This window comes from Centroberyx affinis, unplaced genomic scaffold, assembly GCF_046629955.1.
Source record: "Centroberyx affinis isolate AG114_WGS23_722 - 3 ecotype Tasmania unplaced genomic scaffold, CSIRO-AGI_Caff_v1 ptg001383l_1, whole genome shotgun sequence".
NCBI classification, from domain to species: domain Eukaryota; kingdom Metazoa; phylum Chordata; class Actinopteri; order Beryciformes; family Berycidae; genus Centroberyx; species Centroberyx affinis.
The window spans coordinates 260239-404417 of record NW_027279866.1 but is presented as its reverse complement, the minus strand read 5'-3'; the positions used below and the strand labels follow the sequence as shown (position 1 = coordinate 404417).

The 144179-nt window shown below is 42.0% G+C and overlaps 3 protein-coding genes across 6 annotated transcripts; all 3 read left to right on the top strand.

Moving 5' to 3' along the window:
- Positions 1–25638: 25638 nt before the first annotated feature.
- On the top strand, positions 25639–86870 carry neto1l (neuropilin (NRP) and tolloid (TLL)-like 1, like). Of its 2 annotated transcripts, XM_071526067.1 has the most exons (12): positions 25639–25729; positions 26601–26657; positions 26758–26892; positions 27352–27600; positions 63713–63754; positions 64035–64162; positions 73401–73483; positions 73583–73728; positions 80991–81104; positions 84104–84734; positions 85671–85745; positions 86762–86870. In XM_071526067.1, the coding sequence occupies exons 1-11, from the start codon at positions 25702–25704 to the stop codon at positions 85729–85731; spliced, it is 1674 nt and encodes a 557-aa protein (XP_071382168.1). In that variant the 5' UTR covers positions 25639–25701; the 3' UTR covers positions 85732–85745; positions 86762–86870. The 2 variants fall into 2 exon arrangements, with proteins under 2 accessions (XP_071382168.1, XP_071382167.1); XM_071526066.1 differs by lacking the exon at positions 85671–85745 and having other exon boundaries at positions 86762–86849.
- Positions 86871–90367: 3497 nt separating this feature from the next.
- Positions 90368–93129, top strand: timm21 (translocase of inner mitochondrial membrane 21). Its single transcript, XM_071526071.1, has 6 exons — positions 90368–90878; positions 91045–91107; positions 91281–91378; positions 91488–91561; positions 91936–92041; positions 92337–93129. The coding sequence occupies exons 1-6, from the start codon at positions 90578–90580 to the stop codon at positions 92427–92429; spliced, it is 735 nt and encodes a 244-aa protein (XP_071382172.1). The 5' UTR covers positions 90368–90577; the 3' UTR covers positions 92430–93129.
- Positions 93130–94011: 882 nt separating this feature from the next.
- LOC139649600 (uncharacterized) lies at positions 94012–102403 on the top strand. 3 transcript variants are annotated; one of them, XM_071526056.1, is made up of 5 exons: positions 94012–94056; positions 94640–94740; positions 94850–95009; positions 98462–98594; positions 99760–102403. In XM_071526056.1, the coding sequence occupies exons 2-5, from the start codon at positions 94721–94723 to the stop codon at positions 99978–99980; spliced, it is 534 nt and encodes a 177-aa protein (XP_071382157.1). In that variant the 5' UTR covers positions 94012–94056; positions 94640–94720; the 3' UTR covers positions 99981–102403. The 3 variants fall into 3 exon arrangements, with proteins under 3 accessions (XP_071382157.1, XP_071382159.1, XP_071382156.1); XM_071526058.1 differs by having other exon boundaries at positions 94016–94162; XM_071526055.1 differs by having other exon boundaries at positions 94016–94390.
- Positions 102404–144179: the final 41776 nt, after the last annotated feature.

The window sequence follows — 144179 nt, the reverse complement described above, 5'->3', positions numbered from 1 at the left end:
ATAATTTGCAAAAAGTACAGTGATGCAAATGTATTGCACTGACTGTGCATTGTTGTTGAAATATCATTGTTGTTGCCCCACATCAGACTGTATGGAACATTGCAGTGTGAGCAGGACCTAAGCACCTGCATCCCATGTCCAAGTAAGCAGAATGTATCAAACCTAGAATAAAAATCATAATCATAATCAATTCTATTCACTAAGAACGATGGTTGCACAAGCAATTTGACTTGGTTAAGTCTGACATGTTAGTAGACAGTTATATAATATGGGATTGACACACTTACATATCTTACGAAATGCCACAGCGCTGGCCCTGATGCACCAGAACTGCTTTGTGGAAGGTAGTACATCAAACAGGCAGTTTCCCAGGTGGACAAGGTCACCAGCAATCTTCTTTGCCCTTTTGCTTGCTCTGGCAGTGTGCTGATCAGCCAACAACCCTCCCAGCATTTCAAATGACATGTTGCAGTCTTGCCTTGGAGTGGGAGAAGGCAGACGCAGGAAGAACACCCTCTGTTGTGCCTTCTTGATTAGATTGGAGATGTTTCCGTCCCATTCGAGGGTGTTGTTGCTCCCCAGGATTTTGAAAAAAAATCTACTGGTTTCACAGTTGATTACCCGGGGGAGCTGAGAGTGTGGGCTCTTGCAGAAATCAGTCCTAATCTCCACCATCTTGAGAGTGTTGCTGTTGGCACACCAAGGCACCTATCCAGCCACCTATCTGTGGTGGATGGACCCGCCGTTGTCTTTGATTAGGCCCACTAATCACAGACTTGAATGTAAAATCATGTCAAATATGCATTTTTGGTGCTGAAGTGCTCACAGCTCATATCCTCACTCACATTTTGGACACAGTTGCCTTGAACTCCTACTCTGAAATCATGTGTCATTATAGCTGACTCATTCACATTCACTAACCTGATTCATGAATAGAATACCACTGCCGAGTCAGTCTTAGTAAATTAAATAGCAGATATTGGCAGCTGTTACAGAAATGGATCTCAGATGCCTGGAGTCTGAGAATGAGAGCTATATGATTAAAGCTTTGCCGATTGATTGCTTCACCATTTTACTTGATTTTACTCCCCACTTTGCTCTTTTATTACCATCTTATGACTGTTAAATGATACACAAGGGAAAGGCTTCCTCAATTCTCTTCACCTTTTTCAATTAGAAATTAATTATTTAGGGAGCTATCTCGGAAACCTTGCCACTCCGACGTCTTTCATTGCCCATTCGATTAGTGGCTCATTTGTTCATTGGCTTGATAACGTTTAATAGAAAGCATCCAAAGATAGCTGAGTCTGCAACTCAGAAGTGATCCTTTTGAGAAACGAAACCCCAAGGGTAACGGTTATGTCACAAGTTATTGCTCTTTTCTCCCTTTCCAGCTTAGTGGAGCTGAGATGGTCTAAACAACATCAGTGCTTTGGCTCACAAGTTCAAACTTTTCATCTCCCAGTGAGCAAGAGGAGCAAGCAATTAGACCCATAAATAAGAGTGAAGCCCAAAACCAGAGGGACCCAGGCGGCCTATTTTGTTACTCCATTGGGTTCACAACAAGGTCGAGTGTTAAATATGCTCCAGTCAGTATCCTCCTCCCTGCGCTAACATCATGCTATTATCATCATCCAGAAATAGAGGAATTGTGGTGAGGCACAAATGGTAGTTTTCCCAACATGATTCACCAAACACTGTAGTGTGAGAATACATGTACCAGAGCAATGGCAAGCGTGCACACATACACACACACACACCCACAGCAAATCATATTTAATGATTTATGTATAAGTTCCCATGAAAGCATGTTCTTCACTGTCTGCGTTGACCTATTTAGCATGCGCACTGTGGGCAATAAATAGTGTCAGTCTTATATTATTTACAGTGTCTCCAAAGGACAATTGTCAGCCGTTGTAACCCACCATGGTGTGTTGTTCCCAATGCATAATTTATGCTGTACAATTAAGTGGGATCAAGCAAACTATCTTGGCTATTACAAATGCCTGTGATATTTGGGTTTGCACACTCAGAAGAGAGCATAAATTGGCATTGTTGATAAGGGAAGTTCAAATATGTGGAGTGGGCATAAAACCTGACCAACATTCAAAGTGTAAAAGTGAACATATTTCTGTATCTAATTCTCTTCTTATCTCTAAAGCTGTGCTCTTGCTCAGTTTTGTCTAGCATGTATCAAAAACCAATTTCTTTTACAACTTGCAAGACTAATCAATTGAACCTCTCTTTTGTAATTCTTTTTCAGGTAGTTACTCTGGACTGCCTGGCATTGACACCCTATCCGTTTTATCAGCACTCACAGCCCCTCTTATCTGCATCTGCTCAGACAGTGTGACAGCATGCGGTGGGATTTTATGAAGACTTCAGATTAAAGATGAGGTGAAGAAGAAAGTTAAGGTCAGTGCATGTTAAGGACACGGATACTTGTTTCAACATGCCCTACTTCTGACTGACCTTTATGGCCAGGAAGCACCTCTGCTGCCGTGTGTGTGTGTGTGTGTGTGTGTGTGCGTGCGTATGAGCGCATGTGTACAGTATATGTGCGAGTGTGTGCTTTCTGCTCTCTCCCAAAGGCAATGGCCCTTGGGACACAGATACAGTGTCACAAGGGTCACTGCAGACCAGGAGGACTTCAGCAACCCTTTATCATCGGGGATGGGCAAGGACGGACTAGGATATTACAAGGCCTAAAGCATTGTTTTTCTTTTCTCTTTCCTTTCTCTCTCTCTCTCTCTCTCCTGTTTGTCATCCTCTCCCTCTTTCACTTTGCCTTAAAGTTAGCTCATCTTTGTCCTTTCTGTCTGTCACTTTGAATAGTGTTTTGTCTTTGTCTTTCGAGTGTGTGTGTGTGTCTGTGTCTGCACTCTCAAAACAGATGTGTTCAAAATAACACATCAGCCCCCATTTAAGAAACGAACGTACGACAGAAAACTGGGCGTACGGTCATCTCCACGCAAAGCTCGGCATTTATCAATTTGGACGTGAGCGGAGGCTACAATCAAATCTCACGTCAAGTCTCAACTCGTATACGCAAGTTTTCCAGTCAGCGTGGACTTGCGGTGCAGCATAGTAAATCTGAGTCAGAGAATTGTTATTAGACCATATATTCTGACTGGCATCTAAGCATATGCAGCCACATATTCATCACTTAAAAATATGTAGCCTATGGCAAAATATTCTATTTTGTAAAGGCCTACATCGACTATATAGCCTATCCCTAACATAAATAGGTATTTTCAAATTGTTTGCAATTAACGGGGTTAACAGTTTTCTGGTGTAAGATTAATTTCTCTTTCATTTTGAGATAGCCTACTTGTTTGAGGTTTGACTATTTTTTCTTCACCTAAATGTAAAGAATTGCGATACAAGCTTTATATTAGGCTACTATTATATATATAGGCTATACATATCACGGATGTATAAATTAAATATTCAAACCTCAGCTGGAGTTCGATTGTCGACGGCAACGCTGTTGACCGCAGCAGTGATTTCTTTCCATACTGCTTTTTTCCAACTTCCTTTGATGCCCATTTTCAGGCTGCCAAATAGAACTAATTGGTTCAATTGGACTTGGGACGTTAGAGTTTCTATTTCAAGGTTGGAGAAGTTTCTCTTCTTGGACGTATTATGCATCTCCATGTCGTAAACTCTGGGGGCGAGGCCTCTAAACCTAAAATGACGATTGTTTTCAGTCGGCACAACGCCCGATCATTTTTACGCTGTAATTGGCGAGATACGAACGTTTCATGAATCACACGTGAACCCTGTCGTAAAATGATTTCTGCGCTCGGATCTGCGCTGGTTTCTACGTTAGATTGATAAATGAGGGCCACTACTATGTGTTAATTTTTAACACACCAGCGTATCTAGTTAAGGACAACACATTTTGTGTTGCTATCAACACAATCAGTGTGTTAGCACATTTAACACATGCTGTGTGTTAAATATTTCAACACAAAGATGTGTTAAAAATAACAAAAATAACAGAGATGTGTTGTTTATACTTTACTTTTTTTTTCTAAAATTATCCTAAAATGCAATTTTTGTCTGTACGCTAAAATTCTACTAAAATGCTCACAAAATAAACAAACAATTGCATGAAATTAAGGTGACATTTATTAAAATCATTAAAACATCTGACAGATGTAACATGCAGATATAATCATACAACATTTGAAAAGCTGTAAAAGAGCAAAAAGAGTGTTGGTTAATTGTTAGCTACAAAATATGGACAAATGCCCTTGGACTTCAATTGGGAAATTGCGTTACAGAATCCCAAATTGTGTAATTTTGTGACGTCCACTCTCCCAAACTAACATTAACCCAGTTAAATTGCTTTTACTGTATCAACATATATCAAACATTATTATTGTCTAACAGAACTCACTCCAACTGAGATGAAAACTGACATTGAAACACGACAGAACAATGAACAAAATGGCGCTGTAGACTCATCATGGCCGGGAAAATCTAGCTAGCTTGCGAATATTTATTTTCCTGCCCTTCCGCACCTGACTGCCAAACTTTTGCACAACTAGTTACCCTACATTACAGTAGAGATAGTGGAAAGCATTACAACCTAACCCCCAACCGCTCTTTTTGTCACGTCAATCTTGTGAAGAACTTGGCCAACATTTCCTCGACATTGCTAGCTAGACATCCAAGTTACGTTAGCCACTGACTGTCTGCACCTGTTAACCAGCATTAACATTCGCCGAATGCATGAATAAACATGGCCCTAACCCATCCTTCTAATGCTAATTACTACAGCTTGCCTTGCCGAAACACTTGCTAAATGTAGTTAACGTTAACCCACTGTCTGTATTACATCATGGTGAATAGCTGTAATGCTACGTTATCGTTAACTTTCAAAAAGGGAATGAGAACGTCTACCGTGAGCTGTCTGCTAAAGTAATGTTATCAACTCAAGTGAGCGTCTACGTTACCATCACTCATTCTGACTGTGACTGGTGACAGCATCCACCTAGCTAACGTTAACTTGGAGCATCAGATAAGATGCAGAGCCATAGAATTATATAATAACCTCAGTCCATATTTCACAGCCAACATAAACACACAACACTAGTAGCGTAACGCTAATACTGAGGAAGCAGTAACGTGATATTCACTTTTGATGCCGTCGCGATAGGTAAAGTTAATTATCACTTGCTGAGTTATTGTTTTCCAATGAATACATTTTCGAGAACTCCCTGCCTAAATATCACAAACTCGGCCAGGCAGGCTGAATAGTGATGAACGCTAACTTACCTGTCGTTGTTTAGAGTTTAGATTTGGACGATGACATCGGCATCGCAGTCCGCAACGTGATTGGACAATAATTTAACACATGTTGTGTTGGTCACTCGTGTGAAATATTTTTTTTTTTTTTACACATATATTGGATAATTTAACACAACATGTGTTGAAATAGTAATAACACAAAAAGTGTGTAGGATATTGACACATCCTTTCTGAGTGTGTGTGTGTGTGTGCGCCTGTGTGTGGTTACTATATGTCCAATCACATACATGTACTGTAGGCTACCTCACCGTGTCACACATGCTCACAAAACTGAACTTCAGCTCGGTCAAAAGGGAGTTGGAACAATCGCTGATGCTGCAGAGATTGATAACAATGGTCAGACTGAGATACAGTCTCTGGTTCCTCTGTAACAGAGAGAACAATGGCAGGGCCAGGAGACAGGCAGAATAGAATAGAATAGAACAGCTAACTAGCCTAACTAGTCACTTGAGGATTAATATCAAAATATGAACCTAAGTCACATATTTGTATGAAAAATGTATACTGGACACTGCGTGTAGGTTTTCATTAAGCGCAGTGCAGGCATTCTCTTGACCCAGCATTATATTAACTCTCCCCTGCAGAAGTGCCCTTCCCTTTCTTTTCACACTATGTTCAATCCACTAAACTCCACAGATAGTTTCAGGAGATTGTGAACAAAAACATGTATGGCAATTTCATGGCTGTTGTATTTTCTCAGGAATCTCAATTAATTAGAAAGCATTTGAGCGTGAACAATTTCAACAGCATGGCTTGCTAAATACACTTCTAAAGCTGACAATTACTAATTTAAAAAAAACAAAAAAAACAAATACATGTTTGGATCGTGATCCAAATGTTATTCTTTGGTGGAGCTGTGATAGAAAACAATGGTCAGCACTCTAGAACTTATACTTACCTCATTTCAAACTTTTCTGCTTATATTTATTTTTTAGCAATGCAGAAAAAAATTACACATGAACAGGTTGGAGATGGGAAGATGGGAGGGAGTCATGTTTTTCTTCAGCAGAAGTGTGGTCAAGGGACTCTTAGAAAGCATAGCTGGATGCCACTTGCGGTTAGCGTGTTGAATGATGAGTTCTATTAGTTAGCCAATTACAGGAACATTTGAATGAATAGCATACAAGTACAGAATGCCATTCATCATTTAGAGCTACAGCAACTTTGTAGGTAATAATGGAAATAACCATTCATCTTATAAGCCCTTGAGGAACGGTCATTTGTGTCCAACCTATTTCAACCTGTTGTCACTGCTCTGCAATTTGCGATTTCATAGAGGCTTGTGGTGAAATGATTGAGTGCTGTGAGTAGTACGTTAAAGTACAGAGTAACTTCCCTTCATTCAGCTTGAAATGTGCACTTACAGGGGCGGAGGAAGCATCGTCCATCTCTCAAGGGTTCTGCTTATCTCTATTTCTTTCATTTTTCTCAAGCAGATTTATCCCATTGATTCCTCGTTCCAGTGCCTTTCCCTTTCTCTGGTTGTAGTTTGATCTTCTCTGGAGACTTTGGTTGGTAATGAGTTCCTACTCCAAAATAAAATGGTGACTCACCAAACAAAGCTCCACATCTACAGTCTGATTCACTTTCACTGCTGACCCTTTCTGTTCCTGTGAGTGTGTGTAAATGTGTGTGTGTGTGTGTGTGGCTAACGCAAAAGAGGGATGAGGAAAGGCACGGTGAGGTAACTTCAAATATATACTATGAGCCACACAGACATTTGTGGCTTTGTTATACTTCAGTTCAGCACACAGCTCCAACGTCAGCTATGAGTCAGCCATCATAATGACTTCAGACCTTCAAACCTCAAGGCAGGGAGGTATTTGTAACCTAGTTACTAGCAAGGCTACAGTGTATGTCATTTGTCTATGAAACACAGTCTGCTCAGGAGGACTGAAATGTTGCAGTCAGTAGAAACGAGAACAAAGTTCAGTGAAAAGGTGTTAGTTCATCCATAGACAAGTTAACTTAACACGTCTGCTTGAATACTATACAATTAACAGTTGTACAACGCATAAACACACACACACACACACAAAGAGACCAACTCAAGCATTTAATGAAATTCACAGTTGCCAGGGATACAAATAGACACATACATTTCTCTCTATATTAAACAACTGAATTTTTGAGTCTACAGAGAGACTTACTGGATCTTATCTAGAACATGGAATAAGCTGTGACACATGGTGGGAGGGTAGAACAATATACCATACAAACAAAAACTATGACAGACATGGTATAATACAGAGGGTGCAGGGACTGTAGCATCCCCGGCTGAATGATGGTCTAACTCTTCAACTGATGGTTCACAAACACAACACACAAACAACACACCTTGAACACACCGTAAGAGCTACGGAAGGAAACAAAAATAAAAGTATTACCATGTTTTCACATTCTGATGATAGGCTTATTGCACTATAGCCTTACAATATTCAACAAAACAAAAATCATGTATTATTAACCTCTGACTGAAAATAAATCACAGTTTATATTCCAGTCATGAAATATCACCTTTTAACCCCTGTTAGCTTAGTGACAACCTCTGATAGAGTGCTATAGGTAAGCATATTTAACTTAAAATGAAATATTTTTATCTCACATATGCAGCCTTAACCTTATATATTGCAGTTACTGCAAAACACACAAATGCTGCATTTCTTTATACTAGCAAGCAAACTCTACAGAGATAAATGCCCTTTAAGACCGACAGCATTGCCTTGAATTGAGCTAATATAGCAGCCTTGCTAGCCTAAACACACTAGCATAAAATTCAGCAAAATTATAAAAAAGCACCACAACATGACTAAACATTAAACACCACATGAAACGAAATGATGACAAACCTTGTGCCCTTATCAGCCAGGTGCTAAACAAGCAAAATAGCCAGCATTTTCTGACGTTAGGCAGGCACACTTATGCCATGTGGACACACTTATGCCATGTGGACACACTTGACGATCTACTATACAGATTTTTCCGTTTTCCGTAAAGACTCCTTCAAAATAAAAGCCCCAACCTTAATATCTAATATAACGGGCCAAATAATAACCTAACCTTAAGAAAATACTTATAAGATGAATAAACATGAAAAACAATAAATTCTTGAAGTATGCTGCTGGGCCATACTAAAGATCATTTACAGGGACAGTGAAGCGAAACTGTGGGAGCAATGCTAAGATCTGGCGTACGGAGAGATGCCAATGTGCAACAAATTAGTGCTCAGAAATACACACTGTGCTCTAGCAGGTGTACAGTCTTAAATACCTCCAAAATGAGGACAGTTTATGGAGCATTCTGGCTTTTAAACTGCATAACTTGTAGCTACTGACTGCCACTACTTTGTGGTGTGAGTGCATATGTGTCTGTTCATATATGAAATGTGCACAAGTGATTGTGTGTGTGTATCTATATGCATGTAAATTACAAGTGCCCTCACTCCAGGTCCTCTGGCCCCAATAATTTGCATTTGATTGTAGGGCTGCTTCACTCAACACGGAGGTGTTCAGCGGTAATAAATATGGGAGGTGGATGGGAACACTCAAACTCAAATGAGTGAATGAAAAAGCCACTCTGCTGCTCCAACTTCTCTCCCACTTGGCCGTAACTACAGCGCACAAGCATTTGCGTTCCTTCAATTGTCTCCTATAGCCAAGCACCTTTAAATGGATGTCAATAAGTCACCTTGTTATTTGAAGCACATTAAAGGATAATTACAGCTATTTTAAACCTGGGCCCTATTTTCAGAGTTTTTGCCATCGTGATGATTGATTTTGTTCAAAATTACTTCAAATCACTTACTTCACTGTAGAGTTTGAAGTACCCCAGGTCAGTTACGCCGCTGTCCAATACACACTCAAATGGCCAAAGCAGTAATCTCCAACACAAAGCAATTAAAACACGTCCTTTCAACACAATAACACTCACACTGCAATTACACATTTTAAATAGCTGTGTTCGAACAATTATCACAACATTTCAGTTATAATAGTCCATTTCATACTTTTTTAGATTGCTCACACACTTGTTTACTTTACTGGCTGCCAGTTTTCTGCTGCATTCAAGTCATATTGGAGGAAGAAGAAGACTTTACATGTTTTACTCATTGGAACAGTCACATCCAAAATCATTTATAATTCCGAATTTTAAATCAATCGTAAGCAAACTACAGCAGATATTTGTCTGTTTTCGTAAGTACGGTTGATTGTATTGGTGTGAATAATTGATCATTTAGATTTTTCATACATTGGACTGCTGACTTCACAACACTGCTTTGTTTACCATTTGCGTTGACACACTTCTGCAATTTGTGATGCCAGGTGGGAGATATCGGAGCCTGCAAAAAAATCCCACATATTCTACTTGTAATTACCACTAGGAGGTTGACGGGTTTTCCTATAGTTGCCAGTTTGTATTTATAGAAAATCCACTATGACGGGAACACAGCATCAGAGTACTTCAACAGCGTACTTGTCAACTAGCTCAGGCTTGTTAAAATAACATATCTAATACCGCAATAAGGCAGTGGATCAGAAATCCGATACAGACAGGTCCCATTGCATTGTGTGTTATTGTGTTAAAAATATGTGTTTTAACCACTTTTTGGTATTGGACAGCAGCACTACCAGCAAACTGGACGTATGTAAAGCTCAGTGAAGACAGTGGTGAAATTTTGAACATAAAACTAGGAAAATAAGGCCCAGGATAATTAGGATTATCCTTTAAGTCAAATGTGAAGCCTCCTGATTTCCCCTATATCTCTGCCTTCATTTAGCAGTAGTCCTCTACCCTGTCAAGTGTTACTTTAAATATGAGGTATCAAAGGACCTTTTTCCCTTTCTTTTTTCACATTTTTATTTTCCTTTCAATCTTACTTTAATCAAATATACCAAATTACTGAATAGAAAATGGAGGACAAAAGCCAGAAAGATTTCTCTGCACTCAATACTGATTATCGTAGCTAATCTCCCCGAGTGCTCTGTGGGTAATATGTGCAATCTCCCGGACATTCACAGTGGCTTATTGGCTGCAAGTGACAGCGGAGTGCTGTTTTTCAAGGCTGTCGGGTCTGGAGATGTGGGGCGCTGTTTAATATGCATGGACTCACTAATTACACCCCTCTTACTCTAATGATGTGGCCTTGAGACTGGCATGTAGAGGAATAGGCGCACATATGCATGCATGCCAGCACACACATATGCACACACACACTCTCTCGCTCTCTCTATCTCTTTCACACACACACACACACACACACACACAACTCGCCAAAACACACAACATCATGCCTGGCTAAGCTTGAATCAATCTGAGTTACCCCTTGAGCAAATCAGTATGTTACCAGAAATTTGAGATGGTAGTGCGTAGGTTGGCACATCGCATATGCCATTATAGATAAAACATGATTCCAGTCCATAAAACAAAAAACAACAACAACAAAAAAAACATTTAATACTTGTAAATATCAGGAAAAGTACAAGTCTGTCGGTGCCTCTGGTGATCATGTCAGCGTAACAAAACAAAACACAAGAGAGGTGTGTGAAGCCGAGACTGATTTATGGCATATTGAGTTAAAATAACTGAGGAGATGAGCGCGCCCCAAGAAAATCGTAATGTCAACAGTCACATCGACTGGGAAATCTGGGCTTGGGTACATAAGGTTCTCATGCGGTTACTCCTCCAAATGTTGGCACCAGGACACCGTCCTGGGAGGCCGCCTGGCACACTGTCACCCAGTGTCAGTGAATAATCTGAAGCCTCCCCTCCTACCTCCCTAATCAACCATCCATTACACCGCTGTCTGCAGCTCTCCAGGAATACACCGCTACAGCCCAAACACACAGCACACACTCTCTCTACACACACAATTATTTATCTGTCCATTCCCTCCTCTCCTACACATTCTCTTTCACATACATAGACACAAGCACATGCGCACACTCTCTCACACACACTCTCACCTCCCTGTGTACTGCTGTTTCTCTACCTCACTGTCTCTCACACATACACAATAAATGCGCGCATGCACACACGCACAAGTAAACACTCACTTCAATCCTCTCCAAAGGTACTGCGGGAGCTTGCTGTGGCTGAGACATGAAACACATGGAAGCAAAACATCCTGTTTGAGCCAGGGCAGACTGTCACAACACTGCAGCTATATTCTTTGATGAACGCCCAGCTCAAATGTAGAAAAAAAAAATAGCAAAAATACTGCACATTCAGAAGCTTTTATATGGCACAGGAGGTGATTGCCTTGTGTGTGTAAAGTACAAAGCAAGTGAATAATTTACATAAGATGGAAACATTTTCCACATTTACACATTGTGTTTGCGTTACCATGGATTGTGCTGGATCACTCAATAATGGAACAAGCTTTTTTTGGGGGGTGCAGAGATGCACTGGCAATTCCCCTAAGAGAGCTCAGACTGTAATTGAAAGAATGGCATCCAAATTGTTGCTCAGCCCCTCAGCAGGGCTTCTGCTGCTGCACCGCAGAGATTCCAGCGCTGTGTGCCGTCCCGCGCCTAGCAGGGAGGGGAGATTACAACGTTGCGTATGCTTTCCGAATCCGTATCTTAGCCCGGCTCTGCGGGTGGTTTTCACACCCGCAAAATGGATCAATTATCCACTCACAGACACCCATCCACACCACTCTCATACAATTAACTCAGCCTGACACATGACAGGAGTAGTGAATGATTTGTGAACAGCTTCCTCAGTCATGAAATCGATATAATTGCATACCACCCACCCAGCCCTGTCCAAAAAGAAAACAAATCTGTTTTTTTCTATTTTAGTCTAGCTCTCCTTCAGTTACAATAGAGCCCATCTGTGGATGCCACATGCTGTAAAAGTGGTGGCAGTGCTCCCTTCGCTCTGGCATATGTAGGAATGTGCCTACCAAACTGTTTGGACTTAATTAGACACTTGTAAAGCTTCAAGGCTGAGATGCACCATTGTTTGTACAGTCTCCAGCATTGACCTAATTGGCAAAGTCATATTCGTAACAAAGCGATATGCTCTGAATGTGAACGCCCCCCGTGGCTGTTCACATGATGGTTGACAGAGGAGCATGATGTTGCTTTAATTGCTGTTTTGTTCTGTGCTGAGCTGCAGAGGACACTGAAATGAGGCAGGCAGGGAGACATTTAATAGACCAATGCCTAGACAGCATATTTTTTTTTTTTTGCTTTAGCTTTTCCTGTATGGGCTAAATTAAACTGTTCTCACATGAGGTTTATGCGCTACTGCATACGGAAATAGAAATGAGGTGAAATGCCTTTCAATAACGCTGCCTCGTCATCTTTTCATATCTGAGATTCACAATAACAAGAGCGGCATTGTGCGTGGGGCCACGCATATGTACAAGCATGCACAAACACACACACACACACACACTCATAAACAGACACCCACGCACATACAGAACCACACACACATATATAAGCGCATACACACACCACTGATGTATGGTTGTACCTTTCCACCTTGCTTTTGCAGGTAAAGCCGATGTAAAGAGGATACAGCCATCCATCCTGAACAGACCTCCCAGTGAGAGAGTCTGTTTGTGTGTGTGAGTGTGCGTGCGTGTGAGTGTGAGTGTGTGCGTGCGTGTGAGTGTGAGTGTGTGCGTGTGTGTGTCTGTGTGTGTATGTGTGTGTGTGCAGATAGTAAAAGGAAAGAGAGGTATTGGAGAGAGAGAGAGAGAGACTCGGTGAAGGACACAGCTGGCTCAGCACTCTGAAATGCCACTAGCTAACCTCATGGAGCTATCATGGGCCGATCATCACACTGCCCCAAGAAGAAGTGCAAATACAGGAAACGACAATATCGGCTTTACTGCTTTCAACATGCTCCTTAGTATGCATTCATAAATGATATAGTCACATTGCAGCAATTACTTTTGGACAAAGTTTTCAACACAACTCGCATTTCCATTAGCATATGTTCGGCCAGACATTTTATTGCCCTCCTGGATTTTTTTATTGCTCCGGCAGATGTTCTAGTGGCTATCATCAAAGAGATTTATGCAAGCTGAATCCAGCCAAAGAGTCTCCAGAACTGAATAAACATTCCCCATGCCTGAAATGGACAGAGATTCCTTCTGTGGCTAAACAAGGTTTGGAACACTTACTTGATCCCATGATTTTGTCCCAAAAGTAAGAACTGTCTGATTAAAACTGATGAATAAAACTATAACTGTGCATGCGTAATGCAGTTGAGAGTTCACTGTGTTGCTTAATATCTTAATAATGAACTTACTGACAACACATAAAAACAGGCCAATAATAAATAAGAACAAAGAATGAAGAATCCAAGAATTGTTACAGAAAGCAATTTTCTAAAAATGTGTTTTAAGAAGAGATTTAAAAGTTGATTTAGGCAGGCTGTTCCACAGTATAGGGGCTCCGATGGAGAACGAAGGGTGGCTCTGGCCGAGCACCTCAGGGTGCGTTCTGTTTTGTATGGAGTTAAAATGTCAGCAACATAGCTGCGGGTTAAACCACGCTGTGCTTTAAAACTAATCAGTAAAATCTTAAAATCGATTCTAAAACTAACAAGCAGCCATCTGCAGGGAGGTAAGCAATGTATCTGATAATCCTATGCTGTCTCATTCTCTCTGTCTGTCTCTCTCTCCCCTTCCAGTAGATGCAGCGTTTGTCTTTCTGTGTGTGTGTCCATGCGTCTCTGTCCATATGTTCGCTTGTGTCCCGGTGTTCCTGCAGCCAAGATTGCAGTCAGTGATTGTGAACAGCAAGGCCAAGAGACGCAGCTGACATATCATGCGCTCGTTCCCCCTCTGGGGCCCGCACCACTGAAGGCCATGAATTAAGCAGTAAACAGGTTGTTTGTCTGTGCCTAAACATTTAATTAGAAACCTCTAACTGCAAGCTTCCAATTCATCTCACAGATTCCCCAGTGGCCGGCACGAGTCCGCGGCCCCGCCTGTCTATCAGCATTCACCTATTGGAAGCGTTCGATCTTAAATGACAACGATTCATTCTAGACAGACGCGGCTGGGGACCACCAAGTCCGCTGCTGCTGCCTCCTGGGGTCCTAATTGGAGCTGTCAATATGAAGCACAGAGACACTGAGCCCAAGACAGAAATTCACAGTTACCCTTTTACATTTATTTACAGTCAACTATCAAGTCAAACTAGAATAATTAATACATTATTTCTCTTAATTACCAGGAGCGTTGGATTGACTGACTATGCTTTAACAATCCAATCCAGAGGGAATTATAATATGACTATGAGTAGTAAGGACAATTACAACATCTGCAAACATTCATAAGTTTACGGTGAGTACAGCAGGACAATCCACAAATGATCTAATTCTCTCCCGAATTCCATGTTTACCTTTACCAATGTCTTTTAATTATAGTGCTGCACGTTCCATGTCTATAATATCCAAATAGTCATCCAACCATTTATAGACTGTAAATGTATTTGGGTCAAGCCTTTTCCAATTCGGAGTATCATTCGTTTAGCTGCCAGCTATAGAAAAAGTGTAAAAAAAAGTCTATAATCATAACTATCAGTGAAGTAATACTGCCTGAATGAAGAGCCTTATCTCATGTCACTGCAGTCAGATCTCTATCACTAAGCTGGAGTGATAAGAACTAGACACCTCTCTGTGTGCCGCTTCACTGACAAACAGGGATTTTACTTTGAAATAAAAATGCAGTTTAGAAAAAACACTTTAGTTATATGTTTAGTTTGTTAGAGTGGTGTGTTTCACTGTGGTTTCAGTGAGGTAACAGGATTTACTTAGAGATATTAAAAACACAATTAAGCACATTTTGGTTATTAAACTGCCAAGAAGATATTCCTTTACTGTCTGATATGTGAGTTTTACAACATAAAAGTTTTGCTCTCACATCACAGTAACCTCCAAGCAATGGATATGTTCTATTAGAGAGCAAACATCTTATCTGCTACTGACACAGCACTATCCCCTTCCACTCCCAGGGGGTTCGGCTGCTTTCATGATGAGCTTTGGTTGAACGCTGAAAGGATTGATTAAAACACCAGTATTATGTGTCTCGGAGCACAATTAAGATCATTGATTTTCCAGAGGGTGGCTAGAAGGGATTTCTTCCCTCATTGATCGTTTGTCCATTCCAATTTGTTGATTATTTTAATTGATCTGAAGCATTGCTCTGATGACACTTCACCATGGTAACAGCGCTATTTACATTAGCCTCATCTCATCTGTGGAGGCCCAGGGTGAGAAATCTGAGACAGGATTAACCCACACACAAAAAAACAGAAAAATGAACACACACCCATACACATGCAGTAGGCACACATGCACAAATGGCACAAACACACCTGCAGAATGAAACATTGCATCAGTCAGAATTGTGTTTGATTCACACACGCATACACCCATTAATGCTCACACATACACACACACACACAAACAAATACATACAAACGTACATACAGAGTCAAAGGCTTTGCCTGCATGTTTTGTATTGCTGCAGCACAGTGTTTGTCCATACACACACACACACACACACACACACACGCACCAGTTGGATTTGAGTTGGTATGGGCCTGTAGAATGCCATCTACTCCCTGTGGTCCGCTGCTGGCTAAGCCTCTGTTAATTTCACTAACCACCTTGGACATCTTCTCCACAGTCATCATTAATCATCTCTCTCTGCTCTCCTCTCCTTCCCTTTCCACTTCTCTCCTCCTCCCTTCTCTCTCCTACTCCTCCCCTATGTCCTCTCTTCTCGTTTATTTTCCTCTCCTACACTATCTTGCCTTGTGCTCAGGCACACATTACTAGGATACATTGAGTTGCATAAGAGCTGCACTGATGAGATAACACCAACAAACCTAATGGTATAGGAACGCAATAAGGCTGGCAAAGAACCTACATATCAACAACTCTTGTAAAATGCTGCTACACTGTTGTGGAACACTGTTAACTGGAAAATACAAGCCATCTACACTTTGTATTTGTTAATGTAGCTGCTACATCAAAGGATACAATTTAGGAGAATATATATATTGCCATCATAAAATGAGTTGTAGGCATGTATTGTAGTTGCCCTGTGTGTGCAGTATCATATCCTTGGACTGCAGAAGGTTAAAAAGAGGTCAACTCTTGCACGAAATAGCCTGGTGATAAGTAGCAGTAGGACATACACCTCAAACTAATCATTTACAACAATTTTCCATAACCCATTTTCTGCCTGAGTCACATTATAGAGTTCATTTGGTCTTCGGGTTGAATCTTTTCCTATAATGAAGGTTATTATTCAAACTGAATGAATAGATGTGCTACAGTACACGGAATGGAAAAGCAGTTCATTAAGATGAGACAGAACACAGGGAGATAATTCTTATCAGTGTTTCATGAAGTCTACATGGTAGTTATGAGATTAAGGCAATATGGCAAGAGCCCTCTCCGGGATGAATTATTTAACTGCCATATTGCAACATTTGGACCGGCTCGTTACTCACTCATGAATCCATATGCCACCTTGTCCTTGTCATTAGAAAAAACATATTTGAACAAATCCTGATTTCAGTCAATGGAAAAATGGTTTCCTATGACATTTGCCATGATAATGGAAGAGAAGGATCATTGTGGGACCATTCTACAGTACATATAGTATTTGATCTTTAAATGCACAGTATGTTACCCTCTGTATAACATGTTACCACACTATTGGCTTTGGTTACATTGTGATGTCTTGGATTAAACCCATTTTTTTCACCACTTAATTTATTGCCTGGGTTGTTGATAATAGGACTAAATATACCCAATTTAACCATTTAATTCTGTATATTTAGTCTGTTTGTAATGTTTGAAAACACAGGAATAGATAGAAATACTGTAAATAGACCTGCATTTTGAGTTATGAAGTAGTCAGACTCTTCAAGAACATATGTGAATATAGCAAAAAATATATCAAGGTCAAAAAAATATTTTGGAAGACACGTCTGAGTGCGGCTGAACACGAAAGCAAACTTGTGAGATGGAAACCTTCAAAGTTTGTGTGAAACTTTTCTCTTTTACCTAGACAAAATCAGTTCCTCCATTATAGAAATTAACTGCTGTCCTATGTGCCATTGCCCCAGAAAACTGAATTTGTTACACATCAATAGCTTGACTCCACATATCAATGACCAGGTTAGGACTTCTTCACACCATACAGCTTCGACCCCAGTCGTGCCTGTAAGGGAGATGAGAAAGCTCTTGTTGGAGAGCCAAGTCATGTTATATAACCAATTTCTCATATTTCTGCTTCATATTTGACTCCACTTTTTAGTTTGAATGAAAGCAAAAATGTTAAGGGATGAAATTCTCAAAAATTCCACCAGTCTATCCCACGTAAAATGTCTCTCTTGTAACATTTATGGGGCTGACTGCAATAAGCCCTGGTTAACGATGGTAGGTCGCATTTAATTTTTGTTAAATCCCGCATGAGTTACGATCCTGCAAAGGCATCTCTTGATTTTTACCTCAGTTTTATTCTTCAGAACCAAAGTCTCCTTTTTCATCCTGGCTTACTTCCCCAAAGAGAGCAAGTACTTATATGACATTTTAAAAAGCAATTTCAATGATTGCGGTTCAACTGAGTGAAATGTACCATGCACACACGCTGGTGACTGACAATGTGGAAACTCAGTGGGAGTGTTTAAGGGTGAGAGGATCCCAGCAGCCAGGCTCTGTCTCCAATGTTTGGAGGCCAGTGTAAAAGGTCATCTAAAACACATCGGCTCAGCACTACACAGAGCCCACCTGGTATTTCAGCTGAAATGATCTCCCTCCCTGCCATCAGTGTACAGTGGGGCTCCATGCACACAGGATGAGGACAAATAACACTTTTACACAGCCGCGGTATGGAGTGAGGGAGTGTAAATTCTCAACAACTCTCAAGTATGGCTCACGGTCATCAACAGAAGGACCTCAACATATTGTGTTTGCCATTGCATTTCTAATACATGCAACTGAAATTCTCATTTTCAGTCCATACATTTCAGTCCAGCAAATTGATGAATTGTTAAACTTTACTATTATTTAATTTATAATAAGTTAACACAATTAGAGAACATAGAAGAATGACTATTTTGATCATAGTTTCACTGTTACAATACAGATAGTCATGGAATTCTGGACAAAATCATAAATTAGGGGTACTTGATATGAAAAAGGTTGTAGATCACTGATCTACAACATTGTTTTGAAATACATTTGGTTTGAACCATGATGTTTCTTTGTGCACTGTAAATAAACACAGAGTCAACTCTGGGTCTGGCTTCACTCCCTGTACCCCCTGAGGTTGTTCGGTGGTGGGCAGACACTGGTGACTCGAACTCCCCCATCGGGTGTGTTTTGGCCTACAGAGTGACACTCCACAGTCTCCCCGGCACCCCCCACCAAGTGGCTAATGAGGTCAAATGACGAATTACATAGTCAATTTAGCCCAGGGGTCTGGGACTGTACACACAGAACAGATTGCAGAGGGTATAATGTTAGCCAGAATCCAGGACACCTACGAAGCGGCAAGTCGCTGTTTCTCTTTTACCTAATCATACGGACAGCAAGAGTGAAGGAAGGGCATGCAGAGGAAATATAAAAACAAAAGATCTACTGAAAAATGTTGTGAGTTCTCCCTGTGAGCAGATGTCAAAGGCATGGCCCTGTCATATTGGAAAAAAAGTCTGAAATGCCCTGTAACTAGAGCAGATGTCTGCAGAACAAGCACAGCAATGCAGTAGAAGTTTAGGTTCATAGACAGTGCAGCTGCCCCTCTTGGGCTGAGATTAATTGCTGGATGGATAAAGCCACTGTGATTGACAGATGAGTTGCTGCATTTGAATAGACATGAGAGAGTTGAATGTGGAGCACAGTTTCAAAGTAAAACAAGGGTTTTATGCTTTGAAGTTTTAATAGAACTGTATGCTAGAACAAAACATTTTGACTTCATCATACACTGTATGATTTTAGCTCATGAGCAGTCATCAGCCAACATTATACTATACATTAATTTGCAGCAAACCCAGTCTAAAACTCATACTACCAATTTATATAGAAACTACAGCAACAACCCTGATGAAGAATATCATAGGTGTATTGTTGAAGTTCATAGAGAATCTGGTCTTGATCTGGTTTACTATGCATTTATGCTCTACTAACTCTACTGACAGATCTGAAGGTCATATGTTATCTCCATCTGTAAATTTGATAATGTGAATAGGTAACAATGCACATTTGCCCTTTGGGAAACATTTCTACACATTTGTTCCATCTTTACACGTGATAAAGTGAGCAGTAAGCAATGCACACATGCACGTTTGTTCTGTAAATACATTATTGAGGAGAGCCATTGCTGCACATGTGCACACTTGACATACATACAAACCAATAATCCTCTCTACTGAATTATCTTCAGTAGGTTCTTTTGTTGTAATTATTTTTTTGTATTATCTTCAGTATATACTATTTGTTCTATTCTTATCTACATCCTGTTCTTTGCTGCTGCTCCCCACAGGGATCATTAAAGTTTCATGTAATCCAATCTAATCTAACAAAATAAAATAGCCTACTATTGTGCATGAACAAAAAATGCCCCCAAACCCCACCCTTTACATAAAAAACCTTGAACCCAGTAACTGGACAATAAAGGGCTAGGCTAGGCTATAGGAGAAAATAAGAAGCGGTAATCTAAGAACTTTGTTTCAAACTGTCTGTCCTGATATGTAATATAGCAAATGACCTTTTATCTGCCATACGAGCCTTGAAGGGAGAGAGTCAAACACCTCAAATGCTCTAGATCAGTTTATGCGCTGTAGGAAAAATTGCTGACAAAAAGTGTATCAATAACTTGCTGTCCAGTTGGGACTCTTATTGACAAAATTGAATACAGTTCACTCACCTTCAGGATTTTTATTCTTTATTTAGACAGTGTGGAAGCTAGCAAGGAAAAAAGAGTAGCGGACACACAAGAGAAAGCACTGGCAAGATTCAATCCTAGTCCAGTGAGAGCACACATGGGATTCCAAGGACTGGGGATGTAACCATATAACCTTCAGTAGAGAAAGATACGGAACAAATTGCATTTGATATCAACTTTTTTTTCCATAGTCACTTTAGGATTGTTTTCTCATCAGAATATGGGGCTGAACTGAGGGTAGATCCACAGGAGAACCAATTTTCAAAATATTTAATTTGGCTTGTGACTGTTTTTACGATAGCAGCTTTTAACATTTTTATGTTTGACTATAATTTACAGGATAAACTCTCCTTTGCTCTCAGGGACGCAGTGTACCACTGTCCATTTTAACTCGAATAAAAAGTATTATGAGGGTATTCGTCACTGTGGCCCTTATATGCATAAAATGTATGATGTTTAGACTAGGTTTTAAAAGACTAGAACACATATGTGCCTAAAGGTGAACATGTTCTACCTGAGTGAAATGTAGCTTTAGGGCAGAGCTCAATGACACTAAGAACTCTAAACGTTTCTTCACCCTTTCTTCCAAGGTTACAGTCATTGTGATTACAGCTCCAACTATGATGTCACAACTTTTCAACTCTGACACCAATCCTGTCCAGCAAAGATGTCAGAGTCATTCTGCTGGATATCTATGATGTCATGTAACTGTTTCATTGCATATAATTGCCCATCCACTATACTGTATGATGTCACAGTCATTTCATAAAAAGGACACTTCCTAATGTATCAGGGTAATTTCCTTTGCTACTCCTAACATGGCTTCCATAGAATTTTGATGATGTCATGTAAATGAGCATTGTTCCATGTGACTCAGAAAGCTAGAATGTTTATCACAGCTGCCACTGGAATGTTCATCCAAATGACGCCGTTGCCATGGTAACACATCAGCTTTCTGAGACGCACGCACCAAATTAACACTGATTTTCATGACAACATTATCAAACATTCAGTGGCAGCCATTGTGCATGTACCAGCCAAAGGACCTTTCAAGAGTGTAGATTTGAAAGCTAATGACCGTTCTATGAATTCATTCTATGGATATAACTGTTTGATCTACATGAAAGCCACAGTAGTTTTACTGCTATACATTTCCATTCCACTTTGAGGACTAAACTGTTCAATTCAGTGTTATTTCATCAGATTGGCAAATGATTGACAGATGTGTTGCATCAGAATCAATCATTCAAATATAATGTCTTTAACCATGTGCCTATCTGACACTTTACACTTTTTATTATACTCCATAAAATAAGACGGTGTAATACATTTTTAATTGAAATTCTGAGAGCACAGGCTTAGGATAGCATACTGTATTGCATCCTAAGAAAAACACCTCAACAAAAAAGAAGCCACAGGTAGTTTATGGGCCGTCATCTGATGGAATTATTTTCCCACTGGCTCCAGGTGCAGGGTGAGGATAAAGGCAGTCGATCACCAGAGACCCAGACAGTTAATGTAGCATAAAGAGCAGCTCAAATATTTGCCCATGGTCAGAGCAACCCATTCTTGTAAAAGGGTCCTGTTTAATGAACTACAAGGCGCCTTGAATGACAAATAAATGGTGTTTTTTAGGCCAACAAACTGCTCAATGCATCACTAATAAGGTTAATTTGAGTCCCACTGGGCAGAAGGCATTAGCCTAAGTGTTTATCCGCTTTAGCGCTGTCCCCTGTTAGGCTGGCAAAAAAGAAACAGTGCCGCTTGTGTCATTAGAATGACACTGAGTGGAAAGTGAATGCCCAATTTACTCATCAGGTCCAAGCAAAATCGAGATGAGGCAATCAAGGATTACGTGTTCTTTTGTACGTTACATGATAATACACTTGTTGTGGCTGTTCTTGTGTGTATTTAAAGTAAAGTTTATTTGCCTTGATTTTTGGGAAATCAAGTTTGAGTAACCAAAACAATTACATTGCTGCTGCTAAGCATGAAATAGATTTAAAAGACAATAAGCAATCATGAGACTTAATCGAAGATACAACTGCACACAAAGCAATACATTTGTCGGGTATTGATCTATTTACCAGTCTATTTAGTTATGTATGTATATATTTAATGTATAATGTATGGTTGCCTGCCTGGATGTCCCATTTCCCCAAACTGAATACAATTACAAATTTAGGTGAGGCCGACACAGCACAATGGTTATCTCCGGCCGAACGATAAACTTCCTTAATTAAAAATGGCAGACTTTGAGAGAGCTGTTGAATGAATTATTTCTCTGAGATGCTCCCACTGCCTCTGTGCTATTCAGTCAAACAGACAGTTTATACATGCTGGAGTGCTAAGCTGGAGGCTGCTGTTCAATTCACCAGGGCTACTGTTGCATACAGTGAGCCAGATAAGCCTCATTTGAATAATTCCCATATAGCTCTGCTGCTTTATCTCAGAGTTTACCCATCAGAAACGTGTGGCGTTTTGGTTATAAAGTTGTTAGACGACACGGCACCACTGTTAATCAATAACAAGCTTTGGGCACTTATATTTTGGTTCAGATATTATGGACAGCCCCTCAGACTCTGTAAGATCTATAATAGGCTTTGCCTTTGCGGAGAAATTGGCATTTCGAGTTCTTTTCAGTCACGTCTTTGTTGTGTTTGTGAGAATTTGAAGAGGGCAGAGAGGAATATGCTACACTGTGGGTTGCAGGCTTTATAGGATTTGATTGTACAGTAGCAAGAAAGTGACTGGCTAAGCTTCAGTTCTTGTGTGTTGGGGGGTCTAAATCCCAAGTCCATTAAATCACTCTCTATAACAGATTAGCAATAGCCTATTAGTTGAATAGAGTTCTGAGATGCCTATTTCCCCCATGTGTTCTCCTCAAAGTGACTGTGGCACCTGAAAAGACTGCATTACGTGCCACGAAACCAAACACTTTTAGTATCTGCTATAGAGGAGTGAGCAACGGGCCAATCTGCGGAACAGGATGTCATTAAGAGGAAGACATTAGAGATGATAGTAAGTCTTTATCTCAGAAATCTCAATAGGGTTGTGTACTGGAGAAAACACACACACACACACACAGAGGGAGAGAGAGACAGAGAGAGAGAGAGAGAGAGAGAGGTCCGTGTGCCTATGTCTCTGTGTGTTCTATGTTTTACCTGGTTGCAAGATAAATTTCCCCTCGGGGACAATAAAGTTGAAGTTGAAGTTGAAGTTGAGAGAGAGAGAGAGAGAGAGAGAGAGAGAGAACTGAGCAGACAAAGTGATTATACTCTCAGATTTCATTCTCAGTCTTGCAAGTAATAGCATGGGCATGGCGTCGGTACAGAGGAGTATCCACCAGCATTCACTACTGGGCTGGTTCATGAACAGTATATCTCAAGCGAATCCAAATCATCCGGTGAATGCTAACCAGCACCATTAACATACGCACAGAGGGACCGAGTCCAGTGGAGAGACGGCCTCTGCAGTAAGAGTATCTGAAGATGGATATTGTCTGCTGGGTGCCAAGACTATTTTCGGAGCCGGAGCGTCTGACTTGTCCCTGGGCACCCTCTGATCAGCTGTGTCATCAGGTGTGACAATGACTACACACTCGGCGGATGAGCGCGGATACAACCTGACAGCATCACACAGTATACACACCTCAGAGACATAATGGGTCCCTCTCTCTCTCTTGAGGAAAAATAAATAAATAATAGCACCCTTCTCTGCCTCTTTCACTTGACCTCTCCATACATTTTCCAGAAAACGGAAATATGGAGAGCTATATGGGGAAGGTCTGAGCTAAATCTGGGTGGATGCCATTCATGCTCACCTTGAAGTGGGTTGGCAGGTCTACTTCATAGTTACACTGCCTATTGCTGTATATAAGGGTAACTGCTGTTACATTATGAGGAAGCATCAGTTAGGCCTTTGGAGCACAGCAAGTTCTATAAGATTATACCTCTGTTTATGTGTGTTTGATATATGTTTTTATACTGGTTAATGTTGAGGATAGTTACTTTATGTTCAGTCAACCCTAGCAAAAAAAGAACTATATTAATTCTATAATATATTTTTAAAAGTATACTATACGAACATCACAGTAAAATGTGCAGTCCCATTATAATACTGTATGAATATTATAGGAGACTTTAAAATATCCCTAAAAATATCCATAAAGTACATAAGGTCGCTATAACTTAAGTTATTATAGGCTGTGTTTTTACCAGAACCAAAGGCATGACTCTCAATGACCAAAAGCAGGATGAAGATGTTTTGATTCGGGTCTCTATGCTTCAAAACATCAGTATATTTCTCTTCCAATCTGGACCACTGCATATTAACAGTAGAGCTCTGATGTGTGCTAGTTCATTCTGCAGGTTCTCCGTGTTTGAACGTGCTGATAGCCCTCTGTCTGTGACATCTATCTGCTTTTGCTTGTTTCTTCCATTTCCTTTCCCATTGCCTTTTTTTTCTGCTTACCTTTACATTTTCGTTGCGCGGCGACTGAGAGGAGCTGCTGAATTCTGCAACGTGCTTGCAGAACGCATTGTTGAAACACACATACACGCGGGCGCACACACGTACGCGGACGCACGCACTCACACGCACGCGCACACAAACACCGTCTCCTCCTCTACTTTTTTGAGGTACTTGTTCGTTTGCATGGATGAAGTCGTGTCCTGGAGAAGTTTTCAGTACGTGCGTCAAAAGTGCGTTGAGGATTTGTGGCGCATAGGACTGCTCGCAGTGTTGAATGAACGGAAGGAGGAGGGAGATCATACATTAACTCTTGCTGGCTGCAGGGACTCTTCAGTTGACAGAGGACAAGACAGGGGGATGCTCTCAGAACAGCATTAACTGCTTTTTGAGAAACACAGAAAGGACGGATGAGACCCAAACGAAAATCCACTTAATCCTTTGCCCACCCTGCGATCTTAGGGATTTTTACGCACTGCAAAAGAGTGAAGATAACGCCGCAGAAATGTATGTTGCGTGGTTTTACATGCTTCTGAAGGATCCCCTCTCCTGATAAAGGGACCGAAGAGGAATAAACAAGGCTGTTAAAATATTTTTTAAAAAGAATATTGCAAAGGTGGAGCGATCAGAGAAGGGCTGATGACGGGACTATTAATCCTTTCAGTGCATCAAAAGCACCAAAGGGTATTAGAAACGTTTGGATGGAAATCGGGCGAGTGTTTAGACCTGTTTTTGGTTTTATATGAAACTGGTGGTTAGTTGTTGTGACATCTCTGCAAGGAATTCCACATTTCTCATTCAAGATTTTACTGAGGAGTGAATTTGCTTTGTCATTTTTTTCCCCCTGAAAGGTTGTATGGTGTCCAAAAAGCGGTTTCCCGTTGTGCATTTCAGAAACTCTCACCTCAATCGTTTTCTCTTGAAGTATTCCTTAATCTAAATGGAATTAGTTGAGTCTGAAGCCCTTTGTGAAAGGAACAGACATGGTACATGGGCACAGCTTCCTTCACGGTAAGACACCCGTAACCATCAGCTGAAGCCTACTTGGCCAGGGCTTTTATTGCTTGCGTAATTTTACATGTCTTGCCATTATGAAAAAGTAGAGTAATCCTCTGATGAATTCAGAAGGACAACACAGCAACACTCTAACTCCAACAGGAATATTTTAGTGGTTCCATGGTACAAAATGGGGAAAAAAATACCGTAAAGTAAGATAAGTTCAATCTACTGCAGCCTGCTGTGAATTCAATTGAGAACCACGGACGCACTATAAGTTCCTATAGGGATCATATTAAATATTAATAATAATAGTGATTTTTTGTTGTTGTTGGGAAATACCCACACAGACTTAATAAAACTGTTTGATAACCGTATGACAGCCCTCCTCGATGAGATGTTTTGGTTTAGGGTCCATTAATTTATTCTGTAAAAGGCTTAGTTAAGGCTTAGTAAAGGCTTAGTAAAGGCTTAGTTAATATGCAAAATAAGATTCCAGTAATTCAAACAGATAATGTACTTGCACAAAGTTACAGTAGGCCCAGAGGTTATGTAAAAATCCACTGAACTATGTGGAGTTGGCTATCATCATTAGTGACAAGTTTCTGGAGCTCTATTTCCAGTTTGAATGTTTGAACTGTCTTAATTAATAAGGTACTGCTATGAATTGGGACACTTTATGGATGCTTTGAGGTTACAGCCAGGATATGTGTGGTATTTGATAGACTGACGTACATGCAGCAATCCAAAACCTGAAATGTGCTCCATGCTGACTCAACCCTCTCTCAGTTGAAATCAAGCTGTGTTCAAAAACAGAAAGAGAAAAATACGCGCACATCACAGTTTTCCATCAAAAATGTATTGGTTTCTGTTTTGTTTTTTACAGTTGTTGCAAGTCTTCTCATACTTGGGTTGTCTGGAGCAACAAAGAAGGATACAGCAGGTACTCTAATCTCCTCCACCACCACAACACATTTTCTTCTCAGGTAACCTCTCCTCCATGCTTCTATCTCTGACATTTCATTCGCCAACATCTCTTTCAGTGAAGAACAATTCTGGAGTCAAGCCTGCAGGCCAATGTGGAACTTGGGTGAAAGAACCAGAAGGAGGGCTCTTTACTTCTCCCAATTACCCAAACAAATACCCCCCAGACACAGAGTGTGTTTACATCCTTGAAGGTAAATATTCCCTTTAAGCATACCTACATAAAAAAAAAAAAATTTGGTGATCCTGCTGTTTGTTTTCATTCCTCAGGTTATCCTAGGAGGAAAATCACAGCAACTAACTGCTTAGAGCATGATGAGATGTAATAGTTTAGCGGTTATGAAATTAGACAGTGAGTGGCTATTTCAGCCTGTTAATTTTTCACACTGGGAGATGATATTTGATTAATCAGCACAGAAGATCAGGTTACGCGTAACAAGATTACCAAAATGAAACATGGAAGCTCAACTCTATTGAGAGACTACCAGCTCTGGAAGTGTGAAACAGCCAGGATTGGAGCTCTCTATTGAAGGGGCTGGCGTGCTGAAAATGAAACAAGTCGAATGTTCATCAGTGGACGCATGATTAATATTTCACTCCCTGCTTTGTGATAGGTGGTAATTGTTTTTCATCTGATTCTCTGTGTCTCACAGCCCCCCCAAGGCAGTGTATTGATCTACACTTTGAGGAGAACTATTCGATTGAGTCCTCTTGGGAATGTAAATTTGACAACATTGAGGTTCGGGATGGACCATTTGGCTTCTCCCCAATGCTTGGACGGTATTGCGGTCAGCACAACCCGCCCGATATCAGGAGTAGCGGCCGATATCTGTGGATAAAATTTGTTACAGACGGTGAACTGGAAGCGGTGGGATTTTCGGCAAGTTACAACTTCACTGCAGGTACATTTTTGTCTGTATTATTACTGCTTTTCCCAATTAATTTCTTCTTTTTTTGCGAAGGTTTTCCATGCCATATGGCTTTAACAGCAAGGCTCTCAATGAATAACAAACATCATCCAGGGAACGCGGCCCTGTGGAGGCCTCTTGCAGTTTTATTGATTGTCTGTCCACACACACACACACTCATACCAAAAATAAGACAGTATTTCCATTCACAATGCGAGGTTATTGTCTGTGACATACTTGTGGCCAGCTAGGCTGTTATTTGTCTGCTCTATATCTAGAGTGACTTGGGATAGTGACAGATTTCAGCAGCACAACAGGGTTTGAAGAAGGTGAGGGAGTGTGGCGAACTAATCTGTATTGTCGAACACAATCTGGGCAATTATGGTTGTGTGTAAAACCTCGACTGTCTTAATTTGCCTCACCTTTGGTTGAGATCCCATTACTGAAGCAGTGTGAGGATTGACGACAAGGCATCAGGGCATAACCATGATTTAATATTCCTTCGCCTACCCTTGACTGGGTTTAATAACACTGTCAACTTTTTAGTGTGTTTGAGGCCTGAAAGGCACAGTGCCAGGAAACATGAAAGGTATGCCAATTTGCCTCCACATCTCTGCATATGAACCTCCAGGGGCATTTTTCCACTGGAGATTCAATAGTGTGTCATTGTTGATATGATGAACCCTTATACATCGACCTTTCATCCAAAAAAACCCATTGACAGGCTACTGACAACGAAGCTGTTGAGGCAAAGAGTGAATACAGGGACAATGGTTGTCCCTGTGCCCCTGTAGTCTAATGGCCTTGTGTGTGTTGTTATGGAGGAGTCGAAATAATGAAGCTCTTCAAATATAAAGGGGAAATTATAGGGAAGAAATGCAATCTTTAGAGATGAAATCCAGAGAGGAATAAGGAGGATATCATCCATAACTAGTGAGCAGGGGTGGAAAGAGTTCCTACTCAAGTGGAAGTAGCTGGGAAGTGAAAGTTTAATTACTGGTGTGAAGTAAAAGTAGCTCATTAAATTGTACTTAGAGTACAAAAAGTTATACTTAAAAAAAAACTTTAAGGGAGTGTTGGGCATGGTTATGTGCTATGGAGATCGCAGTCAGTTAGCATGAATCTCTCTGTTGAGCATTCCAAAAATACGACTCTGAAATGCATGTCAATATTTGATCTGTGATTTTAAAATAATATATATGAAAATGGCCACCCCCATTAGTCAATAATGCCACTATATTGAGGTTTCTTTTGCTATTACTAGGCTAGCAAACTAGCTAACCAGGCAAACGCAAACCAATAACACTATACCTGGACAGATAGCTTTTTGGCTCATGTAAACTCAACTATCATGAATAAATGTGAGCTTTTAATATTACAGTCATCCACATGCTTGTGCAGGTTTGATGCAGATCCAGTTCATGATTGGTCAGTTTCTGATGCAATGCTTATGGAGAGTCTATAACATTTGGTCTTTGTAATGGATTTAATTTAAAAAAGCAAGTATAATACTTCAGTCAAAACATACTAAAGTAACAGTAAAATTACTAAAAATACTCAAAATAGTACAAGTGCACAAAAAAGCTACTCAGTCACAGTACCAAGAGTAAATGTGAGCTATTACTTCTACCCTTGCTAGTCAGTAACATAGAATGTAGACCACATTTTTCTGTAATGTGCTAATGAAATATTGTTTCTTTAGTAAAAGAAACTGCTCAACCCTCTTGGGAGTCTCACTGAAAATTTGCTGAGAGGAAAGAAAAAAGCTCTGCCTCCCGACTTGATAAGAAATATCTGTGGCATATGATTTACATAATTAAAGGAGATAAAAGTCCTGAATTCACTCGACTTGATGCTCCAAAATCTGGCTATGTGAAAAGTGTCTCACATCTGCAGCTGCTCTGCTAACCATGCTAATTCACAGAGCCCTCTGATGAATGAGAGGTGAGAGAGGAAAAGAGGAGAGGCAACAAAGGCGACATGAATCAGTTCCTCCTACTCCGTTTCCTCAGTCATTTTAGGATTGTAGAGATAAAACCCTTTATGAGATCTATCTCTCCTTCAGATTCTGCCAGTGTCCTTTCAGAGCCTCATGATCGTGATGACTAATGCAGGTAGTACGGCAGCCGGTGAATGAAGAAGCAGTGACTGGAATCTCACATTATCCCGTGTCATATCATATTTAGAGGTACTCCAAGGAAGCACAAAAACTCTAGAGGTGTATTCATTCAATTTGTATCTAGCAGCTGGCGTCAGAGGAAGTAAGAAAATGCTGGCCTGACATGCAGTAGAGATTCAAGACTGAAGTGAGCTTGGTTGCCCTATTGATACAGCACACAATATCTTATACAAAATACACCCAGGTGCCTCATAATTGGTTTCTGCTTGCGTCATACACCTTTCACACCAGTCTTTTCACCACTTAACTTGTTTCTGCAAGGGTATGAAAACTCGATGGGGAGAAGAGTTTGATCAGTTTGATATTGGAAAATCATAAGTAGAGCTATTGCAGACATCAGTTTCAACGATAAGACAATCAAAGCAGCTGTGTAGGGATTCTTGCAAGAAAGCTTACCAGGCAGTGGAGTCCATCTGGCAGGCTGTGTGTGTGGCTCACCTTAGTTACCTGACTGAACGAGCGTAGCTTGCACTGCAAACAGGAAATGCCCATCTGCTGCCTAACTGCCCGCCTCTTCCTCCTGGGTGAATTACACTCACAGCTCATCCAGCCCCATTATATATTGCTTCTTTTTTTCTTCTGTTTAGAATGTGCTGCCCTCACTCTTTTAACACAGAGGAAAATGGTCATCACTACCTTACAATGTTCTTGAACCTCAGATCTAAAGCCCAACCGGGAACTCGAGGATTAGGGGTTAATTAATTGGGATGGTGAGGTATCAGTGGCATGCCAGTTTATTTTTGGACTAGTGGCATTTAAGACCATGAACTATGTGTGGTATTGAGGCTGCACCATTATCATGGACACCCTACTTTCAGCAATGTGATGACAGTACAAGCTTCCTATATTTGTAGCACATGTGCAGTCACTTCCCCCACATTTTCATTATTCCTAGAGGACAGCGACAAAGCAGAAATGTTACAATTTAACGAGCAGCCTTATAGTAATATATGAAAAAGCAAGTGGAATACAGCATATGTACAGGGAAAGTGACTGAGACGAGGATCCCTGGTGTGTGTGTGAGTATGTGTGTGTGTGTGTAGAGGGGGGTGGAGGTGGGGGGGAGCAGCAGTCAGTGATGCATTGCTCTTCAGGTCGTCCTAGGGCGGTATGACCTTTGGACCCTCTGGACTGGTAGATTAAGTGGCGTTTCAGCACAAGCAGCCCACGCCAGGGCAAATAAAAGCTGCAAGTTCTCCCCCTCTTGCTCCTTGCACTCTGATCATTGGCTGTTTGAAGAGCCATGAGGCCCGGTGCTGAGGCAGATGCTGCTACACGGAGACTCAGGGACTGTCTGTGTATTTTCTTGATCCGAGGACTAGTGTGTTGTTTCAGTGAAACACTGTGGTGAAATGAGAAAAAAAAAAATACTCTTGTGGCCCGTTTAGCTTTTCAGCTGCTTCTCTACATGCAAAGGAAATCTCTTTTGTGGGTTTGTGGCTCAGTTTACAGATGGAATATGAAGACCTTTTGGTGATTAGGAGGGATTTTCTGTTGCTTGATGAAAAACGACATACTGAATTTGATAATTTGTAGCAATATGACTGTGAAGTAGAGATATGATTGTGAAATTTAATTTGAGCTTAGTAAGATATTCAAATGTGTGGCTTCAACATAACAGTGGTTGTAGTGGACTGTAGCAAATTCCTTGGCCCTCTAAGCAAGCATTTTTTATTTCAAATATGAATATTACAGTATGCTAATTGGTGATTAATATTCCAATATACATACTAATACATACAGTGTGACCCTTGTTTCTCTTGAGGAATGGAGCAATCTAAAGTAAACTGGTTAGCAGTTAAATGCATGGTCAGCATCCACCACACCACTTCATGCCATGCAGCCTCATATCTATTACCTGCAGTGGCACTGTAATGTTTTCTACTATTAAGAATTCAGGCCATGATTAATGAAACTATAATCTAGATGGGACTTTGATTGATCTAAGTCACTTGCAGCCCTACCAAGCTCTAACTGGACTGAGAATCATTTTCGAATGAAATGAGTCTAATGGTATTTGAGATTATAGCTGGAATAGGATATATGGGCCTATCATAAAGGAGGCAGGTCCATGAGATTGAACTTAGATGGGTTCAAACTGGAAAATTGAAAATTGAACCGAAGGGATCGACTCTTAACTCTTGGTAGGAAGTGACAGAGTCGGTAGCCACTGCTGGGGTTGGACTAAAAGTTCAGTTTCTTCTCAGTTTCACATCTGTCTTTAAAGTCATTTAGCAGTGACGACGCCTGACATTTAAATGGTAGAGTCCCTTTTTGTTCAATTGCATCCTCTAATCTCTCCGAATAAAGTTTCTGAAGACATTGGCATTCACCAGTTTGGCAGAGTGTGAGGGATAATCACTCATGATTATTGCCATTTATTTTGAGACAGAAGTGGATACTCTCAACTCGAGTAATATGATGAGAGAGAAGTGGCAATAGGGAACCTGGCCAAACAATAGACTGAGGTGCATAGACAGGCAAGGAGCGGCTGAGAGGAAGAATTGAGGCTCTTACTTTGGAGATGCATTTTTATGAACAGTTGAAGACTGAGAAGAGGGGAAGAGACAGGAATAGAACAAACAATACACTAGTCTTTGGTTCATTGAATACTACAAGAGAGGATGGTTGACATACTTTTCATTTCAGTCAAGTATTTCATGATTGTCAGTGTTTCAATAGGGCTTCATTCCGTACCATGCCATTTACTTACACTGGGTGTATTTTTCTTAGAAAAGGAAAGAAAGAGAAAGATAGAGAAGGATGGTAAAGCAGTGCCACTGTGGTACACATGGCTCTCTGGTGATTCATCTGGATGTTTTATTGTGATACATCTCAATTCCACTCCCTCAAACAATACAAATCTTGTCAAAATTGTGTCCCTCAGTGGTAGAGCACCTGAGGCACTGGGACTTAAAATTCATTTTCCAGGGCCCAGCACCATTACGGCTTCAGATTCACAGAGGAACTCAAGGAGGGGTGGACAAAATTCATGAAGCTTCCTGCTGTACATCTCCTGGTAATTTCCGTGGTGATTTCAGTGAAGGGCACGCTTGCCCTAATGAGCTGCGTACACACCGTCACTCCTCATAAATCATGAAAACATCAAAAATGATCATCCTCTTAATGTTTTGCTCTAATGCTTATTCTCATTAGTGCCCCCTACTGAGCCAGCCGTCTTGCCTGGGAGTTTTCTCCCCCGATTGTGCAACGCTGCTTACTGTTTCTCTGATTGTTACGGGTGTCTCTTCTCTCTGCTGGGAAAATGTGTAGGTGTCTACTACCCACAGTGTAGGGATACTGTAGGACTTGGGCAAAGAGAAAACAACGGAGACCCTGTTGGTGTTTGTTTTTCAGATGACTCATTTCAATATAAAAAAAATGCTGATAGCAGTCTAGACCTGTGTTTGCAAAACAAGCTCCCTCTTTTGGGTTTCTGAGAACCTGGTCCTGTGCAGCCTCTTCTCTCATCTAGTTGTGTTAGCTGCCCACACCAATCTCATTTCAAAAGAATCCTCTGTGCTTGTATCTGGTGAGGAAGAATGACAGTTGCTGCGTTCAGGCTCGGGCTGGGAACACTCTCCCCTCTCCACCGCCTGTGTTTTAGTGAGACGAGACGGATGGAGCGAGTTAGCATTGCAGGCACACCTCTTGCAGCTGTGGAAGAGGTCGGTCGCACCCTCTCTCTTGCGCTCTGTCTCTTTCTCTCTCGTTTTCCCTCTAACTCTCTCTCCTTACTTCTCTCCCTGCCCTCTCTCTCTCTCTGATGAATGCGGGCATGCCGTTTGTGTACCATAGCATTCATGTTTTTTTACGCTTTCATGATGACCGTACACTTGAAAACTCCAGTACTTGGTGGTGGCGCTGCAGGAAAATTCAGCTGTGCAAATGCAGAGCCCCCCTCCCCCACCCCAACAAGAGAAAACCCCCACCGTAATTGGTCAGTGGTTACAGTTCCTCTTTGTTCAGCCAATCCAACGTAACTGCGATGCCGTCAACGTTGTTTTAAATTTCAGTTGGCGCACGACCACTTTGGCGTTCATTTCCACATTGAGCATGAATCAGGCTTTCTTCTCTTTCTCTCTCTGCCCCACCTCCACTCTCCTCCTATCCCTTCACTCTCATATCGCCCCTTACTCCCACCTGTTTAGAAGAGAAGGCCCTATGTGCAGCACAGAATGTTCACCGGCTTATCAGGCGGCGAGCCCTCACTCGGGGGACGGCCAATCAGGGTTTATCACCCAGTGGAACTTAACTCACTATCTAGCAGGATGGCTGTTATTTACCTCCTTTGGCTGTGTCTCTCTCCCCGAGCCAATTACCCTGCAGATCAATCAGTGGCTCAGCCGGCCTCCTGCCTCCATCCTCCGTGGCAGTTTGTTAGCCGGGCCTGCTGTTCGACTACAGATGCTATGGGGGTCAGGGCACCATGCTCCGCTGTGGATGGAGTCTGCAGTAATGTAAACCATGCTGTGTGCGTGGGTTTATCTGTGGCCTGGGGTGGGCGGGTTGTGCGTAAATGTGTACCTGTGTGTGTAGGTGTGTGTGTATCAGTGTAAATATGTGTCAGTGCTCGTGTGTTGGCACATGTGTATTTGTGTGTGTCCTAGGCATCCCCCCTCACTACGTTACCTCACTGTAACAGAATCTTGGCTGCTTTCCTATTCAAACTCCTGTGTCCTTTCCATGCTAGACACACAATGGAGCGATCCATTGTGTTTTCCCGCAGTGTTTGCCACACTCTACACATGATGCATATGGTCTTTGCACTCAGAGAACTGCATTGGAAATTAGCTGGGTTGTTGTGAGTGTTTTTTCTCCACTCCCTTCTTCTGTAGGCATAACAGCTCGCCCGGGGCTCTTTGTTTCATTAGCCTATCACCGCGGTGGATCCTCGGCTGTCATGCTGAGAGCCTGACTCTCTCCATTATGCCGTATTAGGCGGCAATGAGATTCACCTGTGTGTTTTATCTCTGCACACATTAAGGCCTCGCCCCACAGAATGTGTCTAAGAGAATTATTCTTTTAAGAGCTGATTGAAAAGGTCTGCTCATTTTTGGAAGGTGAATGAGTTTTGTTTTCTCATTGCTTCTGATTGTACCTCTAATTTCAAAGCTGGGACAGCACAGAACAGATTGCTTTCCATGCTTGATGAGTTTTGCTTTTGTTTTCATCTTCTCATCAGTGGAATATTTCCGTGGGGAGTTGGTACATTAACATACTGGGATAGAAAGTCTTAACAACGGGCTCAAAAGGAGTATGAATGACGAATGACGAATGTTCTTTTTTCATTATCTACACTTTGCCCTCCCATTTTCTTATGTCCACTTTGGCCATGGATTGGTCTCTGCATCTCCAGCTTATCCCCTCAGAGCAAATCACTGATTCCAAAGGAACCTAAATCACATTTGACATCAGGGTAATCTAATAGATAACGGCAAGCTTTTGTTTTGCTGCCGGGCGCATGATATCATCATTCGCCTACAACAATGAAAGAGGGCAAGCCCATGATGGGATTATGAAATGGGGAATGGTGTAATCCATACAATGGTCACATTTCATAACAAGACAACAGATGTGGATACAAGTGCATGCCCACAACAATATATATCCCCTCGAAGGAAATGACAGTAAAATGAGTTGATGGCACATTTCATGAACTGAAAGTGCAGCATGGGTCATATACTGGCATTCCCATTTTAAGTACTAGAGGGACTGCAATGTTAATGCATATCATTACCATTTGATAGGCTCTTGGAAAACCCATGACAATTGTTTTATGGTCTGCAACTGATTGTAATTCTCCAGCTTCTCTCCATCCAGTCCATCATATTTCTCATATTCTATTGTTCCCCCGATGCAACCAAGGCAGGATCTATAACACTGCAATATTGGATGCAGTGATAATGGCACAAAAAATGTATAAAGTAGAATAGTGTAGAATATTATTAAAATATGTATAGAATAGAATAGTTTCCTCCTGAATCAAGTGTGTGTCTATGCTGGGTTTAGGCAGGGTGCCGAGGTGAAGCCTGGTTTTCAGATGGAGGTGAATAAGTGTCCACATTTCTTAGCCTTTTTGCAGCTCATTCATAACCATGATGGCAGAATTCCCAGGCAGGTTAAGGCCCTGCTAAATTTTAACCCAGAAGGCCTGCTTGGTACTCATGCCTCCCTTTGCCTCCCCCTGCTTTCGCCCTGTCTGTGTGAGGGATAGCTATTACACCCAGAGGATCTATTATGTGAGCTTGCAGGCTGCTAAACAGCTCTAACAGGAAAGCCCAGGTTAGGTATGAATGCTTACTGTTTGTTGTCCTTAAGGTGTGTGTGACATTTGGTTTCCTAGAGGTGTGATACAGTGAGGGCGATGTTCTGTGCATTTGTTTCTCATGCCATTTTACTGAAGGTGTCAAGCATTTACTTGGCTATCAGGCTGAAACTCTCTGTCATGCCGGCTGTGTAACACTGTCACGATGATGCCATAACAAATATAAACAGGTTTTTCAGTGAAGTGTTATTAAGTTGGTTTTCATCAGCTTTTCTCACACATTCCATCTTCCTTTCAGCCTTCTCAAACCTCAAATTGCTCGTCCATCTGTGATTATTGAGGTGCAGGGGTGTGCAAGAGCACATTTTCATTTCCTCTTCGGCCCAGTGACTGTACAGCAAATGGGTCCAGCAAGTCAATTAAGACCATCTTCTTCTATCGGGCATCTGAACTCTTTCTGGCAGATTGCCAAGAGCAAGGACCTGGAAAAGTCAGGAAGTCGATCATGTGTGTTCATCTCTGTTTTTCTCTCAAACAAACACTAAACAGCCTGCTGAACAGCATGGCCTTGCTGGCATTTCATTTTCCATTTGGCAAGCTCGATTAATCACAGCACTCCTATACAATGCGACGCACATCGCCACCCGCCGCTGCTGGCTCTCATTATTCCCCTACCCAGGAAAATGTACAGCTAGGGAAAACGGAGACAGAAAGAGCGAAGGAGAGAGAGGAGAAGGATAGAAAGAGAGTAGGAGGGAATCTGTAGCTATGGTATATGCAGTACTGTATATTTGTATATCAGTAATAAAGATAAATGTAACAGAACTGCATCTGCTGGGTAGGGGGTTTATGAGAAAAAGCAAGATAGAGGTAGAGAGCAAGCTATGGATTGTGGTGTATAGGCTATGGCCATGCAGTTAGGGGAGACTGATAAAAGTTTGGGGCTGCTCCATGTCGCCCCAAGGCTTGGCTTCTATTTGAATATTCATTGAGCTGACACTGGCTTTTCTCTCCACAGTTTGTAAAAGGATGCCAATTGGCTTTTCTAATGAGCCTCTGTGCCTCCATACAATATCTAACATGCATACAAACAAATTCTTGACACACTGCACACACTGACATGCACACACATACAGGTAAAATACACACACACACACACACACACATGCGGTGTGACGGTGATTCCTTTATTTGTTTTAAACAATTTGCTCCATGTATGTTAAAATTTGCCTGCATGGAGAAGACAGTGCTAGATAACTGTTTTTCTGTGACAATCGCTTGGCTTCACATCCCCAGGATTGGAATTGCGACTTGCTGCCTTAGCCGTCTCCCATGCATATCATTGTTTATGCACACAAATATCTCATCTGTTACTAGGGAATTAACACATTTGGGAAATCCTTCAGTTTGTCAAGTGGTAGATTATGTATTCATTTAGCACCATTATGGTTTATGATTCTGTATTTGTTTTTATTTGCTTATCATCTTGGCTTGTCAGATTCATAGAAAAGCTTTGCAGCAAACTACAGTCCATATCATATTATAAAATTTGAGGTCAGAACCAATTTTTGTTGATAATACTGAGCTGAATCTGTTGCTTTCTGCAGAGACAATATCCTGCAACGATCACCCGTGCTGAGCTGCACAGAGTCAGGTGTGTTCATGTTACCAAGGTTACACAAGAGAGGTACAGCTGAATTAGAGATCAATGTTGTGGAAAGTGTTCAGGTTTCATCTGTGTTTGCTGGTACACACATGCATGGAGCCGTGCACACGCAAACACGCTCTAATTTGTGTCCCAATGTGTCGAAAGGGCATTTCTCATCTAAGGCTTGAGTCAAGCTGGATTTTAGCTTGCGGAAACTGTACTCAAATCTGTATGCTACTCCTAATCCCTACACACACACACACACACACACACACAGATATACACACTAGACCTCCGCTGAGCTGTACAGGGCTACATCTGAACCCTGAGCGCTCAGATCAAAAAATCCTTTTCATTTTATACTCCAGTTTGTTTGTGGGGATGAGCTTGGTTCTGTATTTGTATGCTGAGTACTATATGTTGGAGATGAAGGCAGTAAAGATGTGCTTGTGTGTATGGAGGAGTGAGAAGAGAGTGGGGAAAAAAATGTGGAGTTCATTACCTGCACTCCAGAGAACCAGTATCTCATCCTGTACATCTGGCTCTACCATTAATTATGAGCTCTTGATTATAATACCTGGTGTAGTGCGTGGCCTACAAACTGCAAGGTGTTGTGATATTCTGCGTAATAGACTGGGAAAATATTGAAATATGTATGCGTGTTCAGTTTTGCTTCACCAATGATCCAAGGATACATGGTTTGGATAGGAGTCTTTACATGTTTGTCATGTTTTTGCTGCTTAGCCCTTTCTCTCCATGCATATCTAAAGAGATACTGCAGTACACTTCAAAAATACTTGTACTACCACTGTTCCCTCCATCCACTCAGGACTCCACCTGTTTAATGTGGAAAAGCAAATGCTTGTGCAAATTTACATTTCTCTATGACCAAGGTCAGTATGCTACCTTCCCCCAACCAACGGGTTAGGAAGGCTTGATCTGTAGCATTTATTATCACTTTGCTAATCCTAGTGTTATAATTTACTAAAAAGATGAGAGAAACGAATGGGAGCCTGAGATTCATGTGAAGCCATTGGATGTGTGTTGCGACGTACCAGTTGATAGAGTGGAATTCATTCAATTTAAATCTTTCCACACACTGCATTTCAGTAAATGTTGACTAGCAGAGATTTATCTCCGTGTCAAAGATAGATGTGATTACTGTGCTTTATCTCTGGCCAGTATTGCACACGCTTTGTTCTGGCCTCAAAATGCTTATTCATAACCTTTCTAAGGGCTTGGCGATTCATCTTGAGGCTTCACCATACATAACTGTCTTGCATATTCAGACATAATTCCATGTACAGCTCCTCTGGTAAGATGTAGAACTCAACTGTGATTGAAATCGCCTTCCCCTCGCTCAATAGCTATGTGGCACAAGGACATAATTTTCTTTTTTGAAATTAGAAAAGATTAGGTTGACTCTGAAGGGCTCGACAGAGAATTTTTTTTCACCCTCTGGGCAACATTTTATTCCATAGTATTTCGAAAGTCTGCCAACTTTACCTTCTGATTCAGTTGATATTTCGCTGTCTCTCTCTAACTCTCTCTATCTGTGTCTTTCTGTCCGTCTCACACACTCTCTCTCTTAAGGTGTGAAAATATATATATATATATAGTCTGGTTGGTGACTCATAACAAAGAAAAGAATTTATCTTTGCACACAATGAACTTCTTTTTTCATCTCAAAGACCTTTGACTTGCTTGAGTAAAAGACTAAAAGACTCCCTAGCATAGCTATTAATGGCATTTAAAACCACATGCAAAAAGCCATTCCTCCACACACACTGAGGATAATTTCTTGAATTCATAATCACACATATCCATGATTTGTTCAGGGGAAACTGATCTCCAGAGCGAGGACATCCATTGCACCAGAGCACAGAGCAAGGTAAGAGGGTCTGAACAGAAGCACAGGGTGATGCATTAGACAGAGAGAAATAAAGAGGTGTGGGAGATGCAGGTGGGGTGGGTGGGATGGGGTTTGGGCAAAAAAACGCAGCGTGTATTTATAGCTTATAGAAGAGATGGACTCTGATAAGGAGTGAAGTCTGAGTCACTGATTTTATCGTGCTCCACCTCTGAAGAGGCAAGGCTTTGGGGAAATTCTTAGATGGCGGTAGACTGAGCTCATTGAAAATGCTTTAATGGAGGGAGTGAGGATGGGGGCTTTGGTGCGGCTTAAATATTCATTAGCTGACTGTACTAGCGCAGGAGTAAGGTTTTAGCCCCTAGCTGTGGATATCTCCTGAAGCACTACCTGTCAACCATCTGTGGTTTCTCCCCTTCAGTGGAAGCAAAGGCGATTCACTGAAATCTGGTATATCAGTGTTGAGTTGCGAAACACTTGTCATTCCTAGCAGGGAATTTCACAACAACACTCTCAAGGCGATGACATCAACGGAGATATCCAATTATAAATGCAAATTTTCTTGTTAATTGACCTACCTGGTAAAAAAAAATAGCCCACAGCAGGGATGGAAATTGGCAAATAGGACAAAGTTAATTAGGGATAATGTTATAAGAATGGTCCTAAAATAATTGTGGTCCTAATTGTTCTTCAAAATTGCTGATCTGCATGGCCTTTGCTGCAATGAGAAGTAATTAATTTTAAAGGTATGGTTGCTCTATATGGCCCAACCATAAGAAAATGTCGTAAAAATATATTGGTTTACATCTGTGAGTGATAAATGTTAAGTGTTAAGTTTCTGGCACAGCCTGTGCTTTGTCAACACATGTCTGAATCACGTTTGGCTGTTCTCTGTGCTCTCAAGCATCCTGACTGGGATTCGCTTTTTCATATTATTAAATGCGAGGGGGATTTCATCAGCCAGAGCCAACAGCTAGCCCAGGATTCAGATGTCTGAAGCAGCAGATACGATTGTCTTTTCCTCCTGTAAACTAACAGGTGAGATTATGAAATACACATCAGATAGATACAAAGAGACAAAAGAGTGTTTACGTCTGAGAGCATGGAGTTCATCTATTGTGTCAAAGGATGAGGTCGGAGGAGACGGCTATCAGTACACCTATTATAATAGAGGGATGCCGGGTTATCATTGCAAACCTCATTTTAATCACTTTCTCACCTCTGTGATTGTGCCTTATTTTTTTTATTTTTTTTTTAGGCTTTAAGCAATTGGAGCTGAAACTGGGCTGGAATGATTAGCCGCCGCGCCGAAGAACAGCGTTTCATTACAGTGGAGTGAGATCTTTATTTGATCCTGCTCCTTTAGCACATTTCCCCGTTAATACCCCTTCTGATGTCTGATTAAAACTCCCACAGTAATGTGCCTGCCCCCTCCAAACCCCCACCCCCCTCCCTCCCCACACACACACACACACACACTCACTCACTCACACACACTCCATCAGACACAAAAAGCCAATTTGAGAAAATTAAAAATCTTTTAAAAGGATGTAGTTATCTCACCCTTTTCCGACGGACATTTTTATGTAACTCAATTGATGCATGACTGCTTCCATTAACTTCTGATCCCTAGGTTGGTATAAATACTCTTTTCAATTTAGATAGTGGCGAGCGGTGAATGGGGCGTTCCGTTGGCGTGCGTGTAGAGTACCGACCTCCGCCAGACTTCTTGACGAATCATTCATTCTTTATGATTAAACTGATGTTCACTTGCTGTGGCTCTGCCAGCGGATTCAAAGAAGCAGCTGTCTCCAGTGACAGCCAGTGACGTTACGATACGCATCTCTCAATCTTTTATGGTGACTAAAGTCTGAAATTGCATATCTAAATCTTTTGTAACTGAACCCAGTGTCAGTATCTGATTTTCACACTCTTTCTCAATCAACTCAATCAATTTCGTTTTCCTTTCTTGTCACAGACGCGCTTCATTTATCTTTTTCCCTATTGGCCCTCATCCATTTCTCTGACCCCTCCTCACTCACTTGCCCCAGGTTTTACGCAGTGTGCAAACAACCCTGTATTCTAGTCCTCACACCCTCTCCTTTGAGGTTTCATAGCTTGTGTGTGTGTGTGTGTGTGTGTGTGAAAGAGAGAGAGAGAGTGAGATAGAGAGAGAGAGAGAGAGAGAGAGAGACAGAGAGAGAGAGACTCTAATGGGGTTTATCAAAGTCAACCTGAATACTCTAACAGTCTGGGCCCGAACATCAAAGCCTAGCCTCCACTCTACTGCCAACTACTCTGGACATCCATCAAACACCCAAACAGGGGAAAGCCCAAATTGACTAAATTGGATGACAGAAACCTTTGTATTGTAAGGACAGATACTCTGATGAAGGTCTAGTCCCAACATGTCAGTGTGACTGTGAATAAACTTGGCATTTTTGGGCAGTAAGCTCGCTGTGACGCGGGGAGCTCTTTTCTATTTAAGTTATTGGGAAAAAGTGTGAAAAGGATGAAAAAGCAGCTCCAGTCATCCTTGGATTATGTCAGGATACCGCATGGTCCGCTTTGTAACGACTCCAACATACTTTATGACATGCTATCGATTCAAGGGAAGATGAAAGGAAATGCTGTGTGATTTGATTTCTCATTCAAGGGTCTTAATTCCCCCTGACACGAATTGAGAAACAGACGGTCCTTTTGATTGCAGTGAATCTGACCAACAGGGTTATTCTCTTTGGGAGATCAGAGTGTTTTTCCCCCACTTTTATTAGACTTCAAAGGTTACATTCAGAAATAAATGCAGTGTATATATATATTCCTCTTTTTGATAGCTGTGGATACACTTTAATACATCATGAATCCTTTATGTGGTTTTGGGGTTATCTCGCTCTGTGTGTGTGCGTGTGTGTGTGTGTGTGTGTGTGTGTGTGTGCGTGTATGTGTTTGTCTCTCTGTGTGTGTTTGTGGTGGTGTGTGTGTGTGTGTGTACATGTGCATGCACACTGATGTTTGTGTGCTTTCCTGGCAGTGATAAATGGAACTCTATTTTTATAATAAAAACACTGAAGCTTTGTGCCATAAACCCATGTAAGGGATGAAAATCCATTATGTGAATTGCACTTTGCATTCTCCACAGGTCACAGAAACCGATATTTGCATAAGATTGATCACGCTTCACTTTGAATTGCAAAGAGACAGATCATCTTCTGAGCAGCCATATTTTGCCTCTCTTAAAACGAAGCCTGCTTTCCAGTTGGGATTGGGGACCAAATAGAAATGGATTTTGGTATTACGCTGCTGCTCAGTAAGATTACAGCCCCCCTTGTTGAGTGTATTTATGACTCTAATAATGTGAGAGGAGAGGTTAGAGATGAGATGAAGAGAGCATATTGACAATGTGGTTCAGTACGTAGCAGAATTTAGCAGGAAGCTGTGCGGTCTTGATGCGGTCCGGATGCGATTGTGATGTTTATTGCATAAAAATGCCAGGGACTGTTTACAAATCAACATAATTTAAGGGTAGGCATAGCAACAATGCCCCAAGAAGAAGAAGAAAGAAGTGTTAACCTAGCCCTACCCACTAAAAACACACTAACACACACATTCACATGCACACAAATACACACACACAAAGACACACACACATATTGGAATATACAGTTTGAGCTTCACAACACATTTCTATCAAAATGCAGCTACATAGATGCAGTGTAAGCAAACTACAGTGGCCTATGCACCAATAACACACATCCGTGCGCACACACACACACACACACACACACACCTTAACTGTATAGTTATTGATTGCCCCTCTCTATTTTGCTGAGACAGATGCCGTCTCTCCCTGGATGGTACTAGACCACTTGGCTGGTGGCCCTTCTCCCTCCACCTTCCCTCTGCCTCTCTCTCTCGCTTCCTGGCTAGAATGCCATCCTTCATAAACAGACACACACCTACACAAACACACACTCACACACACACACACACACACACACACACACACACCTTACCTCAACTCATCACATCACTACTAATCACCTGCCTCTCTCTGCTGAATTTACAGGTCGCAGTCCTTCACAGTTGTCTTTTTCTTCCTCTCTCAGGCCCTGTTTTACTGTGACTCTCTGTCCTCCTCCATTCCCCATCACTCGCTTTCCTATTTCTCACTAGTGTTTTATAGCATGTATTCTTTCACTCCCCTCCTTTTCTCCAACCCCTGCCATTTCTCCACAACCTGTCCTTACCTTATGCTCTTTTCACTCCAAAATATCTCTCTCTCTCTGTCTCCTTCTCTCTCTCTCCCTCTCTCGTTCTCTCTCGACAGCCCGTGGCATGTTTTTTTTTGCCCATGTCACTCTTTGTGTGTCAGCCTGTTATTCATGCCAGTTTCCTAGTGGACAGGTTGTACCCTGGCTCTGTCTCTTAGCACCATGCTGGGCATATCTTGTCCTGCGCTGGCTTACCACTTACCTTGGTTGGAATTGTCTGTGTCATACTGGACCAGTTTCAATACTAAGCTGCTACACGGTTAGGCTTTTCTGGTTTTTGTTTGTTTTTCTATTGCTACAGTGCCATGAGCATCAAGTGCCAAATTCAGGTCAGTCAATCAGGGGTGAGACACCACGGTTTACAGCACTTGAAAAAATTATTTACTACAAATCACGTCAGTTCTTTTTTGAGCAGTATCTAATTATTAAACGGAGGTATGAGTTTTATTATTGCGAAAATGTTACTATATGAGTCTTCACACCTTTGTTGTAAATTTTCACACCAACTCCCATAATCCTAATCTTTGCATATTCAGAAAGAACAATACCTTCATCACGACATACAGACAGAAACAGTGGCGTTCCAGTGTGGAAGCAAGGTAGTGAGTCTCCTTATATGGTTCTTTCCGGTCACATTTCTCCTCTCCATTTCTATCTACGCACCATACTGTACAGAATCCGTTGTAGGCTACATGTTAGAACTTGTTTCTAATTCCAAGGTTTTACTGAATAGTCTGTCAGTAGTTCTTCTGACAAAAATTAAACCAGGCTGTGAAAATGCTCATTGCTTGGGATGCTTTTGACAAGTACATACAGCGACAGGTGTAGCTTCCGACAGGTGACAGGTAGCTTCCTGGCAAAACAGGGTGTGACTGAGAAATATGTGTATGCAATTTGTGTGTTATATTAAACTTAGTTGTGAAAACAGCTTGTTGGACTTTGAGCAAATATACATGGACAGTGAAGCTTTTTTTTTTATTGGGGCTAATCAATATGTAGCCGGCAGGTATACTGTATGTTTTGAGCTCAGCTACAGGACAAGGTGAGTGACAACAGCGTTCGGGTTTTTCAGTCTATTCTGCTGCTTCCAGAGAAATAAGCAGAGAAGGAAATGGGGCTGCACAATTAATTGAAAAGAATGTTGAAATTGAAATTGTGACTACTGCACATTCCAAATCACAGGAGGATGCATTTGTTTTATTAGAGGGAAATGTGTTTCATGAAATGCAGAAAACCTTCCAGTGTTCTGGTGCTTTGTCTAGATTTTATGAAAGTCATGCCGTAAACACTGAAAATGCTACTCCAGAATCATTTCACATAGGCAAAAGCTCCCTATTGAAAAAGTTAATTATCCACTCAGCATTCAGGCGCCACTGACGAACTTGACAGCTGATGGAGTGTAGTAAACCCAGTGTTTTAGGCATCATTCTAGTCACCAGAAGGCTCCTCTGTTTTCTAACAAGTGAACTGTGACTTGTTGAGTGATTTGGTTGCAGGAACCACAGTTGGAACAGCTTAACCAGCGGTAATCTCTTCATCTGGCACTATCTGCTGTGTCAAGCACAAGTGGGCTTTATTTCACTTATTCGTTGGCAGCCATCAAAAATAGATAGAACTATTTTTAACTTGGCACCTGTGTAATAATGCATGTGAGGACGGGATAATGAATGATCATAGCAGGTGTCAGAAGTATTCTGGTTTTAAGCCCAGGGGCTGAGCGAAAATTGGACAGATCTCGCTATGTTTATTTATTCATGCTGGAATCTGGCAGACATGTAGCACAAACTATGTTGCGGTACAGCTTCCCTGCTGCTCAGACCGCTAGTGCTGAGAGCTAGTGCTTGGCTAGCAGCCTGTCGCCTTCTTATTGTGCTAGTGGCAGGCAAGATCCCTCTGCCAAGTAGGCCTTATCCTGCCTTAAAGCTGCAAAGTATTTGAAAAAAAAAGCACCATCACTGCTGACAAATGAGGTTGGAGACATATATAACTCTCAAATTCAAATTGTAGATGTACTGTAACTCTTATGAAAGTCGGATTTTCCTCTTTAAAGTGGATGCAATCCAATGTACAAGTTACAAAATGTAATTGGAATACCTAAAAAGTGGGTGTTGATCTTGTGCAAAGTCTACTGGAATTTGGAATACCTAAAGACATGAAGTATTAAAAAAATTAAAAAAAAGAACATAAAATGAATGCAGTCAAATGTTTTTGACAGATTACAGACTACATGTCACAGTGCAAGAAATCACCACTGTGCTTGTGTGTGTTCTGTACGCTCTGATGGATTCTGATGGAATGTGTGATTAACATCCAAATCAACACCTCCTACTCAAAATAGCGGTTTGAAATTTGAATTTCTAATGACAGTAAGAGGAAAATGTGCCTAATTTGTAATTTATGAATCTTGTTAGCCAAATGTTCAAGAAGGCCTAAGGAGGAAAAAACAATTCAGTTATGCTTACCCCATCAGCTTTTCTCAACTAGCAAATAACTGCACTTCTTTTTCTGTTAATGCAAGAAATTTGTACATCCCCCTATTCCCCCGACAAACAAACAAGCACATGTGCTCATCCTCACTAAAACACACAAACACACAGGGAGGAGAGTCTGTACTGGCAGGAGCAGGTATTTGCAGAGCTTGTGTTCATAATAAAGTCTGTGTTTCTCTCAGTAGAGAGAGTCCTAAATGTGTTTAATTTAAAATGAGGAGGGGAGTTTCCCTGAAATCTCTCTGGTTTAGTTATGACTCTCCTCTATGGAGGCAAGGGGAGCTGGGAACACATTTAAACTCACATACATGAGCTAATTCACACACACACACACACACACACACACACACACACATATTCAGACACACACACACACACACACATATAAACACAAACGTAATGCAGCAATGTTCACAAATGTACCCTCATAAAGCCTAATGCAAACTCATAAACACTAATATAAAGTTAGTGATTTACATGCTGTGATTAACATTTCATTAAGTGAAAAAGTTCTACTCATATTTTTGGGTGTCACATCTGGATGTGTAGTTGGGTTTTATTGGTCCGTGGCTTGTAGTACAGCCGCAGCAAATAATTCTTAGCGTTTAAACTGCTTGGTGCACCAGATGGGGTTTACCATATCAGGACACTAAAGAAAGTCTCAGTTAACACTCACACAGATTCTACATTGACTTTAAATTTCATTTTGACGATTTGCTAAACTTTCTGGCAAACCCCAGGAATCTGGTACCTACAAACAGGATCAACCCATTCGATAAAAAACAACCCAAAAGTTTCTGATTTTGCCTCTGAAGGCAGGATACATTGGCCTTAGAGGTTGTTTGGAAACTTGTTGTTGAGATATTCTGCTGAGCAATTTTGACTGGTCCAGCTGTATTGAGCATCGACTTAATCTCTCCAAATACCTTTGGCAGTGTGAATGGGGGGCCATGAACAAAAACACTGCTGAAAATACAATAAGTAAAACTGAAGCCGACATTTTACCTGTTAAACTGTAGTCATGATGTCATTTCACATCCAAATTGGAGTTTGTACCCAAAATCCAAAAGTGTGTTATTCTCTATAAACTTATAGAGCTTATTGTATATTGATGTGAGAGGCATGGAGTAATACATCCACTCATATACTAAGCCCTTATGCTTAAACAATGTCCTTAATACACTGTTATACCTACTGCCTGGAATAGGTACTTCTGACATGACTGAAGAATTTTATTCAATTCAAGTGCAGCCCTGAAAATTAACAGATTTCCTGTTTTGGCATGGTACTTGAAAATATATTCATGAGTCATTATCTGCCCAAGGTTTGTGAATGGCCCCTTTTAAGCTCAAATCTAAAAAGCATTAGTGTGAATTATGTGAGGAAACGTCCACTTTTACTGCAAGTGCCACATCTCATTGTGCTCGCTACTCTTATTGCATGTCTAAAAATAAAAGTCACTCAACTAAAAAGTGTAAATACTTTAGAAATGGCTTGAAGAAGTGAAAGTACAGGCTTTTAAATGTGCTGAGAAAAACAGAAAGGACAAATCTACTCCTACAGTTGAGTAGCTGTAATCAGTTACTTTCCCCCTCTGCCTGTGCAGGCCATTGAAAGTAAGCCGTGACATCTTTTGAAACCATTGCTGATGATTAATTCTGCTGCTGGCAAGAACGCGGCTTTGATGTCATCTCAACGTCGATTTCAATGCACACACATTAACTTCAGTACACTCAGCGGATGAAGTCGCCATAGAATGAGCAATTATCAGTCAACACTGGATGGACCGTAATGAGTGTGTGTATGTAATGAGGAAGGGAAGAGCTGCTCATACGCATACTAACACATGGACATACACACACAGACATGTGCACATACTGTGAGAATAATGATTTGCATGAGAAGGTAGTGGGTGCATATGTGAATGTGTGTGTACATACAAGCAATGTGTGTCCCTGTGTGTGACAGTGTGTGTGTGTGTGTGTGTGTGGTTCCTCTACTGTGATGGCATCATCAAGAGACACATTTTAGTTTAATGATGTTGTGAGATTGCACCTGCGAGAGCTGTGTATTTTCCCTCTTTATTTACAATGAATGAAGTGTGTATTACAAAGGAAAACCCACAGCATTAGCTTGTGTGCACAACATGCTGTTGTGTGCACAATGTATAAAATGTATGCTCGAATTTCATAAACAAGTTGCTAAAATGTATCCTCTTAATATGCTTTCTTGTTACCTCTACATAGAGCTACTAAGTACATTTCCAGATCAAGTGGAACTGCACCAATTGAATGGTGTTGGAGATCTGCATTGTCATTATGTCTTAATAACTCATTTTCCAAATGAAGCAAAACTTTTCTATCTTCAAATCTCTGTAGGTTATGAAAAGCATAATTCAAGTAAATATATTAATGCAGTCAAATGCACATATTGTAACTATTGATATGTGATTGCATGCATACACATATGACTAAACCATTGAAGGACGACCATTGCAACCTTGTATGGCACACTGACATCTTTTCCTATTAAATAGAGTCTGACACAGTAGTCCCCAATGCCATGTGATTGTAGGCATGTGTGTGAAATGTAAAAAACAAAATAAATCTCTAGGTGGTGTCTGTGTGGCTGGGTTGACACACAGTCCAATAAGTCCAGTGACCTTAGAGCCTCACAATGACAGCAACACACAGACACCAAAGACCCAGAGGCCTGTGCTGCTGTACTGTAGCTGTTTACATGTCACACACATGAACTCACACATGTGGCTCTGGGATGTTAAATAGCATCCTGTTTAAAATTGAACACTTTTGTCGGACACTCTACTTGACGGGTGGAAGTGTTGACAGTGTGCCATGCGATGTTGCAATGACTGTCTGTTTGACATTTCCAACTCAAGAATGATGGGCAAAGGCAGAAAGATGGAGAACGAGAGGGAGGGAAAGAGAGAGAGGCTTCTCTAACCCTTCTCTGTTCTGCACCATGGGATAGAGAGTAAAAGCGAGGAGAAGTTGACAGGACAGGAGAAAGAAAGGCTGTCACTTTGACAGCTGCACACTCTCTCTCTCTTTTTCTCTCACTCACACACACACATGAATGCTCCCTCTCTCTCTCTCTTTCTCTCTCTCTCTCTCTCTCTCTCTCTCTCTCTCTCTCACACACACACACACACACACACACACACACACATGCATGCATATGTATAGACAAGCAGGATAGGGGCTGATTTCAATACAAATAAGACACAGATGTATGAGGTATTACTCCATCTCCTTTCAGAGTTCAGGAGTATGGCTCCTTGCATCATAATTTGTTAAAAAACGTAGGCGCTTTGTCAACAGTATCACCTTGACAAGTGAACTATAAAGTTTCCGGATATATTTGGTGTGCCAGCAGCTCCCTAAAGAACATTGTTAAAGTCTTTTAGCAGGATGATAACATTAAAACTGTACTGTAGGAACTGATAGAGGGCAAACCCATAAACTCTAAAAGTATGCAGAGCCCAGAGAGAGGATTTGGCAAGGATACATTTTTTTTTATTGTTGTTTTACAGATTAAAATCAACAAACCACTGCTGTGATGTTTTGGATGATGAAGGAACGTTTTACTCATGTTGTCTGTAGTTGATAATGGTTTTAAAGAAATTCAAAACAAAAATCCAACTTAAGGACATGTATTTTTACATAAGAATGTATGGATTGTGTATTGTCCTAGTATGAACTGCCTTCACATTATCTCATAGTAAAAATTCTGCATTCTTCATATATCTGCACAAAAAGATAACTGTATCCATGTGTAATCAGAGAGGCACTGGAACACAGTTTCTCTCCATTTGTCCATAAAAGATACAAAAGAAACGGATATTTCAATGTGGTGCTGCGGGGTTTAGTGTGTAGTGTGATTGAAAAAAGAGAGATAGAGCCAGAAGAAGAGGAAGATGAAAAAAGAAACAGGATATGAATACGGTCCAAAAGAGGCTCAGTTCCAATTCAGTCGTTAGACCTTTCCCCTTACTCTCAAGCCCTTGAATCCTCCGAGTGTCCAGGCTTGGCATGGCTACATTTCATGGATATCCTAAGCACTGGGGACACATATAGATTAGCCCTCAAGGGCAGTCTCACACTGAGCCCATTGGTACTGACTGATTATAGATTCAGCTTGACTGTTCTGCTCCTGCCTCTACTAAGGATATCAGTACAAGGGGACAATGCACAATGGCACTGGTTACTTGGCTTCTTAAAGTCACAGTCAGGATTACAGTAAATTAGATATTGCTCCAAATACTATTATCAGTGTCCTGCAGAAACGTTATTTCACGATTTACCCTTTTTAACCTCTATTTATCTAGGGAAGTTTCTGGTTTTTCAATAATGCCCTTCTTCACATTCATACAGTTACAAACATTCCCACCTGGGAGCCACTCAGCTCCACTGGTGCAGTTTAAGGTTAGGTGCCATGCAAAGTAGTTGTTGAGATAGTGGAAGTGTTATCCATTCACTTTCTCCTCCCAGATTTGAACCAGCGGCCCTCTGATCACAAGCCGGCTTCTCTAACCTTTAGACCAGCACCACCCATTATATCTAACATTGTTTCCAAGATAAAGAACCTTTTACATCCAGGGAATAAACCAACATCAGAAGTCCATGGCGGTGAATGGGAAAATCAATCAGCTTTTCTCCATTTCATTGAAGATTACTTTTTTAAGGTGTATTTGTATTTATTTATTTATTCTCTTTTCCTTTCCCCCTCCACAGGGAGGTCAGAGTGCAGGGTCAGCTGCTAGAGCTAGAGATACTGCATCTTGGTCAATATCACTTCAGTAGGATGGATTCTTGCTGACACAGGGGCTTAAACCTCTCTATTCTAGTTGAAAAACCGACTCCCTGCTCATCACACCATCCTTCTGCCCTTAATAGATATGAGGTTTCTGCACAAGACTGACAATGTGCGAAATGGAATGAAACTTCACATGGATTACTGTTGCAACCTTTATTGAAAATGGGTTTAGATATGTGCCTTGTATCAGTGGGAACTGCATTGGCAGTATGTGGAGACTGATCTGGGATGGGTGTGATTGTCCATGGGTTGTTACATTGCGTACTTTGGCAGCAGTCCAGTCTTATTAGAAGAGGTCTCAGTGGCCTTTACTTGCTGAAATGATGAGGCCGTCACTCCAGATGTGTCCATATTGAAGCATGTCGGGGCAGCCATAAAGGCAATGCAGCATGCAGTATGACAAAGTGGAACATCTGCACACTCAAAGCCAAGCGTGTATGCACAAATGATGAATCTACAAAGCCACATGATCGGATGTATGCACAAATGTATGCACGCGCATGGCATGGCATCACACAGCCTACATGGTCGTACATGCACACACGTGCGCACGTACTGTACAGACCAATATAGTGTCCCGCATGAACTCTCACATCCACTCTCACTCCAACATCATTCTCCCATGATCGACCGCTACCCCATAACCATCTATCTCTCACCCCACTCCTAATGAAATCCGTTGGCGCTGACAGCGATCAGTCATGTGCCAGGGCGAGGGTGTAATGAAATTTGTTGTATGGCGCTTAAACATATCTGCCCCAACATCGTGATGGTGAGAGTGGAGGATGAGGAGGAAAGATGAACAGAGGGGTGGTGGAGGGCAGTGTAAGGTCAGTTTGGAGTTTATCAGGAGCTAAATGTGCATGCCAATATCTGCTGCCGTGCCAACAGGGACTTAATAAAGTGTCATTGAATGAGTGGGGTGGGAGTGTATTTATCTGTGTCTACTTATGTGTGCATGGGTAGGTAGGAGGTTTAAGATGATATTTAAGTATAGTGAGGAAATCTCACAAGTGTTCTCGACTGTAAGGTTGTGGATATAATGAACAGATTACCCTTTATTTTACTGTAGATGAGATCTAATTAGTCACCAGTGCAACTTATTGTCTAATGGTAAAAATACATACGCACATGCAGCAGGTATGTGTCTCTTTGCTGTAGCTTACAAACCTAAAGCCAATCAGATAGACATTCAGGTCTTGCATACTTTGACCTTTCCATCTGTCAAATATAATTTACATGTAATGACCCTGAGGTATGTCATCGTCTAATTACTCAAGGTGTGCGCGTGTGTATGTGCGTGTGTGTTTGTGTGTGTGTGCACTGGCCTTGGAGCCCTGCTGAGGTCTGAATACTGGGTTATTGATGTCAGCTGCCAGTCCCATCAATAAGTGAGATGGCAGTCTAGGTAGATGAAAGCAGAGTAGCTCTGCCTGTAGAAATACAGAGCTGCTGAGCTTTTTGACTTGGATCAGTATGATACATTAATTGACATTTTATCCTCGGGAATGACATTCAAACATTCTGGTCTGCTCTGGTCCGGTGTGACTCAGGAGTAGCCACTGTAGAAGACCTCCCACTCCGCATTTATCCCTCAGAAACACTGCAGGATTTTCCATACTGTTCCTCTTGGGGGACGAGCTACAGCTCAGCGAGCAAGCAAAATGCTGGATTTCTACAGTGGCTACTTATAGGAATCCACTTTATAGTTTCTGTCAGGAAACATTGCCTACTTGGTGCAAGGTGTTAAGTGAATGGACTCTCAATGGACATTCAGCACATATTTATCCCAAATACTCCGGGTGAATGTTTGATCTGATCTGCTGGCTGCAGGCTGAAGCTATTTGAGCATTGCTGTTTTTGCAGCTGCCCTCAGTCTGTTACCCTGCCTTTCAAGCAGGGTAACAGTTGAAATGAGATTAGGCAAGCAAGCACACAGGCTTATCTGACCCATCCTGTTGTCAAATATTTTTCCCTGCCACAACTCATATCACCCAAATAAAGGAATAAAATACAAAGATTGGAGGGGGAACAGATTAAAGAAAATTTTTAAAATGTGGATTTGTAAAGCTAGTCCTATATAAATTGCTGTTCAGGCGTTTCAGCTGTTTCATTGTTCCCAATAGCTGGCAAAATGAAGTCCAGCACAGTGGTCACCCTCCATTACCTGCTACCCTGCTCTGTTGGGAGTTGTTTTGAAAAGGAAAACCTGAAGTAGCAAGTGTAAATGCCTGTTTTTCGTGTAATCGTGTTTTAGAGGCAGATAGCAATTTGATTTCTGTGTGTATCACACTACAGTACCCTCTTACCCGCCAGCATTACTCTCTGCCGTTGATTGCACTTACTCATTTTAGTGTAATGGCATACAATTATGGGCCTATGGCTTGAGAATATGTTACAGTGCAAGGAAAGCACTCAGCCTGCATATGCTATCATTATGTTTAACCACTCTGGGTGATTGCTTACCTGATAGGACTTGGCAATTCCATACCTGCCGTTTTCATACTTGATGTGACAGTTTGGAAGAATTGACAGACTCTTTCATTTATCCACAGTGAATTTTCTTTTCATTAAATAACCTGCAGTAAAATGAACTTTCCGGTGGGAGTGAAGTCAGATTTGACTGCTCATTGCCAGTCACTCTGTTGCGTAGTCTCTCCAAGAATAATTTGCTGACTAGGGTAAATATTTTCTGCCTGTTACGGCCCTAATGCACAATCAGGATTGGCTGGCTAAATTTAGCAGGCTAAAGTGTTTTGGAAAGAGACTGCGTAGAGAGAGCCAGCGAGGTAGAAAGAGAGAGAGACAGAGCAAGACAGAGAGAGAGAGAGAGACAGAGATAAGAGACGGATGGTATACTCCTGGAACAATGAGTAGATTACTCTTATGTGCTAATGATTATGTGTTTTGAAGACATGAATCCACTTCAATCTGATCAAGTGGTCACACTGGAATGAATCAACAAGACGGTCAATAATGGCCTCTTAAAGCTGCTGTTTGCAACACTGGTTGAAGAGACACCGGCCCTGCGTGGATTATCCTCAGTCAGACCTAACACACAGGTAGACCACCACTGAATATTTACTTTCTGATTCAACCAATTTAACACCCGGTGTATTCCAAGAGGCAGGGGTCAAAGTGAAGAAGTGAGGAGATCGAAGCCACTGGGCTCTGCAGCTTGACTTCATCACGTCCCGTGGCAAGCACACCTGCTCTAGTTAACCTATCTGTGTGGCCACAGGGGCCATGAGACATGCCGATACTGTGGTGTGAAAAGGAGCCACATCTCCATGGTGATGGCAGAAAGCAATGATTTGCTGACATCTGCACTGAAAGCGTTGTAGTGTCATTATACTTGTGAGCTGTCAGAGGTGTTGCTGAGGAAACAGCTTAGCATCTATGCAGTAATAGGTTGGGTGGGGTGGGGTGGGGGGTGATGTTCTAGTTGAAAAAATCAATGAGGATGTGTTGCTGCTGCAGGACTTCATTCATTTACAACACTCTGGAATTTATTCAAATTTGAGTTTTGCTCATTATTTTAATGTTCATGCATATTTTTGTTTCCCTTGTCATCTTATCACCGGTGAAAAAATCTTACAATAATGTAGTCGTAAAAGTGGCTTTAAACAGCTTAAACAGCCACTCTCCCGGGCCTCTAATCAAATTATCCCATTCTTTATTATACAAAAATGGCAAATTCACAATTCTACAACTGAGTAACATTTACTGTGTTCTCAAAAGCTCCATGTGCAAAGTGTTTACTCTCTTAGATTACTTCCCAAATGAGATGTGTCACACTGTAAATGCCCCCCCTCCCTTAAAACTGTCACAGTGTACCAGTAAACAGGGTTCCATATGGCCAGCCCTGTTTCTAGAGACGGATATTAGAAGTAGCTGCTGCCCATGTGTCGTTGGGATTATGTTCTCAAAGGGGACATGAATGTTGTAAATGCGACTAGCACGACTGGCAGTTCTGATTGTTACCAGAACTGTGGGTTTTATTGCTGTGGCTGCCTCTGGTCTAATGAGCAGCTCCCTTCAGAGCCGCCTGGCGTCTTGTCAGGCTACAGAGCTGCACTGGTGGTGTAATATTCTTAATGCAGCTGTAAATCCTATTACTGTTCTTTTCAACAATTTGTCAATCACTTTGGTGATGGAGAAGTGTAAGAAACCGGTGAGCCGGTAATCGCAGGCCAAAGTTTCTCTCTGTTTCTGTCTGTCTGTCTGTCTGTCTGTCTGTCTGTCTCTCTCTCTCTCGCTCTCTCTCTCTCTCTCTCGCTCTCTCTCTCTCTCTCTCGCTCTCTCTGTCTCTCTCTCGCTCTCTCTCTGTCTCTCTGTCTCTTTCTCTCTGCCCCTTAATCTCTCCATCTTAATCTCTTTCTGTCTCCCTCAATCTCTCCATCTCTCTCTCTCAGACAAATACACAGATTCCACAACCACACCACTCTTAAACGCTCTCTTTCACATACACTCTCACACTTTTCCTTCACTTTCCTTTCTTTTTCCACTGCTTAGTGGTTCAGTGTTTATTTGAGGTCTAATATTGCACTTTATTTCACCTTGAAATCACATTATTCCTTATCTAAAAAGTTACCATAACTGTTACTGCCACTAATGTGGCCAAAAAATATTCTGCGTTTCTCCCTTAAATTCACTTGTGTTTGTATTGGCTACTAGCTAAAGTGTGTTTGGCTGCAGTTTATAACCCCACAGGGTCAAATTGTACCCTATTGTTGGCATACAAATGTCTGCGAGCCATTGATTCCCCCCTGGGGCCGCTGGAACAGATGCAGAGCAGCAGTGAAAATTGAAACAGGAGTCTGGTATCTCTCATAATTCCGTGACAGTGAAATGAAACACTATCTCAAGAATGCAATCAGACTCTCAAATTACCTTTCTTGGGGGGCATTGTTTGCAGATCAACAGATCTCTCCTCTCTCTCTTTCTCTCTCTCTCTCTCTCTCTCTCTCTCTCTCTCTCTCTCTCTCTCTGTGCAGTAATGAGTGGCAGAGTGGCGATGTTGTGTTGATTTATTGCATGGTTGCCCAAATGGAACCTGGATGGAATGTGTCTGTCAGTGGGGCGTCGCTTAGATAGAAACACCTGTGATGCCTAGGGACAACTAACTGCTCCATCAGGAATGGGTTCCCGCCTGAGCCATCAGCGCATCACACACACACATACACACACATACACCCACACACACCCACACACACACACACTGCAATGCGCAGACACACAACACAAAAGACATACACAGAGCACACACACAAACACGCACACAAACTTGCATGTTTGTGATCACACATACGTACATGCACGCTAACATGCATGCAAGTGACACACACACGCGCACACGCGCGCGCACACGCGCGCGCACACGCGCACACACGCACACGCATAAGGTGGAGGACGTGGTTAGCGAAGTGGTGGAGCTGAGTACTGTTGTTTCACGATCAGGCTCCTGTCCCTGTCAGTGGTTCCCTGGGGCAATCTGAGAGGACAGGAGGAGAGGAGGAGGAGGGCAGTTAAGAGCTTGATCAATGGAAGAGACGGAGAAACACACACACATACACACGGAGAGACGCCGAGACACACAGACACACTCATAAACAGATTTCTCAAATCCATCCACTGTGAATAAAGGTGCAGAATGAAGTGAGAGCCCATTCCAACGACCCAATTCCCGGTATCCGCTGTCTTTCTCAGAGCAAAAATAACCCGTCTTATGGTCTTATGCCATTTGATGGACACTTTTACCCGATGTGGCTTATAGACCATGAGTGCATGGGTGGCTGCAGTAGGAATCAAAGCCCTAACTGTAGACGTGTTAGCTTCACCAACTGAAGCTATAGTAGATCGAAATATGGAGGGATGTGGGGACAGAGAGATGGATGGATGGACAGATGGATTTACCAATCTCAATGAACAATCAAAAGGTCCAGTTTACTGTAAGAGTGGTTCTCTCCTTCACTGACAATTTCAACTGAGAGACAAGTATTACATCTCAGCCAATGAAATCAAAGCTGATTCGAAAAATAAGTGTTTTAGTATCCTGCTAAACGTTATGGCGGCTCAGTGGTTAGAGAGACCGCCCTTCAACCAGATGATCCTGGTTCATGCCCTGGGTGCAGGTGTTCGCCCCGCTGAAGTGTCCTTGAGCAAGACACTGAATCCCCACCAGCTCCAAGGGCTGCTGCTCTGTAGCCGATTCCCTATGGAGATCAATAACGTATCACATGAATCATTGTTTTGCACAAGGCCAGAGATCACACAGTGCTTGTAATCTATATGCTTATACCTCTGACAGTGTCCTCCAAGCTCTGACAGATGATCTCATTTTGTTGAGCTGATATTGTTGGCAGCTCTCTCTCTCCACTGGAGCAATTTGGGGTTAAGTGCCTTGCTCAAGGGCACCTCAACCACAGAGAGCTGAGAGAGGGGAGAGCATGACTCATTTACTTTTCCCCACTGAGCTCTCTAACCATTAGGACTCCGCAGCCCACATTTTACATTCAGTGCACTGGTTTTGATGGTTCTTGTGATAATTCCCGGTTGAGGGCTTGGTCAGTGCCAGCCTGCCTGTATGAATGTGAAGCAGGGGGAGTTAAGCTTCCCTGGATAAATACAAGTACAAGAAAGAAAATCAGGGTTTTTTTTGTCATCTTGTGCACCATAGGAAAGAGGCTGATTCTGTGGGTGTGTGAGTGTTGTAGCCGGTGTTGTTTGCGGCATAGCATGGGGGTACACATCACTGCTAATCGCTGTTTGGGGCACAGACCCAGCTCACTGGCCATGACACCCAGGGTGTGGTGAATCCTATCACTCCCTGACAGATCCTGTGGCCTCTAATTCGCGGACGCTGTTCTGCAGTTGGACTGTCATCCGCGGGGTCAACAAAGCCCTGTCGGGTGGGTATTAGCCGTATAGCTCTCTACGGTACTGTTCAATCTAAAGGGATTTCACAATAGCCTTTTGTTTGTTCAGGCATCAGTAGCAGTGTTTTTGAAGATCTCAATATGTAACATACATGTTTGTGCTGCTGGGAGTCGAATTCTGGGTGCACCGGTAGATTGAAGACCGCAGAGTCGATTCAGGACTCAATGCAGTCCTTGGAAACTGTGGGAGTATGACAGGGACAATCACCTCTATCAAAATTGTTCTTTAGTTCTGATTGAAAGGGTTGGAAGTCATCAAACTGGGGAAAATCTCTCTCTCTCTCTCTATCTCTCTCTCTCTCTCTCTCTCTCTCTCTCTCTGCTTCCACAGCTGTGGCTGGTGTGATTAATGGCAGTCATTCATTAGCTTGATCAACCACTTTAGCATCTCGGGGAGATTATTAATCAGATGCTTATTTAAATGTCACCGCTGAGCAGCTGAGAGGAAATGAGGCTGCTGGGAAATTGAGTCTTTGTGTGTGGGCTGTTTGTGTGTGTGTGTGTGTGTGTGTGTGTGTGTGCCTATGTACATATGCACATATTGATAACCACACAGCCTCATTCTTATGCTGTGTTACATTCATTTGGCCCAACAGTTAATACTAAAGGGATATGTAGCAATGCAGCCTAATGCACTATTTTAAATGAGACATATTGTGTCTCATTAATAAAACATAGTGTTGTGCCTGTATTACGAAGAGTAATACAACGCCTTTGGGAATGTACACTTATTCGAAATTTACATCTCCTGACAGTTCTGAAATGTTCTGCTCCATTTGTGTGTATGCGTGTGTGTGTGTGTGTGTGTGTGTGTGTGTATATCTCAATAAAGGACATTTCCCACACAGCCAACCAGGGCTAACCAGGGCCCACTCATTTATTTCTGGATTTCCCCTAAAACAAATTTTCTATGATCGTTTTTGTGGCTGCCAAACTGTATTATCGCTGCATTCCTTGGATTATAAACATGTTTTTGAAGCAATATGATGAACAGTTTGAGTTGCAAGCTGCTCATGATTGCTTGCGTGGGGATTTGCACATATCTCCTGTATATTTCTTTGTGTCTCTGTCAGCCTTTCTGTCTGCCTGACTATTCTTGCCAGTGATTCCCAGTGCAAGTTTGTTCATATATAAGCCTACATAGGTGTGAATGTGTGTTGTTGTCCTCATTACACACAGGTGGTGGTGTGTGTGTGAACGGTTAGCAGAGCTGCGGGGCAACATAATGTCTGTGGCCCGCGCTTTAAAGTGAGCATTTTCTGTGTTGCAAAGGGTAAATACAGTAAGCCCCAGAAGATTACGCTCTTAGTCTAGCTTTACAAAGAGAGGAGGGGCTGTGGCCACGTGTGGATGTGCTCTGAATTCAGCTCACTCAGGCAAAGGCATTTATACAATGCAGTGGAGAGAGCGGGCACCATAGAGAAGCTGCAGCGTTCATACAATGTCAGAACCGAACACAGATATTCTACAGTAGATCATTCCAAGGGCGTACATTGAGATGAAAGTCCTATTTGTTTGCTCAAGGTCATTTCTTCTTCTTGCCTCCCATTGTAGCAACATACAGAGTGATGTGTTTGAGGTTGGTCATGCACTCTGTCATCAGACATTATAGTGTGACTGAACTGAGTTTACACAAGAGGCAACTGCCTTATAAATGATAGGGCCAAGTGTGTATTTAAAAGTCCAAAAGAAATAGTATAAAAAAACAGTTCATCAATCATTTTATCAATCTATTCAATTGATGTAGCAATCAATTAATCAAGGAGGGCAGAGAGAGAGAGGATGTGATTGATTACTGTAAGGATGGAGCGCACCTGATTGAAATTCAGGAGCTGGAGTCTTAAAAGGTCAAGGGTCGCAGGAGAGGCATTTATAGGCATAGGAGCCTCTGAGTGGGACCTTTATTACCATGGTAAGGATAGTTATTTACAAAAGTGTGTGCATGTACGTGTGTGTGTGTGTGTGTGTGTGTGTGTGTGTGTACATGCGTGTACTCCCGGGTGGTTGCTTGGCCGTGTGATCGCCATAGGTTAAGTAATGCCAAAGCCCAATAATAAATCTCAGCCGCAACTAGCACAGCTGACCTGAAGGTCGCTGTTTCATTAACTGTCTTCCACTTTGATTTTGTCATCCCTCATGCCTCTCTGCTTCCCTGCCTGCCTACCTGTCTGTCCCCTCTACACACACAACAACAACATCCCATGCAAGGCAACTGGACATGGATAAAGACGGAGGAAGCTTTGTAAGCTCACACAAAACTAAAAACTGAGGATTTGACTCAGTTCTGTGCAAAATAATGGAGGAGGAATGGGGGGAAATGTGTGTCTTATTCTCTATAAACTATTCCTCTGTCCACTATCACTGATGGCGAGCTGTCTATGGTTGGCCATGAGGCTGGATTTATTGGCTCTGTGCAAACAAAGCAATGCTGTTCCTAAAAGATGGAAAGAGCTGTTCATGTTCACAAACACTTAACTGTCCAAGGTCAGAGAAGCCACTTTTATTTTTAAACTGCATGGTATTCCCCGTTCAGCTTTTTTAAAGATTGGATGATTCGAGCCTTAGCTGAAGGCAACAATTAATCAGGAGGGAAATGTAGTGAAAGCCTTGGGAAAAGCTCTGGAGTAGAGTCTAAGCACCTCTCCTAACTGCTTTTGTGTTCACCTGAATGCCGTAGTGTGTCCCAATTGGTATTGAAAGTGCAAAAGAGAGAGTGTTTTCTGCGGCTTTGCCTAGAATTGTCATTGATATCCACTGGGCTTTCCCTCTTTTCACCATAAGAGGAGGATCACCTCATCTGAGTCTCCCCTGGAACACAGCTCAAATCAGGCCAAGGATCTCTCCTTTGATCATGGGTCTTCTCCAGCTAGTGTCATCATCACACACATTGAATTCCCCCCCAACCACACACACACACACACACACACACACCACCATCACATTCACGTTTTTTCTCTAGTGCTCTGTCACTGGCCACTTAGTGTTGCCAGGTCTAGGACCTGTTCCTTATGTCCAGCTCACACTCTGACTCATGTCTAGACAGGGAAATTAGGACATACATACACACAAAAAATAGTGACATTTAAGAAGGGTGTTCACGCTGTGCAATCAGCCCTCGTTTTCTGCACAGAGCTCAGTCAGTGGTAGCCCTGTCTCGATTTGGCAAGGAACAATCAGATTTAATGTGAAGCCTTTTTTGCGTTTCCTATTTCCGCAGGCTCAGTCCTCAAATGAATGCAGCCTGGAGCTCACAGCTAACGGCATATCTTTGAAAGCACAACTGCTCTGTCACCAGGCGAGAATAAAATGGAAACAGCATCAGTGTATCTAATGCAATTCAGTCTTTTTTTGATTTCAAAGACAATATATCATGGCATGGTGACAAGGCAGCTTGTAGTGCCATCATAGCAGGTTGCCTCAGAAATGGCTCAGATTCTTAAAACCTCTGTGACTTTATTTTAGTTCACATGTTTGTTTTTTTGTATATATTTTTCATTTGCCGCTGTTTTTATACACCCCCAGTATAAGGCATGGGTCCCTTCCAAATTAATTTGAAACTGAGAAAGGATTATTTGGAATAAATTTCACATGAATGACAGGAAGGTTCACCGTAGTAGTGAAACCTATTTCCTTTGTCTTTGTAGAAGTAAACGGCCATTAAAATTCCTATTAACTTGAAAGTTATTTAATCTTTAGAAGGTGGAATATTTTTCTTAGAGTATCTGAGGTTCTGATCGTGTGAGGTGGGTAACAGCCTGAAAAAAAACCCACATGCACACAAACGTGCATGCACACACAGCACAGCACGCACTGAACTCAAATGGAAAGAAAGGTGGGGATTGCTCAAGAGTCAATTTCTGTCTTCTGTGAAGTCAATTGAGGAGTAATATTGAATCTTGGGGGATGGAGAAACTGTGATGTTTCCCTAGCAAGAGCAGGTAATACACTGCAGTGACGCTGGGCTTGTTGATGTAATTTATTGTAACATTATACTGAAAACAACTTAAAACCTTTAGCTTCAAGCTGACTTTCACAAGTTAACCAGAAGCTTCTGTTAACTTATAATGAGCATAGTACTTTGGCCAGCGTGACACAACATAACCTCAAATGTCATATCTCCAAAATACAGGACTAGCACGCATGACTAAATGACCATGTTAATGGTGACACAATGGCACAGTAGCAACTTATACTATGTATATTGAGCAAGAGCACAATGCTTTGGCTGCTGGGTAAAAGTTTGTTTTTATCCTGACTGTATAAAAGTTTGGTTGGAGATTAGATTTATAGTTCTCGACGGTCTGCTAAACCTTTCTGAGACCTTTCTTAAAGGACATTTTTAATGTTTTTGCTCTTCCATTTATCCCTGTTAAGTCCCATTTTAGTTCTGTTTTGTTCTGAAACTCCAAAGTAGAACAAAAATCAGACTTAACAAACTTGTTTGCTGAGCTCAAAGGTGTTTTAAATCACATTTAGTATGTCAACCCTAACAAAAATCACAATTTCATCCGTATAATATACCTAATGGGACCTATAGGGTGTCAGTGGTACTGTAAGTCAATAGTGACTTTATAGTGGCTTTATTGTATTTTATGTATTTTATCACCTATGGTATCACTATAATATTCCTATATTGTTCCTGGACTGTAGTTCTTTTTTGTAAGGGAACATGCTAAAATTTAAATTGTATTTACCCTGGAAAACATAAGTTCTCAACTGGTTTTCTGGGTTTCAAAATGTAACCATGGTGTTTCTAGCCACTTTCTTCTAAAAATGTTTCTGCTCTCCCCTTCAGTCTGGACTCACTCTGCAAGACCTCTTTAACCCAATTAAGGCTCAAAGTTGCTGTCAGATACCACTGCTGCAAACTTTTAAGGATTAGTATGATAGGAGAAAGCCCAAGAGAACTACTATTACATAAAAGTTTGACCTTGATCTTCAAAATTTTTGTGGGGTGCCTTAATTGCAGATAAATGTGGTTAAATCAATGTTTTGATCAAATGGAGCTCTAATTAGTGCATTGCACACAATGTTAGATAGTGTGAAGATAGTGTAGTGAACTGTGGTTCTTAATTTGTTCAACACATGACCTTGGAATTCTACAGTTTCATGTGGTATTCTGGACAAAAATTAGTTATTCATATAATGCACTGTTGCTCTACAGACATGTATTTGCATGTGGCTGGAGTTAGATTTTTGAAAATATATATTTAAAAAGCGCAAACTAAAGGGTTAAAGATTTAATTACTTTTGCTCCATGGGATATGAGAATTTAAATGCTCATCATCTCAAAACTACTCACAACGCAGATTAAACCTAACAATCTCAGTAGATTCCTTGTGACTGGCTTTGTTACAGATACTTTTGTCTGATGACATGGGTGACAATTAAAATGTCAACAGTACTGTTTTTGGTTCCTGCAGGTGTGTGTAAGTGAGTGAGTGGGGGGCGTTTAAGGACGCCAGTATAAATTATGAGTGAGGGCAGCAATTTGTAGTTTTCCTCAATACGTTATAATACCTCGTTGTTTTTGCCTCTGTGGAGATCTGATTTTGTAGTCATGCATTAAAAATGAATGTCCCCACTCTTCTTTTTCTCTCTCCTCAGATCCGGACTTTGCAGACTTGGGAGTACCCCCACCTCTGCCCTGTAGGTATACTCTCTCTCTCTCTCTCTCTCTCTCTCTCTCTACCTCTCTCTCTCTCTCTCTCTTTTGTCTCTCTCTCCTCTCTTCACTCTCACTTTACAGTTCTCTTTTTGTCACACCCTCTTTATACTGTAACTCTTACAGTTGTATTGCATTGTTTTTGTCTCAGTTCATTTCATACATCCAGTGTTTCAAGTGCTTGTCTGATGTGTGTGTGTGTGGTGTGTGTGTGTGTGTGTGTGTGTGTGTGCGTGTGTGTGCGTGTGCGTGTGTGTGTTCCAGCCTGTCAGTATGACATGGGTGGTCCGGAGGGGATCGTTGAGTCTCATCAGATCACCAGAGATGGGAAGGCCGGCGCCACTGAGGCTGTCGACTGTAAATGGTACATCCGCGCTCCGCCGCGCTCCAAGGTTAGTGACACCAGCTACGTCTCCATCCAACTGTCAAGCTCATTTTAAGCACAAATTTTAAATGTGGCAAAAAAATAAAATGCAAATGAGATGTGTTGCCATCAGCCGGGTTGAAGTGAATAGGGAAGATCACTGAACGCAGAACGTAGCTACGTCAGAAAACACATCCACGAGAAAAATGGTATCTTGCTGAATGAATAAATAATGCAACATCATTATTTATTTGGTAAATGTGTCACCATCAGTGTTTATTGCGGAATTTCTTTATCAACAACAAACTTTTCAGCCTCAAGCGAGTGTCAACCTTTTTTTTTTTTTTTGTAGAAATTGAGGACATTTTATTGAAATTTGCTGTTTCCATTCAGCATGTCTCCCTTCTTTATTTCACAATTTGCATAAAAAATACTTGTAAGGAAACCCAGCTACAGACATTGAGACACATGTGGGACGTTCGGGGTGGGAGGGTTGCATCAGGCAGCTGCGATACTGTATGTGGGTTTTGTCTGCATCTGTCAGCAGAATACCAGTGCGTGTGTTGGTGGCTGCGGGGGGGCTTGTTCCCCTGCTAGGGTCAGACAGAAAGGCAGAAGGGTTTACTTGGGGTCAGGCCCATTTTTTTTAATCAGCGAGTGGTTGCCAAGAGGAAGAGAGGGATCGAAGGGGAAAGGGAGAGAGGGAGGGGAGGAGAGGAGAGGCTGGACAGAGAGAGTGAGTGTTAGTGCTGATGAAATAGTGTTGCCATGCAGTTTGACCCTGAGGCCTGCAACAACCCGCATTTGTTTTCTCTGCCAGTGTTCCCTGCGCAGCCCATACAAACATGGACGAGCATGCACACACATACACACACACACACACTCACACACACGCATATCTGCCGGTGGTACCCATCCTGCATTAGTGCCACAGGATTATCCAAATTTCTCTTGCGGGTGGAGCAACAGTGCAGCAAAAGGGCAGATTTTATGATTTAACAGAAAATAAGGCATGACTATAATGTACTATACATATACCAGGCCCAATCCAACATGCAGTAAACCCCCTGCTGAAACACTGTCGCCATCAGCGCACTTCATACAAGGGCAGATAGTATTATGAAGCTTGTATTTTGAGGCTCTAAAAGGTTTAAACATGGTAAAGTAAAATAGACATGTATCTTAAACAGGGCCGGATTAACCAACCACAGGGCCCCTGGGCACACATGTCCTATTGGGCCCCCCCACCTCTCGGTACCTAGACCCCCCTGCCCCACCAGTATATAATTAGTGCTCTGCATCTTAGCTGGATGATACTCACTAAATGTACTGCTCATAAAGAAAAAGGAGACTTACAGGGAATTCTTCACACAAATATTGCAATTATTTCCTATCAGACATTGTTGGACAAAATGGACTACTTGGACAGCTTAACTCTATTCATATACATGTATTATTTTGTACTGATTTTCTGAACTCAGCCACACAATTTCTCCAATTTATCTGAGTTGTTCGCCGCTTTCATCCCGGTACAGCTGGACCGGCTGGAGGTTTGGCGGCGTGTTTATGCTTCAAGGCTGTTAGACAACATTTAGGCCTATATATCTCTCTCTCACACACACACACACCTACCTAAGAAGCATGTGACATCCAATTGCACATAAATTTTGACTTATTTTACATCCATTCGTCTTCGACTGTGCTCTACCAATCAGAGCCTGTCTCAGCTGCACTGAAGCTGGTGAAGTTACTTCTATTAGTTTTAATTTTTTTCTAGTTAATTTTGATAGTTTGGACCAGGTGGTGTGGCGGCTAGTGAACGTGGTTTGTTGAAGAGGTGGTGGTCGATACGCAGAGGCGCCATTCGCGTCCCGCTGAAGCCAACCTGCCAGCCGCTCCAAAGGTGCGGTCTGGCGGTTAGCGATGGTGGTATCGTTGAAGAGCTGGTGGTTGGTACAAAGAGACGCAAACCAGCCACCCAGTCCAAACTATCAAAATTAACTAGACAAAAATAAAAACTAATAAAAGTAGCTTCACCAGCTACTTTTCCTGAATTTCTCCAATGGCATTAATGCTATTACCAGACGAAAGGGTGTGGGTGCTGCCGCTGCTGCCCCTGCTGCAGCACTATGGGCCTAGAAGTGGTAGTTCCAGTAGCCTAGTTCTCATTACAGATATCTGAAATATTTTAAAGTAGCATTTTCACTAGTCATAATGTAATGAGATATTGTAAGAGATATTGTAAATTAGCATTTAAGATATCTCTCATTACATTATGACTAGTCAAAATGCTAATTTAAGATATATTTTATTACATTATGACTAGTCACAATGATAGAGGTATCAAACACAAGGCAGAGTCCAGTTTGGGATGAGGTTGGGATGTGATTGGCTTGCTTGGTGATTGATGACATATGTGGTTTAGACAGTGAATGTCCCGTATCACAAACAAACTGAATGAGATTGAAAATGAGATCCATTTTGTTTTGTATTGTCCACATTACCACGATTTAAGAATGAGACTGTTAAGTTATGATGGGTTTAGGATGTTCATAAAAGCTTGTCTCCATGTTCCATTCATATCAAACTTTTTAAGAACATACCCACTGAGCAATTAGCTGTTTAAAAGACGTCTAGGCTAAAATGAGGTTACATCGTGTTTTAAAGTGAAAGTTTAGTAAATGTCTATGTCTTAGAATAAGTTTTCTGGGATAAATGACAAAAATAAAGAATTATCTTAGACGTCCCTGGTGCATAGTTTTGATATTTACAGCTGTTTATGCATTGTTTAAATATGTAATAATGTATTTACTGCTTGATCTAAAACTGGGCTACACATTCCTTAAAGGATCCTGGGCTATATGAGAGCTAAAGCATAGACACAACATTGAAATGATGTCTATTGCTCAGTAGGTATGAGAATATATCCAAAATTTAGATAGCTAATAAAGTCTGAATTACTTTACACGCGCACACAGACACACAAATTAGTAAAGCCTCTCCTAAGCATAATACTGTTCATATCCTATTACACAAATTAGCATCAATACAGTTAACATAGTGGGTTGACTTATGCGTTCTGATTAGTGCGGTTCGTTTCTCTGAATGTGTGCATTGTCCCATGTGCTCCTGGGAGTGAGATAAGGCAGCTGCAACGTCGGCTTAACCGTGTCTCTATTTGTTTCACTAATTCAGTGCCTGTTAATGTTACAAGATGCTATCCATCCCTTCTGTGGCCATCATAGAGATCTTCTCAGAGCCACAGACATTAAGGAAGTGACTGAAGCGTGTGCCATCACTGATGAAAAGGATTGCTTGGCTTATGATACTTATGAGCCGATCCAGGAAGAGCTCTTAAAGCGTTTTTCATACACTGCTGCGGGCTGTGTACTGTACCATACACACATGTGTACACACACACACACATACACACACTTATGATATGACCGGCCGATAATATTTCTGCAAGCTGTGATTCATGGCCACAGCGATTGGTTTGGGTCTTATCTGACATATTCTCCGGATCACAAATCTCCAGCTAATGCCCTTGTTTCTCTTCAGAAATGTCCTTCGGATTCGACTATTAAAAACCCCAAGGCCACTGCAACTATAAGACCGCATCATTCAGCCGGAGCCGATCTCTTTATGATCACCTCTCATGTGGAACCATAGGTGTTACAGAGGAACAGGTTTTAGGAAGGACTTTGGCCCCTCTTAAATGTTATGGTCAATTCAATGAGACAGCATTGATCCCTCTAAGTGGAGTGGGTAAGTCTGCCAGTACAGTACTACAGTACCAAAGAGGGCCATAAGTCAACTGTGTGTTTGTGCGTGTGTGTGTGTGTGTGTGTGTGTGTGTGTGTGTGTGTGTGTGTGTGTGTGTGTGTGTGTGTGTGTGTGTGTGTGTGTGTGTGTCGCATGCATGCATTCGTGTGCGGGGAGGCTAAGGCTGTGTATGTCTATGTGCGAAGAGTGTGAAAGAGACAGAGAGAGTGAGTGAGTGAGACTGGCAGCATGATGTATTTTACTTGGTCTGAATCAGTATCATATTTCGCCCCGCAGGAGTGTCTTACAAGACAAGTCATGGCCCAAAAGCTGACAGTCATTGGCACTGATGGACAAGCTCCCAAATATCTGTTTTAGTACAAATCTATCTTCAGCCACACACAGTCCTCACCTCACCTCCATCACCACCCACACACTGCTCACAGTCAGTTACTCATAAAATACGTAAAAGTTTCATCCCTAATCTCTCTTTGTCTCCTTTGGTCTCTCACTTTCTCTCCCTCTCTCTGGCTCTCTCTCTCTTTCTCAAACACACACACACATACACACACATACACACACAAGCAATCAAGGAGATGCAGAAGGTGCCATCCTCCCCATCAGTGTGTACGCGCACGTGTGTGTGCATGCGTGCACGAGCGTGTGCTGTGTGCAGGGCAGGCGCTTCCAGTTCCCTATGCTGATACAGTGCTGCACTGTACCCAGTGTGCCAGAAACAGCAGAGAGATAATGGCATCCTATACCGGAGGCTCTAATTAGACTGCACCGGAGCGCTCCAACACACACAAGAGGAGGGGAGGGAGGGAGGGAGAGGGGAAGAGAGGGCGAGAAGAGGAGGCGGAAAAACAGGAAAGGAGGATAAGGGAAAGATATACTTAATAATGTGCTTTATCAAAGATCTAAATGTATAGGGGTGGAATTTGGGGGTGAGAAAGGCAGATGGGGAGAGGGAGAAAGAGGAGGAAAGGAGGAACGGGGAAAATAGGAAGAATGAAGGAAAGACAGTATAAGTAAGCAATAATGACTGTGTTGTTGCCAGAAATACCAAGTGACAGTATTCTGCCTATTTTAATGCCTCAAGGTGATTGCTTTACACCTGTCATTTTAATTTCAGTTTTTCCTATATAAAAACGTCCTCCTAAACCAAATGAATGATTAACTACATCCTGTGTTATCACTGGTATCCAGGGTAACATGCAGAGTAACATGCAGTTGCTGGTAAGCCCACACAACACCTTTCAAATGTGTGTGTGATGAGCATCTGACATTGACAGCCTATAAAAACTAATGCGGCGTTTGAAACATTGATGCAGAGAGAGAAGATCAATGTTTCAATGATAGGAAAGGGATGACAGTATTTCTCTTTGAGTAGGTTGTGCAAGATAACCACTCCACAGTATTTTTGTAGAAACATCACTTAAGGGTTTTTCTGTTTGGACAGCTGTCAAAATTCGATGACAGCTATTAGTTAGGAATGTTCTCAGTTGCCTCTTAGCCATAAAGAAGGCACATAATATACTGTATCATAGAGATAAATGTATAAGGGTCATTTTTACAGTGAGATAAAGAATAGTCAATGCAGTACATGTGCATTTTAACTCATAACTGTATGCATGTAGTCTGTATTTTCCATGGTCATCATTTGTGATCTGTCTATTTTACACAATTTGGATTTTTCCACAGCACCTGCCTATGCTGTCAAAGACCTTCCATGTCTTTTCACGAAGATAATGGCTAAAATGTGGACACTCATACTGACTGTGATGAACAGAACGAACGCTGTTACAGACACCTCTTAGCGACAGGGAGAACATATTCTTCTCCGGTCAGTGATGGATTCTGCGTCATTATTGGGCTCTGCAGAATCAATGAGGAGGTGGCCTATTTCCCCCGCTGGAGCCAATTCTCTCGGCTCACACATTGGTGATCGTATCTATCTGATCCATTGCCTTCATTTGCCTTTATGATGCCATCTGCACACTAATTTGTCATCATCATTGGTCAGTTAGAAGATTTCGCCAACAGGAGCCTCAGAAACAAAACATCAAAAGCTATTATTTATGTGTCTGTGGGTTTGTGCATGTCTTTGTGTATAGGGACTATATCAGTCGAATAATGAAGCCTTCTTAATGGCCTTTGCAGTCAGTGCAAATTACAGTCAGCGGTATCTGTCAGAGTCTATTCTAGTGAATGCAAACGTTAGACCAAGGAGTTAATGTCATTGAAATGAAGTATTCCAGTTATTTTTTCATGGTTACAGCTCAGCAGGATACACATGAATGAAATAGAAAAGGTTGCACGCTATGATACCATTTCCACCACTTCATGTAATAAAAAAGATGCATTTTCGATTCAAGACAGTAAGGCTGCTTTCTTTTACAGCATAAAATGCTGTATGCGGCTGCATGGTGGGAAGGCTATTTTATTCCTTTATCAATGTGCTGCAACCCCCAGCAAGCAACAAAATTGAAGGTGCCTTTGTTTCTTTGTTCTTTAAACTTTGGCCAGCATCAATCAGCCTTCTCTTTTTATATGGTAAACACTTACAATCGTAGCCATGTGCAGAAGCCCCCATTGTGTTGATCCTGCATTGGTGCTGCAGGATTTACCAAACGGTTTCTATTGAAAGTGGAGCAGCAGTATTGGGATTTGTACCCTGACTACATCTGGAGGGCTATTCCCCCCAGTACAGCACCCGATAAATAGATTCAATGAAGTGTGTGGTGTTCCCATATCTCCCTACTGAAGAGCAAGGCTGGTTCACTGTGCAGTCATAGATCATAGATGATCATCTGGCTGTCCTCTTATCCAAGAGAGACACCGACACGCCCATACTATTTAAACCTCCCCTGATGGAGGCCGTAAATCTGGAGAAACCTCTGTGGGAATATCCCGAAAGTTAGACTCGTGAAGGACAAACCCCTAAGCTACAGCTTGGGGGGCACAGCTACAGTGTCGGAATAAGAATGAGCAAGAGAATCATATTCTCAAAGTACATTGTAAATCATGTCCTCAAAGTACATTGCCCTGCAAAAACCTCAACTTTTTGGCATATTTGTCTCAGTGTAAGTGATTGCTGATAGTGTCCCCCACATCTAGTAGGGGGGGATGTTTTCCTCTATTCTTGAAAAGTTGATTTGTTGATGCCATTTATTGTTGTTTGTTTTTAAAACACTGTCAATTTACAGATAATAGGACTTTGTCAGTGAATTGAGGTTGACAAAGCTAAACAGACTCAACAGTGTCTAAACAGTTTGCACAAATCTATATCCAATATATGAGGATACCACTGACCAATGCATTGGGGTTGACTATGCATAATGATATACATAACAGCAGCAGTTTATGTTGATGTCTGATAAGGTGGCTGGCTCCTCTCAATGCAGCAGCTCGACTCCCAGTTCCTCCCAGATCGCTGAGCTCCTCACTGTGTCACGGAAAGTAATGCCGGCCACGCTGCAGAGAAACCTCATTTTGGTTTGCTTGTATCCACAATCTCACTCCTTTAGTCACAATCCAAAGGCACTGTTCCGGAAATCCACACCGTATTGAAGCGCCGTTTCAACCACAACACCCCGACAACGCTTCCTAACTACCTCAGTGACCTCTGCCAAGGAAATGGGCTTAGTTAGAACCTCTTCAATCTTCCAGCCCTGCCTCCTGAACAGAAGGCATCCCGAGCATCACACATCAATATCAATACAATTTTATGCAGTGTGTGTGACATGTTAACTGTAAGAGAGGCATGCAGTCCCCAGAGGTATACATCTATGCAACCTGCAGCCAGGCAGTGACATTCTGCAGCATATCGCTTCATTTCAGCATCACAGAATGGCGGACAAAGAACCTGCACCCTGTGTCTTGTGACAAAGCTAGTATAGCCAACAGAGTGGTGGAATATGACAAATTCTTATTAGACGGAAGATTATTGATACCAATATGAGACCCCAGAGAAGTTGTTTTCCCCCTCCGATCCATTCCACTTGTCATGTTGTTGAAGCCAAGCTGACATTGCAAGGTCCATTAGCCTGCTCCATCTGCAGCGTTCGTCTTAAGCATTTAAAGCGTCACATTTCCCTGTCACAGTTCGGGAGCGGTCCACTCATTAACTGTAACGATGGTGAGTGCTGCGCGCAGCGGACCGGAACCGCGAAGCTGTGATTGGGCGATCTCCGCCTGATGAACGAGTGACAGGCAGTGATGCAGGAGCAGTCAGGAAGTGTCAGTTTCACCTAGAGTAGCTGCTGTGAAAAGAGTCAAGGTGGATAGCAAGGTGGATATTTCACTCAAGCATAGGGATTGCTAAAATGGCTAAAATAGTTATGTGTCTTGGTTTAAATGCTTCGTGACTATTTAGAAAGAAGGGAAGCCTTTGTTATTTAGATAAGGTTATCTGAATTGTCAATATGTGGCACAGACTAAGATGAGACAGTTTTGTCATGTTTTCTGGAATGGATTGTTCTAAAAGTTAAGTCAGCATTTCAAAAAAAGTCGTCTCTGTGAAATGTGGGTGGGTGAGGTTTTCTCTCTTGAACAGTCAAGGTTTGCTTCAGAATGTCTAAGGTCTCCTGGTATTTTAAAGTTTAAAGTGGTTCCAGGTTTTGCGCAATGCTTTATCTCAACAGATATGGATAGTAGGGGTGTGCTGAGATGCTACTGTTTGTATTTGTATGTGTATTTGTTCAACCAACCAAATTATTGTACCAAATTATTTGCATTTGTATTCAGATGAAACGTTAAAATCCCCCAAATTCTTAGGGGTTTTTTTCCGTTGCCATTGCTATTGTTGAGATGTTAAAGCATTAACCTTGTGTTTTTAAGGTGACCTATCAATAATAATGAAGTATACAGTTTGCATTTTAAAGTTTTATAAGTAGATGTTATGTAATCATAAACACAGGCTTTGTGTATGCTAGTATGAGCTGCATGAATAGTGGGGGCACAACACTTAATTATAAACTATCTTTAAAATGTCTTTATGAATCAAAATGCATTACCTCATTCTCACTCTGAACTACTCTATGCACACACACACACACACACTAACTGGGAGTTGTGCTTGCACAATGACAAAGTTCTGAATTGAATTGAATTGAATTGAGACACTGAACAGTCAATTATAAACATCTTCATTATGAACTACCTTATGCTATGAACTGCAAAAATGAATAGTGAGTCTAAAGCTAATAGACTCTCTGCCTGTTTCTGCCTGAGTCCTCATTTAACATGCGTATGTAATGACTTTGTACAAGCTGCAGTCTGTCAGTCTTATTTCATTACAAGACCTTCTCTTAAACTGCTGTATCAGGCACTGAAATAATGAGGAAGATGCACAGCCACACTGTCCCTCTCTCTCACCCTTCTCCCCTGTATTCTTTTTTCACCTCTTTATCTGTCATGTCCGCATGTTGTACTACTGTTTAAATTTCCTCACTTGATTACTTCTTTTTCGCTTCTCTCCTCCTCCTTACATTGTGCAGATCTACCTGCGTTTCCTCGACTATGAGATGGCCAATTCCAATGAATGCAAGCGCAACTTTGTGGCGGTGTATGACGGTGGCAGGTGTGACCTTCTGACATTTTCTGACATCTCTCTGATTTTGATATATGGCATGAATTATTGAGCAAATCTCTCATCTCATCTCACCTTCTCTGATCTCAGTTCGGTGGAGGACCTGAAGAGCAAGTTCTGCTCCACGGTGGCCAACGACATCATGCTGGTCTCCACGCTGGGCGTCATCCGCATGTGGGCTGACGAGGCGAGCCGCAAAAGCCGCTTCCGCATCCTTTTCACAACCTACCAAGAACGTAAGGCGCTGCTCAAAAACGCAGACACGTACACCCGCAGCCACACACACGTCCTGTTTGAGAGGCCCGCCATAAAGATGTTTATTGCAGCATGACCCACCTAGTGAAGGGTACTGATTAGCTACAGTAAAATTGCTTCCCGCTCATCTTAATCAGACCACCACCCAATGACAGTGACTTTGAAGCCAAAATAAAAGCGGTCTAGTCTTTAGTGGTAGCCATTAAAAGAAGGTGGGAGCACAGTCAATTCATCGGTGACCGAGTTTATGGCTTGGTATATCGGATGCTGTCCATAGGAAAGGTGCAGTCAGAGGTTCCCATTTAATTTTATGACCATTTAAACAGCAACCAGGAAGCTAGGGAGTTGGATTTCCATTAGAGAGAATATTGCCTGGGGGCTCATGTGAGTATTAGCCAGTCTAGCCATGCTGCTTGACAGTGTTGGTGGGTTTGAGCTCAACTCTGCACTAACACTACCACAGGGGGGAGATCTGTAGCAGCCAAGCTCTTACTGTCCAAATGCACTAAGAACTAAGCCACAACTGTTTCCCCCAATAGTTTCTCCTTTCAAATCAGAACTGCATACAGACAGCGTGTAGGAATAATACACCAAGGTGAGAGAAGGATAGATGAACTGGTTTTCCCTGGAGACCGCTGTATTCACATCTTCCAATTTTCTTTGAGCAGAGCACCTGGGAGAGACACACACACACAGACAGACAGACAGACAGACACACACACACACACACACACAGTACAAATGCATAATCTTCCTCTCTCTCATTCACTGGGTTCTTATTGATGCAGCTTGTCGTTCAAGGTGTCAGAGGCCATTCTTTGTACTCCTAGTGAGGTGAATGGAGAGGTGGGTCTGAAACTCTGAGTAAAGCAAAAAGTCATGCACGGCCTTTTAATTCCACATACACATATTTATATGGATGCACACACACACACACACACAGATATTATCATCTATATACTATTGAACATTGCATCCGCATTTGAGTATTTCTCTTCAAGCTCCTGCAATTTGTTTGCATGTGTGCAAGAGTGCACACAGGGTGTAGAGAAAATTAAACCAATAAAGCATAAGAAAAGGGGGGCACACCCAGCGTGGCGCTAGTTAATGAGTTATACTAGCATTAATATTTAAAAAGGCCACAGAATCATCCCTTAGTTATGTGATATGCATTGAGATTTCTGAGGGTCTCAATAGACGTGTGTACTGGGATTTTTTATTTTTTGTGCATCTGTCTCCTAAAGGGCAAAGTCAAGAATACTCACTATTAACTAAAGGACTTTGAGTAATCAAATGCTGTAGATGCATATGGGCCATCGTGCTTCTTGTATGGTACAACCAAGAGGTACAAAATGCTACCATTCTCTCTTTATGTCTGTTAGCATTACAAAGTTATTTTGGCTGTTTCCAGTGGAAAAAGTCAAATATGTAAAAGACTAACAACAAAAATACAAAATAGATGTTATGAATTTGTTCACTTATGATCTAAAAAATACTGTCTGAATGGGAATGTACATGTGCACCATAGTAATGTGTTTTTTTCCTTTTTTTTCTGCTCGGCTTCACCTCTCTGTGTATTGATCCATTTTTACAGTGGCAGAAGGAAACACCATGCCAGAACCTATTTCAGAATGTCCCACAAACGCTCTATTGGGGTCATATTGGATCATATTAGGGTCATGGGTATTGAGAAGGCTTCGGTGTATGGCTAGTATTAACATAGTTATACAAACCGTTGATGCTTTGTCGTCAGTGTCCTTCTCATCTGGCAAGACATCGCTCCTATTAAGAAATAAATGCATCTTGGGATAAAGGCGACTACCTAGAATGGTTATTTAGCAGTGAATTGAATTTGCTTTGCCTTCATGCTGCAGGGTTGATTGGATTGATTGAATGTCAGGAAATTTACTCACACCAATAAAGAACCATCAGACCCTGGGGGACAATCTGTTGGTGTTCCTTGTATATTCTGTACGACATCTTTGTATTGTGTGTGTGTGTGTGTGTGTGTGTGTGTGTGCGCGCGTGTGTATAGTGGTATAGCTAGTCTAGTGATCAGCTTTTACAGAATAGGCGACAGCAGCAGCAGTGGATTTGTTTGTGTTGAAGTCGGTGTCCCCTTTGTAAGGCCTTTCCACCAAGCAGAGCCAGGATGTGCTGTTGCCGGGGCAACGCTGCTGCCTAAGTCACTCAGGCGATCCCCAGCCAGACCTCACCCTTTAGAGCAGCATTCACTACTGCTCAGCAGCACTGCACCAACCCTGTCAACAGTAAACGGCCAGGTGTATAGAGCGCTGGACAGAGGATCCGGTCATCCAGTCTTAAAATCGTACTTGTTTCCAACGCAGATAAACGTGTTCCAAGAATCTTCCTGAATCAAGTGAGACTATCTTGATACTAGTGCAGAGATGCGCCTCATTTCAAGATATTGTCACTTGTTTCAAGAAAATTCTCAAAACAGGTAAAACTGCGATGGAAACAAATGAAATTAAATCATCCCATTGTCTGACCTTTAAACTTTTTTAAAGGAAAAATCCACCCTAAACAATTAAACACTGTTAAAAAAAAAAAAACAGCTATTGGTGATGTACCTTACATGTCTGGGCCCATTTTGTTGTTTGGTGGTGGATTTTTCTTATTCTTGTGGGTGAGTTTAATAGCAGAAAAATTTTCATCCATCTAAAATGTCAATGGCAGGTTGTGTCAGCCCCTCAGAATCAAAGAAAAGGTTTTTCATTTTTAGATTTGCCTTTTTCTCCTCATCGACGGCATGTCATGTCGCTGTGACATTGTTCTCTCTCCACTCACTTTTTTTCAACCACAAAAACTACGCTATCACTAGTGCTATTTTTCTCTCCACTTACATGTGTACAGCACAGAGAATGTATGAAATCTCTAACTGAAGCAGAGGGAGACGAGGTTGAGGGAAAGTAGGTACCAAAAAGTAAATTGCAACACTTCATCACAAAATAATTCCATTCAACATCACAAATTGCTGATAAGAGTGTAAGAGTATCTGAGGGAAATTTTCCTTGAAGGGATCCTCAAAGGAGATGGCAATACCAGGGCACATGGAGGGTACCAAGAGATTTGAATGTGATGAGTTTAACAGAAGCCAGTACACTCAGCGTTTGTGAATGGACAGGACCTCAATCATTGGGCGGTGCTGATGATTTGTAGAGCCAGATCCCACAGCCGACATCCCTCTCGTGTTACTCCAGGTAACATGCGCCCTTTCCATCTTGGCGACAGGTGCTGTGTCAGCCGGACAGGGTGTCCGGGGATGTTGTGGGGATATTTCAGCCTGCTGTCTCCTGCTCCCTTTTGCAGTTGGTAATGGAAATGAGCAGACACACCATATAATATATTGACAATGGCACGCAAAAATGCACAATCAAGGACACATTCCATTGTGTTGCTTTCCAAATATCTTAGGGTGAATGCCCATTGAACGGCAAAGTTTGCAGGTGTGGTGAGGCTCCCTATTGATTTGAATGAGAGCATTATGAGAGGCTCCCTATTGATTTGAATGAGAGCATTATGAGAATGTCAAAAAACGTCAAAAAATTCCATGCATAGTGGCGAGAGGGTGTACAGTTTACTTTCTGCAAATTTGAGGCATCTGCAGCAAGCGTTAACAAAAAGAATGACAAGTGCGTGTTTGACTTGATTTCATTAGTTTTTTATAGGTAAAAATACGGAAAAAGGAAGTGGGGAGGGAGTAGGAGGAGGAGGGTTGCAGATGGAAAGCCAGTTATATTCACACTGTGTACCAAGGAACTACAGTAGGAAGCTGTAGTTTACCATCTCTCTTTAGGTGATAACACTATAAATAAGGATTTTATGTAAGTGTTGTATAAGTGAGTATTTGTACAGTGTTACAGAAGCACTAGCTGGACTTGCAGCTTACAGAGCGGTTTTCACAATAAGTGATCCCCAGCTACAGCCTAAGCCTTCAGAGTGGTGTTCACAGCCACTGGTTCCCAGAGGGACCAACAGCTTTTAGAACAGCATTCATAGCCGCTGATTCCCAGCGAGACACTCAGATGGGGAGAGCAGCGTTTGCAAAAGCAGATACCCACCTTGATTCCCTGTCCTTAAAGCAGCGTTCACAGCTGCTGATACTACTGATCTTCTGTTTCTCAGGCACCGAGACACATGCTCACGCACCCGCATTCCTCTGATATGCAGAGCTACACAGTGTAAGATTACAAATGTGAAGCCTAAGAAAGTGAAGCCTATCATTACCCAAGCAGCAATTATGTTCTAGGTGATAAATGTGTTTGAGTGACATCTCAGCTGTCAGCATTGTTACGCCTCGTCAACAGAGACCCGTCTCTGGGGTTGCAGATGGAAATTCTCTCTGGCTTCACTACACCTGTCACTTCTGGATTCTTACAAAGCTTCTTTACCGTATGCATGAGGGCTTTTTGCAACAGCACAGTATGCTAACGCGTGCCAACATATGGATCTTTGCTAGATCTTAGATCGGATTATGTCATGTCTCCACACTCGTTATCTTATTGGTTTTGGGTTTAGAACAGAATAGTGTGTGGATATTAGCTTGTAGCATTGTACAGAAACATACAGTAAGATAGCATGTGCAGTACAGTATGAATGTATGGATGGATGGATGATTGGCTCTTGCAATATTCAGGGTTTGGGAGACACTAAGCTAAGTGGGTAATGCAATCACAAAAATAGTAATTGCAAACCACTTAATTTTTGGCACTTTTGGCTCAGACAAACTGAACTGGAAACAAGCATCATTTTACACATCTCACATTAATTATTGATGATGACTGTAGTCGATGGTGACAGGGCTATAAAAATAAGTGTAAATTAAGAAGGATATTGTTTGTCTGTGTTTGTCTGTATAAAAAGTAACTGAAAGTTGAGCTATGTCAGTGATTTTGAGTCAGCCAGTGGATTACATTACTGCTTACTTAAACCTGGTAATCAGTAATGCATAACAGGTTATGTTTTGAAAGTAACCTTCCAAATTAGATTAGATGAAACTTTGACCACTCCTATTGGGAAGTTCGGTCATTGCAGCTGCAGAGACAAAGAGTGAGGACCAAAAACAAGAAAAACAGATTACAGCAAAAAAGATTACAACAACTTATCATATTGAAAATAACACAGGAAATAAATAAATAGGGATACAGATACAGCATCTTCATCTCCAAGAAATAGATTTACGCCATGACTACAGTGAACAAGGCAAGACTCTACAGTGACTGTTGGACATGTAAAAACAGGAGAACCATGTGTTGCTTCACTGCAGAAGACTGCCTGTTCTTGGAGCCCCTGTGCAGAGAGACACCCAGACTATTTCATCAGCCACTCATTTAGGAGTTAATTTATGCTTCCAGCAGTGAGCGGGGACGCTTGTGTGTGGGCAAAAGGGCACTTTTATTACAAAATGTCTTGAAATTAATTTCGCAGGAGATTAGTGTGGATCGGGCTCTTAATAATGTCTGGTCTCGCCCTGTGGTGTGTGGAAGAGAGAGGAGATTCAGCGGCAGACTGAGAAAGGGCTGGGCTCCCTCTGGTGGTTGTTAACAAAACTGGTGCAGCTTCGGCGTGAATGAGAGAGAGAGAGAGAGAGAAAGAGAAAGAAAGTGAAAATGGGGAGACAGAGAGAGCCAGGAAACATTGGCAAAAGCCCAGACAGGAAGGGATACAGAAAGAGATAGAGATAAGTCACTCTAATTTGGTCTGTTATTATTCATTTGGGATGAGTGCCGGGATGAAAACAGCCATACATCACAGTGGTAACACTGTCAAATAGTTCCCAGCTCTGCCATACCACTGGCAAGCTGTTTTAGTGCCCAGTGCCTGCTTTGTGTGTGTGTGATGGAGAGAGAGCGAGAGGAAGAGAGAGAGATGGGATGAGAGAGAAAAAGAGGTAGAGATAAAAAAGAGAGAATGAGAGACAGATAAAGGGAGGGAGGGAGGGAGGGGAAGGCATCTACCCTGCTACTAAATAACCAGCAGCTAAACAGAGCCATCCATTATTTTCACCTATCAGTGACATAATAAGTTATTTCAGGACATTCAGAAGTGTGAAGTATTCTCAAAATACTTTTTCCCCTTACACTCTTTTCCACCAGGTTGTGAGCATATAGTGGATATTATGTATACTAATAGATACTATAGTGGATACTAACAATACTTGGGTTAGGGTTATTCTACCATCATGTGTTACTGTACATTTCTAACAGTGAAATTACCCTGAATAGGTTGAATAGGAGAAACTTTTTTTTAGGTTGGCTTTTGTTATGGCACTGCACTTCACCGTGATTGACAGTGGGAGGCAGCGGATTGGCCAGTCAGTTGACTCATGCATTAGTATGATTGGTTGTTAAGAGCAAGATGTCTTTGAAGGGCACCTTGGCTTTTAATTGTCTATCTGATGATGGAGCCCTTTACATTATCACAGCGATTTTAATAGTGTGTCTTCCTGATGGGCGGCTCTGCCCCTGCATGTCCCACTTTTATCGCAGAAAGGTGGAGACATGTGATGGCAACGTTATTCTTCGGACAGGCTGCACTGGGAGGTCAGCTGTCATGACGCATCATCAATATTTGAGGACAAGGCCATGTTTATTGGCTGGTTTAGATGTGTGTTGACAAGGGTTGTGCGCCCTGGACAAACAAACAACATCTTGCATAAATAGGAAGGATTTGTTTGGGACTTGTTTGCGTGTGTAATCAGATGATTCTAAAATGTCATGGCCATCTCTACAGACCCCACCACACACACACACACTCCAAGAGATCCATATCCATAAGTTGCCTCTGCAAATGTTTGAAGATGAGGATGAGGATGAAAATTCATGAAGAACAGATGGGTTCAGGGGGAACAACTCTGATTTGAGTAATGCACTTCCAGATTTATTTCCTCCAAAGCTGGCACACTGGAACCTCTCTTCAGCTGTACCTCAAATACTGATTTGTGTTGCTGCATATATTAATGTCTTGCAGATTTATTTATTTTTTTGTTAATGATGGGAAATTCACTGGAAAATGTTTGCCTCATCTTGAGGTGTTTGGCATTTTATTCAAAAGCAAAGTCTCTATTGATTATGATGAGACTGCAAGTAAAGGAAAACATTTCAGTGGGGTAATAAACACTTGTCACCACTAAGCACTTGATGCCTGTAATCTCTTCACTGTCAGTATGGTAAGCTCTATCACTGTGATGCTTATTGCGATCGCCTGCTCTCTCCTCTTCCAGCTCCATGCGATGCAGATGCCTTCTTCTGTCACAGTAACATGTGCATAAACAACACGCTGGTGTGCAACGGCATGCAGAACTGCGTCTACCCCTGGGATGAGAACCACTGTAAAGGTGAGATGTCCGATATGAGGTCCAGTCACATGACACCCGGGGTCTGTCTCACGAAGCAAGGTTAGTGGGTTAGCGAGCTGACTTTGGGCTTAACCCCGGCTTTTCGGTCTCACAACGGTGACTCACCTTTAAGCGGGATGCATCGCCATGGTAACTATGCTGCACAGCTTAGTTTATGTTCAGTCTATCTGATCCAAACATATACAATCTCCTCACCAACCAACTCTCTGAAAATGATATGAACATTTCTAGAGGATCCTGTGGACTTTTACAGACCATTATAGTGAAAATTACATTTATACAACCAGATAATACCAACTATTGCTGTCAAATGAACGAGACAAGTAATAAAAAGAACTGTACAAGGGTATACTATTGAATTAACAGATAGTAAGAATGGCTCTTCGCAGGGAACCCCTGTCCTTTCCCTGGTGATTTATTAGATCAGAGATATAATAAATGTTTGTAGCATTTCCAGGCCATTTGCCCACTCTGGCTATAAAAGAGGGATTCTATCAAATAGCAGGTAGCTTAGCTGAAATTTACTATTGTATATCAAGTGCGCTGAAACTCTTTAGATTCTCGAGAGCAGCTGCGGGGAACACAAGGCCAACTTTGTGAATAGAAAATCCTTCCACCACCTCAGTGTGATGACACAACATTGTATCAATGAAAAGTGTAAACACTGTGCCTTAATGATTTGGCAGAGATGAGTCTATTTACTTACGCATTTACACTATCTGCAATTTTCCTTGATTAATCCTCTCTAGACTTGGCAGTAGCAACTGTGTTGCTTTTTGTTGTTGTAATGTTTTTGTATTACTCATATATATTCATTATGATAGTTTGTTCTTACTTTAGTTTGTTAGCAAATTCTTTCTTATTCTTCCCACTTTTACAGTCTAGGCTACTTAACGTGTTGAAGTTGTCGACAGCATATATTCACATAACCTCACAATTGTTTATAGTCTACTACATTGCTTTTATTGTTCTCTTTTCTGCTATTTGTATTGCTTATTTTTATATTCTAGTTGTTTGTTTATATTCTTTTTTTTCCTTTTCCCTGCTAAATCCTATTACTTTCTGCTGCTGCAAAGTCCTAATTTCCCCATGGGGATCAATACGCTGCTCTGGATCTGTCCATGTTGCATGTGATTGGTTACAAACCCTGCCCCTTTTATTTGAGCGCGCTCATAGCTGTAAAATCCTGAGTTGACAAAGCGAGTTGATTATCACCTTTGTGAGACCAGCTATTACAAAGATACACTGACTGTTGAACAGGTTTCATGAGACAATTCCTACATAACCCTCTACTGATCCTGTTCTTGATACAGTTTAATGCCCTGGATTCTCATGGAAATGCCTTGCTCTATTTCTTTGACATGCTCCTTTACTGTATACACTCTTTATTATCCATGTTACTTCATCATATCTCCACCCCTTAAAGCAGGAAAGATCCTGGGTAGTCCCTGACCCTGAGATCCTGTCAATCTTTTTGTTTCCTCTGTACTTTGATCCTCCACTCCTCTCAGAATTTTAAAGCCTCACAATCTATACATTGATCCATAGTAGCCCCCCGGTGTTGTTATTGGCAGCTCCGTGCTTCATCTACACCTTCCCAGTGTGATATCCTTATTCCAGTGATTCCATATTTGATAGCATGTCAATAGCTTGGTGAGATGTGTGAAGACTCTGTGGATAAGCCAGTTTTGCTCTATATTCCCTGCTAATTAGCCAACTGTTTCTTGACCTTTCCTGCCCATCCACATGTTTGCAAGTATATCTGCTTTAGATCTATACTGTGGCTCTTCTGCACCTTCTTGCATTGCAGCTTCCAAGTCGATCAATGTTTCTGATGCTTATTACATGGTTGTGTCGACTGACTGTTGTACAAGCTCAGAGTATGGCTCGCAGCTAATTGTGTCCTTTTTTTCCCCAGTGTTTCTAGTGTTATTTCAGCATTAGCACAGATGCTGTTTCTGTGTTGTGCTATAATTTAAATGTTGTAGGAACCCAACCAGAAATATATCCTGTCATCTACCCCTTCCATTCTCTATGTAGTAGTAACTTATCAGGAGGGAAACGTCTAGCCACACAGAAACCCTCTTGCTTTATATCAGATCAGAACAGTTGTAGAGAAGATGCATCAGTATTTTGGATGCCTGTAACTCTCTGAAGCCCTAAATAGAGCCGATGATAAATTGCATCAATTAAGTAAATCCTGCGTGGCCTAATTCCTCACCCAGCCTAAACTACTTTTCCACTCTTCTGTCTGAGCTTGAAAATGTGCAGCAGTCAGCAAGAAATAGCCATGTTTTTCTGCCTGTTACTCCGTTTTCTGCCTACGCTTACCACTCTGGTAATGTATAGAGCCACTGCAGAGCCCACATCTGTCCTCATTAGTGGTAAAATGTCAAGTTTTATTCCTTCCCTCCTTTACGCTTCTGAATGTAACCGTTTACTGGAAGGGTGTGTCATTGAAGCTCAGTGTGCTGTGCTACAAGTTCACCCCAGCATTTAAATGTCAGAGATCTCCCCACAGTCTGCTTCTCTACACACTGTTAGTCTGTTCTGCTCTTTGTGGTTTCCCTGGTGATAAATTGGCTGTAGCTGTAACTCAATATGACCTTTTTGTCCATCTGTTTGATAGCTCATTGAAAGTCTTTCCCTTAATGTGGTACATGATAAGGTCCATTTGTTCGAAATTGTATTTACATGTGAACTTTGGTTTTCCATCTGCTTAAGAATGATCTTTTGAGCTTTCATCTGCTTAGGAATGATCCTCTTTATTATGGTGCGGACACACAGAATATCTGCGGTAATCGTTTTGTCAGATTAGAATGTAATCTTGGGAGTGCAGACCCCTTTCAAATGGATCTTATCTTCTCATTCAAATGGTGATCTTCACAAGTAATGCAGGATATCATGAAGGTCCATATCAATTATGTTTTCTCACATCTTCTCTCTCTGTTGTGCTCTCTCCCTAACCCGATATACAGAGAAGAGGAAAGCCAACATCCTGGACAACCTGAACAACACCAACGGAACCATTATCGGTGTCACCTGTTGCATTGTCCTCCTCCTCCTCATCGTCTCTGTCATTGTCCAGATCAAGCAGCCGCGCAAGAAGTACATCCTGCGGCGCGAGGACTTTGACCCCACCATGTTCCAAGAGGTCTTTGAGCCGCCTCACTACGAGCTGTGCACGCTACGGAGCGCCACCACAGCCGCGGCGGCCTCGGCGGACTTAGTCGACCTGGCGGAGGACTTCGAGAACTACCATGCCTTGCGCCGTGCCTCCTCGCGCTGCGTCCACGACCACCACTGTGGCTCCACCTCCAACTCTGGCTCCGCCCACTTATCCCAACTGTCGCTCAGTGGGCGCGGGAGCCGTGGGAACTTGAGCGCGCGCGACGCAGCGGCCGCCGCCCTGCTCACGGACCTTCCCCCGCAGCAGCCCATGGCGGTGCGGCCCTTGCTACCAGCCACCGGAAACCGCCGGAGCATCTTGGTCATGAAGCACAGCTACTCGCAAGAGGCAGCGGACAATGGATGTGACCTGGACGATGACCTGGAAGAAGTTCCCACCACCAGCCACCGGCTATCACGCCACGAAAAGGCAGTACAGCGGTCAGTATCCATAGATTTCTGATGAGGGAAGAACAACAACCCTAGAGATTTCTATGGGGATGTTGGAAATTTGGGGGGGTTGACATTTCTTTTTGTTTTCCTCTTCTTTTAGCTTTTTTCTCCCTCCTCCTCTCATTCTTTTTTTAAAATTATGATAATAAGCTTCTTTTTTGCGTTGACCCTTGTTCTTTCTCCTTTTCCTATCATTAAAAACTTTTGCAATCTTTCACAAAGGGCTATATTATGATAGAGAGACTTGCCCCCTCTTGCATGCTCATCCTTGAACATGGCAAGCCCCCTGTTAGGTTTCCTCGAATATTGATTTATATATCGTACAACTATAGACTCTGCTGTACATTGAGGTTTGTCAGAGCTCTTTAAGCAAAACCAGACCTCCTTTTAGCAGATGTTAAATCTGTAATCAGTCTGATTTTGACTGTTAACATAAGGGCTTGTATCGGTGCCTGATATTCATACAGATTACTGACTTTATTGACATGAATGCAAATTATCATAACGAAACATGCATTTGTATTCTTAACTGTGATACTGAAAAATATTATTTCCATTCAATATAGTTCAACATTTTGGCATGAACAAGATTTTCTATGAAAACAAAAGTATTTTACTGTGTACTTGCACCTTGACTGCTTGAAAAGTAACTGTATATGTTTACAAGAACACTGTGTGGAGGTGTTAAATTATATTTCTGGAGAAAATACATTCAACATGCAACTTTCTCCTGCATGCACTTTCTATGTGCTCTGTCCAGAGTGTACTTGACTGTTCATTAATTTTCTACAAGTCTGCATGCAAGACTCTCAGATGCTAGCAAAGCACTAATGAAATTTATCGCTGTTATGTAGCACATTATGCATTCTGACCTCTCTATGCAAAAGGAGTTTGATATTAAATGAAAGAGCCATGACATTTCAGGTTCTGCCTCATTGGCTCTTTGAGCAAACATGAATCAGAGTACAACACAACTAGGGTCTAAGAGACAATCTCAAGGTAAGCACCCCTATCCAACAATCAACATCTTTATATGTTGTTGTGTAGTCATCATTTGCCCATGGAAATCAGTATATACTTTTATGTAATTTATTTTTCCTTTTCTGTGAATTTTGCGCGGGTTTTTATTTTAAGTTTGTTTTAAATTGTTCATTTTCACCAAGATGGTTTTCCTGCTTGCAGCCATCTTGCCCTCCTGGTGAGTTTGTTTGAAGTCTCTGTGATGCTGAAGTTATGTCCTCTTCCCCCGAGGACATACGTGTATCACTCAATGTGTATTCATTAGCATGGACTTTTTCAATCATCTTTATTTGAAGCCGTTATCAATGAATATGTCTAACCTTTGCACTTTTCCCCCCCAATAGGCCTACAGCAAAAAATTTGTATCTACAGTATAATGTGTATCAAACATGTTAAATCCACATCAAAGCACATATTTAAAAGCAGGCACAATCCCAGATGTTTCTTTAAGTCACATCATTGGGAGTTTTGCAGTACATTCAGCGTTGCACTTCACCAATACATTCAGATCATTTAAATCTCGTATCAATCTCCTGCGATTTATCCAGGAATCTACTGATCTTTACTGATCACACACATACAGAATTCCTCTGTAGTTTTGCATGATTTATGTCACTTGTATTTGATTTTGTGTTTGGTTAGTTGTAAAGCATATTATTTATGCCTTTGTGTAGCAGTTCATGTGTGTGCTCCACAGTTTTGCTTTCATGATGTTGCTATAAGCATAACATATAGGATGACATGACACTAGATGCATAGATTTGGGATGAAATTATGAGTTTTTCATTATCGTTCATCAAGAGGTTTCACTTGGCAGCAGTGCAATGCGGAGCTCTACAGGATCATGCTTATTGCAGCTTTATCCGCATTATCATGGAGCAGTCACATAAAGTGCTACCCATTGTTTTGTCTTTTAGTGTGAAAAATGTGCTGTCCTGTTGTGTGTGTGTGTCTGCTTATGTTCTACATTATGTTGCATTGTTTCCATCATGTAGACTTCTTGAGAATAGTGCAATCCTGGATCAGTACGAACGGGCATCAATGAAATATGAAAATGCGGAGCGGAGATTTACACCAGCATGATGCTGATGGTGATGAAGGGACACTTTGACGAAAGGATATTGAATTCATGTGCAAACGTGAACACAAAGAACTAGATGGAAATACTGTAGCTGCAATGCTGTGAGACCGGGAAAGTTTTGAACCTTGAATATCAGTAGGCTATGTGCTCTAAGTACTGTAGTCATGCCAGATTTTTTAGTCTAACTGGAAAGATAGAATGAACATGATTATTGAACTTTAAATTTGGGACATTAGTCAGAAGCATATCTGTTTCATTGTCACAGATTCTTCATTGATAACAAAATTAAAGTGATCAAACATATTCAATTTAATTTTTGAGCATGCATTTTTCAAATTTGTAGGATACATATGATTTCAATAGCAAATTACAAATGCTTGCAGTTTGTCAAATTTAGGAAGATGATGTGTTTTATTTGTGACAATTGGAAATAAACTCAGTTAATTACTAACCTGATTCAAATGTAATACTTTTGGAATAGCCAAAATCAGATTAATTTTAATGACAATACAATACTCAATTGTATGGCTTGTGCATGCTTTTTCTATCCATCAAAACATTAACATACTAACATTGAAATCTGAAAGGCATCCACTAATACATAAATCATAAGGAGAAAAGCAATGGAAACAAGACATTCAAATATTAATTGATTGCATGCTATAGCTTAGCTAAACTGATAGGTGAAGAGCACTGCACAAAAATTTCAACATTTTCATCTTAACGCAAATTCCCTTTCAAAAATGTTGACTGACTTTTTTGACAGGCATATTTATTTTTAACAAATAGTACTTGTTTTCTGGCAAAGGTATTTACTTGAAGTCTGTTTGTCTCTAACTCTCTTCTACTGTAGAAGCTTCAAATCTTTGTATTAAAACAGACTTTTATACTAAGGCAACTTCACAGGACGACAGTTTTTAAAGTTACACAAATTATCTTTCAGGGCTGATTTTACTGATGCTTTGTAAAATAAATAACAATAAAGCTTCACCACTTTTTTTCTTTGTTTTATTGGCTTTTAGTCAGCGTTCCTTCTGTCCCTCAGTGTGTCCTCAAACTTTCAGTACACAATGCCATCCACATCTGACATAAGAGCTGTCAGATGTCCTTCTACTTGTTGTGGCTGGTTCGCTGTAGAAATAAAAACAAAGAGCGGAGCCAAATTGTATTCTTAAACACTTTCCATGATTTGTTTTAGCCTAGATAGTACCAGGAGGGTGTGTTTTACCAAAGAGGACAACACTGTGGGTGCCAGAAAGTTTAAATAACCACAGGAAATTATAAAGTTAATATACTTTTTTCTGTGACTGGCAACATATTTGAAATTATCTAAAATGTCCTGGTGAGATTAACCCCCCTCGTCTAGTAATTGCAGGCCGGTTAATGCAAATGTAAGGAATTATTTGCTACTACTCTATGACCTAGGACTTCTTATTACATTTCAGACAAAGGTAATGAAAGGTTGCTTGAGGCTGGTGTGACAACACCAGGTAGCCACTGTTAAAAACTGTCAGCCTCACACACTGCTAACACTCACTGATGGCAGGCTGATAGGGAGATATGAAAAGAGGCTCCTTCATAAGGGAGAGTGAAAAGAGTGGATCAGTTGTGAGCACAATGACATAGACACATACAGTAGAACACACACACCCACACACACATATAGACACACACAATCGTACATGACACATACAGTTTCTCTTTCTTCTTTTTCTCTCTTTGCCCAAGTACCTTTTGTCGTTACATAGTGTTTGCTGTGTCGATTTTACAGTATTTGCTATATATGTGTACATCATATTACTGTATTTAATGCCATGTATGTGTACATTATTTATATCCATGCTCTCTCTCTCTCTCGCTGTCCCTCTCTCTTTTCCCCTCCATATACACACTCCTACACAGATCCATATATTCCTACAGACATCGAATAAATATTTTTCTTTTCCATATGTGCCGACTTGTTTTGTGTGTTGTCTGTCTTGCAGTATGTGTTAACACTGCTGTTGACGGTATTGAAAATTGTTGAAAGCAACTCACACATACACACACCCTTCCATCTCTCTCTCTCTCTCTGTCCCTCTCCTCTCTCTCCCTCTCCCTCTCTCTCTCTCTCTTACATACACACACACCCACAAACTCATCTGCCAGTATAGATGGAGGCAGACACCTCAGTAATCAAGCAAGTCGGAACCAATTCGATCACAAGAAGACCAGGCATTAGATGAGAAAAATGTAGGGCCCAGAACAGACGTAAAGTAATAGTGTTTTCATTTCTCTGCAGATACATCAGACAGATGCATCAGTCCTCTGCATCTTGCCAAGTTTGACAGCTTACGGAACTAACGTTTCTCTCCCTTGTGCATCTTGAGTGAACTGTTGCCCTGAGCAACTTTACCAATGTAGAGTGTTGTGATGAGAAAATAAAAAAAAAAGTTTTTGGTGTATGCGTCAAGTTTTTGTTTTTTTTTTTGTTTTTTTTTTGCTTTGGATCACAGAGGTGCATTCCCCCTACCTGTGCTCCACAAGTGGCTAGGATTGACAAGCCATGGAACACTGATAATTTCAGATACGGGACTGAAACTCTTTTGTGAAAAAGGAATACCTTTAATGTACATTTGTTCATGGAATGAAAACCAGAATCAGGTTTTTTAAATCGTTTTTTTTTCTCTCCATGTTTTTCATGTTGCCATCATAAATATGAAATCCCATATATCAGCTGCTGAATTCACATTATATTTCTTACTTTGATGTCATGTTTTTACAGTAGAGCTTCAGGTTGTTTTTATATTCACATAGTTACTTATAGCCCTGTTGAGAAGACAAGAGAGCAGGATGTATGAAATAAAGTGATATTAACCCACATACTGTATATGGGCTCATACATGATTCTACTGAGTCACCATGTAGCCTAGGCTACATTTCCTTCCCACTCCCACAGCTATCCAAACATGTTATTTTATTTCTTTTTTTTTCTTTTTTATTTCATGGCACTGTAGTGTTCTCAATCCATTTGCATCTATTATTTATTTGATAACACATTAAGAAAATGCTGGAAGAATGTTTTCAATAAACTAATATTTACTGATTTTGTTGTGATGGTTTATTCTGTCTGTAATTGTGAATCCGATATTCTATTATATTTGCTATTGAAAGATGGAGGCCATAGTCTTAAAAAAAAAAAAAAAGGTGAATAAAGGATGACTTCCATTGGTTGGTCATTTGAGGCAAACGACCACCACTATAGGCTTAACAAAAATAAATTATATTTACATAAAAGCATGTTTATGCTTTGTTTTTATATAACTTGCTTATAACTTATGTAACTTGCTTACTTATACTACAAACGACGATGAATACTATGAATTACCTGTTTTCCGCAAATAATAGGTGGGTGAGTTGAGTTGTCGGTGGGTTTGGCTCATGATTAGCTAGTCCGTATTAAAAACTCAATCTCCCATGATTCCCGATAAGCGTGCGTTACGACGACGAAAGTAGGCGCCTCTGGAGCAAGCAGGACAGTTGGGCAGGCGCATATGATCACTGCTGTGTACCACAGTATGTTCATGTTGATTAAGTCAAAGCTGTAGTTTGGTTTATTATTATACGGCGGGTGAGGCAGTAAAGTTTTCACTCATGCTACCGGTTTATTGACCGTGCTAGCTAGAAAGCACCTCAACTCTGCCTGCTGGCTAACGTCAGAGTTCAAGCTAACGTCTGCCTCTGAGAGGACATGGCCATGTATTCTTTGATATTTAAAGCCGTGCATCGACATTTGCAACAGGTGAAAACATCCAGACTCACCCAGGTTAGCTTGCTCTTTCACACGCAGAGGACTTTATCCACAGCACCGAGACTGACCTTTCACAGGAGAACTGAGGCTCCTTCGTCTGTCGCCGCCTGGTTCATACAGGCACAGAGACGAGGGATTTCTCTCCACTTTGCAGCTCGGAATAAAAGCAAACCAGAGGAAAGAGAGGCGTCCGTTTCCAGGTATCAAAGTGGGACCCCGAAGCCCTCAGCTGCTCAGAAAGGTAAAGCCAGCCATTGACACTATTGGATGATCATGACCCCGTCAATAAATCTGACCTATGAGTGAATCTCTCTCTCTCTCTCTCTCTCTCTCTCTCTCTCTCTCTCTCTCTCTCTTTTTTTTTTTTTTCTCTCTCTCTCTTTTTTCTCTCTCTCTCTCTCTCTCAGCAAAGGAAGCAGGCAGAGACTTCACCTACTTGATAGTTGTACTCATCGGGCTTGGAGTGACAGGTGACTTCACTATCAAAATATAAAGTGTTGCCATCACAAACAAACAAAAAAAAAAACTACAATTGTAGCCTCATTAAAAAGATGAGGTGTGGTTTGCCTCACAAGGTTGGCAGTCCCTTATGTTAGGCGCTAAAATGCTTTGCTGTGTGTGTGTGTGTGTGTGTGTGTTTCAGGTGGGTTGCTATATGTGGTGTTCCAGGAGCTGTTCTCTTCGTCAAGTCCAAATAAAATCTATGGGAAAGCTTTTGACAAAGTTAGGTTACACCCAGAGGTACGACAATTAAATCACATCCTGCCTCTTGCGCTTAACTATTCGTTCATTTTGCATACTTTAACTTTTTTTTTTTTAAGTTAATTGCATTTTATTTTGAAAAACATAGGTGATTGGTGCGTTTGGGGAGCCAATCAAGTGTTATGGTGAGACTACCCGTCGAGGAAGGAGGCAGCAAGTCAGGTGAGAATGTCGTTACTGTGTCACCCTCAGTCTCAGTGAGTATCCTATTATGTAAAAAACCAATGTGGATAAAGAGCTCAGTGAAAAAGATGAAAGTTGCTCATTTCTGTCCATTTTTGGCTTTTTGACACTTTTAGCTATCTTATGGCTGCTACTCTTATCAATAAGTCAGTCAATTAATTTTAGGATAAATCAATCAAATCAAAAGTAGTTGTAGGGGAGAAATTATAGATTGGGGTTTTAAACAGAATACACTACACATAATTACTCATGATGGTGGTGGTAGAACTGAGGTAGTACAACTGCAGTAGACATTGTCTGTGTGATATTTATTTTTATCCGGCTGTGTGTGCATGTGTGTGTTTTCACCTCAGTCATTTGGAGTACCTGAAGGACGGTCTGAAGTTTATGAGACTGAAGTTTTACATCGAGGGCTCGGAGCCAGGCCTCAAAGGAACTGTTCATTCAGAGTCAAAAGAGGTTAGATTTTTACAGTGTTTTTTTTTTTTTTTTCCTATTTAAATGGCAATTTGTTTGATAGAAAAGATATGACATACCAAAGTCCGGAAAGAACAGCACTTTTCCTGTATATTTATCCCTATGCTTGAAAAAAAATGTATGCAGCTATAAAAGTGCAGAAGTATGCATGCGGAAGTGTCCACCAAAAGCCTCATGTAACGCAATATGTGGCAGAAAAGACTAAATGGACCCCCACAGACGTGACTATTAAGCATTGTAAATCCAAAATGCTAATTCACTTGTTGTCCTTTTACAGAGTGCTGAAACTGGGAAGTATGAGTTTCGTTACATATTTGTGGACGTAGACACCTACCCAAGACGCACCATCGTTGTGGAGGATAACAGATAAGAAAGACAATGGACTCAACCAGTCAGAGGTGATACACCACTGACAAAATGTAGGGGAAATGTAAAGAATTTCTCTCTAAAAGACAGGTTTGTGTTGTTGGCCAAATAGATCACAACAATAATATAATTTATCTTCTAGTTATTACTAGAAGCAATGATGTTAAATATCTTAGAAAGATCATGCAGCCTAATTTAAATGATGTTGACATAACAATATACCAGTCAACATTTGGTGAAAGAAATTTTGCACAGCATATGGCTTTAATATTAAAAGCTATTTTTTCTCAGCTGTCAGAAATATTTTATGTTATGTGTGATTTTTGAGTTTTATAAATCAGACACATTTGCTACAAATAGGCTTTACAATGGTGAATATCTAGGGTATAAGCAAGTCGTGGCATGGGTTAAGGATGATCTGATTCTAAAGTTCTGAAGTGACTTGAAATTGAAGATGGTTTGTAAAATTATGATTTGTTTAGCAATACCTTTAAATTGTAATAAACACATTGACATATTTTGTTTTCTTCATTTGTACAAAAGCAGATTTAAAAAAGTATGAGCAAAAATAAAACAAATATTTTCTAAGAAGGTTGTAGCCATGGATGGACATTCCAGTCCTATCCATTATCAGCTTTGTTGAATTGTGTGTGTATAGTTCAATCAGGGTGTCTCCAGTCGTGTCATTCTTCAATAAATTTTAATGTCGTGTTAAGTTTTACGTAAATGCCATTTCTTTGTGTTTCTCTCTTTGTTTTCATTTTCATGTTTATTTTAGTTGTCAGCTTGGTCTCGTTTCATTCTAGCTGTCATTTAAAAGGTCTTAAAAGTCTAAAAGGTATAATTACTGCTATCTCCAGTGGGTAGGATGTACAGTATATTTAATGGCAGGGTGCGATGTACTACATTGACCTCCAGATGGAGGCAAAGACTTGGCTAAAGCGAGGTTACTTTGTATCAGTAACCTGATACGACCTGGCTTGCAATTTTTTTTTTTTCTTAATATCTTTTCATCTCCTATTATTCATTTACGTATTTATTTCTCATTATTTGAAAACGTTTTTGATACACGCAACACTGTTTGCCTTGCATTTTCTTTGACTATTTTGACCATGTTACATCATAGAAAGATTTTAAACAGAGATGATCCGATTTGCTCCTGGAGTGAGATTATAATAAATGTGTTGTATCTCATGCTGATATTCAGCGCTGAATATTTTTATGGCTATGTTTCTGAAACGATTCCGCATTTGGTCCCATGTTTTACCCATGGCGGTATTACATCTTTTGTACCTGACCGACCTATGCTACCTTCACGGGCTGTCGGAAAGATCGGAATTAATGTTCATTTGCATGACAACATTATTAAAATTTTATGGAAACCATGTTAGGTGTACCAAAGTAAATTGCCATGATACAATAGGAAGTGTCCTTTATTTTACTTTACTTTCAAGTTCTGTGGCTTGAACGTGTTCGTATTTATGACTCTAGTTCTGGCAAGAACGAGCTTACGGGGAGCACCTGAAGGCAACGTGGATACTTTCCATATCGGAACGCCGCCCACTGTCGAGCCAACGGTAGCGATTACTGAACATGCAACGAAGAGGAGCATTGAGGAAATGCTGTGCTAGGTTAGTTAGCTAAAAACTATGTAGGACTGAACAGTTTCATTGTTCCTATAATGTTAAGTTAACGAGTAGCTTGCCCAGTCACTAGTGTCATCTTGTATAATACCAAGTAGGTGTATTCGTGAATTTTGTCCATTTGAATGCTCGCTGTTTTGTTCGCGGCGTGTGTCAAGAGGGGAGCGGTTGTTGTTGTTGTGGCCTGCTAAACGATAGCTCAGCTAGCTAGCTCTAGCTTCAGCTGGTTCCTGAAGCTGTGCTGGCATCAAAAAACCGAAACGAAAGGGAAATGACACACCTCGCAAGTTAACTCAGAAGGCCGGCTTAGCTTGTCGCCACAGTAAGTTAACCGTCCTCTGTTCCGGTTTGAGCTAGCCTAAGTTCGGTAACGTAACATGAAGTATGGAGCTGTTATGCTTGCCATAAGTTAAGATGCAGTCGAGCTTTTATAGTCCGCTTAAGGTTAAATAGTTTCATATTAGTGTACAGTAACATTAGTACATGTGACATAAGTTACTTACTGATTAAATAAAGCTCGCTAGTTGGTGTTAAAAGCTAATCGTTTAAAAAAAAAAATGTTTATTTCCAGGACAAGTTTTTCAGGACAGGGATAAGCCAGTTTTTTGCTTCACTATGACTTCCTGTTGACAGTGATTGGCATCTCACAAACATGGAGTTGTACTGGTACATGTAAGTATAGTTGCATAATCACATCTCTCTAAACAAAAGGGTACTTTGGAATTGATGTATCTAGCTGCACACACCTCTCTCTCATTTTCCCTTTCCTCCCTCCTCTTAGAGTTGTCATCATATTCATCATCATCAAGATATTCTTCTATGTTTGCTGGTATCGTTCAAGACAGAGGCAACTGGCAGCTTACCTGAGCAACCCACGCAATGCTCAGATAGTCATTGTTGGAGGAAGGGCGTACCTCCATCAGATGTGTGAGAGACAGAGTGTAAGACACACACACACACACACACATACACTAATTTGTCCGACAATTGGGGTGAAACAATGCAGCTGTCAACCACAGAAGTGGTTTTGTGCTTCCAGGATATGACGTTATTATTACCAGAGATAAGTAGTTTATATACATTAAGGGTTTTTATTAAGAATAAATAGAGTCAGGCCTTATTTGAACCTGTTTATGTAGAGCCAGGCAGAGAGAGCGAGTACTAAGTAAAGAGAGAGAGAGCGAGAGAATCTCAAGTATGGTCACAGTTCTGTTAAATTTCTGCAAAGGGGTTGTTTGCTCTCTTGAGAGTGCTTGCGGTTTTCAGTGAGTCACTTTCGCTCTTACTGGAATGAGCAATCTGCCTTTGGTTAAACTTGTATCAGGTAGATGTGTTATTACTGGACAGACAGGGCACATTTCAGTTTCAGTGCAATGCAGAGCACGTTTGTGGACGTGCATTGAGAGGTGCACAAGGTTGCTTGCAGGTACTTGTGTGCTTGCGTTTTTCTTTAGGTTTGTTTGACCTTGTTGACATCAGAGTTCTGGCAGGTCACAGCTTTGAGAGTTTAAGTAAGAAAGCTGTGGTGAGTGTGTAAGGGGATTAGACTTTTTTTTTTTTTAACTGGAGTGGTATCAAGTAAGTTTGTAAAATTTCACCCAAGCATGTGAAAGTTTTTGTGCAAAGAGGATCAGAAAAGACAGACAGCAATACAGGAGTAGACTTGCTGAAAGCAACCTGTACCACTTCCAAGATTTTATTAGAATTCCTACATTTGAATAGTGGTTTTGTGCAGTCACTCTCAGTCTTTTGTGTACTACAAGCTATTGTTTCCCCAATCATACACTTGCTATCACTTGTCCCTTGTAGTATCCAATCTCTACAAATGTTTCCATCTGCTTGAGATTGTGCTTAGTTTATGGAGCTCCCTGAGCCACCCTTAAGAGCCGTTTGATCACAGATGTTCGATCACTGATGTGTTCATGTTTTCTTCATTTTTGTCTTTCTGTTTGGTTTGTAACTCCCTATGTTTTGCTGAAAAGCACATGCATATTTTTCATAAATTTATTGAAAGCATCTATAGATTACAGGCTTCTCTTTCTGGTTCTAGTAAAAAGTTGGTTGAACGTAGTTTCACATGTGTTGATGTTTTCATTGACACATCTGGAATAGGGATGCCTCTCTCCCCATCAGGCTGGATGGAGTCTTTTCTGTAGGCTATGCTCACAGGTTTAGAGAGTCATCGTCATGATGCTTTCTCCAGGGTCAATGTGTTTTACTGCCTCCCTCTGAAACACCTGGAAGCAATCTCCATTATTCAAAACCTTCCCAAAATATGCTCGGGGGATCATATAAAACAGGTTTCTCTGCCTCTTTTCTAACCCATTTCTAACTCTGACCTGTATGTCTTCAACTGAGTGAGTAAAGAGGGTATTGGCATTGCAAAAGTGTATGAATGACAATGTTATAAACCCACCCTTTTCCAGGAATTGGACTCATAACTCCTTTTAAGAATTTAATTTGTAGCGCTTTGCTTTGTTAACCTCCACCCTGCCCCAGCTTTTGGGTGACTTTTCTCCTCAGTTATTTGAGGTAAAGATCCCAAACTAAGGTTTATTTTTAGCATTGTTTGGAATTCTTGTGCAACAGGAAATACCCCAATCTTAAAAAAATAAATGAAGCAGTTGCACATGGGAGATTCCGGTCAAGGGCTTTTGACTCAGGCTTCCCCCAGTACAATTATACTATCACATGTAGTATTTCAAATGTTTCAAATAAGTTTGAAATTATGAGGAACAAAATTGTCTCTGCCAATCTGTTTAACCTTAGCAGTCCATTATGGTTTAATTTGATATAATAACTCATTGTGGATAAGCACCCTAATGCACCTGGCTGTTTTAAATAAAGTAGCTAATCAGTCCAGCTTTACTTTGTTGTTCTCTCTACCCCTGGTTCTTCTCAACCACACCCTACCCAGTTACAGGTCCAGTAATGGTTTTAATGACCTGTTGCTCCCCACAACAGACCCAGAATTGATTCAGTAACCGAAGCCCTCCCACCTCCTTCTTTCACTCCTCTTTCTCCTTTTGCTGTTTCCCCTTCCTCCTCTTCCCCCTCTTAAGTCTCCTCCACTCCTTTGTCTTTCTTCCTCCTGCTCTTACTCCATCCGCTCCCACTTTCCTCTCCTAAATCCCATTCATTTTGAGTATTCCGATTATATTTTGAATATCAAAGCACTTTGTAAACTCTGTTTTTACAGGTGCTATATAAATAAAGTTATTATTAGTATTATTATATTATCACATCCTTCTCCTTTCTCTCTTCTCTTTTTTCTATTCTTCTTCTCCCTCTTCTCCTTTCTGCAGTCCCTGGTGTATAATGTTCCCTGTTTAGATTTTAATGGAATGTGCAGCAGGGAGGCCCCATGGTCATCCATAACCCGGCACCCTGAAAGTTTTCTGGAGAGGCGCCAAGACCACTCTACTCTTGGGCTCATATGAATCAAACTTAGTAGGAAAAGGAGTCTTGATGTAGTATCACTCACTAAGCCCCTTGGACAATCCTATTCATGGTTACCTGGAAAGACAAAGTGATCCCAAAAGAGCTTTGAGATAAAGTTTTGAAACATATAGACCCTGGAGAGAGATAGAATAGATGAATAGTTTATTTGGCTTCAGCTTAATTGGTTTTGGTCCAGTTTCTTTAGTCATACATAAATAATGGTTCTGTTTTTTTGCAGTGTGTTATTGTTTTTCTCTTTTTGCCTTATCTTAGAATTTTATATAGCTTTTATATTGTTTTTATGCCTCATTTGCAGCAGGAGGCACTGAAAATGAGCACTTTTATCTCAAAGAGATTTCCCTATTAAATAAGGATTAAAAAGAGTAAGTAGCACAAGAACAATGGCTATCATGAGGATTCACTAGGCCTAGTTCATCTTTTGTTTTCTGTGTGGGCCCATCATTTATTTACAAGCCCAAACTAGTGTAGGGCTAATCGGCCAATTGATTAAACTGAATATTACTGCAACTCCACCCAAACTCCTTCCCCCAGGATATAGCCCAGCTGTTTGCTTGTGCTTCTCTGTGTTTAGATTTGTGCATGTCGATCTAGGCCTGAAGCAAAGAGTTGAGAGGAAAGCTCACTGCAAGAAATTTACATGAATCTAGCATTACCATGACCAGCAGCACTCTGCACACTAGAGATGTGTAGAGAAACGTGCACAGAAGTGTACAGTAAAACCAGCCTAACACGCATTTCCGAGTCAGTATATCCTAGTAGTGTTAGCAGTGTTGATGTTGATACTGCTGACTTTAACTGATACATTTATGACTGTGGAAGCTTCCTCTTTCTCATGTGTCTGTATGTGCACTTGTGTATGTACTGTATGCATGATCTTCTCTGTTTGCTTGTGTGTGTTAGTGACTCTCTTTCTTGTTCTTTCCCTCTGTAGCAAACATCCATCTGGCCCAGTTGGTATGGTGTCCAGGATGACCCGTCGATAGAGGAGCCCTCCACATCCCTTCCACCAGCCGCATCCTTCTCTCACTTGGACATGCCTCCGCCATATGAGGCAGTCTCTGGAGGTAGCGCACACACACATGAACACAAATTATATATATATCATGCACCCCCTGCTTTCCTCTTTATGAGCTCATACGCGTGCTTGCAAGCGCACACACGGTGTACTTTGTTCCCCTTTTAAAGTCTGGATTTGGTTATGAACTATATATGGCAGGAACCTGATCATAATGAAACTTCCCCATGACGGCCTTAACCTTTTTTTTATCTTCACCACTGCCTGCACCTTGACAGTTGGTTAAATTCACATTCTCCCTCATTTCCAAATTTTACTCACTTTAAAATTGCATTTAACTGATTGTAATGCATTGGCTAGCATGTGTAATGCACATGTATTAGTATTACTAAGGACTTAAGTAAACTCATTTCACTCTCCCCTAGAGAAGCTGTACATTTAGCTGTGCTGGCAGAAGCAACACTATAGTGAGAAACAAAATACTGCGCTCTGCCTCTTCACACAAAGAAAGGCCCGTGTCCCTCAGCACAATACTGGTGCTTGGCGAGCTGTCAGATCTGCCTGCATGCCAAGTTTCCTGTCGGGTTGCCCCCCACCCCCCATTCCTTTTTTTAAATACCCCTAACCACACTGCTCTCCCTTCTTTTTATCAGCAATGTTTAAAAAGGAAAAGAAAGCCCCAGCCAAAATGCTCTCATTATACTTGACCTTTTGCATCTCTCACATGACAAGAGATTTATCTGTTTCTTAACTTGCGCTGGAGTTGTGGGAAATTGTTTTTCCTACAGGGCACAAGCTAGTCAGGCCAGTCGCTAAATCTTTGTGACAAACTTCAGAGTTCATCTTTTACAAGTGCCATCTTGGTCATTTCCATAGTGGTTGTTATTTTCTTTTTCATTAATCTTTTTTCACATTACAAATACCAATGGTTCCGTTTTTTGGTTTCCAAGCAGTTGTGTAGAATTATTTTAATTCTGAGGAAGGTGAATTTGTCATGAATAGATAGGTCTTGCAGCCATCCAAGATTGTTTTAGGAGCTTGCTGCCATTTTCTTTATCTTGAAACTTTTGTTAAACCTCACACATACATTTTCCAAGAGAGGTCAAGGAAGAGTTATGAGGAAAGGAAGCGTTTTAGACAATTTGAGCACAGCTATTTTATAGATTGTCTTCCTTTATGGTATACTGATTGGCATCTCTGCTCTCTCCTAACAGCGGATGATCTAAAGCCCCCTCCCTACAGCGAGTGTGCCCAGAGTGACGAGGCCGATGCCCCTCGACCCTCCCATCACACCCCGCTCCTTTCTGAGGGAGGAGACTCAATTAATATAAACGAAGCCCCGCCCCCTTACACGCCTTCCCCCTCCGCACCAGCCAATCAACAAGAAGGCCCTGTAAGCCACAGTGAGTCACATGCAGAGAACAGGCCCACCTAATCAATCCCTGACGCCAATTTGCCTTTCCATGCGCTGCCTTCCTCCATTCAACCTCAGTGATCTTTGCCTAGCTCTCGTCACATGAGAGCAGACTTATTTGTGTGTATGTGTATGCGTGCGTGCGTGCGTGCGTGTGTGTTCAGTGGTTTTAGAACCAAGTTGTTTTTCTACTTTGTATTGTTTAAAAAGTGGTCATCTGATGAGTTTGATGATAACAGATGACATCAGCGAGCCTGTGTGCCTCAGTCAGGACCACAGAAGCTGCTTCCCAGCTGGACGAGGGTAATGCCCTCAACCTCAAAGCCCAAAGGGAATCAGTGAGAAATAGTTGAGTGGAGGGAGAGACTTCAAGTGTGTTGTGTTTTATAAAGTTGCTCCATGCTATTTGCCCTCAGCCGCTTCCTTTCACAGATCTAAAAGGATTGGCTGAGTCTAAAACCATGATTGGGGGGAAACAAGGAGACGCTTGCCAGTTTTTCTGTCCCGCCAACATTGTACATGGTTGGACATTATGTCGTCATAGTGGCGTCTTTCTGTCTGTGCAGAAAACATTCTTGTGAACACAATAACTCCAGAATAATACATGACAGAAACTTCATACTTACCACCATAGAGTAGATCTGATTACATTTTGGAGCACCTTGCTGCATAAATTTGCGTATTGAGGGAAAAATGATTTTGTTGAAACTACTACAACTCCATAATTCTTTAAGATACGGCGTTCATATTAATACCGCCAATGTGTTATATGGTTTAAGTATGTTGACATAGAAATATTTGCCAATTAATGCATTCATTATCTTAATTGATGGCCTCATTAGCATAACTGTCTCTATTTATTACATCGTGGTGATTATGGCAAGGCATTAGGCAGCTCAAGTGCCTCTTGTTATATCTGTGAATGGATGCCAGCGAAGCAGAAGAATGGAGCAAGTTGATTAAATAAATGCACACTTGGTTACATAACAGACTTTATGGCAGCAGACAAGAGATTGTTCTCTGTTGATGATCGCCTTTACTGCTGGGCTCTGTCCATTGCTGCTCTACATTACCACTTATATGCCAGAATACAAGGTTCCTGTGCAGGTCTTGAAAAGTATAAATAAAAAATGAATTTTATAATTTCCAACTCTTAAAAAGTTTTGGAATTGGACAAAAAGTCTTCAGAAGTATGGAATAAAATTAAGTCCCTGAAGAGATGACTACATAGTTTATGCAGTTGTAGACCCCACTGTCATTTCACAAAATTTGTTATGAAGAATAATCTTGAGCTAAAGAGTGATATGGTCTTGTTGATAGTCATTTTGTCCGGCTATTATCAGAAAACAGCATGTCGTCCACCAACAAAATACTTGATATCCAGTCAAGATATTAGGGTCTGGAAAAAGTATGGAATTTTGAAATGGAAAATGTGTAAGAACCCTGAAAATACTCACAGGGCTGTGTGCTGAGGCTCAAAACATTTTTTCCTTTGTCTAATAAAATATGTTTGGAGCTGAAGGCAGTGGTGAATGCAGTTGCTATGAAATCATTGATCAAACTCTGTTGAGAATGTGTGTTTTTTGCATGATAATTATGGTAAAATGAAGACTAACCAAAAAATGTTTCTAACATCAGCCTCAGTTCCTCTTAATCTCCATATTAACTCTGCTGTCACAGGCTGGTACAGGTCAGCTGGTTTTGTGTATTTCTTCTATTGTATTTTCTGGTATGGTATTGCTTTTTGGGATGGGATATTCCTGTGCTATTTGCCTTTTGTGTCACTGCATTTCAGATAACCTCATAGTAACATTGTAAGATGCTTCAAAATGAAAATGATCCATTTCCCATTGTTGTTAAAGGAATGATCCAGTCCTTGTTTAATCAGTATATGTACAGAGTTTGAAGTTTATATGAAAAAAGAAACAAAAGCAGTGCAGTATAAATGTGCACTGGGGGTGTGGGAAAGTAAATAAGGGAGTCTTGATTGAAGAACCATTCTAAACAACTGTCAAAGTTGAAAAGAGAGGCCATAAGTTGTCTTTTATTGATAATCCTCCGTGTTGTGATGACAAATCATAGAGCATCTGTCACGGATGCCTTACCTTTCCCAAATTGATTTTATACGTTCTTTGAGTTCTAGCAGAAGTCTGAAGGATACAATGGAGAAGCGGCAAGGCTCAAGGTCAAGTCTGAACGCAGCTTTGAACTCAGTTGACGTGACTAATATAGCAGCAGGATGACGACTGACCGACGACCTAAACCGTAGTGTTACAGGATTCTGCTGTACTTCACGTCTTGTTATCTTCATGTTCATTCCCATGGGTTTCAAGTGGTTGACATATCAAATCTCTCCAGTCAAGTAGCCTTGTGAGTTAAGGGGATTTAACTTTTTTTTCTGATTTGGGGGAAATAATTATTCTGTAATAAACAGTTGTTCATAATCTTGCAAGTCTCATTTTCTCTCTTTGCCTTGTGCCTGCAGTCACCTCTGCACTAATTCAAACAGTTTAGGGCTACAATAGCTTCACTCTGCTTCCAAAGCTGCCTTATTTGTAATATCAATATATACAGTATATACACAGACATCTTTTTTTTTCCATTGACTGCCTTTATTGATTATTTCCAGTGCTGTATTACCTTTTGGCGTATATCAATTTTGGCAGTACACATGCACACAGGTAGAACACAACTTTCACAACTTTCACTTGGTCTTATGTTAACAAACAGCATAAATGTAAATAAACCATTCTTAGCTGAAAAGGCATACAAAACCTGCATCCTATGAGCCTGTTAACATGGATTTGGATTTGTTTGGTATTGGCAACGGCTAGACTAGGATTGTGTAGCCATTGAAATTGTGTGGCAAGTAACAACTAAACTATGCATACCAGTTTTACCTGGTTCTTAGACAACTGTAAGACTAAAGGACTGTATGAGCGATCTTAAAATCCATTGCCTGTCTGGTGACCACCTTATACTCATTGCAGCTCATAGGTCAGATTCAGCTGGTGTAGTTTGTTTATTTCTGGCTGATGTGCCACTAGAGAGCAGTCTTGCACCATGGATGATTTCCGCCCCACTAACTGAACTGTTTCTCTTCACAATCTGCACCTGTTGCTGAGCTAGGAGCAAACTGCTGTTGGTCGAATTCATCTGAGTTGCTATAGATTGATGCCTTTTTTGTTTCATATTCCACGTGACAGCTAAAGAAAAATGGCATTGACTTTTGTTCCAAAGTTTTATACTTCAGATGGAGAAAATAATTGGGCTTGCAAAGCCTCAATCAAGATCAATGCTACAGTCCTCTGGTGGAATGTCTAGTGGTCTGGGTCCTCAAGGACATTCATTTTTCATATCTTAGCTCCTCAACTCCGAAATCACTAAGGTGCATACAAATAAGTTCAGACTGAACAATCCATGTCTCTGCACAATTGATGATAGACTAGGTAAGCAAAAATTTTATGTAACAGAATCTAACTGAAAAATGGTAATTTGTTACAACAGAGACACTTTTGAAAATTAAAACATACTTAAACGTGAAGTGAAAAAAACTATACACTGGAATCATAAACACAACTTAGAAAAAATGGCTACTCATCCTTGTGTCTGTAGATGATGATAGCAATAATATATAATGATATGTATTAATTAGTAATTATATGTATGTGCAAGTGTATGAGGGAGAGAGAGTATGAGGGAGAGAGAGTATCTTGTGTCAAGGTAAAATATAGTTAGATAAGCAGGCTGTGTTTGTCATTCCTGTACCGCAGACCACTGATTCTGCTATGAGTAATTGATGTTTTCAGGGGAAATATGTGCATTTTGAGGCACCAGGCTGCAATCCATCTTGTAACCCTCATTATTAATCATTACATCTTGGCATAAACAGCTATATAATAGATACAGTACAAAACAGTCTCCTCTATGATATTCCCTGAACTCATTTTATGATTATTGGGGTCTTCAAGGCCATCTGAGAAATACAATAGAATAAAAGCTGGCTGGGTTCAATTACTGTCTGTTGTCTGTCAAGGTGTTACGGCGCTTCCATGCCATGTTCATAGGTGCATATCCAATGACAAGGATTTCTGGAGTGGTATGCAATGGCCATGGAAAACGCCACACTTTTTTGTTTTTGAATTCAGCAAGAGAGCACATTCCAGGCATGGGTGAGGATGGATAAGATGTCGAGAGATTTCTGTTATTGATTTTCCCCCTTAAAATCGTTTGAGGTGGGGACACCCATCGGTGGCACGACTAAAGATGTTATTTTAAACAGTTTAAGATGTTATCTTGCTTCAAATTCATATTATGTCCTTGTGCAACAACAATATAACATTTCACTTCTCACAACACGCTGAAAGTTAACTGAGTCGTGTTCAGATCAGATAACTGCTTACAGATTTCCACTTTTCCCTCTCTGCACTGTTCTACTGTTTAATTTCAGGTTATCTATGATGATTTAGTCCAAATTGATGTTGCCTGATGTCCAGTGATTGACAGTTTGGAATATGCACCAACAGTATATAAAACAATAAGAGATGTTGACCCCTTCTACTGAGGTTACATATGACATAATGACATATGGACTGACGGTGGCTGAAAAGCTTCAATCATATTTGTCTCTAAAAATCTAGTTGGCGGCTATAATAGTGAAAGTGGCTTGTGAATTTTGGGATTTACCAGCTACTGTGGCCTGTTGACATAGAGGGTAATTTCCTGCCATGCATCTGTCCCACAGTGCAAAGCGTCCAAACGTTAACATCTGCTCAAATATTGTCAAAGATCAGAAACCCTGGGATGGGCTGGGAGGGCTGAATCATGTCAACACAGGAGCATGACATCTTTATGCACTTGGCCCTTCCTTCCATCTTTGGGTGCATGATGTAGAAAACATATAGAGCACATTTTTTGGCTAAAAGCACATAGAGTATGTTTTTAGGCAATATCTGTCACAAGTCTGTTCTGCAGTTGCTACAGAACTGTCAGACGAACATCAAAATATATGTTTTTAAGCTATTTTTTCCAAACTGTTCCTCTGGCATTTCAGCGGCACACAAAAATGATTTTACCACATGATGTCTGTTTGCTTCCAGCATAAGAAAGAAATTTGAGCAATGGAAAAAACCAAGCTGTCTGTCTTGGGTTGTTTTGGGATTTGTCTGAGGTTCTCTAGAGGCCACCGTCATTCAGTGATGGGAATTAGTTGTTTCATGTGTGGTTGGATAATCCTTATTAGGGAAATACTGTGTGTTGAGGCATTTAGGGAGGGAATTCGGTGATTGGTCAAGGGACAAATCAGAAAGTATAATGTTACACGAAAGAGAATACGTTTACAAGAGAGCCAGAATATGTTTTCGGTTGCTTAAATGCACTGTGAGTTTGTGGTTTGCTTCTAGAGCAAACCTAGCAGGCAATATCAGCATAAAAGACTGCAAACACACACAGATAGACACACACATTTTAAAATCCTGCAGTCCAGCAAGGGATCTCACAGACCTCTGAGGAAGCTTTCCCGAACACCAAGTGTTGAAAGCATGATAAGCAGGTTCAACATTTCCCCTTAACCAGCCACAATAGATATACTGTGGAGGGCAGGGGCACGGCCGCTCCTCTGTGTGTGATGACAGGATAAGTGAGGATGTCTGCGTGTCAGGGAGGAGGGATGAGCACCTGGAGCAGACAAGCAGTTGTTTGGGCACAATGACGTGGCAGTCAAGACGAAGACAGGGTATTTAATTTCAAGTATGAATTTATTATTCACTGCTGGATATAATCAACATTAATTTTCCTCAGGGTCTACCTTGTGCCACAGAATGGGCCTTGTATTGTGCAAGCAATGCGTCTTCCCAGAAGCAATTTGTTGGTCACTGGAGTCAATATGTTTTGCATTTTTAATCCCAAAGCATTTCCCCAAATGGAAAGTTGTCACCCGAGCAAGTGGGTTTGTGACTTATATCCGCCGCCGGCTTAATCTGAATGATGAAAGGTGAAAATTAGAAAGTCTCTCCCGGTGGGCCTGGAACTCACTTCAGCAGCGGCCTCTGAGGCGGGCCATTCATCTGCTCCGCCGCCATTCCTTCTGCACTGTCAGAAAACAGGTTAGAGTTAGTGCAGAAACTGTTTGGAAATATTTCTGATACATCATGCACAAATACAATAATTCTTATCTGGATTCAGTGTTCCAATGTATTGCGTTTGCCCTTCAGACTTAGCACTGAGTTTGGCGTGATGTGCATTGCTAACTTTTTGGAAAGTATTATAAGTTGTAGAAGTGCTGTCAGCTCAGAGCGCACAATGTCACTCTATTTGTGCAGTTTTTAGACAAACTTCAAGGTGAAGGTGCAGACCGGTTTGAGTTTTTCCAGGAGTCTTCAGCAGGCTGGATGAAGACCTGTTGTTGCCAGAGAAGCAGTCAGGCAAACAGCAGAGACCAAAACCACACTGCAAAGAAATGTCAGTCTTAACAAGTTATTTTGTGTCATAGTCAGCCTTCAAATCTGAGTTTTCTTAAACCAAGAGACAAATTCTGCCAATGAAGTGAGGTAACTTGTTTCCAATGCAGTTTCACTTCTTTGAGGAATTCTCTAGAAATGTCAGTATCTTGTAACAAGACAGAAAAAGGCAGATCACTGCACTACTACACTTGATTCTACAAAATACTTGAAACAAAATGATTTGCATTGGAAATAAGTGAAAGTATCTAACGCCATTTGCAGATTTTTTTCACTTATTTTAAGAAAATTGCGATTTAGGACTCAATAACAGACTAAATGACTTGAGTAAATGATGGAGGTTTTTTTTTACAGTGCAGCCCGCTAATCCTTCAAGGCTGGCATATTGGATGGTGAGACGCCTGAATCCCAGTGACCTCCAACCTTATGCTAATTTAACCTTTGCCTGCCGGGCTTCATTGCTCACCTGCTCCCCCCCAAAACAACAACTTCCAACACTGAGTGTAAAACACACTTCCTGTCCCGCTGCCCAAGGAACTGAAAGGGCTGTTGTTCTCGTTTATCAGCTTAGCGTGAATTTACATTTTAATTGAATCCCGATGTTTGAGCCCAGCCATACTCGCTGAGTAACTGGAGCCCCTTCAGAGAAAGAAGAACTTATAGACTTGAAGTGTGAGTCGACTGAAGATGACAGGCAGTCAGGCCCGTTCACATTGACTGTGCAGAATTCAACCTCATGTGCCAAGATTACTCACGCTGCCATCACCAGGGATATCCTTGGATTGTGTGTGTTGGGATATCGCAGAACTACAGCTGGGCTTTCTTTGGAACGTGTGTGCGTGTGTGTGTGAGCGCACTGGAGTGTGTGCGCGTGCATGTATTTACTCATCGGCTTGTATGTATTTTAATGAGTTTGAATGTGCCAAGGTTTTTCATGCTGCCATTGCCAGGGAAATGCTTGGAACGTGTGTGTAAGGACACCGGGGAATTAGACTTGGGCTCAAGGTGTGTGTGTGTGTGTGTTTGTGTCTGTGTTCCCAGATCACTCTCACAGATCAGTGCTCGATCACACTAATTAGAGTGGAAGCGTGGAAGCGTCCACTCCCACAGTTCCTTTGATGTGGCCGACTCTGCTGATGTGAGAGATTCTGTCTAATAAGATATGAGATGAGATAAAAAGATGTGATTCGTCAGCACCTGTGTCCGGCTCCGTTCAACTGACCTCTTATATTTATCTGGAGCAACCCATCAGATAATATGGGGGTGCATACTGTGGGTGAGGGCTCCCAGTTGATTTCGCAGTGCCTTATGTTGGGGTGTCAGTTGACTTTCCTTGGATTATTATACTTGTTCTGTCTTAAAGGAGATCTGTTCGGTTTACACTGGTGTTAGGTGGTAAAGTTCATTCATGTTTGTTTTTTTTAAATCCCACCTAAATCTGGAAATAATTCCCCCTTGACAACTGTCCTTCAAACAAAAACAAAAAAAATGGATGCAGCATTATCTCTTTATGTCTTTTTAAAGCCCCCCACACACTCTTCATTCCTTCCAGCATTGGATTTTCAACACTAAGGAGATTATCTTTTATCGCAGGTCTAATCACAAAAAAAACTTAAATCTTACACTTGCTCTGCTCCCTCTGTCTCAAAACACTTTTAAAGGGGAAGAGCTGAGTTTCATCTCTATATCCCAGTGCGTCCTAACAGTGAGAGAAGAAGAAAGGAAAATAAAGGAACAAGGACTTCCTTATTAAACTCTTCAGTGCCTCAAGATCTCTGCTCTCACGAAGCACTATATATCCTGTCTCACAGACTTGAAACCAGTTAATATAGCAAATAAAGCTTCTGGAAACAACGTTTACCCCTGCTGCTAGGATTGAATCCAACCACAGCCCTCTCACTCTTAAATCTCCCTCTCAGTCTTCCTACTGTCTCATAAGACAAAAATCACCAAGAAGACTCCCATCTTTCCTAAAAAAGAAAACCATGGTAGGATTTTTTATATTTAATGGTCTGTGGTTTTGGGAACATAAGAGAAATAAGTACAGAACTATACTTATTCTAAGTCTCATTTATGCCGGTATGGATGAGAGCACACCACATTATAGTGCAATTAAAAAGCATTAATGTAGTAATTTCGACTGTAATTATTACATTACTTCCAGACTGTGGCACCTGCAGCCTCCACACTGGTGCTGTATCGTGTAACAAGATAGTGTTGCCAAGTAGAATGTGCAGTAATTAGCTTCTGCATTATCACACTGATAAAGAGCAACTGAAAAGTCAAGAGCATAAATTGAACGACAGACTGCCTAAGCCAGTTTCCAAAGGAAAGTCATTAGGATTCTCACTAAGTACGTCTGGCCTGACCTTCCATTCTCATTGCTTCAGCCTGAACAAATAGGTGTTCTTCTCTCTGCCTTTACCTCCTGCATATGAAAATGAAAATAAACTTGTGGTATTAAATGGCAGGAGTAATGCTGTACCTTAAGCAGATTATGGTTTGGTGTCACACTGAAAGGTGTTATTATTATAGCTGCAAAGCAGATAGCAGTTAATTAACTGATAATGGCATTCTATTCACCCAGATGAAAGTCGGTGAATAGGAGTGAAAGGGTGGGAATGAGAGAGGAAAATGGACATTCTGTAGATCTCAAAGAAAAGGAGATAAATTAAATCCTCCTGATTAAGTTTCACATTGTGATGGCATGAATGCCAAGAATGCTGAGTAATCTTCAACACCGCTGCCACAACAATGACCTAAACTAGGGGTGTGAATTTCATTGTGTCTACTTCTATACAAATTGCATGATGAGGTTCCTGGAGAAAACACTGTGCCTGTCACATCAGAGCCTTTGATCTCTTGATGATGACCTCTTTCATTCACTCCTACTCTATCTCCAAAACCCAGCGAAAGACAGCAGAACAAATCAATACCAACAGCACCAGGAAAACCAAAGATGTTCTATTTTGGAGAACGCAAACTCAACAAGAGGGAGAGAAAAACACAATTCTTCCTTCCTGTATGCGAGGCTTTTGATCAACTTTCCAGCCAGGCAAGTCGGGGGCTTTATCGGCTCTATCCCCCTCTCTCACAGATGAGAAACAATGTGCTTTATTCCATTACACTGTAAATCCAATCTCATGCTTCACGGTCTGTAGAAGAGTAGCAGAAAGAGGGAATGAATGAGATGGCAGAGCAGGGGAAAATGTTGACACAAATCCCACAATCCCTAAGGCGACACCAGTCGGTCATTGGGGTACAGTTCAGGGATTCTGGGCAATTAACCAATCAATTAAGGGGTTGATGGGGCCCCGTGTAGCTATTAGGGTAATACTTGTGTTGCTGAAGTGAGAAGTTGGCACAACAAAGCACCAAAGTGAGGCTGTTTATTAATTTTGTTGAGGTCACATTGGGGAAACCAAGGCCCTTCCTGAGGGAGGATTTTCAAGTACACCGTTAAGAAATAAGCTGCATAAAACCTAGACTTGCACCGACAAATTAATGTTCCAGCTATACAGAACAGAACACATCGAGATTTTATAGAAGCAGTTCATATTAGTTGAACAATTCTGAAATAACCAACCTGAGAATGACTGTCACTATGGGCCTTCCATTACTGCTGTTGACTCTCCCAGAAATCTGATGAACACCTAAATGAATAATGGATTGGATGGAAATGAATATTTAATTCTTTAAATCTGTTGCAAACAGCTTGTAATATTCACTGATCTACCCGTGCACGGTTCATAAGGCAGGATAATACCTTAATATGGCCCAGAAGCTATATGCCTCTCCATTTCATGAAGAGCAAAACACTCAGCATCAGTAAACAAAATGCCTTGCATATGGAACAGTCACCATTAAGTGTTGAACACTGTGGAGAATGGAAATACTGAGCAAGCTGGTGTATGACTAATTGCTGTAGAAGCTGGAATAGTACTGGCCATACAAAACCTGCTCAACATCTCGTAGGGATTATTACACCATAAAACCTGCTCTATTCACTCTGGGCTGCAAACATCATCCAACATAATCGACATCTAAACTGATTGATTCCACTTTCCTGGCTCCAGGCTTTAACCTGTAGTTTGGATTTTACAGTTAATAGTGTAGACTTTTGGGTTGAAATGTCTCTTCTGTGATTTGATGCAGTAATCGTATTCCTTGATGACACTTCCATGTATAAAAGGAGTCTATAACCAATTACCAGAATATGTATTAGTTGACTGTGTGTTATTTAGCAGTGCATATTTCTCACTTTCACAGTCACACCCCCGTAGACGCTAACATACTTATAATCTGATGCTGTTTCTATATTGGAGAAAAGCAGGCAGGTGGAATTTGCAGTCTGGCCAATACTAAACCATTCTAAGCTGTCGGTGGTCTCTTGTCCTCTTTCGAATTCTTGCTTTTAGTCATAGAGCCTCTTCACTTCACATGAGTTTTCTCTAGACAGTTTGTCTAGCATATCCTGACTGAAGTGTTCAGAGATTTGCTTTCATCCTGTCCAAAGGCATGCCTCAAAGATGGATAAGGTGAAAGTGACTCCAGGAGAGAAAAAAATAGCAAGTTCAAAGTCAAAGCAAAAAAAAAGTCTCCTCCTTTTTGCCAAGTGGCCTAAATTTCCTGAAAACAAGCAGGTGTTTCCATCAGATAATGTCATTTTGTCTCTTCCAGTTCTGCTGCATGAAGACAGCTAGCCTCTCCTGAACTCACTCTCCCAGTCAGCCGGCAGAGTGGCCCTCAAGACGGCTTCAGAGAGGAGTCTGACAAAATACACTTGCAGGACAGTCACCGTCTCAGTGTGGAGTTATGTCTTCTTTGAGAGAGATAACTGTCAGACTCTTTCTATACCTCCTCCCCTCCTCCACCAGCGTCTGGTCCAGTGTCCAGTGACTTCCAACCTCCAAGTGGAGAGCTGCCAGTAATTGAAATTAATTAACTTGTCCGAAGCGAGGCAAAAACAATTACCCAAGCACACACTTGCTTGTCAACAAAGTTCTTTTCTCAGGAGAGGAATGGGTGGCTTGTTAAAGTGCTTTGCAGTTGGCCCTGCAGGAGACCTGCAGAGATGATGGATGTCTGTGTTTCAGATGGCGCCTTGTTTGTAATGAGTTCCTCTGCCATATTGCTGGCTCATTATAAAAAAACAGGAACTGCATTACTGAGAATGATAAGAAATGATAATATCCCGGTAATGACTATGATTATTATCAGTTAATGCAAGTTTCAGTATTGTTGTTGTTGGCCTTGTTTATGTTATTAGTTTTGGTTATTTGCCTTTCTTTAATGGGGTGGTTTATGAAAGTCAATGTTATTTGAAATATGCAGAAATCAGCTCTGTTTTATACAAGGACAGTGTCGCGGTACATTTACCAAGAGCATACATATTTTAATGTAAGTTAAACATTTCTTCCAAAGCTATTCAATTTCTTCAGTCTGCATATTCCCGTTAGACTACCAAACTGTGAAAAGCTCCTTAGATTTTTGACATTTTTCTTTTCCTCAGCAGACCTAAAAAACACACATAAATCAAGGTTTCCAAAACTCTGGAGATAGAAATGCAGCGTAGCATGAAGACCAATCTTGATTTGCTGTGCACACCTGCTTAGAGTGCATCACGGTTCACGCACATACAAACTCCCTCTGCTTGCATCTGTGGGTATAAGTGTGTTTGTGTGTGTGAGAGAGAGAGAGACACAGAGAGAGAGAAAGGCACATATATACGTGTGCGTCTGCATATGTGTGTCTGGGTGTTTATGTGTGTGCATTAGAGTGTATGTACAGTAGTGTGAGTCAGTGAGGACACAGGCTTACGGATGTGTGGAAGCAACGCAATAAGATCCAGTGAGAGAACAGACAGTGCCATGCGGCAAGAGGCCAGGGAAGTCACCCTGAAACGCAAGATGGTGTTGAAGGAAACAAATTGCCTTCTGCTGAGTTAGAAATTGGAGGATGAATGGAGAGTATCCACTGTGTCCTTGTTACATGAGGATAACAAAACATTTAAAGGTGAATACTGCCAAATTTCAGCATTAAAATGATTTATTCCCATGTCTTAAGACAGTTTGGTCAGTGTTTGTGAACAATCCCTACAGTCTCCTGGGAGCCTGGAACAGCACTGAGCACTTTATCCCACTGCCTAATCTGTGATGTCGCATCGATGTAAACCTCCGTAAAGAATGAAGTGGAAAAGGCAGAAAAGTGGCTGTTATCATTACCAGCATGATTTTCTGCGGATAAGGTTTTCAACTGATAGCATTGCCACGATAATACTAAATCCTCTTTAAAGATAAATTTTTAAGTTCACACACATGCACACAATAGGCATCAATAAACAGTTGGTTCTCTTGTTTCCAGTTTTGCAAGAGAATTTGTGTTTACAAGTACTGACTGGACATTTTTAGACCATATGAACAAGATATCAAAATTCTTTAATTGAGTGGTATTCCCCTTTAACTCCGGGTCTGTCTTCAGAAGATTACAATGCACAGGAGATGGTGGTAGACTTCCCTACTGTGGATTATAAGAGCCTTGAGCACTTACATAAGTGGCTTTATTTTTCTATCCATTTAGCCATGGGTAGCTTTTGCGTACGGTATCTTCACTTAAATTGCTTCTGGCTTCTCAAAAATACTGACTGGGAATAAAATATCTTTTTAACACATTTCAGTAGACTCTGCGCTCTTTACTGTGAATGGCTCACATCATGCCCAACAGTCACATACATAATTGTCCTCTACAGCTTTAGCCCCTCCGTTTTGACATTAATTAATTTGAAGCAATCTCAAAACTGCCCATGGGGCCGAGACCTCACGCCTCCAAACCTTCAATTCCCATGATTGAATTTCACAGAGTTCATCTTTCCAGCCCTTAACTTTTCCACTTCGCTAATGCTGATCGAAAAAAGAAGACACTAAAAAAAAAAAAAACCCAACCATCAGCCATATTCTTTTTGCTATCCATCATGGGCCATAGAGGGGAGGACAAAGACAAATACAGCCAGCCAGAATCTCAGCAGAAAGCGAGAAAGATGACCCCCCTGGACTCCGGCGCTGCATTTCATTATCTTACTCTGTCCATTCACTCACTGCCTGTGGACAGACCGGGCTCTCAACCCCACTCTATCATACCTTTACACTGCAGTCCAGTGTGCTGACGTGGACTGGCCACCCTGGACAGACCCCAAGGATAAGATGAAGATGGATTAACGACCCGTGATGATGTTATGAGCGAGAACAGGACGTGTACACTCCAATCAGTACGGTACAATACTCTGAACGAGTCTGACCCTGTGTTACTTGTTGGTCATGTGTGTAACTGTCCCGCTTCCTAAAGTCTCACCGTCATCATTCTCATCTCCGATCTTTAGCTGATACAGCCAACAGGAACTTAAATCTCTTGGTCATTTTGCTGAGCCTGGCACATCCAGAGCCCAGACGCCCGCCGCTGAGCCAGAGGAACCGCTCTCTCCGTTCGCTTCCGCTCGTTCCGCCCGCCGCCGCAGACATACTTCCTGCAACACTGTGACAGTTACGGCATCATTGCCCAATCCTTCCTCCCGTGGAGCGTGGCGGCGAAAGTGGACTTTGCCGAGGCCTGGCGCTACAGGGCCCTCTATCCTGCCGCCGCGGGGGCACAGTAAGGCTGAGTAAGTGTGAGGAATCGCGCGGCTTTGGCCCCGCCGCAGAGCGGGACGGCTCATTGAGTCTGCAGGTATGGAACTCAGAGTGAGGAATGACTGCAGTGTTTCACAGCTAGCCAGCTTCTCTCTCTCTCTATCTCTCTCTCTCTCTTTCTCTATAGCCCTTTCTTCCTCCCTCTACCCCCGTTCGTCCCCTCTGTATTCCCCAGCTCTCCTCCTCCGGGGAAATGACCAATACACTCCCCTCCCTCTCACTCACCTGCATCATCTGCTCTCACTTCTGCCAGCCACTCATACGTACAGTCAGAAATTCTCACAGTCAAGCACGCATGCACGCAAATGTATGTGTGTGTGCATGCTTATCTGAGTGTGTCACCTGTCACCTGCCTGTATCTGAGCCTCCATGAATGCAAGTATATTGTATGTGTGTGTGTCTGTGTACGTGTATTTTCTCCCTGTGGATGGCTGGCTGGCTATATCTTTGCAAGGTGTGAGTTGACCTGGGGCTCTGCATGACAGATGGCCAGTTGGAGAGAGGGATTTGGGGGCTCTGCTACGGTCAACTGAGGTTTGGCACCAAAGCGAAGGCTTGGCCTGCTGTTACTATCTCTCTCCTTCCACACACACACACACACACACACACACGGGCCTTCATAGACACACACCCCAGGAAGAAGAAAACACATTGATGAATACACACTGGCAGGAATATTCTCAAATTAATATGTTGCCTCCTTTGTTTGCCAAATTTTAGATGCAGATAAAAGAGGGCCTTCAATTTCTTTCATTGTGACATTACTTTGAAAATATTATTTGGTCACTTGACTGAACAGACTACAAAACTATGAATCCCTGTTTCTTCAAAAAGCCAAGAGATGAAACGTGATACAAACACACACACACACACACACACACACACACACACACACACACACACACACAGAAAGAAAAAACACACACGTCCCCTGCTGAGAACTTACACAGTTGGACCAGGTGAAGGATAGGAGGTTCCTTCTGAAACAGAATTTTTCTATTGGTTGCCTGGCAACTTGAGTTAATTTGCCTGACATCAAAATTCAGGGATGCTGAGCAACAAAGGTGGCCACACACACACACACACCAGAGGACACTTGAATGCCACTGCAGGCCGGCTTCATGCTCTGTCTCTGGCCTCCCATCATGATCTAATGTACTCACAACCATCCGTCACTGAGCCTTTTTCACTGATGACTCATTCAAGGCACCGCATTGTTTCTACTAATGAATCGCTCTCAATGCTGAGAACACTGAAGCCTCGCCTGAGAGTTCGGCTGGAGCACTGGGGGCTTGAGGCAGTGAGCAACTAAAAGCATCTACTGAAGAGTAAAGCGAACTGTGCCGAATAAGAGAGAGTCTGAAACTCCTGAAGCAGAGCGGAAGGCTTTGTAAATAGGATGTGGAGGTCACAGCGCAGTCAGTGGATGAAACAAATTTTTGATCCCTGGTTTCCTTGCTACTCTTTGACTGACATAGCGCAAAGACAGTTTACTATATCAATAATCAGTACGTTTTTTTTAGTTTGCACATTATATTTATCAACCGCCGTCACCAACTTTGGCACCCCACGTCTTCATCGAGTCTGTTCTGATATTTTAAGAGAGCAGACCTGCTTCCTTTGCGTCTCCCCGCGTAGCAAGAGAAAGGAAAAGGTTACCCACGCATTTCCCAGATCAATGCCGAGAGAGTTGGAGGGAGGCCACTTGAAATGTAAATCTCAGCTTTACTTTCCCCCCATTGTGGGTAGCTGCATTTTTATGAAAAGTACCTGATTTGAATTTAGATGTGGGTATACAGGAGCCGAGGCATTCGGCTCCGGCACGTTCCTGAAAAGGCAGAGGCGTATTAGCAGCCCATTGTTGACTTGACTAAATGTGTCCGTCAAAAAGACAGACACACACTCTCTGTCATACCCCCCAAAGCTGTATGAATGTCACTGTTTGGGCTTTGGAGCCTGACAGAGAGGCTGGGTTCATTTGCTGAGGGATAAATAGGTGATTGAACTGTGGATGTCACCATCAAAGTATACAAAGCCATACGCACAGAAACACAACGCTCTCGCACTCTTTCTTTCTCTCTCTCTCTGTCTCCCACATACTCACACGCACACTCATATTTGACATAATGTGATATTTACTTTGGAAAAAGATAATTTCCCTGGTGTTCAAAATAGAGCTGATAGCAATACTAATGGTAAAAGGAACATTGAATAACCTTTCTTCTTAAATTTTTTTTTCTGTTGCTTCTCATTTTCCCCACTCGTGAAAACAACCCAGACTGTTTTTGTCTTAAATATTAATTATTGCAATAAAAATACATCAATGCTCTGTCCAGGATATATGGGGCGGCCGTCTCAGCAAGCACCCACACCTGCTGAAGTGTCCTTGAGCAAGACACTGAATCCCTACCAGATCCATGGGGGCTGTTCTGTATCTGACCCCGACCTCTGACCTCCCTGGAGAAGAGAATGGACCCTACTGAGATCAATAGAGTATCATATTTACATTATTATCACATTGTCAGTCTTTCAGAGTGTCAAAATAGCTTAAACGGTCCAAAGCCCAGCTACAGACATCCCGCCTGTCTTTCCAGCAGCGTGGTTTAGCGAGCTATTCTTCTGCTCCACCTGCAGGACAGCTGTGCGCCGCTGCCACGTCTCTCCTCGCTGCTGGAGTGGACGCGCAAAGTGGGGGCGCACTCTCCAGCCATCAAAACCCTGCCAATGCGATACGCAGCAGTGAGTGAGCGCAGCACTGGACTCATCACCCACCTCCACTCCGCTCGGCTTTAATGCGTGCACCCGGCATGAAGTGATTTAGTTGAAAGAAAGTTTTTTTTTTTTTCCGGGCACGGTTCGCTTATTCGCACCCGCGCCCCCCCCTCCCTCCTCCTCCTCTCCCTCTCCATAGAGCGGAGGCATATTGTCTGTGGCGCAGCGCGACAGTGCGGTGTCCGGTTTCAAACCGTGCGCCGAGGAGCCACCGGGACAGAGCGCTTCTCTGTGGGGGCAGAAATAGCACATACGGCTCCGGAGGGACAAGAGAGCTCAGAGAAATCTCTACTGACATCGACAGAGCAGGAATTTTACGGAGATTTTTTTTTCTGGCTAGAGACAGACACAAGTGAGGATATTTCATCTTCAACTTACCTTTATTTTTGTTTTTCCTCCACACTCTTCTCACCGGACAAGACCCGCAGCTTCGGTCCCTACTAGATGAACGGGAGTTGGGCACCTCACTTGGTAAGGCGCCGCGCATCTTATAAAATGTGCAATGGTTTTTACCTATTGTTCAGATTTGCTATAGGCCACTGCAATCATTCCTTTTCCAAGTGTGAGGGCATTTTTTCTCTTGGACAAAAACGGGTGACTATTAAGTCTTGATTGTCATATTTAAAAATTGTGTCGCCTGACAAAAATAGCTGATGGAAATATGCCAGTATGCTGCGGAAATTATACACTCATACAATCTCATAAATGAACGTAAATAATCAGTTTCAGAAGTTTTTGCATGGTGATGTTTTGCGATGTTTTGCCACTTGGTGGTGCTGGCACAGAGTGTGACCATCACCAGGTCCTAGGAGAGCTTTCATCAAATCTTTATATTTAAAAAAAAAAACCCAAAAAACTTCTGTTTGTTTAGTTTTTCTCTCGTTCAATATCTTATGACAGTTGCTTTTGGTCAAGCCTCTTAAGCTATAACATTAGCTAACGACCCAACTGCATTCATTGCAGCAAGTGCACAAACGAATACATTTTGAGTGGGGCATGAAAGAAATATTGATATTGATTCCAAAACAATTTCTGTCTACCAAATAACAGTGTGTCCCTCCTCCAAATGCCAATGCCTTGACAGCCTAAATGCAATTTTAACTCATGAGGCATTTTCAGGAGGCATTCAGCTGTTTTCCTGGCTAATTTTGTATGTATTTTCCCCATTTTCACAATTTCTTGTTCTTGTAACAACTGCAGTGTTTTATTCGTTGAATAGTGGCCATTGCCTTTGCTTTATGTGTTTTTTGATGACAGTGTGTAAGCAAGGCCAAAGATTCTCACTTCCATTTACTATTGGCAAAATTGTGTCACTGCTTTGAATCAGATGCACAAAAGACATGAAAACAGTGGCTCAACTTATGTGACCCTTTTGAGACAGTCTGTGAGTCTCATTGCGTGCACTAAATTAGTAGTATTATCCACACAATATAACTAACCAGATGTACCAGATAGTTATTTTATTTCCGTAGTTCCATTTGAAAATGGGTTCAGACCTTCCAGCTACACTTCAAACTTTTAACCTCCCACTTCTCCAGTGCCAGTGCCGAGTCCTTGAAGGTTTCTTCCAATGGTTTTACTTTGCTGTAAAAAGAAAGAGCTCCATTTGAACTTTTCTTATCATATGCCAAAAAACAAGGAATCCAACTCAAACCTAGCATTACGCTTCCACAAAAGACTGAGATCACATATCACAGAGATAGTATGTACTACTTGTAAAGAAGCTGAGAGAAGATGACGAAACTAAGGGTAAATTAAATATGAGCAGTATATAAAGATAAAAAATCTGACTGTGCTGTTGGTGAAAAACAACCTGTCAGTCGTGTGAGTGAGGTGATACAGGTTCAGGTGCTACATGAGTTCACAGCTCCTCAGACACCCTAAGGCCCTGTCCTTGGCATCAGCTCTTAATTGGGTGGATTTTGATGAATGCTAATCCCCAGCCTTGATCATACTGATTAGTGTACGATTAACCGGACATAATTGTTCACTAAGTCACTTATTCACCAGTGTTTTTCCATGCCCAAGGCAAGCTTTTTAGAAAAACGTGGTCATGCAAATTTCCACCCAGTCGTGTATAGTTTGTACCGTCTCTTTTCCAAATCATTGGTATTCATATAGGCTTGTGGTTGTTTTGGTCCTGCTAGCTTTTGGGACTTGAAAGCAGCAGTTCTGATAAACAGCGTCAGCTTCCTCTGATCTTGTGGCCTCAGACCCATGAGGCCGCTGCGGCTCTGCTGTTCTGTCATACTGTGCACACCAATGGAAAAAAGTGACCCTTATCCAGATGGCAGAATTACTTTAGACTCACGGTGTTCACCCCTTTATTAGGCTCCGGATGCTAAAATCCCCCAGGACAAGAGAGAGATGAGGAGAGGGAGAGAGAGGGAGAAAGAGATGGAAAAGAAAATACGGGATGAGAGAGGGAGGGATGATGAGAAAGTGCTGAATCGAGAAATCATCTGACATGATGCCTTTCGGCAAAAGTTGCCAGTTTATATTGCAGCTGAACTGCTAGAGAAACATTTACTGCATAGGGAAAAAACAACTATAGACCGGACCGAAAATAAAACTTAAATCCCTGCCCTATAGAGTCTTAACAGAGATCAGCACCAGAGAGGTTTTGTAAACAGATGAATGCATATGATGTAAAGCAGCCACATGCTCTCCCCTCTCACACATTCCACTGCCTGTGAAGAGCAGCATATGATTAGTGTGATTGATATTTGGCGCTGTGTTGGGAATTTGCCCGTGCGGTGACACAGAACACCAGCACAAACACAGCAATTAGTCCCAGCCTGGAGAATTCCAGGATGAAAGTGACCCCGGCGGCCCCCGCGAGCTCTGCGGTCACCATGGAAACAGATTGAATGACAAGCCCATTGTTGACGACCTTTGTGATTCTGCATCTCACGGGGGTCGAACCCTGTTGGGAGTGAAAGTGAAAAGCATTATCATGCGCGTGTAAACTAAACAGCAATTACCCTCTGGCCCCTTGGTGCTCTTAAAAACCCTTTGGTTACTTATTTAACTGACACAAGCAAGAAGGGGCTTTGGGATTGTTTGTCCCTGTACACCAAACCCCACAAAAGATATCAGAATTTATTGGTTGTGAATTGCGTGGAAGACAGATTTTACACGTTCTCCGCACTCGCTGATTTACTGCTCTCATGGAAGTAAACTTGGAAACTCAAACAAACGGTGCAGCGGTTTGCTGTTCTTCCCCGCTGTGCTTTGTCCTCTCACTACCACAGGCTATTTATACACAACCACTTTGCCATTATCTCGTCCCCAACTTCCTCCTCCTGCCACTTCTGATTTCAAGAGTCTAATAGCTCTAGAGAATCCTCCCACACGTTACAAGACACTGAGCAAAATATTTATGTTCTCTTTAGGGTTCTTTGGGGGTTTGTGGTTATTTGTGCCAACAGCGATGTGTACTTTGCTGACCTTAAAGAATGCATTTTCCATCCCCCATATAACAGAGAAAGTTGTCATGGTGTTAAGTAGGTGTTTCTCTTCCTTTCTCCTCTTCTCCTCTTCTCGTTCATTTGGTGAGACGGTGCTACGTTGCTATGGCTACTCCTAGGTTTCCTGCAGGGGATTGGAGTGTCCGTCAGTCACAAAGCAAATGGAAATGTTGCCAAAATGAAACTTTACCATCCACACCGCTGCTGTTCTTTAAAGGCCAAAGTGTGAAGATGGTTGCCATAGAGATGGGGTTGAAGCTATGGAGTTGAATGCAGAATGCAACCCTGTGGCATCTGTTGTTGATCCTCATAAATATCTGTATGACAACTATGTAGCTGCCATACAGAGAAAACGGAGTTACAGTTCTTTCCATCAAGGTCAGATCAGAAAGGTTTGTTGCCTGAAAAGCCAATCGTTTCACAACGTATGCCAGCTCTTTTCACGACTCTTCATAGAGAAACATAGTAAAGATTGGTATATAAAGAGAGCTGGGAGGAAACGAGTTAAAGTGGATGCGGCACACACACACACACGATAAAGGCTGATATATGAAAAGAGCTGGAGTTAAACAAGGTAATAGTGGATGTGGGCATGCATAGGCACACACTCACCCATTCTCTAATGGGACAGATCCTTGTAAAACACGCAGGGGAAGCTGTTGTAATTTCACACTGCATGCTAAACAGCAGAAACCGAACAGGGGCAGGTGTAGAAATAAGGCATTTGAAATAATTTCACTACACAGTTGGGTAGTGGAGCACAGGGATGTGATAATAATTCTGGATGCGCTATTATTTCTACCACTGCTTGGCTCCCAGAATAAATGTCTGCGGTTTGCGTGAAACATCCAGTTTCATGTCCACACGTCAAGCGGCATTAGGACGGCTAAACCAGTGTTGTGTTACCAACACTGATACACTACATTAGCTCTGTCCCTCTCTCCACTACAACCTCAAACCCCACTCAAATAGCAGAGCAATCTGTCTTTAAACCATGATGGCAGTACAGGAAAAGGAGGAAGAGTCTATTTAGGTCAGGATTAAATAATCCCCAAAGCCTCTTTCTCCGTGGGGATCATGCCAAGGGGGGTGTTTGAAAGGTTGAATAAAGATGGATCCAAACTTCCATGACAACAGGAGAAGTGATTATTGTAAACTTATTTAAGTTTGGAGTTTGTTGTACTTTTCTCTCACACTTGACTTGGCACGATACTGGTGAGAGAGAGAGAGAGAGAGAAGACGGAGAGAGAAGAGAGAGGCTGAGAGACATTTAGGTGAGGAGAGAAACACGGGAGAGAGGGGCGAGCGGCGGAGAGGGTATGACGAGGTGTAATGAGTCAGGGGAAAAGAGGTGAAAAGAGGATTTAAAAATGAAAGATCGAGGAAGAAAGAGTAAAGAGGCTTTGCTGGTCTTTGTTTATTGACTGATTGAGTGCCAGAGGGCCATTTGAAGGGTGAAATGAGTCATGAGTTGTCATCACACACAAAAACACACACACACACACACATGCGCGCACAGTCACACACGCACACACACACACACACTGGGCTGTCACCCAGCTGTATTTCTCCGGAAGATGAATGACTTTGAAGCATGAATGAGAGGATCATTTGATAGCGGCGCTCAGGTCGTATATTTCTCTTTTATAGGAGCGTCTTCTTTCAGGCTGCAGCATGTGCCTCTAAGGTGGGAGCAAAACTGGACTGCCTCCTGTGAGACTTTGACACCGTTTGCTATGTATAGTCGCAGCTAAATTAGCAGCATACACCTATTAAAGCAGGTGCATGGGTGTGTGCATTTCTGTGTTTGTCAGCGCGCGTACAGCGTTTGTGTGTCGCGCCTGCTTGTGTATGATATATGTTTTTACATGAACAGGAGGAGGTAAATATAGCGAGAACCTTTTGTGGGCTTTCGCGTGATTTTTTCCCCCTCTCACGGGACACGCATCGCTCTGGCTTATCTTGATAGAGCATATCATACGATAAGAAGCTCTTTTGATGTGATGTGTTTAGAGCTATCGGAGCTTCATCTATCGCGCGGCTGCAAACAGCCAGAGAAGCTTTAATTTGATCAGCGAGAGGATATAAATACAGAGAATCCTTTAATCTTTGGCAAATGAAAACATTTATCTCTACTTTGAAATCATTACGAAGGGCTAATCAGAGCAATATCCTCGGAAAAAAAAAAAAAAATTGTATCTGAAGTCGCGTTGGGGATGGGCGGTGGATACTTTCCTCAGTAGATGAATGAGAAAAAGAAATTATAGAGCGTGGTATATTCTTTTTATCCGACCTTATATGAAAGTTTGCGATAACATCTAAAAGATAAAGCGTCCCGTGACTTGTAGTTGGGCCGCGCAGGAAAAATGGGAACGGAAGGGAGATGCGGAGGGAGATTAGAGGAGCGATAGAGAGAGAAAGGGAGATGGGACAGTGCAGATAAAGGTGAAAAGATAAGAACTTAAGTTTCCCAGACAAAAGAGGGGAGGTGCCTGCTTTTTGAAAGGAAAAAGAAAGGGCAACGGAGAGAATAAAGAAGAGGAATACTGGGAGCGATTGAGGGGGTGATAGAGAGATAGAAGAGCAGACAGGCAGGCCTGGCGGGTTTGGGGGGGGGTTGTTAAATATACAAGGAAGTGTTTCCCTCCAGAGGCAGTGGCCCGGTCCATCCCATGATGCATCTGCCTGCGGACTTCATCTGTCAATGCCAGAGGTCCTGAGAGAGGGATGAAGAGAAAGAGAGGGAGAGACAGGAAGGGAAAGGGAAAGGGAGAAGGAAAAGAAAGGAAAGGGAAGGAAAGGAAAGGAAAGGAAAGGAAAGGAAAGGAAAGGAAAGGAAAGGGAAAAATTGGTAGAGGGAGAAAGCGGAAAATGAGAATGAAGAGGAGAGGAAGAGAGGAAGGCAGAGTGAAACAGAGAGGGGGAGAGAGCAATAGGTGAAATAAGTTGTCATCATACACACACGCGCACACACACACACACACACACACACACATGCACACACACACAGATGGAGAGAGAAAGGGAAAGGGGGAAATACAAAGAAGGGAAGGGAGAGAGGGATGGAGGAAAGGAGGGAGTTAAAGAGAGAGAAACTAGAAAAAGAAAACAGAATTAGATGGTGGTAATGGCAGACCCTCCTCCACACACACGCTCATTGTTTTCCAAAAGCTTGCCGGCACACACTACACTCTATACACACGCTCCAGACATGAAGCTCTCATGAGTCATGCCCTTTACTGGTCTGTCTGCAGCGTGTGTGTGTGTGCGTGTGAGAGAGAGGGAGAGAGAGTGTGTGCGCGCGTGTGCACGTGTGTGTGTAGACTAGCCAGTCGCAGACACAATGCTGTCTCAGTTCTAAAGGTGAAACCACACACAGGATGTGTGGTCTGGTCTCAACCACTGGCAGTGAATAACAAACCACTTATTACTCATTCTGAATACCATTTTATTCTTCCTTGAATAAACCATCATGCAGGGAGAATGAGCCCTCAGTCAGAAGCCCATGTGCCTGGCTGCCCGGCTGCCTGGCCACCTGCCAGTGGCGAACACCTTATTTTGTTGAATGCACATCTATGCTAAGTCAACCTGGCTTTCCTTTAGTAAGCTGGCATGCATGCAAAGTGGTCAATTGGACTTGAATACTGTTGTGCGAGTGCAGGAGTTAAGTTTCAGGGGGTATTTTGTCATGGAACATTAAGTTTGTCTCACAAGTCTATTCAAAGTCTAGCCAGGTGCTGGGCTTCAGAGATAAAGATATCAGTTGCCGCAAAAGACAATGGAGTAATTCTAGAGTTATTGCCAGGAGTGTCCTTTTTTTCCACAGACACTGTTGGTTGGCTAATACAGTGGTCTGATTATACCTTTCGTGAAACAAGAGAATGTTTCTATTCTCCTGCTCCGGCTCTATTGTGTTACTGAATTCCCCTGAGAACCGAGTTACGTTCAAGAGTTGCGCTGACTCTCTGCTTGTGCTTCTTCCTCTGCACTGCCCCGGTGGGACCGAGGGGGATTGTTTAAAGATTCTCTGGGAAGAGAAGTGTTTTTCCTCCCGAGCCTTGCATAAGTTGTTGTCAGACGCAGACAAGCACAGGCAAGTACACACACACACACACACACACACACACACACACACACAAATACAAGTAAACACAAAAGCGCATAAAAACACACATCCCAATGTACATGCAGACGGGACAGTAAGGTGGGACAGTGTGCTATTGTGTGTCTTAACAGCGTGAAGAGCATCAAACCCCTCAGCGTCATAAGATCCGGGCAGAGATTTGACAGAAGCGAGAGAGCAGTAGAGTGAGAGAGAGAGAGACAGGCAGGCATACAAGCGGTCAGAGAGACAGAGAGATGGATATCAACAAAGAAATACCCACAGAATGAGAAAAGCAGAATGAGGGAAAGAGAGAGACAAGGAGCACTAAGAACAAGAGGCATGTAGATGAAGAATATTAATAGCGGAGCTGTTTGTTTCACATGCAGCTCTGTTCTCGTGTGTGTGTGTGTGTGTGTGTGTGTGTGTGTGTGTGTGTGTGTGTGTGTCAGGCCTCCAGAGGTCATCAGGGTGGCTGGAAGGAAAGGCTCCAGTTTCACTTTCTCAGAGATCTGGGTCTGCTCTTGAGAGCTGAGCAATGATCCTCCTCTGTTGACCCCAGCTGGACCTGACCTCACCCTCACCCTCACCCTGACCCTGACCCCTCTGCTGCTCATACAAATAGACATGCTTATAGATATGCAAAATAGCTTCACAGTCACACAAAATCATACAATCAGTCAATTCCTTGCAGTTTATATCCTCTCTGCAGGGGTCTAAGAGAAGAAAAGACAGTTCTCTGACTTTCTATACTGAAGATGAGGGGGGAAGACAGCCAGTTCAAGCAAACATTTCATTAGATATGAAGGATAAAATGGATTCCATCTCAGAACATCTTGGTAGTTGTTTTCACTGAAAATATTGTAGCGCCTGTAAGTCAGGCACAGTCAGGGAGGAACTCCTACGCAGAGGATGAATTTCCTCTCAACTCGCTGTATCACAATGCTTTGTTGCAATGCTGTTGTTGTCACTAAAAATAGACCCCCCTCGCCACGGAGTGGACCTGTGCCCTTCTGAAGCAAGGCCCTGTAGCATCCTGATCTATTTTGTGCTCCACGCTGTTCCCAAAAGACTTTCTGGGTATAGAAGTACTCCCTTGAATCCTGCAGTTAAGGGCAAAGGGGGATTTTTTTCCCTTAGGGTTGACATCTTTTTATTGACTTTAGCAAAGCACACAAAGAGAAAGTGTATCATACTGTGCAAGAGGAAGCTGTTGCTGAACCATCAAGCAGCATCATTTTTTTTTCTTTCCTCTTATGGTGTTACATGATCCTGAAGTATGTTGTTGGAGATCTTTACAAGCCGTTCTGAATTTAAAGGTCTGGACTTAAAGGATACCCAAACTCCATCTTTGCCTCCCGCCCTCACTCTCATTTACTCCTTTTCTTCAGCTCGTTTCTCTCATTCTGTTGGGAAAACCATATTCATGTGATACTTCATCCTCGGAGGGAAATTCCTCTTTTCACTTGCCCCCCCCCCCCCATACAGGGAGGTCAGATATTGTAGAGATTAGAACAGAGCTGAGAGGGAGGCAGTGACTTGATCAAGGACCCTCGTGTTGAGTGAGCAACATTGTGCATGGAACAACAGCGCTGCCTGCTTCCTGGAACAGTTTCAGTTCAAACAGCCACCAACACCTGCCATGACAGGTCTCTCACCGCACAATGAGATGCACTGTAACCTGTCATTGTCATCAGTGGGGCTCCACACCCACGCTGCCTCCCCCTCTCCCCTGTGCCACATACATCCTAATTAACACTTTCTCATTCCATCAAATATAGCTTTCTTTTTGGCCTTATCCCAAAAAAGAGGTGGAAGGAACATTCACACTTGTGGGTAATTGATAGCTTAGGCTGTATGTGTGTTCGTGTGTGTGCAATGTGCGTGAGTGCATGCATGCATGAGTCCTATGTGTGATATCTCACCCTCCCAGATATCCAAGGTTCATGAGTTTTAGTGGAAGTAATTATTGTAATTGGCAGGTTTCCCCTCACATTTTTTCATTCCTTCATGCTCCTCGCTAGTTTGCTGATTGCACTCGTGCTCCTCTCTCGCAGTGTGAGTCAGTGGCTTTCAGACTTCTCACTCGACTCTTGAGATGAAATTCTGCATTTCAAAAGATGTAGCGACAAAAGCCAGTAAGTTGTTGGCAAAAAAAATGTAAAAAAAATCTCCTCAGCAGAAGTGGCTAAGCATTGAAAAGTGTTTCTAATAGGTGGAGCACTCACGCATGCACACCCACACCCGCACACCCACTTTCTTAATCATAGCAGCAGAGCTAAGCAGGAGGTAAAGGTTGTTAACTGGGGTGTGTGTTCGTAAGACTTGCTGCCATTGTTCTAAAGCAGCGGTGGCAGAACGTACCCGTAAGAACCAATTTCAAGAGACGTTTCGTTATTTCTGCCTCAGCAGTCGGACCACGTTCTGGAGCAGCACGTCTGATTCTGCGTCTGGTTCTAGTCTTACACCCTCACATTCTCTCATACTCAAATTATCTGTTTCACACACACACACTTCTCACTGTCAGTATAGAATGTAACTTGACGGGATGATTTATGCCATTACTCTCGGATCACCCAGATGTATCATTCTCTTGAGAAACAAAGGCGCTTTGCGTATTACATGTTTCTACAATTGCACCAAGACCAATGCTCGCAAAAGAGTGGAAAAAGGTACGGATGGATATACAGGACCAGTGGGATAATAAAATAAGAACAAAATAAAGATTGACGTACCCCCGGCGAGTTGAGGGGGTTAAGACACAGGAGTTAGAGAGATGGAGTTCAGCACACCTGGAGGCCACATGTGGATTACTCCGCCCGCCCCCGCCGCCGTCCCGGGTGGAAAACTCCATCGTCATCATTATAGCAAAGGGTGGAGGGGCTCATTAAGTCATTATTTATGTGCTTTCTGCTGTTTTATCACCTCCAGACACACTCACAATGCAGACACCCACACTCCAAGCCCCTGAAGAATAAGTTATTGTATCGGCCAGGGGGTCCCCTCTAATAGAAAAAGTGCAGACACTAACAGTCTGGGCCAGGTGTAGACACCTCCGTCCCTCATATATTTCCTCCCAGGCTCGTTTACACCTGGTGTTGTTTATGTTTATTTACAGCGCTGCTCCCAGAACGAACCCTTGCTTCCAAATTTCTCCGGTTTGAGGGTATAACGCATGAGGTAGCAGCAAGTTTTTACAGGCAATTTCCTCTTTACAATGGCTGGTGTTTGCTTGATAAGCCTGGATAAAAACCCATCGAAAACCGAGCACTTTGAGCTCCCTCGCACCCAATTTGGGGTTTTTCCCCCCATGACGTTTTTCGGGCCTATAAACGTGACTGGGTTGTTACAGTTTTTCACAATTGTTTACACACTAAACTTGGGAAAACAATCACTAAAACCTGAAGGATGGCAGGATGCAGCCTCATTTTTTTTTTAATCCTTTTTATTTTTGTTTGTTTGTTATTGTTTTTTTTTACAGAAAACCTTTTTCTTCTGTTTTTCTCCTACTGCATTGCATTTTGTATGTAGAACATTTCACATATCAAATAAAGTATTTGTGATTGAAATAAAGTATTTGGGTGTAACAATATTTGTGTATATATACATTACTATATACAGCCTTTTACAACAGGCTGCTGTGCATAAGTCTACCTCTGAACATGCAATAGGTATATATAAAATAGATATAAGTCTACTGATGAGATATTCATAGTGTTTTCCGTTGAGAACATCGGTGTGTCGTCAGTTATTAGAAACATGTATTCATTTGATGGTGTGTGTGTCATTTTATTGCAAAATAACATTTTGAAAAGAGATAAAAATGGTTTTGAATGCAGTGTTTCATTTTGCCAGTGATTTGTGGGGTTTTGCATTTTGTGTTAGTGGTTTTATTTTTTGTGTTTAGAGTTTTGAGAAAATGAGCCCTAGTTTCAGAAAATGTGTGTAAGCAATTGTGGAAAAACTGTAAGTATTTTTCATCAGAACTGGCTTATTTCGGGCTCGGCTCATTTTAGGGGGGTTGTTTGAATCAATTTACCCATTCTGTCATCATTCCACACAGTGATGGATGATTACAGGTACATGATTGCAGTTTCAAAAGAAAAAAAAACCCAAAGAAAATACATTGTTGTGTTTGCGAAAATGGAAACACAATAGGTAGAGATGTTCTGAAAGAAATGGAATTGGAATAGAATTGGATCTTAAACAGAGCGGCGGCGCCTCGCTCCTGGAGCTGCGGCCCCTGTGAGCAGCCATGTAGAGTCAGCTCTTTGGGCACCGCAGTCCCAGGCTGTTCCAAATACCACCGCTTCCCCCGGTGTTTCCTCTCCCCCGAGTGTAATGGGAGGAACTCTTGCTTTTCCAGCTGTGCCTGTCCACCTCACCCCGAATCTGTTCCCCTGTTGTTTTCCTGTCCTGATTCAATTACCTCTGTGGGACCACTCTGCTGACACATGACACACACACACACACACACACAAACACACTTGGGAGAGATGTGACGGACTGCAGTTTTATGGCATGTGGTGTGTGTTATTTATGGAGATCCCAGGCACTTTTTATAGCAAGGCCACGCTTTCCACCTCTGCTCCCCTTTCCCCTTTTCCCGTTCTTTCCTCCTGTCTTTCCTCTGAAATCGCTCTATGCTCTTCCTCACCTCCTCATCCCTTTCTGTCTTCTCATCTAAACTCTCTCTATTTTCTCCCTCCCTCGCTGCACCTTTTGTTCCTCTCTAACCTCTTTAATGCCCTTCTCCTCTCCCTTCGTCCCTCCTCTCCCCTTGTCTCGTCCTCTCCGCTCCCCTGATTTCATCTCATCTCTACTCTCCACCCTCATCCTTTGTTCCTCTATTCCTCTCATTATCACCAGCCTCTTCCCGCTAATCTACCTCAAGTGACCCTAGTCGCCTTTTCTCCTCTCTTCAGTCTCTTCCTTCCCCCTACACCGCTTTTTGCCTCACTCCCTTTTCTCTCATTACATTTTGGAGAGCAGGTCAGTGCGCGTCTGTAAACCATTACTCCGTCTAATATCTTCTCAGACAAGCCGAGCAGCCCGGTACCTCCTAGAATTCACTGGCAGACACACATGCACATAACACACACACACACACACACACACACACACACACTCACACGCACAGGCACACACCCAGATATTCATGCGCATACATGCACATATGTACAAATACAGACTGCCAGACACTCAGCAGAGTGTTCAACTGGAGCATGTAAATCACAGTACAGATGTAAGACTTGGTCATGCACATACACGCATAAATCTGTTCTCTGTCTCACTCCACTGACTGCACACATCCCAACAATGCAACTCAGTAATAATTCTGTTTTGGATCTGTATGGAAGTGTGGTGCGCTGTGGCAATGTTGTACTCAAAACCACCTAAGGCGAGACCGAGTCAAGACCAAGTCCAGAACAATGCGAGTCCAGTTCAAGATCATGATTGCAATTCCGCCATCATAGTGAGGGGGGTTCTCAAAATTTACATCAGTTTCTATGTTAATATTTCAGAACAAAAGGGATTATTAAAGGGATTTCTTATTTAGTATCACTGTTGAGTACTATGTTCATCATCCACCAAGATTTGAGCATTCCTGACATTCAGTAACTGTAATAAATGGCTTTTTAGTAAAAAAAAAAAAAAAAAAATTGTATAATAGAGGTTACTACATGACAGTAGGCAATTGTTAAGCAGAATTAAGTAGAAGTGTGTCAAAGACTTAAGTGCTGCTAACAAATCTGCCTGTCATTTGTTGCCATTGTTTGGCTACATCCAATCACAGTAAAAAGAAAAATGAATTAGTCTCAGATGGTGCAACCGAGGGTGATTCTGATGACTCTACAGTTGTGTATTTGTGTCTTGAAGTCAATTTACGAGTCAAGACTGAGGAAAAATGCTGTCAATTCTGAGACGAGACCAAGACCCCTTTTGAGATCGAGACCAATCTCAAGTACTACAACACTACGCTATGGTATAGTGCATACCATACAGTACACACACACACACACACACACACACACACACTTCAGAGTTACAAACATATGGCATAGGACATTTTCACACACATAAAAACACAAGCATGGACACACTGTTTAAACACATGGAGGAAGAGGCATGTAAACAGCAGTAGATACACTCAGGTCAGGTAAGACAGCTGTGCTCAACACACTTAGAACTGTTAAAATTATACAAGGAGACGCAGATGCATGCAAACACACACACACACACACACAAGCCCACACACACGGAGGAACATGCAAGTAAACATAAATTGATACAAGTGGGTCATGTAGACTCTGCACAAATACACACGCACATACACTCGCACTGACAAAGAGGCATGTCACCAGTAATAGATACATATGGGTTAGGTAGACAGCTGTGCACACATGTACACACACTCTTTAGGGTTGTTAAGGAACGCTGCACACACACACACACACAAGGCAGGAACATCTGTTTTTGGCCTACAATCAAGCCCAGATGGACCTCGGGGCTGGTGCGTCAACAACGGCGAGACCACACATTAAATAGGCCCAGTATCCTTGAGACTGGCTCCTGGGGATTTCAAGTGGTGAAGGGTTATTAACCGGGGCCGCAACCTATAATTGTTATCATCACGGCGCAGGAAGTCATTCCCAAATTAATATGTGGCATAATTTCGGGAAATTTAGGTCAGTCGAACAGAATCGGTAGAGCGGAAGATTCTTGTGAGGCTTTAGACTCTCTTAGGTGTTGTAAGTGTGTAAACACCACATGAATATGCATTGTGAGGGCAAATTGCCTTTTTTTTTTCTTTTTCTCATCTCCGCAGCAATATGGGGCAGGACCTAAAGATAGAAAGTGAATTAATATATTGGAGTTAAAAGTGATGGCATCCGGCTTTTGATGTTGAGCCATCAAAGGCACAGTGTAACTGAATGGGTCAGAAGGCCTGCATCGCACTGTATATTTAGCTGTGGGCTTAAATTAGACCTGCCGAAACTGTAGACACATGCCATACCGACTTGTCCGCCTCTTCATCTGTTGATGCCGTTGATGTAGCTGCTGCTGTTCGAGGAGAAGGCGTTGTTTTGTTCTCGGGCGGCTTTTTGGGGAGGGGTGGTGGGGACTGGTGGCATGTGTGCACGTGTATGAGTGGGTTAGGGTTAGAAAGAAAGAAAGAAAGAAAGAAAGAAAGAAAGGCACAAAGAGAAGAAACAGTTTCTACAGTGTGTGTGGGTGCGTGCGTGCATTTGTGTGTGTGTGTGCGTGTGTGTGTGTGTGTGTGTCAGCATGTCCTTGTGTGAGCCTTCATTTCAGTGCAGTGGAGACACTGAGGAGAGGGCACACAGCACCTGGCCTCTACCTGCCTAATCAAGTTAGCAGGAGAGCCTGCAGCCATGAAGGCTGGGAGAGTTAATGTAGGCCCGGGCGCAAATGCTATGGCTTCGTGCTTTCATGCCGGAACCTTGGAGTTTCCCCCCCACACACACTCATTAAACACTGACACTAAGCCTGAAGCTGCTCTGTGCACTCACTTACACACACACAGACACAGACACAGACACACACACACACACACACACACACACACACAAATACACCTGGTGTCTTCCTCTCCCTGTACTGTTGTATACCTGCTGACACATGCATTCTTATAACAATTATAGACCGTCTTGCCTCCTAGCGAGACAGAGAGGTAAGTATTTGATGACTCTATCTTTGTAGTTTTACCCAGACGAAGGAATGTTAAAGATACACTGCATCTGTGATATGTGGCAATTTCCAGCTTTATAAGTCTGTTTGATATGTGATTTGTCCCGGCAGAGAGTGATTGCGATTGTGATTAAATGTGCACATGCAAGCACATGCACACACACACACACACACACACACACACACACACAGTAGAGTGTCTTGGTCTCACAGACAAGATGTGTATACTCATTCTTTGTATCCTGTCGCTTTCTTACAGTTTTTCTGAGGGCAGTGATGACACATTATCAAAGTGATTTCTGTTTGTTACATGTTCATTCAGGTTAATTAGAGGGAACTTGTTTCATGTTGTCAGTGTTTTTGGGGCAAAGTGGCACTGTACCCCAAAGACTCGCAATTAGTTAGTGTAAAATATTCAAATATTCACGAAGGTTTGTCATTTGTAATCTGGCTGTGTTGTGGCCATAAGGCAGTTGTGACATGAGCTGTAAAGAGTCTCTATTATTTTTGTTTTCAACAGTTTGTGTGTGTGTGTGTGTGTGTGTGTGTGTATGTGTGTATGTGTGTGTGTGTGTGTGTGTGTGTGTATGCCTGTAAAGGCTTGACATATTTTAAATACAAAAAATCCTGCATAACTTTATAGTAATGGTTCCTCATCAATGGCGAATTAATCATTATTTCATATTTATTAAAGCTGCCAAAGGTGCGTTTTATAAATTGCCATTTTGTTTGAATTCAGCAAAAGTAATCACTATGTTGGGTGAACATAAATGAGTAAGACAATATGTCAGAATCTCAGTAATATTGATAGCACCATTGCTCTGCATTTACTTTCAAGGTAAATTTCGTGGCTCAGGCATCTGACCAACTGAGGCGAACCCCCTGTTGCTTCTTTGACAGGAAGCAACAGGGGGTTATGGGAAATGTGGGGAGCTTCCAGTGTTCTTAGAAATGGTCTCTTAGAAATGGTAATCATAATGTCTCAAAATGAATGTGGTACTGATTTATTGAGGTTTAAATGTCCTCCTCAATACCTAGAATATGGCAAAGTGATCTAAAAGTAACTGAAAGTAATCAAAATGTTACTGACTTCAAATGCATTACATTACATTACCCAAGCCTGTGTGTGTGTGTGCGTGTGTGTGTGTGTGTGTGTGTGTCTATTTGCATGCTATCCCTCATCCAGCCTTCTCCTTTGCCCTCCGTCTTCCCCCTGTCCATCTAACAGTGATGTTGATGATTTAGCATTACACCGGTGCAGCAGATTAAGTGCTCAGTTCACTCTGTCTGTCTGAAGTTTGGGCTTTTAGGGAGGGTAGAGTGTCATTGATCAGAGAAAGCAGAGTGAGACAGTGTGGAAACATTATAGTGAGACCTGATTAGTAAGAGTGCAGCGTGACGCGCCTGGGGATCAGCATCAATAATGACACCCGGAGAAAATCTGCCCGGGCCTCAGTTTTCCATTTCCCTTAGAAGTTTGATGCCTCCCCTCCTGTCCTTGTCTACAAAGTGTGGAAGCTTCTCAAATGTACCCCCCCCCCCCCCCCCCCCCTCCTCCTCTCCTCCCACCCCACCCCACACGTCTTTGAAAGTGTGTCACCTAATGGATTCCTGTGTAAATGCTGACAAATGAGAAATGTTAGGATAAGATCTCGAATGACATACCGGCATTATATGTTTCACCTTCGCTTTGGTTAACATGCGCTACCAAAACCCTCATTTAACCAGCCTTTTCCTTGGCACTTTGTCAACTTGTGCTCTAATTCACTGCTTCTTGCGACCTTCCCATTGACATTTACAGAGGAAATCTACCTGCACTAAAGGCCCGGTGGCTTCGTAGCAGTGGTTAATGAGCACATGGTAAAGGACAGCCTGGCAATTAAGCCCCTGGACCTAAGCATGTTGATAATGGCATCTATTGATGTGGGAGAGATAATGATGGGGCCATGTGTCGTGCGGTCTGAGGCTTTTAACCTAATGGAGGTACAGTTTGTGTTGACTCCAGCCATGTGTCAGTCAAAAGATGGGCTGTTAAGTCAGCTATCAGCTTCAGTGTGTTATATATAGAGAGTGTGGGGTGGTGTTTGTCATTACATCTACAGGTCTGGAACAAAAAAAAATTGTGACCTGAGCTGAACCGGTTACACAAAGAAGTCATTAAGCAGAATGTTGTGCGGTGGATATCCTGGCTGCATTGTGCAGCAGCATCAGGAATAGTGTTAATAAATGATTTACATTCTCATCACATCTAGCCATGGTTCGACGAATGTTGAAGAAAGCTTGAGGGATTTTGGGATACATGCTATGTGCTGATTGGTGCATATCCTTGCTGTGCTGCATGGTAGTGTTAGGAACAGTGTTTAGGTAATAATAATTATAATAATAAGGTAATAATAAAGTGCTTTTAATGACATAAAATAGATAAAAAGAAATAGCATAAAAGACACTAAACGATAAAAAGCCAACAGAGAAGGAGAATAAAACAAGCAAGTTTAAAATAGTATGTTTTAAATAGTGAATTAACAGCAGTGACAGACTCAGCCCTTCTAATATTATCAGACAAGTCGTTCCATAACTCGGGGGCCTTCACCACAAAAGCTCTGTCCTTTGGTCTTACGTCTAGACTTTGGAACTGACAACAGAGCTTTTTCAGAAGAGCGCTGCTGCTCAAGCGGTGTTAAAAGTTCAGAGATATACGTTGGGGCCAAGCCATGAATAGTTTTACAAGTCAATAATACAAATTTTAAATGAATTCTATACACAATAGGCAGCCAGTGAAGAGAGGCCAAGATGGGGGTAATCTGCTCTTCTCTCTGTTTTGGTTAGCAGCCTGGCAGCATCGTTTTGTACCAGACGAGACAGAGCTTTTTGGTTTGGGCCAGACGCAGTGGATTACAATAGTCCATACATGAAGAAATTAGTGCATGAATCACTTTCTCTAGAACTGCATATGAAATAATAGGCTTCATTTTAGAAATATTCCTTAACTGACAGAAGCATGATTGCACTGCTTTTTTAATTTTCTTCTTCAAAATTCAAGCCGGAGTCGAAGATTTTTTTTGCTGAGGATTTTACATTGGTAGACTAGAGTTACATCATCACGTCTGGAGATGGAAGAAAGCCATTAGGCAGAGGTTGTGAATAGACTGTGTTGTGTGATGGATGATGGAAATCCCCGCCGTATTGTGGGGTGGCGTTAAGGATAATGCTGAGGTAGACTAGACTTATTGTCTTCAAATCGATTCATGGCTTCAAGAAAAAGCCCTCTGGCAGAAGTCATGATCCAGCTGGCGGACACTTACATCACCCCGTCTATGGTTATTTGTGTTCATATAGTCCCTTTCTCCACAAGGTTTTCCTGTTCCTGTTGTACCCCTCATACTGTGCTGCTAGGTCTGTGGAAGAGACGAGATGCGTCTGTTGTTGTGCTTCTTCAAAAAGCGCCTGGCTGCTTCTCTCATGGGGAAAATACATGGGATCGCACAGAAGGAAATGCAATTACCGTCTCCCAGCAGAACCCTAATCACTGAGCCCTGACATTAAAAGTTAGCCCTTTTAATGTGTTGAATTTCAAAGACGCAGCACAAATTATTTGATTTACTCACTCTCATCTCTGCAGGATGTAAATAAGCTTATTAAGCTGCCATTTTTAATATGTGCATCTCCTGACCTTATGAAAAACCTCAGGAAAAAAAACCAAAAAACAAGTGTCATTATTCAAATGGGGTCTCTAAGGAGACAGCAGTGAAATTAATATGCAATTTGCAATGAATATGCCTGTGTAAGACTCCCCCTTCTGAAATATGTGAAAAAGGCTGTTGGTGTGGCTCAATTTTAAGAAAAAGAAGTCAAAATTCTCTGATTCCAGCTTCTTAAATGTGAATATTTTCTGGTTTCTTTACTCCTCTATGACAGCAAACTGAATATCTTTGGGTTGTGGACAAAACAAGACATTTGAGGACGTCATCTTGGGCTTTGGGAAACACTGATCGACATTTTCCACCATTTTCTGACATTTTATAGACCAAACAACTAATCGATTAATCGAGAAAATAATTGACAGATTAATCGACAATGAAAATAATCGTTAGTTGCAGCCCTATAGTGGGCAGTGGTTTGGTTGCATCTGTCACCATGCATTTACAGGACATGTAAATCATGAGAATGCAGAATAGATGCAGAATCAATTCTCTTCAAGCACTGCACCTCCTAATTCTTTCACAGACTAATAAAGTCTTCTTCTTGACTCCAAGTGGGAGTCAAATGGCCAATTAGAGCCCTTACCCTTAGGCGCTACTCTGTAGAACTGAAAGGAAACGAAGAGGTGTAAGGAGAGTGGCTGAACTGGTACGCTACATGCCGTCGTTAGGCTGAAGTTTTTGCCTTTTCAGGGCCTTAACAGATCTAGAGACACACGGTGCCTAAGGCTAGGTTGTGCCGCTCGGTTCTGAAAGTGGCTGCAAGTCTCAAGCTTCTCTATTTTTGCAGAGACTAGCTGTCAGGACGGACTTGTCCATTCTCATCTCTCTGAAACACAATCCTTCTGACTCCCCGGGAGCACACAGAAAAAGAAAGAGAGGGAGACAGGAGGGGAGACAGACAGACAGAGAGAGAGAGAGAGAGAGAGAGAGGCGAGACAGACGAAGAGAGAGAGAAAGAGAGGCCTGCGTCTGTTTGCTTGGTCTAGTAGAGTCGCGATCAGATCGGATGCCTGCGGGCTCTGTCTCTGACTCTGCTCCTCCGTTGTTCCAGTATACCCTTGGGAGACATGTTTGGGGAGACAGGGATTCAGGCAGGCAGGCAGGCACACACACACACACACACACACACACACACACACACACACACACAGAAAGTCCACTTCTACTGCACCCTCTAAATGTTAAAACAGCTCACGCTATCCAAACCCATCTCTCCCTCTCATTAATGCTATAACTTTCTGCTATTGTGCCTGTCTCTGCTGTTAACGGGACAAATTACACAGGCCAGCCACTCCACAGACACACGAACAGACACACACACACCCACACACACACGCACTCGGGTGATTAATTGGTTCCAGTGGAGCCAAGAGCTAATTTACTATCCCTCCTGCCACATTTCCTCAGATACAGTAAGACAACGCATCTCAAGGCAGCCTCCTTATGGCTCCCTCCCCATCTGTACATCCTGTATGTGTGTGTGTGTGTGTGTGTGTGTTGGAGAGTGAGTATATGTGTGTACGATTTGTTGGAGAGTGAATATATGTGTGTATGATTTTTCACAAAAGAGCTGGTTGTTGTTGTTGTCTTTTTTTCAGCCATATAATTACAGAGAAGTAGGAGTTGGCAGCCTGTTACCAAGCTTGTTATCTGTATGTGTTGACTGCAAGAAACATGTGGGAAGATTGATTATCCTACGCTCCTCCCTGTCCTCCCGTTGGATTTGACCACTGGGACTCTTGTCTGCAATCAGCCAATTGAAAGACGCACAACTGCGATAAAAACTCATTTAATAGGTAATCTTTTTTTTCGGTGTTGTCATGCAGACTGATCATGGCAGGGTTAGAAAACTGTATGGAGCGCTGTGTACTAACTCCACTAAATTTGTTACTACAGGATCATGTAGTTAAAAGCTGCATTTACAGCAAATAGAACCAAATAGAACCCAACATATTCTGTCAAAGGTTTAGCTGATATGACGGATTAATTCATTAGTGACTTGATTGAAAACTACAGTGTTCCAGTCAGAACAAAAGAGACCGTTTCCCTTACTAATTTCACACTGTCAGCTGCATGAGAGTAATTTTCCTTGGGATAACAGTCATTTTCCTTTCCTTTAGAGTCTGATTTCATTCTCCTCCGAGGTGAGTCTTTGTCCTTTTGAAGTATAGATCAATGAGCTGGTAGTTACCCTTTATAACTTCTGCCCTTAATCACCTTGTTTTTTTGGCATAGCAGCGAGCATCTTCACTGCGTTTCTTCACTGCAGAGGTGTGGAAGGTTGGATGCTGGTGTAAATGGCAAGGCAGTTTAGGCTAGAGTCACTTCCCATGCACAGCTGTAGACAGTGATAGTGTAATTTCGTACCCAGCGAGACAGTCGGCTACCCGTTAGCCAAGCATGTAATTAAAGCTTTAAAAATGTCACCATCCCACAGCAGTGGGCTTTATGTCCCTTATCGCTGCAGTCCCAGGTGTGTGTGCGTGTGTGTATCTCAGTGTGTGTGTGTCTATCTGCATGTTGGGTGAGTGTTTTTTGTGGTAGTGTAAGTCTTGTAGTGTTGTTTGCCATCTCTGCACCTCTGCCTTGATCAGTCGTCAGGTGACACCGTTCCTCTCTTGTGGATTCGCCCAGCTAAAACACCATGCAGAGAACAAAAGGCTTTGAAGTGGAAGAAATCTTTGATGCCGATACATTACCCAAACAGTTTTCTACGTCAAGAAAATGACAGAAAATACTTCAAACATCCACCAGAGGATCGTTTTGATCATCTCTGGGGTGAAAACACAAAATTGGTCTCACAGCGGTCTTATGCTTGCAAATCAGCACAGGGGTTTGGGAAAGGTCGGCATTACTCTTCAGTACTGGAAAGTCAAAATCACGTATGACACTGGCACTGAATAAGTAGCCAGAAACTTTGTTTTAGGGGGCTGGTAGCAAACAAAGGCTTGCTTTTCTGTCAGAGAGGCAACTTTGTAGTACCTTGTCGAGGTTGTTATAGAAATACCAACTCTCGGCGGAATATAGTTTTGGGACAGCGGTGACAGACTCTCGGTTTCTTCTCCGAGATTTAAGCCACTCTAGTGCTGCGAGGTTGTTGTGACAACTTGCTCCCTGTGAACACCAGCTTCTTGACACTGACAACGGCTCAGACGGTAGCCCGAGGGCGGGGGCTGCGTGTCAGTGCTGCTGTCTCAACAGCCGATCGGTGCCCGGTCGGCTGCCGGACTTTTCACGTTGACACTGCATTATACAGACATCGCTCGGCCGGTGAGGTCGAGATAGGTTCACTGCAGAGCCTGTTGGAAAATGTTAATTCGCACTGAAAGGCAGAGTGTGCGCCGTCTGTACGCCCCGATGAAGACACCGGTTTCAATCCCCTGTCTACGCTGCCTGTGGCTTTGGCCCTTTTTTGATTTCCTCACTGATTTTTACTCTGAGAAACACTGTTAAAGAATAATTAGGTAGCATTCCCCACACAAAAGAAATGAACACAAGTGAAAAGATTAGTCAGTGAGTCTATTTTTACGCTACCTTGCTCAAAAACCTAGAAGTATCCCACCAAGCTCAGAAATGAATTCTAGGTAATTATGAATTCCTTTTTGGCCGTGTAGCCTGGAAGCTGTGCCTTACCTTGACCTGAATTTGGAAGTGAACTGTTTTAAAGCCCTGCTCTAAAGGGCTAGTCCTCCAGGCTTTCTGTAATGGCTTTAAGTCACAGCTCATATTAGACTACCTCCAGCAATCGTGGAGCTAGAAAGACAGGGCCAGGTCATTCTGGTAATTGCTTTCTAGTGGCGTGTGAGAGCATTTCCTGTGGATATGGATGTTCCTTTCTTTTCAGGCATGATGTCATTTTTTTTGCCACATACTGCATGTTGGTAAAGCCTTGCTTTGTCTGGGATTGTGTGTTGTAGACACACACACACCAAACCCACACGCAGAGGCACATGGTCATGCATCGACACGAGCGCTAGAGGCTGAGCAAGCTGGGTAAAAATAACAGCAGGATTTGGGAACCTCTGGAGAGTTAGGGTGGGACTCGGATGAAATTGCTGGGTGTGTATGAGCGAGAGAGTGGAGAGAGTCGTGTGTGTGTGCGTGTGTGTGTGCGTGTGTGTGTGTGTGTGTGTGTGTGGACGCGCATGTCTGTGATGTACGTCCCAGATTTAACTGGACCAAGGCTGTGGTTGTGGCCAGGCAACCCATCAGGGCCAGTCTAAAAAAGCCTTCCACCTCAGTACAGTACACAGCCTATGGTGTGTTTAAGATTCATTGTGTTTTTCAGCCTGTACGGAAAAAAAAAAAAACATACCAGAGAGCCTGAGGTATGTACAACCATTACTCAGGAGCAGAGGAGGGTGACATTATCTTAAATTGACCCCAGGGCTATTTACTGTAAAAGTTACAGTAGAAGTTTGTTGAAACTAACTTGGAGTGTGAGTGCCTTCGATGTTACTTTCAGTCAGCCACCAGAGAACCTCGCTGCTGTTCCCCGTCCCCAGCGCCTGTGTTTTATCAACTGTGTCCCTTCCCTCCATCTGCTAAGAGCAGAAAATACGCCGCAAATAACGCTTGTGTTTTCGAAACCTTTCGACTCCTGCTTGCGCAGCAGTCCCAAGCCCAACAACAGATTGGAATCTCTGAGCGTTGGTCCAAGGGGGGAGACGCCGATCTACTATTTGTCCTATTTAATGTTCATTCCAATTTAGAGCTGTTTGTGGAACAGATTGGAAGGCAGCGGGCCTCAAAGTCAAATTATGTCAAGGCAAAGATATAGCATCGCTCTGAAGAAATGAAAATGCATCAGTAAACATGCAGTGGTTGTTGTTGCTGTCGGGTGAAAACCTTGTAGCTCCAAAATGTCAACTTTTCAGAAACTAACAAAAAGTTTGTTTTTGTTTTTAGCTTGACCACCAATCATTTTTGACATAATCTAATGAGTTTTGAAAAGGTTTCGTAACGCAAAGAGGTCAGAAAATTTTCTAAACCCATAGAGGAATATTATAATCCTTCAGTTGACATGAAAACATAACAAGGTTTTCACACAACAGCAACTTGTAAACAGTAGACCTGCGTTAACCCTAAAATAAACACAACAACCCAAATACATGCACAGTACGTGCTCACGAGCCTCTAATGTGTCTAGCTGGCATACACACACATTCGCACGCACATACACACAAGCAGGATGGCTTATTCCATCCGACTGCAGAGAAATATCAGTATGGGATAAGGAAGCCGGCGGTGTGAAATGGATTCTGGGCTAGAGTAGTGGTAAATGTTTACCCACAGACACCCAAGCTCTGCACCTGGGGAGAAAACTGGGAGAGCTGTTTACTCAGTCAGCATTCTGTGTGTGTGTGTGTGTGTGTGTGTGTGTGTGTGTGTGTGTGTGTGTGTGTGTGTGAGAGAGAGAGAAAGAGAGAGAAATTACACATGTGCACGTTTGATTTGCGCTTCAAAATGCGCACCGCGTCCGTCAGATCGGGCCGCGAAACAAACAAGCCACCTGATCCGAGTGTGTTTTTAATCCATCCCTTTGAGAGGAACAAACATTTATGCGGGTGGAAATAATCTGCCCTCAGATCCCATCCACGTGTCGGGAGAGCGGGAAGGGGCCCCGCTGCGTGGCGATGAGCCTTTGATGGCCGATACTATCACTCCATCATTCTCTCGCTCTGTCATCCTCCACCCCGCCTGTCAGACACACAGCGGACCGAGGTGGGCTGAAACTGCGAATATAAACAGTGAGGGAGGCTTTGAAAAGGCTGGTGAAAGGCAGAGAGAGAGGGAGAGAGACGGGTGGACAGATAATGACTGACAGAAGGACAGATGGGACAAGGCAATGAAAAAAAATGCATAGTGACAAAAAGAAAGTCAGAAAGCCAATCAGTTGGCTGATTAATAATCTAATCATTTCGTCTTTCAGTCAGTCTTTGAGTTTTTGAGTTTTAAAAGCGTCACTGGGTCATTCAGTCGGTCGCTCATCTCATCAGTTGCTCTGTCAGTCTGTCAAAAAAATCATTCAGTCGGTCAGTTGTTAGTTGGTCAGTTAGTCAGTCAATGACTCATCTAAACAGTCATCTCATCAGTTGGTAGGTTATGTGGTCATTTAGTCAGTTGGTTGGTCATTTCAGGCAGCCGGCCGATAAATCATCTAATTAGTTGTTCAATCCGTCAGCCAGTCATTTGTTCAGTCAGTCATCTTTTCTGTTGGTCAGTCAGTCAGGGACTCGTCTAATTAGTTAGTTAGTCAGACAGTCAAACAGATGCAGCCTGTTTCCTCCAGACAGACAGGCAGCTAAGCAAAGTACAAACATCTCAGTCATTTCTTTGCGTGCCTTGGTCCCAACACAAGACACGGATACCAGGCATAGAACAACAAACAAACACTGGCAATAACCCTCCTGATAGACAGAGTGATGAACAGACAAACATCTAGTCAATCGCATCGAAAGACAGACACAAACATACAGCTAAATAAAGCGCAGACTATAAGCACCTCAGTGGTGTCTGTGTGTGCTTTGGTCTAAAGCAAAGTCTAGGCTGATTTTGCTGGTGTGTGTCCTGTCTGGCCTGTGAGCGAGCTGCGAGCGAGGAGCATCTATCAGCACTGTGGTGTGACCCTCATCTCACACTCCCCTGCCTGTGTTTGGACAGATGGACCATCACTGTGCCACTCACACTTGACTAACGTGTATGTATGTGTGTGTGTGTGTGTGTGTGTGTGCTCAGGCATGCCTGTGCCAGTGTGGCGAATACAAAGCCGTCGTTTATTTGGGAGCCTATTCATTATGTATAGTGTAATTCAGCCACCACTGAAGTCCCCCTCAGACAAAATCAATAGTGGTGTTAATATGATCCTCTCTCTCCTCATTACTGCAGGAAGGCTTCGATTGATTAGTTAACTGACACCTTACCTCCCACAATGCAAAGATCTGGAGGAGTGTGTGTGACTATGTACAGTATGTGTGTGCCTGCCTGCTTGCGTGTGTGTGTGTGTATGAATGTATGTCTAAATGTAGGGGTACGCATGAGGTATTGGTCTGCTTGTGTGTGTGTTTGTGTGTGTGTGTGTGTGTGCCATTATGTGATAAAAACCCTTAGAGAAACAGTTCTTGACCCTCAGAGTCAAATCAATATTCAAGCTATGAGATTTTACATATTTTACCGCAAAATAATTCTCCAGTTTTACATCGCTGCTATACTCCTTCCAGTTAAAGCAGACAGTATGCCATCAGTCAGTTGCATAACGCGACTACCTGCAGCACTGTTTTTGTGAGGCTGACGGATAGCAGGCTGACTTAAACAGTAGAGTTTGTCTGGACATAAAAGCAGTGCTGGTACACTGTATATCTGCTCTGTATATGCAGTTAAAATGACAACATCGTTTAGCCCATGTTTGGTTTCTGTGCAGCGAGGGCTCTCTCTGTGTAGTGCCCCGATCTGAATGTACTGGTGTGTTATCCATCATGGGGTCCCAGGGTGATTCAGTGCGTGTGTGTGCCATGTATTCATGTGTACTGTATGTGTGTGTGTGTGTGTGTCCATATTTGTAAGGGTGTGAAAGAGAGAAAGAGAAAGGGAGAGGAGAAGGAGGAGGAGGAGGAGGAGGCCTGCACTAATACCCTGGAGATGATTTAGAGTTTAGACCACCGACCGGCACATAAAGCTCCTCCAGTGTTCTCCCACTGGACCGGTGGCTTGTGGTGAGTTAGAGGGAAAACAGGATCCGCCATAGATCACTACAGGGGGATGATACAACAGTTAAAATGGTTTGCTTTTAAATCATGCCATGGGTTTCTGTGTTGTATTACATAAAATGCATGATGCCATTTCATATGTGGGTATAAATCAGGTTATGTGCGGGTCATTAAAACATCAGAAAAACTCATAAATTCTCAAGATTTTATTTTCAGTTTTTAGAGCTCTTATTTGTTTCACCATATAATGACAGGATTGGGGGTTTTTTCATAACTTTTCATTTTAATGCAAATATGACATTAGATAGAAGTATTGACAGATTCTTTACATGCGGTGATATCTAGTCCAAGCAGAGGTGGAAAGTAAGGCAAACACAATAAGGAAAATGCCATGAATTGTGTGCTTTCACTATAAAGATGTGAATGGAACTGGCAGCAGTGTCAGGTTTATTTTGTTTTGTTGTATTACCTTACTTGCACTTTCAGTTCACAGTAACTTTGATCCATATGCATGTTGACTCTTAGATAAATACAGAACAGGGTTAATGCAATATCGTAAACATGTTTTGTTTTCATTGCAAATGCTTCAATAAACATAATTGGACTTCATTTATAT

Bases quoted from the DNA above. Each gene is read 5' to 3' on its own strand.
- timm21 (XM_071526071.1), top strand. From the start codon at position 90,578: ATGGCCATGTATTCTTTGATATTTAAAGCCGTGCATCGACATTTGCAA. The intron at 91,108-91,280 runs GTGACTTCACTA...TGTGTGTTTCAG, and splicing joins CATCGGGCTTGGAGTGACAG to GTGGGTTGCTATATGTGGTG. The intron at 91,379-91,487 runs GTACGACAATTA...TGAAAAACATAG, and splicing joins AAGTTAGGTTACACCCAGAG to GTGATTGGTGCGTTTGGGGA.
- LOC139649600 (XM_071526056.1), top strand. From the start codon at position 94,721: ATGGAGTTGTACTGGTACAT. The intron at 95,010-98,461 runs GTAAGACACACA...TTCCCTCTGTAG, and splicing joins AGATGTGTGAGAGACAGAGT to CAAACATCCATCTGGCCCAG. The intron at 98,595-99,759 runs GTAGCGCACACA...CTCTCCTAACAG, and splicing joins ATATGAGGCAGTCTCTGGAG to CGGATGATCTAAAGCCCCCT.
- neto1l (XM_071526066.1), top strand. From the start codon at position 25,702: ATGGTACATGGGCACAGCTTCCTTCACG. The intron at 26,658-26,757 runs GTACTCTAATCT...CATCTCTTTCAG, and splicing joins AACAAAGAAGGATACAGCAG to TGAAGAACAATTCTGGAGTC. The intron at 64,163-73,400 runs GTTAGTGACACC...TACATTGTGCAG, and splicing joins GCGCTCCGCCGCGCTCCAAG to ATCTACCTGCGTTTCCTCGA.